General features: G+C 43.7%; 1 long non-coding RNA gene and 1 pseudogene across 1 annotated transcript; both read left to right on the top strand.

Annotated features, from left to right (window-relative positions):
* The first annotated feature begins 26244 nt into the window (after window positions 1–26244).
* On the top strand, window positions 26245–86921 carry LOC107967649 (uncharacterized). The gene is made up of 6 exons (XR_008538575.2): window positions 26245–26441; window positions 27449–27546; window positions 65817–65991; window positions 70243–70351; window positions 84740–84863; window positions 85529–86921. It is a non-coding gene; the product is annotated as an uncharacterized LOC107967649 (long non-coding RNA).
* LOC100613541 (ubiquitin-like) lies at window positions 74671–75157 on the top strand (annotated as a pseudogene).
* Window positions 86922–144179: the final 57258 nt, after the last annotated feature.

The following is a 144179-nucleotide window of genomic DNA, read 5'->3' as shown; positions in this document are numbered from 1 at the left end:
CAGGTTTTATACTCCCATCTGGATTCCCCTGCTGAGAAGCAGGCTGGACACTCAGGAAACCCATGCCAGACAGCTAGCTAAGTCCTAGAAGTCAGCTCCTGATGGTATTTGGCAACCTTGGGCCTCTCTGGGCCAAGGGTTTAGTGCCAAGAGTAATTGTGATTTACACCCCTAACCTCTTTGGGTGCAAAATGGTTTTGATTAGATGCATACCATATTTATTAAGCCTTGCACAAGGCAGTCTGGGGGCTTGGCTGTTCTGCCATAAAAGAGAGGGAGATTTACACGGCTCCCTGCAGGATTCATTTAATCTCTTGGGGATTTACTGACCTTCAATTAGAACTGTTAAGTACTGTTTACATGGTCCCTAATTCATACAAGACCAATATAAGGTTGAATTTTGCTTTCATTAAGGACCTATGAATCAAGAAAATAAAAAATAATAAAAAGTCTTTGCCAAGCAAGATGTGATTTGGGTTAAGGAGAAAAAAAAGGAATATCAAAAACAAAAAGCCATTAAAAGTTGAAAGCTTTACTTTGTCATCATTTAGGAGTGGACTGATAGTAAAGAGTTGATACATGTTTAGGATGGATTTGAAATTTTAAAAATCACCTGATTTGAGATTTTTTTGGGGTGAGGATTAGCTTTATAGTTTTAAAACTGTTTCTTACAGTGACCTGGGAAACGACAGTCCCTTGAATTCTTCTCTGTTGTTGAAAATTGGGATGCCTTTGTATTCCCTAGAAGGAAGAGTACCATGTATCTCTTATCAGAGTCAATTGTGCAGACAGAAAATTGCCTTTAGCTGCGCCTTCAAACTGAGATATGTGAGCTCCCAGTGGGTGTATATAGAATACCAGGAATACATAAAACCATGAAGCATCATTTATGTGTATTATTCAAGGATTTGGGGAAAAGCATACCTCTTTAAAAACACTGAAGAAAATACAACAGTATTAGGTCAGAAGTCATTGAAAATGCTTATAGGAGACAGGCAAGTGGAGAATAAGTATGCTGGGCTGGATTGGGGACTGCACTAAAGTGAGGAAGTCATGTTCCATCTTAAGAGGCACTCACTGCTGCACCACAGGCTCAGTAAATATTGTTGGATGAACTATTAAAAAGTGGTCACCTCTACTCCTGGCTCTGGAACTTGTTCCTGAAGGACAACGCTATGCAAATTGCTCAGAGCCACAGACTCATACTAGCAGAAGTCAGTTTAAACCCTTTGACACATTATGGGCATCACTTTCAGTGTCTGCCTTGGACACAGAATGCATAAGCTATGACAGCCTGGGGTTGTGTAAAACATATTCAACCACAGGATAGCATGATAATCACAATAGTTGCAGCCAATAATGATTAGCAACCTGATTAGTGATTAGTGATTGCCTACCAGATGTGTTAAATGCCTTGTTTACATCACGTCACTGAATGTCCCCAACTGTCCTGTATGGTAGTTATTATTGTCATTGTTTGACAGATGAGGAAACTGAGGTTTAGCAAGGTGAAGTCACTTGCTCAGGTCACATAGTTTGGAAGCAGCAAGCCATGCCTCACCCTCGATTCCACAGCCCAGAGCCTGTGTTCCTGGCCAACATGAAACAGCATGAAAAGGCTGAGGTGAAAGTCTAGCGCTTCCTTTTATTAGGCAGCTTGGTTCCAACTTAGAGCAGAAGCTGGGAGTCCATTTTCATACTTTCACATAAGCTTCTACCCATTGGTGTCCCCTCCTGTGGAATGAATTATTCCCTGAAAGATGAGTTTGTGCACCCTTGATGAAGAGGGAGCCCAGTGAATCTTAACACCATTGTCAACATCCTGATACCCAGTCATGAGACCAACATGGGTGTTCTCAAGGACCAGAAAAATTTCAACATGGGTTGAAATTATGAGATGGAACAATACTCAGTTTGGTGACCTGGTAATGGGCTTAGCAATTTTTTTTTTCTTTTTTAAATTGTGGTTTAAAAAAACCCTACGTTATCTACATTCTTAACAAATTTTGAAGTGTACAGTATAGTATGGTTAAAGGATGTACCTTGTTGTGAAGCAGATCTCTAGAACTTTTTAATTTTGCATAACCAGAACTCTATACCTTTTGAACAATAACTCCTCATTTCTCCCTTATCTCAGCCCCTAGCATTCCCCATTTGACTTTCTGCTTCTATGAGGTGGACTATTTTATATACTGCATATAAGTGGAATAATGAAACATTTGTCCTTCTGTGCCTGGCTTATTTCACTCAGCATAATGTCCTCAAGCTTCATCCATGTTGTAGCATATGGCAGGATTTCTTTCTTTTTAAAGGTTGAATGATATTTCATTGTATGTATATACCACACTTTATCAAATTATTCATTAATGTTTCCACCTCTGTGCTACTGTGAGTAATAATGCAGTGAACATGGGTGTGAAAATATTTCTTTGAGATCCTGTTTTCAGTCCTTTTGGATAAATATTTAGAAGTGGGATTGCTGGGTTGTATGGTAGTTCCATTTTTAATTTTTTGAGGAAACTTGATATTATTTTCCATAATGACTACACCATTTTACATTCCCACCAACAGTGCACAAGTGTTCCAACTTCTCCATGTTTTTGTTTTTAAAATTATTATTTTTGATAATAACCATCTTAACAGGTATGAAGTGATGTCACATTGTGGTTTTAATTTGCACTTCTTAGATGATTAGAGATGCTGAACATATTTACATATACCTGTTGGTCATTTATGTCTCTTCTTTGGCAAAATTTGTATTCAGGTCCCTTGCCTTTTTTTTTTTTTTGTGAGGCAGAGTCTCTCTCTGTCACCCAGGCTGGAGTGCAGTGGTGTGATCTCAGTTCAATGCAACCTCCACTTCCTGGGTTCAAGCGATTCTTCTGCCTTAGCTTCCCCAGTAGCTGGGATTACAGGCACGCACCACTACTCTTGGCTAATTTTTGTAATTTTGGTAGAGACAGGATTTCACCATGTTGCCCAGGCTGGTCTCAAACTCCTGGCCTCAAGCTATCCACCCACCTCAGCCTCCCAAAATGCTGGGATTACAGGCATGAGCCACCGCACCTGGTTCCTTGCTCATTTTTTAAATTGGGTTATTCAATGCTTGTTTGTTTTTTTGCTGTCAAGTTGTAGGAGTTCCTTATATATTTTGAATATTAACCCCTTATCGGATATATGGCTTGCAAATATTTTCTCCCATTCCATAGGTTAAGTTTTCACTCTGTTGATTGTCTCCTTTGCTATAGAGAAGCTTTTAGTTTGATGTAGTCCCCCTTGTCTATTTTTGGATTTGTTGCCTGTGCTTTTGATGCCGTAATTAAGAAATAATTGCCAGTTAACTTAGCTCTTGACTGGATACATTCCAGAGTCTTTGATAGGGAAACTTCCGTACCTCTACCATTAGTGGCTTAAGGTCTCTGTCTCAAGTTGAGTTTTTCTAGAAGCATCTAGAATTTGAGGACCAATAGTTTAGTTGGGAAGTGATTCTAGGAATCACTGGTAGGGCAGTAAGGAAGTGAAAATAATGTATTAACAAGCAAGTTACAACCCGGAGCAACTGGGGCTCTATCCCACTGATTCTGGGTTGGCAGATAAAACACAAGGCTCGAGTTAAATTTAAATGTATATAAACAAGCATTTTTTTTTTTTTTTTGAGATGGAGTTTCACTCTTTCACCTAGGGTGGAGTACAGTGGCATGATCTCAGCCCACTGCCACCTCTGCCTTCTGGGTTCAAGCAATTCTCCTGCCTCAGCCTCCCAGGTAGCTGGAATTACAGGCGCCCACCACCATGCCTACCTAATTTTTGCATTTTTAGTAGAGACGGGATTTCACCATGTTGGCTAGGCTGGTCTCGAACTCCTGACCTCGTGACCTGCCTGCCTTGGTCTCCCAAAGCGCTGGGATTACAGGCGTGAACCACTGTGCCCTGCCTAAACAAGTAATTTTTTAGTGTGTGTCCCACATATTGCATAGGGCATACCTATCCTAAAACTTGATCATTGTTTATCTGAAATTTAATTTTAACTGGCTTACTGTATTTTTATTTGCTTAATCTGGTAATCATACGCTAGGGACTTCTGGGAGATTGTATAGAACATCCTTCAGTGTTGTCTCATCTCTGAGTTGAGAGGCAGGAGACCTGAGCACTTATCATCTGCCTTATATTCATCATTGGTTGAGGGCTACCCTTGGGCTAATTAGCTCATGAAATCATTCTGAACAGATGAAGGAGATGAAGAATAAAGGCTTCCCAACCCCAGTAACCAGAGATTCTCTTCATCTGCCCTAGTCTCATGACAATGTGGAACATGGCAACAGAAAATGAAGTTTCTCCCTGCTTCCTCCCTCTCTCTCATCCTGTTGTCCACATAGTAATGTGTATTGAGTGTCGTTTCGGTTCTGGTTGCTATACTTGGTCATTTTATCTCTATCAGATGTGTCAGCCTATTTTAGCCTGTTTTTAAAGCCCTGTTTTCAATTCTCAGGAGAAGGCACGGTTTTGCTTGAGTAGTCTTCCAACATTCTATACTGGCAACAAATTCTTCATGTTATTTAATGTTTTATAATTTACAAATCTTTATTTAAGTGCAAATGAATGATCCTTTTATCTGTATGGTATAGCAGTTTTGGGCGTGAACTTTGAACTCAGACAGAAATGGGTGTAAATTCTGCCCCCAGGGCTTGCTAGGTGTGAGACTTAGAAAGTGGGCAGATCATTTAACCTTTCTGAGCTTATGTCCCTTGCCTGTGGAGTGGTGATGAGTATGGTGCTTATTGTATAGGGTTGTATGAGAGCCTGTAGAAGCTAAGTCATGCTATAGTAATGACCTATCCCTAAATCTCAATGGCTTAGAGCAATACAGGGTTATTTCCTCCTCATGCTACGTGTTCTTTGCACATTAGCAGGGGCCTCTTCTCTGTTATTCTCACTGTAGGACTAAGAGCAATATTCACATAGACAAAAGATGGTTCAAAATAAATGAGATTAAGGAGTTGGAGCAACACCCACTTTTTTTTTTTTTTTTTTTTAACCTGATGGAGAGTTTAGTTCGTCTCTAGATAATTCCAGATGGGATTTTAAAGGTCTGTCTTCAGTGGTGAAGATGACTACCTTAGGGACAAGCAACTGGAATTTGAGTACAAGAAGCTTTGGGGGAAGTGATTCCACCAGGAAGTACTGATACAGAAGTGAGAAAATGAGAAGAGAAGGGAAAGGTGCCAGTACAGGGTATGTTAGTGGGCAAATATGACTCTCTAGGCAGCAAGGGCTCAATGATGACCAAGACCCCACTAACTGGCATGGCACTTGCCATGGTGGCAAGGAGAAGATTATGAGCGTCAGGGTCATACATGGGCAATTAAATGTTCCGGCAAGGCAGTGACAGGCATAATTTTAACCCACACTATATTGGCCAGAATTAATCACATGGCTCAACCTAAATGCGAAGAGTATTGGATTGTGCAGTTGCCCTAAGGGCCGAAGGAGAACCAGACATATGGTTGGGCAGTGCTTATGTCTATCAAAGATTGTTTCAGGGATTCAATGAGATAGCATTGCAGGGATTCAATGAGATAGTACAGAACCTGGCATATAGCAGATGCACAATAAATTATAGCTGCTCTCTTAATTATGATGATGTTTGCCCCATTAGAATCTGAACGTTTTAAGAAAAACCTTCTCTTCTAATAATGCTAATATTTACTACTCAATACTTTCAACATGCTGGAGACTCTGTCAAACAGCATCCTCACAACAACCCCATGAGGTAATGATTATTTTCCATCCTATTCTTCAGTTGGGGAAACCAAGTCTTAGTGAGGTTAAGTATGCTTCTCAGGCTCACAGCAAGTAAGTGGTAGAGCAGCCATCAAAACCCAAAGCCCATGCATCTGGCATCACACTCTAGCGTCTCCTGTCTGTACTGCCAGCACTTAGCATTGGGCCTTAAACAGAGGAAAGGCTCTGAATATTTGCAGAACTGACTGAAATAACTTTTTTTTCTGACTTTGTAAGTGCCTCAAAGACCTTCCAGCTACTCTTTCCTCTAACATGCCTTTTCCTTAAAAATGGCAAGGTGCCCAATCTTTCCGGACTGTTGGCCAAGACAATCTTCCTTTTGCCATTTAATTACTGTATATAGTTCCAAGATCTGGCATTCCTCATCACCCAAATTCCCTTTGGATCTTCTTCTTTTCCTGGTCAAATATAGAGATATCTCTGCTGTCCTCATTACAATTCCAGGGCATATTTATAGGTACTATAATTCTTCCTCATGTAAAAATAAAAAGTGGGCAATAAGTTCCAGAAATGTCCTAGACTATTAGAACAACCTCCTTAAAGTTTTAAGCGCTTGCTAATATCTAAAATTGCTACACTCTTAGGGTTCTGATCATTTTCCTATCCTAGCGATCTTAAAAAGTATATTGGAATTTAATTTTGGGGGCCCTTTGGGAATTTAACTACTTCTCCTTCCCTTTATTCAGTTAAAGGCTGAAAATATCAGCTGGCTCTTATCTGATTCTTTCTCTGTTAACAGTATGTTGAGGAAAGCCCCCTCCCATTCTGCGGGGTTTTTTTAAACCTTTTTTTTTTTTTTGGTGTGTGGTGGGGTGGTCATGGTAGACAAATAAAAATAATTCTGAGGTTATCTGAGAGCTGACATTCCATACAATAGCAATAAGAACGTTTTCCAAATTTAAAACTCTGATGGAGGAAGTGGGTTACAATAGGAGCAACCTTTGACCCTGACCAGTCATAATGGTTTCCTGGATTCAGAGATATTATGGGTTGGAGCCAAGGGTTTCAGCAGAGAGAGCACAAGATGTGTTAAACTTAGAACACAATGTGCGAGTTCCGGGTGGGGCCGTTGGAGGACATCTTTCTTTCTTTCCGGTGGAAACGATTCCTTTACAAACAAGGAACTGGGTCTTTCCCACTGTCCGATCCGTGTCCGTGTATTTGTTCTGCTGCTGATTTTAAAAGGAATTTGGCATGTTTTTGAGATCTCCAGACTCTGAAAGTCTTCCCTCTGGGGACCGTTTCTAAGGATGATTCATCCCCCAAATATTTATTGAGTGATTACTATGTGCCAGGTCCTGTTCTAGATGCTGAAATATAGCAAAATGTAGAAAATCAACCAAAAAGCCCTGTCCTTGGGAAGTTTCATTCTATAGCACAATTCCTCAACCTCAGCACTACTGACATTTTGGGCTGGAGAATTTTTTGTCGTGGGGGCTGTCCTGTGCATTGTGGGATGTGTAGCAGTGTCACTGGCCTCTACCTACTAGATTCCAGTAGAGCAAAAAATTTCTCTTTTTGCCCCCAAGATATGTCTGCAGATGCCACTCTATAGGGAGCAAGAATAACTGTTCTAAAGGGAGAACAGTTCTATAGGGACAGAGACAAGACTGTAAACTGCGAACTATTTAATACTAAATAGGTAAATGATAGTCTGTTGATGGTCAACACATATATAGAGTAGGTGAAGGGGAGTTGAGTCTCACTGGTGCGATGGGGATGGGAGATTGTTGTAATTTAAATGGTGTGGTTGGGGAAGTCCTTATTGAGAAGGTGACATCTGACAAAGACTTGAAGGAGGCAAGGAAGTAAGCCATTTGGTTATGGAGGAAGAAGATCCCAGAAGGAGACAACAGCCAGTGGAAATACCCTGGGTATGCACTGGGCGGTCAGAACCACCAAGGAAATCAGTATGGAGTCGGGGGAGCTGGAGACAGGGCCCAGAGGGGAGGCAGGAGATAAAGGAAGTGTTCAGACTCTGCAGCATGGAGGCTTTTGTGGCCATCGTCAAGGCTTAGCTGTTCTCTGGGAGGAAAGGAAACCATTGTTTTATTTTGAACAGAAGCGTGATAGGATCTGCCTTAATGTTTTAACAGGACTACTCTGGTGGCTGCTGCCTTGAGAACAGACTTTATGGGGGCAAGGAGAAAAGCAGGGCCATCACAGGGCCATAACAAGTCAAACGTTGACGTCAGGCAACAGAGGGGCCTGGCCAGATGGCTGTAGGCTTCCACACACATCCTTCTCCCCTTCCATAAAGACGCATATACAGGTCAGCTTGTAGCTTCCCCGGTATGGTAGACCATCAAGGGAAATTAAGTGTGAATTTGTCTTATTTTCCTTATTGCCTTTTGTTGTTAGACTCTGTCATAGGTAATGTCCTGATTTTCATTTTAGAAACAAAGTATTTGTAGGTGGAAGATCAGATTCCCAGGTAATTATAATAATTAATAACGCATGATAGAAATAATAAACTAACAAGCACTTATTATATGCCAGATGCTATGCTAAGCTCTTATTATTCATTATCTCATTTAATTCTGTCAACAACCTTATGAAGTGGGTACTCATCATTTCTTCCACAGTCTAGTTGAGGAAGCTGAGGGTCAGAATGTTTAAATGATTTCTCCAGACTTTCAGAGCCTCAAGCCTCATTGATTGGTGTGGGAGAGGGATGAACAGCCAGCTGATGTGGAAGGTGGAAGTTTCATGATTGCCAGGGACACCAGCCTCATGTTTGAACCCCCTCCCACCTCTCTACTGAACTTGTCATAGAGACAGCAGAGAGGGGTGACAGACATGAATGTAAAAACTCCTCTCCCTCAACTCTAAACCTTGTTAGCTGGAACCAGAGATGGTGAGCTGTAGGTGGAAGGCAGTTTAGAACTAATTCCCACCTTTAATGGATGGGGCTGGGGAGCATTGGAATTAATAGCTCAGGTTCTTGAATCCATAGACCCAGGTTCAAATCCCATCTCCACCATTATGGGCTCTGTGATCTAAGTCAGTTACTTCACCTCTCTAAGCTTTTATTTCTTCTCCTCTAAGATTGGAATAATAATCATATAGATGCTATTTGGTGCCCTGCCTATAACCCTGTGCCCCCTCTAACCTCTGAAGCCAACTACAGCTTAGATTGACAGTTCCCAAAATGCTGACATTTAGTCCTCTGCCCAAGGGCTGTCTAACTGCAGATATGTGCTCAGCCCAGGATGGTCAGAAGTATCAGAGAGTTGATGCCCCCAGAAGCAATGTCAACCAATGAGGAATGGGGTGTGGTAAATAAATACCCCTTATTTATCCACCCCATTTCCTCCCTGGGCCAACTCTGAGGTGTGTTCTCACAGCCCTTCAGGGGCCTATGGCAAGACCGGGCCCCAGTTACCCACCACGGTAACTGCTCAGCAAGGCACCCTTTATATCTGCGCTCCTGCCTTTTATTCCCTCCAAGACTTCCTGGGGTTATCCCCAAATAAACCACTTACACACAAATCCTCATCTCAAGACCTGTTCTGGGGGAGGAAACCAGACCAGGACAAGTAGTGAGTAGTGAATCCTTAAATTGCTGTGATGGTTAAGAGAAAGTACATGTACAGTTGTTAAGTACTTAGCATATTGGCAGAAATATATATAGAATAAACACTGGAAGAAATGGTGATGATGATGATAGTATTGAGGAGGAGGGGGGAAGATGGAGGAGGAAGAAGAAGAAGAGAAGGAAGAAGAAGGAGAAGAAGAGGAGGAGGAGGAGGAAGAGGAGGAGGAGAAAAGGAAGAGGAGGAGGAGGAAGAAGGAGGAGGAGGAAGAGGAGGAGGAGAAAAGGAAGAGGAGGAGGAAGAAGACGAAGGATGAGGAAGGAGGAGGAGGGGAGGAGGAAGAAGGAGGACGAGGAGGAGGGGAAGAGGAGGAGAGGAGGAGAAGAGGAGGAAGAGGGTGATGAAGATGATGACTGTGATGAAACAAAGGCCCAGAATGAATGAAGTCGGTGGCTGATTGTGGGGGAACAGGGTGTGGGGGCCAGGCAGGCAGATCCACAATGGAGCCATCTCCTCTCCACATTTTCTCCTGCCCCCTGAATTCATGGAGCTTCCTTTGGTGGCCAGTGCTCTCCAGGAGATACCCTCCCCTCTGCTCCCTTACCCCTCCTGAACAACTGGCAGTCAGTGAGTCAGCTGAGTGCTCACCAAACACCATTCTGTTATAAGACTTGGTGGGAGGGACCAGGAATTTTAAAATCCAATCCTTGCCTGAGCTATTCCTCCTTCATGTGGAAAGCCAAATCTTCTATCCATGAATGTCCATCTTCCTATTTTCTTCTTGGACTTTCACCTTGGGTTCTGCCACTGGACAAGTGGGCACACAGCCTCGGGACAAGTCTGAATGTGTTGTCTCAAGACTGTTATTCGGCTTCATGTGTAAGGTGGTTGATTTCCTGTCTTGCTCATTCACTCCAGAACACCCTGTTCTTAGGTCAAAAGACCTGGAAGTTTCCAAGTCAACAAATGCCATTATATATTTTGAGTGCAGAAAACTTACTGAACTCAATTCTAATGCTCCCTTAGCCACTGATGAAGGGATTCAAGTTAACTTTTTGATTTGAGCAATGTTAACATTTGACTTATGAGCTCTAGAAGATCAGAGCTGAAAGAGACCTCAGTGGTAACCCCTTCCAACCCTCCCTTATTCTATAAGAGGGAAACAAAGGGACAGAGAGGTCAATTTACCAACATGCTACACTGGTAGAGAATAATATATCCCAGAATAAAACCTGCTTCTCTGGCCTCTCAATTACTTTTCTCACTCTATTGTTACTCACTTCTTGTAGGCCAAGTCATCAAAAATGCACTAGGAGCATCTTTTGGTCAAGGACAAATCTTTTTGTGAACAGTTGCTTTCTTTTTCTCTGCTCTTTCATAAGTCTTGATTTTCATTTATCAGGTTTAAAAAAATCAGAACAACCCTATGCTTTGAAATAACGAAGCTGTAAAGAATTTCTATTTAACCTCAATGTCATGAAAGCATGAAAAGCTACATGTTGAAATGAATGGTAGGTTTTTCATTCTAAGTAAAATGTAATTCATCTAACTGATTTGATTGAATCTATTATACCTTCTGAAGCTTTATTTTTTTTCTGGGTAAAATGGCCAACCCACTGAGCTGTGACAGTAGGAAGAAAAGCCAGAATGAAGAGAAAAACTAAAGGAAATTTATAGAAAAAAATTAGAGCCTACATATACGAAAACTCTCTACTTTAAAACACTAGAGAAAGCTCACAGAGAACCAAGAAAATTACATTTTTGGCACCCATCTGAACTTCAGATTTATTCATTTGTGTTTGTTTATTTATATCTTACTTTATTCCTCCAGAAAGGAGCTGAAGGAGCAATGTCCTCCTTCAGATAAGATTATTAATACACAGCATTCATTGATCATTAATCATATGCCAGGAATTGCATATGCATTATCCCATCCAACTTGTTTGTCAAAGTAACTATTGGAGGTAACTATTCTTATCTCCATTTGCAGGAGGTCAAATGGTGCCCCCAACTCCCTGCAAAAAAGATATATCCACCCGGAACCTATGAATGTTTGCTTATTTTAAAAGAGTCTTTGCAGATGTAATTAAATTAGGGATCTTGAGATGAGATCATTCTGGATTATCTGAACAAGCCCTAAATCCAATGATGAGTGTCTTTATAAGAAGAGAAGACACAGACATGGAGGTGAAGGCCATGCGAAGACAGAGGCAGAGACTGGAGTGATGTGTCTAGAAGCTAAGGAACGCTAGGGGTTGCCAGCGGTCACCAGAAGCTAGGAGAGAGGTGCAAAACAGATCCTCCTTCAGAGCCTCTGGAGCCTCCTCCTCTGGAAAAGCCCCGACTTTCAACTTGATTTAGGACTTTTTTGGCTTCCAGAACTGAAAGAGAACAGATTTCTGTTGTTTTAAGCCACCCAGTTTGTGGCAATTTCTTATAGCAGCCCCAGAAAGTGAATGTACTCTTTTATAGATGAAGGTACCAAGGCCCAGAAAGGTTAAATCACATATCCAAGTGCCATAGCTGGGACCAAATTCCACCAATTTACAGCTGATCCAAACATGAGGTTGGATTTTTAAAAGCAGCATAAAACGCATAAAGAGATGCATGAAAAACCATTCCCCAAATGCTAATGGTAACTATCTTAGGATGCAGAGGTTTCGGGTAACTTACTTTCTTCAGTATTCTTAGAAATACTGCTCACATTTTCTAAAGTAACATTGACTATATAATTTGAAGAAAAAAATTAAGTCATTTTTTCTGAGAGGCAATCACGATGAGAGTGTTAACTGAAAAAGGCAGCACACAAACTTGTAGACAGTAAGTAATACTACAATTGTGTATAGCAGTCCATTTATTTTTCTAATTTTTTAAATTATACTTTAGGTTCTGGGATACATGTGCAGAGCGTGCAGGTTTGTTACATAGGTACACATGTGCCATGGTGGTAATATCCAAAATCTACAAGGAACTTCAACACATTTACAAGAAAAAACAAACAACCCCATCAAAAAGTGGGTGAAGGATATGAACAGACACTTCTCAAAAGAAGACATTTATGCGGCCAACAAACATGAAAAAAAGCTCACCATCACTGGTCATTAGAGAAATACAAATCAAAGCCATGATGAGATACCATCTCACGCCAGTTAGAATGGTGATCATTAAAAAGTCAGGAAACAACAGATGCTGGAGAGGATGTGGAGAAATAGGAACACTTTTACACTGTTGGTTGCAGTCAATTTTTACAGCAACATCATGAGGTAGGTATTGATATGGCCCCATTTTACAGGTGAAGAGCCCACATCTCAGAATATACTGAGGACACGCTGGAGCCATTGCATTTAAAGTCTCTATTAAAGAGAAAATGCCCTTATTCTCTTCATCTCTTTAGACCTTTCTTGAGTCTGACTTATAAGCCATATTGCTAGAAGCAAACATTTTTGTTCTCTCTCAGACTAATCAATGTTCAGCTCTGCAAGTTATGGAGGAAGAGAGGCATGAATCTTCTTACCTCTTCCATTCTCAACCAATTTATTCTATTTTTAATTTTTATTTTTGGAGACAGGGTCTCACTGTGTCATCAAGGCTGGAGTGCAGTGGCACAATCATAGCTCACTGCAGCCTTGACCTCCCAGGCTCAAGTGATCTCACCTCAGCCTCCCGAGTAAGTAGCTGGGACCACAGGTGTGTGCTAGCATGCCTGGCTAATATTTTGTATTTTTTTGTAGAGATGAGGTCTCACTCTGTTGCCCAGGCTGGTCTCAAATCCTGGGCTCAAGTGATTCACTCACCTTGGCCTCCCAAACTGTTGGGGTTACAGGTGCAAGCCACCATGCCTGGCCCACCTGGGGAAACTTTTAAAAGATCACCTGGGGAATATTTTTAAAAATGTAAGTTCTGGTGACAGAAGGACAAATATGGCATGATTCTACTTATAAGAGGTATTTAAAATATTCTGACTTACAGAATTCGTTCTTTCTATGTGGAAAATCAGAAAGTTCCCTTAGTATTAAAGACTTTAATCTGGGTGTAAAGAGAAAAGACAAAGACATGAGATCCTAATTCCACTCTTTTTAAAAAAACCTAGAAGAAGCTTTGTTCTCTTAAGCTTACACGAGAATGTGGATTTTTTCATTGGCAAGTCTAAACCTATTGTTAGCAATTTAAATCTACAGTCTGGGTCTTAGTGGCTTGGAACTGGCTTCTATCTGGTCCATAATTTAGCCAAGGATATAGAGAGAAATGCAAGCAAAATCTCTTATTTTTGGGGACTCAAGATGTCTTGGCTCAGTCACATTGGACATTTTGAGGATTCTGGCAGACAAAATACAGAAAAAATTGGACTTGAAGGGCGTCTTAGCCATAACCAACACTCTCTGCGACCTCACGACATGCCCAGCTCTGTGACACACACTTTATAACCGTCATCTCATGGAGGCCTTTAACAAATCTAAGATGTAAGCACTATCATCTTCAATTTCCAGACAAGGGAGCTGAGTCTTAGTAGGTCATGAAGCTTGGGAGCTTGGATGTGGCAGAACCTCGGACTGAATCAGAAATATCTGTTGTCCTCAGGCCCTTGGCCCCTCTGTGGGACTGTCCCTCCAGCCCTGGACATTCAGAGCTGTGTGTGAGTGGATGGATTAGAATCGCACAGATTGAATGTCCTTTAAAATGCAGGAGGTGTGAACTTTGGAATATGCATTATGTCTAAAGGCCTCAGCGATGTTATGGGGAAAATAATTTGAGGGAAAGCAGCAAAAGGTAATGGAATTAATGATCAATGTCAAGAATGGGTGCTTTCTGGACCCAGGCTGCTTCTCACAATGGTGTGATCCTGAAAAAGTACTTTCCCCTCTCTGGGTGTCAGTTTCCCCCTGCACACATGTGGGACTTGTTCTAGAATCACCTGAAGACTCTTTTAAAAAATATTAAGTTCCGGTCACAGAAGGACAAATATGGCATGATTCCACTTACAAGAGGTATTTAAAATAATCCAACTTACAGAAGCAGAAATAGAAGGGTGGTTGTCACAGGATGGGAGGAGGGGGAAGTGGAGAGTTTGTTCAATGAGTATAAAGTTGCAGTTATGCAAGATGAATAAGTTCTAGGGATATGCCGTACAATAGTTAATGTACAGTTAATGATATGGTGTGCACTTAAAAATTTGTTTTAAGAGGATGAATTTCATGTTAAGTGTTCTTAACACACACACACATGCACAAACACATACTACAAAGGGATACAAGGACACCATTGGAGGTGATAAATATACTTATTACCTTGATTGTGGTGATGACATCATGGCTGTATACACATGTCCAAACCCATCAAATTGTATACATTAAGTATGTGCAGTTTTTTTCTGTATCAATTATACTTCAATAAAGCTGTAAAAATATATAAGTTCTAAGATTTATCTTTGACTTTTAAATCCTGATCTTCTAGGAGACTCTTATCCATTAATTACTTAAACAAATATTTATTTATATTTACTAAGCATGTAGCTGCTGGAGATGAAATGGCCTGCTTGTGAGCGTTCCATCAAGAAATAGAATAGTGCACTCCAATCAGGGTAATTTGAGGAGTTTTCACAGAGGGACTAATACAAAGGTGTGGGCAGGATATAGGGGAAGCAGCAAGGATAGCAACAGTGGGGCTTTTACCGTCTCTGGACCTGATGGAGTCGGGGGGAATGTTCACCTGACCCTGGAAGGACAGTTATGGAGATGCCTCCTTAGAAGAACCATGACCTTCACCGAGAGCAGTTTCTTAACCTTGGCACTGTTGACATTTGGGCTTGGGTAATTGTTGTGGGGGCTGTCCTGTACATCGTAGTCCCTGTCCTGTAACCACCAGATACCAGCAGCACCATCACCCCCAGTTGTGGCAACCAAATATTTCTCCAGACATTGCCAAATGTCCCTTGCGGGGCAACATTACACTTGATTGAGAACCACTGACCTGGAGATGCAGTCAGCTTGTGGGGATGCCACAGAGAAGGATGTGTCACCCCATTCTCCCACTCCTCTTTCCTTTCAATTTCCTGTTGAGATTTCCCGTTGGCCAAGACTCACCCAGAAGTCAGAAGTTCAGGGAGTGCACTGCTGCACTGTAACAAGGCAGCTCTGAAGCTGAGAGCAGGTGGAGAGTGGTGAACAACTTGCGCAATGGGGTGAATGGAGACACAGCACAGGCAGTGAACACAATCAATAAGACCCCTGTGCTTAGGCACTCACAGTCTATTGGTGATAGGGGTGGATGGAGAGGCAGAGTACACACAAGAAAATTTCTGAGCATGATTAGGAGTATAAAAACAAGCCGAAAACCCAAATGATGCAGCAATTAATGGCAGAGTTCTCTGTGGAGGAGAGAGTTAAGCTAAGACCTGAATGATAGGATGGGGCTAGCCTCTTAAATATCAGGGGGTGGGGACATGATATTCCAAGCCAAGGGAATAGCATGTGCAAAGGCTCTAGACTCTGCATTTATTTATTTATTTGTTTTTACTTGTTTCATTGATTTGTTTTACTCTACTGGGGTATGATTTATATATATAGCAAGATATGCAAATATCAAATGTACCAGTTGTTGAATTTTTGCAAATGTATTCACTCCTGTAACTATCATCCAGATTCAGATATAGGTCATTCCCACCTCCCCAGAAAGTTTCCTTGTGCCCCAAATCCTGCCCCTCTGTCCTACTATTGTCCTGACTTTTATTACCAGGCAAGATCAGCTTTGTCTGTCTTTGAATTTCATAGAAATGGAATCACACAGCATGTACTTTCCTAAGCCTAGATTCTTTCATTCAACATCAGGTCCATGGGATTCATTCATGTTGTTACACAGATCAGCAGTGCCTGCTTCTTTTTTATTGCTGAATAGTATTCCATTGCATGGACGTGCCACTGTGTGTTTGTATCCATTCTCCTGTGGGGGGATATTTGGTCTGTTTCCAGTTTTGAGCTCTTATGAACTAACTCACTGTGAGTATTTGTATACAAGTATTTTTGTGGGCATATGCATTCATTTCTCATGAGATGTAATTTCAGGGTCACAGGGTAGAAGTCTTTTCAACCTTATTAGAAATTATCAGTTTTCCATTATATATATACACACACATATATATACACATACACATATATATACATACATATATATACACATATATAATACATATATATAAAATACATATATATGTATATATTTTTTGAGACAGAGTCTTGCTCTGTCACCTAGGCTGGAGTGCAGTGGTGTGATCTGGGCTCACTGCAGCCTGTGCCTCCTGAGTTCAAGCGGTTCTCTTGCCTCAGCCTCCTGAGCAGCTGGGATTACAGGCACCTGTCACCATGCCCAGCTAATTTTTGTACTTTCTGTAGAGACACGGTTTCACCATTGTTGCCAGGCTGGTCTTGAACTCCTAACCTCAGGTGATCCACCCACCTAGGCCTCCCAAAGTGCTGGGATTATAGGCATGAGCCACCATGGCGCCCAGCCCCATTAGATTTTGATGTGAAGTTAGTCTGGGAAATCACCAGATGAGAGGGTTTTCCTAAAGCCCACTCTGGCTTGGGAATTCTAACATTCCATAGTGATTTTTCCTCCATTGATCCTAGTCTAACTAAACACAGGTCTATTTCTTGATCCATCACAGGGTCATCCCTCGCCTTTATCCCCAGGTACCATTCAGCCCCAGGTAAACTGTGCCCGAGGGCCAGCCACATGTGCTGGGTACCTGGAAAAACTGCCTGTAGCGCCAGCCTCCCACCTCCTCCTGGGTGCATGTGTATTAAATCGTGGTATAGTGGCTAATTCTTTGCAGCTTGCAGGTTGCTGCCTCCATTTCAGCAGACACGAGGGCGCCCTGACACAGTTAAAGATCACAAGCTTTGATAACCTGCCCTTCTGATTTATAACAGTCAGGGTCTCCACGTTCACCTAATGAGGGGAACTCGGAGTGTCAACCTGTTTATTAAATGCTCAGAACCATGTGTGAGCCGGAATGAGGTAAGAAGTCAATCATATTTTCATTTATTCTGCGTGTCCCCTGCCTGTTCATTCAGGCCTCTCTCCCCGAGACTGTCAGTCTGCCAAACTATTTCTTTTCATCTCCAAAGGGGAGGACTTTAGGATAGATCATTTGCAGAGACGGTCGGGGTCCACAATGTTTGCACTTCCCTACTGATTTCATAGGTGTTTGGAAGTTAATGATACTCAACACCTCATGATTCTTTCCTATATGTCAAACAAAGACATGAAAGGGAAAGTGGCCAGAGGGGAGAGGTAGGGGGTGCAGGGTGGGGAAGACAGAAACGTATCCATAGCTTTCCCTTTCCTTCACCCTAGGCCTGGAGAGATTGGAGAGATTGTGAGTCTTAATGCAAATGGAAGATGGATTAATCTTCCTGAAGTTGTCGGCATCTAACGAAGTCTTAATTCATGTTCTTTAATTCCCTTTAAAATAAAAAAAAAAGCATAAATCAAAATAACAAATGGCCCGGCTGCTTTAATCTCCACTTGTTCTCACCCCCTTCCCCTTTGCAACTTGGTCACTGTCATTTTCTTAATCTCCAGAGATTCCGCCCTGATTCCTTTCAAGTGGCATCAGCTCTGTCTCTTAGGCTTGGTATTCTGGAGTTGGCATAAATATTTCTGCCTGTTTGAGGCCCCTGGCTGGATTCTGACCTTGGACATGACTCGGGGAGGGGGCAGAGCAGGCCACACTCTGAAGTTTACTTGGTAAGATGAGCTCTAGGTGGCCCAGTCTGAAGAGCTGGGAAGAGTTCTGCAACCTCACATCTGTGACTAAAGCAGGCTTTACTGGAACTGCTGGTCTACATTGTTCTATTCTTGGATTCTTGGTGCTTTCTTGTGATACATGATGGTACATGTAATGATACTTATTCATTAAGTGATACGTTGTTTCATTTAAAATAACCTCCGGAGTAAGCTTGTGAAGAATTCAAACTTCATATTCTTTTTTCTTTCACTGAAATTGCCTTTTTTTTCTTCTAAAGCATACATACACACATTTTCTTGAGATTAGAAACTTTTTAAAATTTTAAAAATTTTTTACTTCTAAAGTATACATACACACATTTTCTTGAGATTAGAAACTCTGTTTTGTCCTTTGAGGGTTTATTTATATAAGAAACAAAGCAGTAAAGGCCTGCATGGTAAAGCAAGGGCATTTGCTCTAGACGACCAACATTCAGGCTCCAATAACGTCATCCATTAACAGTTTATACACCAACCCCATTATCACTGGATTCTCATTACATCTGTGTGGATCAAGCAGGACAACTCATTTCTTGCTTCATATTCTTTTTCAGTTCTTGTATCTTGTATCTTGCCCTGTGCCCAGCTTAAAACAGATGCTACATAAATATTTGTTGAAAGAGCGAACAAATGGATGGATGAATAAACAGAGTTGCCTGATTGTGCATTGTGCAATCTTTAACTTAAATTTGGTCTCTGTTTGTTTTTGTGTGATGGTTATAGAGATATCCTGGCTTGGGGCAACGTGGAATAGCTGAACACCTGGGGTAGATTGGTGTTAATGTGGCCATGCCTGTTTTCTCTGTCTGTCTTAGTAACAGAACCTCCATCTTTAGCTGGACAATGGATAGCTGGAATGAAGAGATTTCCCAGACTTCCTTCCAGCAAAGTGTGGCCATGTTCTGCCCACTGAAATTTAAGTGGTGGTGTTGTATGGTTAATGTCCTTAAAAAGACAGCTGGAAAAAACCCCTTGCTTCTTCTCTTGCTGCTCCATATGGTTGGAATGCAGACATGAGGGCTAGAGCCCAACAGCTATTTTAGACTATGAGGCAGGACGTTAAGAAAGGTGGCACAACAAGAAAAAAAGCAGCTTGGGTCTCCTGATTATTAAACTGCCATATCATGCTGGATTGCTTGTCTCTGGACTTACTTTAGGAGACACAGACATGAACTTCTAGTTTTCTTAAACTAATATTTTGGGTGTTTCATCACATGCAACCAAACCTAATTCTAAGGAATTCAGTATGGTTTTTAAAGACCTGGAGTTTTGCTTATGGGTACTATCAGCTAATACAGGTTAAAACACCTTAGAGATAAAACACCTAGAAGGTGGGGTCCATAGAACAAATGGCCCACACTCTGCTGATTAAGAAACAAAAATTGTGATTGACTTCAAAGAAATTAGTTTGGTCCTTTAATGGAACAGACATGGTTGACATTCTATTTTCTGAAATAAACATATTAAAGAATAAAAAAAAATGCTATGAGCCTGAGACCAACCTAGGGATGATAGATAAACTTATAGATCAATTATAGGGGACATGTCAGGATGGGAATAAGCATGAAGCACCCAGCACTGTACTCAGTGCGATGCAGTCACGTGGCAAATGTCAGTTTTCCATATTCCAGTCTCTTGCATCTTCAGCATCTGTAGCTTTGCAGAGAGCAGAAACCAGGGCCAGCAGGGCTTATCCCATAACTCTAAGGAGTTTGGATGCTATACTGAAGCCAGTAGAGAGGGAGTTAAAATTTCATTTCAGATGTACCTATTAGAAGAATCCCCTGGATTTTCTCTGTGGGGAAAAAGATTTGCTAGTGAGTAGGAGGCAAGAGGCCAGGAAACTAGTGATGCAGCTGTTGCAGGGATCTAGGAGGAAGAGGATAGTGCCTTGGACTTGGGCAGTGGACGTGCGGAGGCAGAGGAGAATTTGGATGAGAGGGACATAGAGGTGGAGTCCACAGCATTGAGATGGTGATTATTTGGAGGTTGACCTAGAAGGGCGCTGGAGCAGTGAAGTGGGACAGGAAATCATGGTGAGCCCCCAGGTTTTCAACTTGAGCTGGTTCTATTGGTGGCATGTTCTCTGTGACAGGGTGGGAGAGAAGTATTTGAGTGAGAAGTATTTGGGTGAGACAAAGCTGTGTGTCAGACTCTTTGAGTCTGATGTGCCTTGTGAAACATCCAAAGTAAAGAAGCACAGTAGACAGTTGGCCCTATGGGTGAGAGCCTTAAGAGAGGCCTGCACTCAGCTTGTAGGATAGATCAGAAAGCGAGGCTGACATAACAGTTATGAAGGAAATTTCCAAACTGCTTTCCACAGTGGCTGAGCTAATTTGCATTCCCACCAACGGTGCATAAGCATTCCCTTTTCTCTGCAGCCTGGCCAACATTTGTTCTTTGACTTTTGAATACTAGCCATTCTGACTGGTGTGAGATGGTATTTCTTTGTGGTTTTGATTTGTATTTCTCTGATGATGACTGATATTGAGCACTTTTTCATATGTTTGTTGACCATTTATATGTGTTATTGCGAGAAGTGTCTGTGCATGTTTTGTGCCCACATTTTAATGGGGTTATTTGGTTTTTGCTTGTTAAATTATTTAAATTTCTTATAGATTCTTGATATTAGAGTTTTGTTGGATGCATAGTTCATGAATATTTTCTCCCATTCTGTAGGTTGTCTGTTTTTTCTGTTGATAGTTTTGGCCCAGCAATCCCATTACTGGGTATATATACAAAAGAAAATAAATCATTCTACCAAAAAGACATGCACTTATATGTTCATTGCAGCACTATTCACAATAACAAAACCAGAATCAACCAAGGTGCTCATCAACAGTGGACTGGATAAAGAAAATGTGGTATGTATACATCATGGAATACTACGCAGCCATGAAAAAGAATGAAATCGTGTTCTTTGCAGCAACATGGATACAGCTGGAGGCCATTATCCTAAGTGAATTAACATAGGAACAGAAAACCAAAGGCAGCATTTTCTCACTTATAAATGGGACCTAAACACTGAGTACCCATGGACATAAAGATGGTAACAATACACACCGGGCACTACTAGAGGTGGGAGGGAGGGAGGAGGCAAGGGTTGAAAAACCAACTGTTGGGTACTGTGCTTTGCTACTTGGGTGATGGGATCATTTGTATCCTAAACCTCAGCATCATGCAATATACCCAGGTAACAAACCTGCACATGTACCCACTGCATCTAAAATAAAAGTTAAAATTATTAAAAACAAAAAGAAAAAAAAAACTTGGGGGTGTGTGGATATATACATTCTTTAATTAATTTTTTTTTTTTTTTTTTGAGACAGAGTCTCACTCTGTTGCCCAGGCTGGAGTGCAGTGGCTCGATCTCAGTTCAATGCAAACTTCACCTCCTGGGTTCAAGTGATTCCCCTGCCTCAGCCTCCTGGATAGCTAGAACAACAGGCGTGTGCCACCATGCCCAGCTAATTTTTGTATTCTTAGTAGAGACGGGGTTTTACCATGTTGGCCAGGCCAGGATTGTCTCAAACTCCTGACCTCAAGCCTCGGCCTCCCAAAGTGCTGGGATTGCAGGCATGCGCCACCATGCCCAGGCCTACCCTTTAATAAATAAAAAAAAAATCCACAATGCAAAAACAGAGTGCCTATTGACCTGAGAGTCTTTCAGGAAGAAGATAGAAATGGAAGAAAATGTCACTTATTTTCTTGGTGTGGGAGGTATGCTTTTTCATTCATTCAGTCTGACAACACGTATTTATTACATTCTCACTATGTTCTAGGCACTATGTGTTGAGCATATGACAATGAACACAAGAGACAAAAAATCCCTGCCTTCATGGAGCTCACAGGGCAATGGACACTGTGGGAAAACCGAATGAGACATCTCAGTCTTGAGAGGATTGCTATGCTTGATGGCTCTAATTTAATCTATAGGGCTTGCAAAGGCTCAAGAGGGTTGCTCATTCAGTCTGGGAAGATCTGCAGCCTCAGAGAGGGCTTTTATTAAGCTAATAAACATTTTTAAGACCCCTCCCCTATGCTTTAGGCACCATCTTGGACCAATGATGCTTGAGCATAGGGAGAAAATATTAGAGCTTCTATGTATATATTCAATTCAATCTTTAAACATTTCTACTATTGAGTATGTTTCATCCTGTGTGAGGAGTATTACTAAGTAGTGCATGTATATAATTTAAACATACAATTAAAATATACACAATTTAAAAATGTAATTAAAATATACATCCACATACTGTTTTAGGAGGGAGAGTAAGCAAAAATATTTTGCTCACAGGGATGAATGATCAAGAAACTTTTTATAACTGTGGTTGGGGGTCAGCGAATATTTTCTTTTATTATTATTATTATACTTAAGGCCGGATAGTAAATACTTTAGGCTCTGTCAGCCATGAGGTCTTTGTTGCAACTACTAAACTCCATCATTGTAGTATGGAAGCAGTCATAGACAATATGTAAATGAATGAGCATGCTTGTGTTCCAATAAAACTTTACTGCACAAACTGGCACTGGATTGGATTGGCCTGCTGGTTATAGTTTGCCAACCCCTGGTCTAAGTAATTACATGAGTAGTAACAATAGAGTGTAATAAATAAGGCAAGTAAAGAGTGCTATGAAGCATAGATCATTTCTGTTAGGAGGGTGGTCAGAGAGGAGTCACCTGAGGGAGTGATATTTACTGAGAACTGGGAGGTGAGCCAGTGCTACCTTGACAAAAAGGAGTTGTAGGAGTGTTCCAGTCCTACGGGAGTGAGAACACATACCCCAAAGGAGCTGGACGTGGCCTATGCCTTGAACCGTAAGGTGCTGGGGGCTCCAACAGCAAAGGGGACAGATAGCCCTGGACTTAGGAGCCATTTGCAAATACCAGGCCTGATGGAGAAATGATGCTTAGAAGTCATGAGGCCAGGAGTGCTTCTCTGGAACTGCATTTGCCTCCCAAGACAGAATCCAGGGGAGGACATCAATGAAGAGAGAAGTGGGATCGGTGGCTTCTGGCTGGGGCTGTTTTCTCCTTCTCATCAACACCCTCCAGCAGGATGCAGCCACAGCAGCTGCTGGCCAGCTCACTGCTGGACAGTAGGGCTGTCAGTTTCTGATGGATCAAGAGTGCCGGAGGGATGCTGTCATTCTTGGTCTCTAGGGTTGAGCTCCTATGCGCCTCCTCACCAGAGGCCCCTGATGAGAGGGCAGGTCACTTCCATCAGTCCTGAGGCCTCCCTCTATTTTTATGATGGAAATAAACCCTGCCCTTGGATTGCTATCTTTTCGCAGCTTGCAGGCAGAATAAAATGTAGAATCTGTCTATCCCCCTTTTCCTTAGCAACTCCTCCACCCCAACTGTTTTATACAGTCAAGATTTTATTCAGAAATGTAGAAACTTCTGGCTGAGTTTTTTTCACTTTATTTTAACCTATTTGTTCTAGGCCTGGGGGAGAAGAGAAATGGATTGTTATTTTAGAAACCCATGTCTAGCCTCCCTCCTCTGTCAGTCAGGAGCCTGTAGCTCTCTCTGATAATAATAGTATCTTGTGTATGTGTGGTGTGGTTAATAGCAAGTTTGCTTTCAATCCACTTCCTGTACTTTCCATGCTGTGCTGTTCTTTATCACAGGGAGCTGTTTCCCAGTCTCCTGTAAAGGGTTGGCCAATGGGAGAAGTGCTGGAGGGTGGGGGAAGGGGAGAAGTCAGGGCATTTCTACCCCTCTCTCTGCTTCTGGGGGCATTACCAGCAGCTGCTGTCTTTTCTCCCTGTGTTTATCTCCTTTTGGATAGCCCCTTTCTTCCCTTATCTCAACTGTGTGGGCAGCCCCTGCCAGGGCTGTAGCACCCACTGGATACCCCAGCTCCTGGCTCTGGCAAAATCACCTTCTCTTGTTGTCCCTCCAGCCAAAGGGGAATCCTTATTCTCCATCCTTTGGTTTCCTTCAGCCTTTCCTGTTGGCTTATCAGCCCTTCCATGATCTAGGTAGTCAACTCCCTGTATTAAACTCCTTCTGTTCAAAAGACCTTTAGTGATTTCTCTATTCTTCCTGGATCCTGAAAATTACATGCAGCATCTCACAGTTAAAAGGTGCTGTTGTTCCATGATCTCATTTTAATTTTGACATGCATGACCTCAGAGGACATCAAGGCTGGTACTATTACACCATTACACCATGATATAAAAAAGATAAATGGTTAAATATATTGCCTGAAGCCCTGGATTAAGGCAGCATGACTCCATGGAGCCAGGCACACCTTTGGATCCCAGCTTCATTGTGTCTGTAAGGCCTCTAGTAACTCATTTCATTTTTCAGCTTTTTAAATCTCTAAGTTGGTAATAAGAATACAGGTATCATGATGTTGTTCTATAAGACACTTAGCACACCGTCTGATATGTAGTAGAAGCTCAGCAAATATTGGTAATTACAGTAGAACCTCTCTTTACTATCCTCTGTTCAATGAAGAGTTGGCCTTCTCTATCCCCTCTGCAAGTAGACTAACTGCTGTGCAAAGCTTGTTGCACGCTTCGGTAAATATGCACCTCAAGATGAAAGAGAAGTGTGCAGGTTCTCTTTCATCTTGAGGTGTGTATTTACCAAACGTCAACCTTCTTGGTTCCCAGACCTCTTTGACTCAATTATACTTGTTCTAAAAAAATAACCTAATGACATTTAAGCTCCAGGACCTCACATGCACTGACCCCTCCCAGGGCCCTGGGAGGAGCTCTAGCAATGTGCTCAGGAGGTCATGTTATGTTAAAAATTTTTCTTTTAATTAATAAACTTTATTTGTAGAGTAGGTTTACGTTCCCAAAAATGTTGATAGGAAGATACAGATATCCCACAACCCTGTCCCCACACTTGCACAGCCTTTCTTATCATCAACATGCTCCCCACACATGTTACAATTGAGGGACACACATGGACACATCATCACCTGAGTCCATAGTTTACATTAGGATGTCACTCTTGATGTTGTCATCCTATAGGTTTGCACAGATGTATGATGACATGTATCCACCATTGTAGTATCATACAGAATAGTTTCCCTACTCTAAAAACATTTCCTGTGCTCTGCCTGTTCATTCCTCTCTCCCTCTTCACCCCTGGAAACAACCGATCTTTTACTCTTTCCATAGTTTTGCTTTGTCCAGAGTGTCATATAGTCGGATTCATGCAGTACATAGCCTTTGCAGATTGGCTTCTTTCATATAGTAATATGCATTTAAGTTTCCACCATGTCTTTTCATGGCTGGATAACTCATTTCTTTTAGGGCTGAATCATATTCCACTGTCTGGATATACTATAGATTATCCACTTACCTACTGAAGGTAAGTGGTTACTTCCAAGTCTGGGCAGTTATGAATAAAGCTGCTTACACATCCATGTCCAGGCTTTTGTGTGGATATAAGTTGTCAATACATTTGGGTAAATATCAAGGAGTATGATTTCTGGATTTTATGGTAAGAGTATGTTTAGCTTTTTTAAGAAACTGCCAAACTGTCTTGCAAAGTGGCTGCACCATTTTGCATTCTCACCAGCAATGAATATGAGTTCTTATTGCTCCACATCCTCGTCAGCATTTGGTGTTGTCAGTGTTTTGGATTTTGACCATTCTAATAGGTGTTCTGTGGTATCCCATTGTTGTTTTATTTGCAGTTCCCTAATGACCTAGGATGTGAAACATCTTTTCACTTGCTTACTTGGCATCTGTGTGTCTTCTTTGGCAAGGTGTCTCTTTAGGTCTTTTCCCCATTTTTTAAAATCAGGTTGTTCATTTTCTTGTGGTTGAGTTTTAAGAGTTCTTCATATATTTTGGATAAAGTCCATTATCAGATATATCTCATGATGTTTTTCAACATTTTTCAAAATAAAATATTTAAATTGTATTGGTTAAAACAAGTCTCTTTGCATTCCTCCCAAATGTCAGGGGCCACTAGAACGACTGTTAAAATAAAGCTGATTTAGGAATATATTTAGACTGGCTTTAATGCGATATATTCGTGTGAATTAAAGTCATTTCTTTATGTAGTTGTTTCTAGCCATCCCAGTGTAGGAATGGGTTCTAGAACTGTTCCTCCTCTTACTATGCCTACTTATGATGTTGTGATACTCAGGTGCAGAGTCAGAGAACATGTCACAATATGAATATGTTTTGTGTTGCCTGGCACCAGAGTTATGTGGGTTGTGGAAGAGAAACTCTGAACTGTAGAGAATCAGAATGCTCAGTCATCAAACCCACAAAACTGTAAGAGGATTCCATTAGAATGACAACTCGTCAAAATAGAAGTTCCTTTCTAGCAGAAATTTGCTTGTAAGTACAGCTTTACCAGGTATACATACCCCATATTCCTTTTTTTATTGAATGGGAATCATGTAAAATAGAATTTATCCATTTCTGTGGGTCCTGGGCACACCCTGAAGCAGTATACCAATGGTGATTATTTCTGTACATGAAGTTGCGTATTTTATGTATTTCAAATATAAAAACCATTTAATCAACTGTGCTTAAGAAAATACTGAATTATTCTACTCTTCCTCTAGAATGTATTATTCCCAAATTACTGAGTAAAGAAGAAATGATTAAGAGTCTGTAGCCAGAAGTTGTAGGATAAAAAATATTTTAGTGATGTGAGAGGTAGTTAATTAATACAAATATTATGATCACCTTCTGGATTTTGTGATATTTGTAGTATTTTCATTTTTAAAAAAGCAGAAACTTGTGATTCATATTGTGACATTTTCTCATTCTAAATAAGCATCTATGTTTTGTAGGTAAATTTATGTTTATAATTTTCTTTTTTTTCCTCTGAAAGAGCTTCCAAATTGTGTAAGCTTCAGATCCCACAAAGCTGAATCTACCCCTTCTTGTTATTGTAATCATGCGATTTAATAAAATTTCATATCAGCCAATAAAAATGAGTGTGTAAAAGAAGAATTGCATTCATAAAAACGAAACTGCATGCTTTAGAACACCCAATTGGATTTGAGTTGCTAAAAACACTTGCCATTGAATTAGGTGTGGATGAGAAAATTTAAGAGATGAGGAGGAAAATGATCTTGATGATTTGGAAGGATTCTTCCTTTAGACTGCTTTGCAGCAACTTTTGTTTCCTACCTCAAAAAAGCCAAAACCGCAGCCTGCAGATGAAGCTGTGGATGTGTTTTATAAAAATGGCAAAGTAGAACACGGATATTTGCTAACTGACTTCTCGACAGAGTGCTTTCAGACAGCCTCTACCAATAGTTGAGAAATGGCAGCTGAGAGAAAACCTAATTGTCTTTTTTTTTTTTTTCTGGTCCACCTACTCCACTTTACAGATGGGAAAACTGAGGCCCAGAGAAGCAAAGTGTATTTCCTAGGGTCACACAGCCTAGGTCTCCAGACTGGATGTCCTTCTGTCTTTCTGCAGGTCTGGGTCAGTATCTGTAGCTGGGAGAGGCGGTGGGGGAAGGGAGAGGGCAGGCAGGAATTGGAGCCTTCCACATGCCTAACTTGTTAGGGCGTTCATGATGTCACAATTAGGAAGGAAATGGAGAGGGGAGGCCTCGGAAACCCCCCAAAGGCCCTCTGATTGCGCCCTGCCGAATCCCTCCAGGAATTACTCCCTGGTCCTCTCACAGTGGCTGTGGTCTCAGCCTGAGATAAAAGGCCAGAAGCAGGAAGGTAAATCTGATGGAGCTTCCTCCACCATCCCCCCCCCTTCCCCAAATGTGCCCTCCTTCTCTTGGATATAGAACATAGTTAAAAAAAAAAACAAAAACAAAAACAAAAATTCTGAGCCCAGTTGCCATGGCAACCACCTGTGGTCTGGGTTTCTGGAATCACTAGCCAGAGAAGAATCAGGAAAATACAGTATGATTCTACTGGAAGACCCGCCACAATCCTGCTGTGCGGTGTCCTTGTTCATGAACAGCCTTACCCATCGGTGAGAACAGACAGGCAAGGGTGTGGGGCTATTGCACTCAGGACAGTGGAGGTCGGGGCTGGGTGAGGTATCCCAGGTGGAGAGAACAGGGATCCTCGGGTTGACTGAATGCTTTACTGCTCCCCTGTGAAGCTGACAGGCCCAGGTTCAAAGATCAGAGGGCAGCTGGCAGTCACCTCCTTCCTTCCTCCCCTGGGCATGAGGAGGCTGAACTGGTCTGCCTGGAAACCCACTGTTTCCTTTTTGGAGACTCTGGCTGCAGCCACCTATAGGGATTGGCATTCCAGCTGTCTCCCATAAAACCTCCAGCTCTTTATAATCCCCAGTTAAAGCCTAAGCTCCAATAAAAGTTGCCAGGCTGGGTTTGGGGCAAGGTGTCCGCATCTTCTACACAGGCCGAGGACGCTGTAATGAGCCTGACTAGGAGGCACAGTCCTGGGCTGCTTCCCCTCATTGTCTGTAACTAAGCACACATGAAAGCGAGCTGTAGATTAGCCGAGACCCAGAGCATCTGAAAGACACACTCAAAGAGCCACATCAACCACTAAAGGAGTTGCCAAGAGGAGGCAGGGAGGGGGTCTTTAATGGTCCATTTGCAAGAGATGAAATTTCTAAGCCTTAGAAACTTGGATACAGCATGGCGAAGTTGCATTTTAAAGGTTTCAGGAGAAAAGATAAAAAGTTAGAGGGTTAGAGGTGACTTCTGGCAGCTTCCCTGAAATGCATGCCAATTAGACAGAATTCCTTGCACGTCGTGAGTCCTCCAAAAAATATTTGTGAAATAAACAAATGAATGGGATATGGTTTTTCCTATCACACACTTCTGGAGCCAGTGGCCTGATTTGTTATATAATATGTCCTGCAGAGGGCAAGGCCAGGCAGGCACCACAATGGAAAGGGGCAATTCAGAGCAGAGACTCCCTTTCTGTGCTTCCAAACTTCTATTTTGCAGACTGTCCTATAGAGCAAGTCTTAAAAACTCCAAGACCTACACGGGCAAGATGGGGGTGTGTGATGGTTAATATTGAGTGTCAACTTGATTGGACTGAAGGATGCAAAGTATTTTTCCTGGGTGTGTCTCTGAGGGTGTTGCCAAAGGAGATTAACATTTGAATTAGTGGACTGGGAAAGGCAGACCCACCCTCAGTCTGGGTGGGCACCATCTAATCAGCTGCCAGTGTGGCCAGAATAAAAAGCAGGCAGAAGAATGTGGAAAGACTAGACTGGTTTAGTCTTCTGGCCTGCATCTTTCTCCCATGCTGGATGCTTCCTGCCCTCGAACATCAGACTCCGAGTTCTTCAGCTTTGGGACTCGGACTGGCTTCCTTGATCCTCAGCTTGCAGATGGCCTATTGTGGGACCTTACCTTGTGATGGTGTGAGTTAATACTCCTTAATAAACTCCTCTTTATATATACATCTGTCCTATTAGTTCTGTCCCTCTAGAGAACCCTAACATAGGGTGATACATGAATAAGGTAGGCAGCGATGGGGGTGGAGGGGGCTCTGGTGGTCTGGAGAGCCTGTATCCCATCCACCAAAGGGGACAGCCACTGCCCAGCTCCAGCCAGTTGTGGCTATACAAGGTTTTAGGTCCAGTCACCAGATCGTCCGGCTTTTCAAGAACCTCCAGAACTCCAAATTTTTTTAAGGTGATATCTCCTACTTTAAAAATTATAGCAATGAATTCAAACTGCTAAAAGCACCATGTGGCCAAACCACATTCTGTTGAAGAACACATCTGGACCATGGGATGCCAGTTAGTGAACTTGGATTTAATGTTTTGCTTCATCCACTCGTCACTATTTGTTGGGGGAGATGCTCAACTTGAGTCACGAAAGGTGAGCCGGATTTGGCCAAGTAGGCAAAGGCTCGACAAAACTAAGTAGGCAAACGCTGGACAAGACCGGCATTCCAGGCAGGGGGCACAACAGGTGCAAAGGTGTGGAGAGATGCAAAAGCACCACGCCCATGGGGAAATAGAAGGTCACTGGGCATGGCTGACACCAAAGGGGCAGTTTGGATGGATCTTGGGGTGGGGACAGGTAGGCGATACGACATGAGCCATTGGAAGGGTGACAACTCTAGTTTTGATGGGCATAGGGTCGTTGCTTGTAAAGAAACCACTTTACACTGAGTTGTCAATCAAGTTGATTTGACTTACGACCACAGTGAAGATTTGGAGTCTATCTAAAACATGAAGCTGGACAGGGCTTCCTTAACATCTGGTTCTGGAGCCAGATGATCAAGGTTCAAATCCTGGCTCCCTAACTGTAGCCATGTGACCTAAACTACTTATCCTCTCTGTGCCTCAGTTTCCTTAGTAAAATGGAGATAATCACAGATTGGATTTGAGGATTGAGGGAGTTAACTCATCTAACAAACATGGGATGATGCTTGGTGCATGGTGAGCAATTGACAATTCCCCCTTCTTTCTATTATAACCTCCCTTTTCCTTCTTACCTAAAGGGGCCAGACACATTCCTTGCTGTCTGGCCCTGGCCTTGGCAAAACACGGTCTGTGAATCAGAGGTTTAAAAGCTCTTTTCCTGAGCTGAAGATTCTGATTTCGTGGCTGTGCACACAGGAAATAAAACCCCGTTCTTCTAAGTGGACTGGGAGAAGTATGAAATTACGACTAAGTTGGTTTGGAGCTTTTGTGTGGGTCTTTCACGAAGAGACAACCATTAATCATGCACAATTACCCTGACCTTGGGTGAACTACAGTCTCTTGAACACAGAAGATTTCACTCCCGGGGGGTGTGGAGATGCAAAGATGTCTGCTTACCATCAGAGCACAGAGAACCAGTGCCTAAATGGCCCAAGGTCCAGCACGCTTGTTTCTTAGCCTTAGAGACTCCCCTCTTTCCAAGATCTGCTTTCACACTCAAATGCCCTTTCCAAGGAAGCATGCATAGTTAGGGAAAATAAAAGGCTTTGGAGAATAGGATCAAATCTGTCTCTGCTATTTAATAGTTGTGTGTATGACTTTGGACAGGGGCTGTATCCTCTCTTGTCACCTCAGTGTTGCATGTTTAAATTGGGGTGAATAATGCCTATCTCATCAGTTCATTATGTGGACTAAGAGACATTAAAAGGGGTGCTGATGTGAACATCCCATTGTGCAGTGGAGCTCAAAGCCTCAGAGAATTGAAGGCACTTGTGCATGGTTGGACCCCAAGTTATCTGGGGTCTGACACATAGTGTTTGCCCAACAGATGATTGCCTCAGCCTAAGAACTGGCCTCCCTAGGCGGCCCCACCCCAGCCAGGAACTGGGGGAGAAGCCTTCAGACTCCATCATGATAGAGGATGAGATTTTGATGTATATAGGTTTCCTCCCTCCTCTCTCCCTCTCTCATATTCTTTCCTTCCCTCCTCCCCTCCCCTCCCTCCTCCCCTCCCCTCTCCCCTCCCCCCTCCCATCCCCTCTCCCCTCCCCCTCCCCTCCCCCTCCCCTCCCCTCTCCCCCCTCCCCTCCCCTCTCCCCCCTCCCCTCCCCTCTCCCCCCTCCCCTCCCCTCTCCCCCCTCCCCTTCCCTCCCCCTCCCCTCCCCCTCCCCCTCCCCTCCCCCTCCCCTCCCCCTTCCCTCCCCCTCCCCCTCCCCGCCCCCTTCCCTCCCCCCTCCTTCCCTCCCCCCTCCCCCTCCCTCCCTCCTCCCCCTCTCCTTCCCTCCCCCCTCCCCCCTCCCTCCCTCCTCCCCCTCTCCTTCCTTCCCCCCTCCCCTCTCCTTCCCTTCCCTTCCCCTCCCCTTCCTTCCCCTCCCCTTCCTTCCCCTCCCCTTCCTTCCCCTCCCCTTTCTCCCCTTTCTTGCCTCCCTTTCTCACTTCTTCCCTTTCTGCTTCTTTCTCTCTCCTTTCCTTCTTCCTCCATCTCTTCCTTTCTCTTTCCTTTCCACTCTTCTTTCCATTCTTAAACTCTTAATGAGCACGTGGGACAAGCCAGGCATTGGGCCGAAACACAGGATAATGTAGGACTGTATCTTCCTTCATGTCTCGCCACAGGATGACATACGCAGCAGGCATTTAATATGTTGCCTGTCTTTTGTGCTGTGGAAATGATCATTAAACTGATTAATCCATCAAAACTCTTTCATGTTTCAACTTTCATTTTTTAAAAAACAAGACCAAACCAAGCATTTCCCCTCAGCTAAAATATTTTACACGTGGCCACAGTAGAAAATTGGTCCCTGCAGAAAAGTACTGAGAAGAATATAATAATTATTAATACTACTGCCACTAAATTTAACCACTGTCCACATGATGCTGAATTTCCTTCCGGTCTCTTTCTTCTGCAAGACGTATATTTATTTTGTGTAAGTAAACTCATTCTGAGTGTATATATTTGTGCATTCTGCTTTCATAACAAGTGTATTTTTCTATTAAGCAAGTGCAGTGTCTCCATTAGTCATTTATTTCTTCATTCACTCAATCAGCGTATACTTTTGGAGCACCTACTGTGTAATTGTCCTAGATGCTGGGGACACAGAAGTGAATGGCATGAACCCAAATACCTGCCTTCTCAGATCTTACTTTCTAGTTCAGAGAAATAGTACACAAAACAAATGCATAAAATATATAGGTGTGAGATGGTAATACTAGATGCGATGAAGAAAAATAAAGCAGGAAAGGAGGAAAGAGTGCCTCTGTGTGTGTGTGTGTGTGTGTGTGTGTGTGTGTGTGTGTGTGTGTATGTGTTTAAATTGTAAACAGGGTAGTTGGAGAAGGCCTTAATGAGAAACTGGCACCTGGGCCTAGAACTGAAGGAGGTGAGGGAGTCAGCAAAAAGAACATCCAGGCAGAGGGAACCACTGTGCAAAGGCCCCGGGGTGAGTGTGTGCGGGTGCATTTGAGGCACCTCATGGAGGCCACAGTGGCTAGAAGGGAGTGGCCGGGGATGGGGAGAGTGGTAGGAGTTGGTGTGAGAAAGATAGCAGGGAGCAGATTTCTGAGGGCTTGTACGGCCCTGTGAGCTAGGGTGAGGACTGTGACTTTCATTAAAAGTACGATGAGAAGCTGTCAGAAAGTTTTGAAAGCATAAGCATCATGTGAATTGATCTGTGATTTTAAAACTGATCTCTAGCTGTTGTGTTTATCATAGGCTGTGATGATTAATATTAGGTGTCAACTTGATTGGATTGAAGGATGCCTAGATAGCTGGTAAAAGTATTGTTTCTGGGTGTGTCTGTAAGGGTGCTGCCAGAGGAAATTGACATTTGAGTCAGTGGAGTTGGCGAGGAATACCCATCCTCAGTGTGGGTGAGCACCATCCAATCGGCTGTGAGTACAGCTGGAACAAAGCAGGCAAAAGAAGGTGGGATGACCTTGCTTGCTAAGTGTTCTGGCTTTCATCTTTCTCCCAAGCTGGATGCTTCCTTCCGCTCTTCCTGCCCTTGGACATCAGACTCCAGGTTCTTCAGCCTTTGGACTCTTGGATTTATATCAGTGATTTGCCAGGGGGCTCTTGGGCCTTGGGCCACAGACTGAAGTCTGCACTGTTGGCTTTTCTCTTTTTGAGGCTTTTGGACTCAGACTGAGCTACTACTGGCTTATTTCTTCCCCAGTTTACAGAGAGTCTATCATGGGACTTCACCTTGTGATGGTGTGGGTTAATTCTCCCTAATAAACTCTGTCTCATATATACATAGATCCTATTAGTTATGTCCTTCTGGAGAACCCGGACTAATACATAGGCTGTAGGAGACATAGATAGAAGCCAGGAGTTCAGATGGAAACAAGCCAGATGAAAGGTGACAATCACCAATTCTTAGTATGACCTTCATTGTTAATGAAGGCATGATATTCTGCCATGTGGCTGTGTTATAATTTACCTAGTCATTTTTCTAGAATTGGACATGTGATTATTTCCAATTTGTATTCCTGTCCCACCCTTACTTATGAACCCACCTGAATAATTTTTTTCAATTCCATTCCCAACTGAAATATCATATTCTCTCTGACCCTATTAGGAAAGATTGTGTGAATTGAACAGTGCTTAGAAACAGGGCAGAGGCCTTTCTTCCTGGTGGTGTGGATAGGCTGTTTCCTGGAGAAATTAGGCTACACTGACAGTCATCTCATTGTGGCTCCCTTTTGCAGATTTGGGGATCTGTAGGGATGCTGTTGGTGCCTTACCTGATCCCCTGGGATCCTCTTTGGCAACTGAGTCTTTGCATCACCCAGCTGTTGTGTAGGGTGCTGCTAACTGCTCATACCTCCAACCCTTCTTCAGAGAATTGCTTTGAAGCGACTGGAGCCACTTTGCCTGCAGGAAACTGAGAGTTTTACATTCCCTTCCATGGCAGCCCATAGTCAGTGACTGGCATATGCTGGGGTACAAAAGTCAAGTCTCCTCATCTCAAGGTGTGCAGTGCCATTAACACCCCAGGGCTCCTGGTCAGATCAGGATGAGGCTAGATTTTACCTGAAACCACATCATTGCCTGACTTCTTCCACTTTTCTATCTTGTTTCTTCCATACCAGTATAGGTTTCTCTTAAGGGCACTCAATAAATCACTGGCACCTAATCCTTTTCCCAGGCTCTGCTTCTAGGGCATCTGGCCTAACCTAAGACAAGGCTATTTGTCCTATGTATAATCAGTCAACACAGATACAGACACACTACCTATTGTTTTCTTTATTCTATTTACTTGCCTTGATGCCAATGTGCTCTGTTATGTCATTGATTCATGCGTTTTCAATTTAAACAGCACCCAAAAGTATAATGATACCCTTCCTAAATGCATAGTGTGTGTTTCAGCATCAGAAAATGTGGGTTTGAGTCCTGGCTTCCCTATTTTGCTAACTATAAACCCTGGGCAGTTCCGTGGCCTCTTTGAGCCTCAGTTTTCTCAGCTGTGAAATGGAAGCAATAGTAATGTTATCTCAAGTCAGGCACATGAAAAGCACTTTGCTTCTGAGAACAGTTATGATTCACCATAAATATGACAGTTAAAGATGATAACTGGGAAGTATTGATCTGAATTTTCATCAGATTTCTGAGATATGGTTTTACATGGATGCTTGGCCCTTTTAATTTCATACATGAAAAATCTCTCTCCAATTCATAAATTTCACCAAAAATTTGGGCTCAGGGCCACCTTTATTCAAGGGTTTCAGGTACAACATTACCACCAGGTGGTAGTGTGGTTATATGTCCTGAGCAAAGCAATTTGTCCCCCATCTTCCAAAACTACTACAAAGGTTTTGTGATATATTCCATTCTATATACTCCTACTCTCTGTAAAAGCACAATAAAGTCATGCAGAATTCTCCAATGCAAGTTGTACACTTGCCAAGATATTTTTAAAAATTCATTTGCAGGCTGACTAAGCAAAACTGTTTGAACAACTGCAACTAGACTCTCTTGGAGCAAAACCAATAAAAATATCAACCAGGCGATAAATTATGGAATGTATAGATTGGGAGAAAGTTTCCCTAGATGAGTTTTGAAGAAGGTTTATCATAGGAAGTGGATGAAACCCAGGATGTTGTTTCCATACAAAGGCCGGCATGTGCCACTTGTCATACTTAAAATTCCATTCCATGCAGAATTTGGCCTACAGTAGGTGCTCAACAAATGTTAAAGAATCAATCAGTTCATCAATCAATCAGCCCACACATGCATGAATAAATGATTAAGGACTGTAATGGCAGAATGTATTTTATCTGTAGGATAAGCATTAAGAAACTCATCTGATGTAGACATGTGCTTTAGTTTTTGGGGAGAATGAACTAGATTGAACAAGCAATGTAAATAGGGTTGAGGTGTCAATTATCTGTGAACTTCCTTTTTAAGCTGAGACCTTGAAGAAGGAAACTGTTTGGAAAACTCTGCTGTAGCTGTTAGGAACTTCCTGGGCCCTGAACAAAATCAGTCTTGACTCCACAGTGTGAAAGAAGGGAGGAAATCTTAAAGCTCTGATTTTCTTTCCCCCAAGATACCAATTTCCCTTGGCCAGTCCTCATTCTCCATTCAATGATCTAACCTAGGCAGACTTGCAGCCCTCCTTCTAATTCCCCGTAGCAAATCTGAGACCAGGACAGGATGTCAAATAGCATCTCCCTAAAAGCTCTGGGATGGCACAAGGGAAATAAACTGAGAGGGCATTGAGAAGTAATAGATGATTTGTCCCACTAGCTAAGTTACATTCCTCTTTGGCTTGAAGTGTCTTTAGGGTGTCTTTCTGCCTATTTCCTGGCTATTGATGAAGCAGAAGCCAATGTTTTCCAACAAGCTGGAGGTATTCCTGATGACATCTAGGCTGCTTGAAGTTGAGATTCGGGGGAACTGGGCCTAAGGAAAGGAAGGACTTTTCCCTCTTGTGTTTGTGTTAGCTAAAAATGCAAATGACTGCAAATCATGGAAAACCTAATGACAGAGGCTTAAATCACCCACATATCAGAAGTCCTTGTGAGTAGGCAGTAGATTGTTGGCATTGGCTCAGTAAGCCAATAGTTTTCTTTTGAGAGCTCCTGGGATTCTCTTGGGCTCTCCCTCATGGCCACAAGATGGTTACTTCCTGCATTGCCAGAGGGGAAAGAAGAAAAGGGAAAATGGGAAGGTCCAGGTTAAGGCTGTCTCTTTTTATCAAATTATAATGTTTCCAAAATTCTCCCTTGCGGGCTTTCATTTCTGTTTCCTGAACAGGACTAGTCCCATAGCTGCAAGGGAGGCTGACCATGTTTAGCTTTCTAGCCTCTACAGAGGATGGTAGCCAGGGAGAAGGGAGGAGGAATAACTCTTGGGTCTCTAGTCAGTAGTGTTGGCCCAGTTTCTACAGCCTGCTTTCCAAGTTCCTATTTCTTACCTGGGGACCTGCATCTTACCTGATAATTCACATCTGGAATGCCCACATATATGAGAAGACACCACTCACTTTCTGCCACAAGAAGCACCATAACACTCAGACCCAGATCTGTCCATGCAAGAGATACCCAAAGACAACAGCTAACATCTGCTAAAGACGTACTTGCCAGGCACTGTGCTAGGTATATCACATTGAACTTTTTAAAACCCTAAAAATAACTTTGAAATCACTCCATTTTACAGATGAAGAAACCAAGGCCCAGCGTTGTTGAGGGACTTGTCTGACTAAAAAGAGACGTATTTTGGATTTGAACTAAGGCAGTGTCATGGTCTTAGCCGTGATCTTAGCTGCTATAGGCATGTACTCAGCTGAGTTCATTCAAGGCTGGCTTCTCTGCTATCGCAGCAACCAGTGACCATTTTCCTTCTTAGTCACAGACATGCCTGGGGTCCCTGCACCCACCCTGCTTTCAGGATCTGTTGATGCTATTCTTCTAGGCCGGCAGTAAAATGACATTTATGAGGATTTTTCCCTTTGAAGTGGGAGTGTTTGCGCATTTCACTTTAAAGCAAGGGAAAAAACAAGAGCTCAAGCAGATAAATAACTGCAGCCTTGGAGAAAGAGCATGACGCCTACGGATGCAGTCTCTACTCATATCAGGTCATCTTAGACGGAAAGATCTTTATTCGTCTCTCTCAGCTGACTCTTTTTATGAACTGCTTGCCTCCACTTCCATCTCCTGTACTTATAAACAAACTGCCTACTTTTGATTCTTTTTTAGTTCTTCTCCTCTGTAAATGTTTCCTTCTTTTGCCCTGTATGTTTCTTTGGGGTGAAGGGACATGTTTCCCATTTCTCAGGTTACAGTATTTGCCCCGAAGATTTGGAATGAGATAGAATTTCGGAATATTGGTGTTGCCACTTACTAGTTGTTTGACATTGCGGGGGGGAGGGTGGAAACTTCTCTGAATCTCAGTTTCCTCCTCTATAAATTGGGCATGATAATATCTACCTTCAGGATTGTTGGGGGAGTCACTCTAGAATGGTAAATTTCCTGAGGAAAGGAATATGCTATTTCTACCTTTTCTAGACTAACTGCAGAATCTCATTGGCCCTCCCTCAAATTTTGATATGTTCACTTATGTGTTATACATTACAATATGCTATCCTATCCTATTCATCCATTCTCCATCCAGCACCCATTCATCCATCCATCCATCATCCATCCATCCATTATCCATCCACCGGTACATCCATCCATCCATCCATCCATCCATCCATCCATCCATCCATATCTATGCATCTATAGGTGATGTGTCTTTAGAATATACCACTAACTTCTTCCACTGCTATCACCTGGGAAACTCATGCCATTTCCCCCCTGGATTATTCCAGCAGCCTCCTAACTAGCCTTTCTGCCCTCACCTGTGTTGCCCTAAAGTTCTATTTTCAACACAGAGGCCAGATTTATTTTGTTAAAATATAAAATTGTGTCACTTTTTGCTCCAAATCACCCAATGATTCCCATCTCACTCACTGTAAAAACCTAGTTTTTATTATGGCCTGCCATCATCTCTGACCCCATCTCATACTTCTCTCTCTCTCTGTTCCAGCCACATGGGCACCCTTGTTGCCCCTTGAATCCTCCAGGCATGGTCCTGCCTTGGGGACTTTGCACCTGCTGTTCTTTCTGTCTGGAATGCTCTTTCATCAGATATTCTTGTAGAGTCCTTACTCCCTCAGGGCTTTGCACAAATATCCTCTTCTCAGTGAGATCTTCTCTGATGGTCCCATTTAATATTCCCACCCCTTTTCTACCCCCACAACTCATAAGCCTCTTCTTTTTCCTCTGTGTTTCCTCTTTAGCATTTATTACCATTTAACATACTACATACTGTATTTATTGTCTCTCTCTTCCACCATCATATAAACTTTGTGATGGCAGAGACGTTTGTCTGGTTCTTTGCTACATTCCTTTACTTACATTCCCATTACCTAGAAAATGCTTGGCATAAAGTAGGTCCTCAGAAAATGTGTTGAATAAGTGTGTGTGTGTGTGTGTGTGTGTGTGTGTGTGTGTGAGAAACACCCACCATCATGTAATATAGGAAGAAAGAACCTTACCCAAAAGAAGGTTTATAACATAGATAAAAAGTCTTTACAGTATGTGTCCACTTAGAGACAGCAATATTACTTTCCCAAATGTTTTCTAAGAAAATCTTCATGGATGTGTCTAAGAGCCAATTTAGCTCTAAAGATGTTCATTCGTGCATTATTTATGATTAAAAAATGAAAACAACTAAAATGTCTGAATAGGGGAATAATTAAATTAAAGGGTTCTATATGCAGGCATTTGTGAAATGCTGTAGTGCTAATTGACATAGAGTGTCCATGTCAGGTTAGAAAGCACATGAATGCATTAAAAGATACTGCTGTAGTTTGAATGTCTTCTCCAAAACTCATGCTGAAGTGTAATTGCCAAGGTAATGGTTTGGGAGGTAGGGACTTTAAGAGATGATTAGGTCATAAGGACTCCACCCGAATGAGTTAATACTGTTATCAATGGAGTGCGTTAGTTATCAAGTGAGTGGGCTCCTGGCAAAATAATAATCTGGTCCCCATTTTCTCTCTCTCTGTCGAGCACACAATCCCCTGCCATGTGATGTCTTCTACCATGTTATGATGCAGCAAGAAGTCCCCACTGGATCTGCCCCTTTATTTGGGATTTTCCAGCCTCCAAAACTTTGACTCAAATAAACATCTCTTGTTTATAAGTTACCCAATCTCGGGTACCTAGAAGACAAGACAACAAAATATTAGCAGTACTCTATCTTGGGGAACAAGTGTAATTTTAATCTATCTGTGTTGTCTTGTATGTTTTCTTTTTCTTTTTTTTTTGAGACGGAGTCTTGCTCTGTCACCCAGGCTGGAGTGCAGTGGCGCGATCTCGGCTCACTGCAAGCTCCACCTCCTGGGTTCATGCCATTCTTCTGTCTCTGCCTCCCAAGTAGTTGGGACTACAGGTGCCCACCACCATGCCTGGCTAATTTTTTTGTATTTTTTTTTTTTTTTTAGTAGAGATGGGGTTTCACTGTGTCAGCCAGGATGGTCTCGATCTCCTGACCTTGTGATCTGCCTGCCTCGGCCTCCCAAAGTGCTGGCATTACAGACATGAGCCACCACGCCCAGCTGTCTTGTACATTTTCAATAATAAACTCTAAGAGGTTTTCTAACTTAAAAAATAAAGTTTTTTGAAAGAAAGTTGAATAGCATCATTTCAAAAAGTGATCTCAGGTGAATTAGGGCCAAACTAGCTCTATCAAGCTTAGAAATCTGATTGTAATAAACAGTGAAGGCCAAAGGATTTGCATTGTACAAGCTTCCCACCCTACCTATTAATGCCATGTTTATTCTTCCTGCTTGTTGATATCTGTATCTCCAGAGGCTTAAATGAAGTTGATAGTCAAAGTAATTTATGTAGTTTGCTCAGTCAGACACATCAACTCTGGGGAGAAAGAAAAGACACATTATGCTTGTCTGATTGTAAATAACTCAGGTTGGGGGTTTCCATGGATATAGTTTATCCCATGGCCATTCCTATCTTCTTCCTTAGGCCACTGCAGGCTTCAAGGAGACCCTGAGGTAGTAAATGGTGGCTAAAACCAATACTGCTGTTTACCCTTTTAAGTATTTTGAGTTCCTAACAGCTTCCCTTTTTAACTCCTTAGAGAGGAGATAGGGGTGGTGTGGAGTAAAGGTCAACAAACTTTTTCTGTGAAGGACCAGATAGTAAACATTTTAGGCTTTGCAAGTCATAAGATCTTTGTCACAACTACTTAGCTTTGTGATTGTAGTGTGAAGGCAGCCATAGATGATACGTAAGTAAATGGACATGGCTGAGTGGCCAATCAAATTTTATCTATGGACACCCAAATTTGAATTTCCTATAATTTTTACATATCACCAAATACTCTTCTTCTTTTGAACTCCTCCCACCATTTAAAAATGTAAAACCAATCTTAGATTGTGGACATATGAAAGTAAGTGGTGGACTGGACTTGGCCTCTCAGGCTGGAGTTTACTGACCTCTGGTGTAAGGAATGGAGTGGAGATTTATACTACTGAACTTACTATTATTTTTAATGATGTGGAAATAGTGCTTCTTTTAGTTAAAATAAATGAGTATATACTTTTATAACACAGGGTACCAGATGTCATGAAAATGTATATTTTTCTGATGCACAATATGTAATTTTTAAACTGGCTCAGATATTGTGTCAGATCAATTGATAACTGCAATATATAAAGCATATGAAACTAATTCCAGGAAATACCTTATATTTATGTCCTTGGGTCTGAATTTCTGAGCTCTCTGTGTTTAGGGATGGAATTTGGTTTATTCAAAGAGTAGCAGGTTATATATCTTGATGGTTACATTAGCTCAATATTTTGTTTCCTTTCTGGAGCAGGTAAGCCTTACAGACTGTTTTAGTTTGCAGCAATTACATTTGCTTATCGCTATGAAACAGAATTTCATTTGAAGCCAGTTATTAATGTCTAAAATGCACTTCCAGGAAATAATTTTGAACATTTTATTTATTAAAAAGAACTCAATGTTTGTTCAAAGGCATTGATGTAATTTACAAAGTTCGATATTAGATATTTTATGAGGCAATATAAAAATGCCATTTTGCAAGGCCCCATTTTTTAATTGTACTGTGGCACATTCAATGTCAGTATAAGGTGCTATTTTGTATTCTGCTTTTATGGCACTACTTAGTAAGTTTATTAAGAGAATTAGCAAACAAAAAACCTTCCACTCTTCCCAGCCCTGGATTCTTCTCATTTGCTGGTTTATTTTTATGAAACATCTTCAAAAGGCACATAAAAGAAGCCTCTTTACTTATATAGCTTTAGTGCCTCACCTTTATGGAAAAAGAAGAAATTTGGGAATCTGATTACATCTGGAAAATCTGGGACACATGATACTGTATCAGATCTTGCTATACCTCACCAATATTCTCTTTGCACTTGTCAAGTACATGCCTATGGTGCCAATGCAAACATCTGAGACTCTCCATCTGAGGGCTTTCTCTTGGACTCAGTGAAGGGCAGGGTAGAAATGCTGGGGAATCAACACCCCAGGAGCAGTCCTTTATCAACAGTGGATGGGTGTTAGAGAATAAATACTTGTCTTCTTCCCCACTCAGGGAACATAACTTTAAAGCATGTTCTATGCAGTCTTTCAGAGTTCTCCATAGGATTCAGTTTCCAGTTGGCCACTGTGGGAACCTGCTCCACAATGCAGTGTATCGGTTATCTACTTCTGCATAACATGTCATCCCAAAACTTAGTGACTTAAAGCAACAAATACCTACTATTTTACAGTGGGGTAGGGTTTTAGATAAGGATTAGTTGGGTGGATCTGGCAGGTTCTCTCATGAAGTTGCAGTCAAGATGTTGGCCAGGGCTGTGATCTCATCTGAAGGCTTGACTGAGGCTGAGGCATCTGTTTCCAAGCTTACTCCCATGGCTGTTGGCAGGAGACCTCAGTTGCTCACTACATGGGCCTCTCCACAGGGCTGTTTGAGTGTCTTCTGACATGGTTTCAGGTTTCCTAGAATATGACAATGGCTGTCTACAGAAACTAACGATTTGTTCTTCTTCTCAGTCTGGGACAATTTTGTCCTCTCTATTACTCAGGATAGACTAGTTGCTAAAACCACCACCACAACAAAAATCTTCAAAATGTCCATGGTTTAATTCAAAACAAGTTTGTTGCTTGCTTGGTGGCAGAGCAGGGGTCGGGAAGACCCTGCTCCATGCAGTCTTTCAGGGTCCCAGGTGCCTTCCATACTGGGCTCTGCTTCCTTTTATTCTTTAGCATCTTCTCAATCCAGATGGCAAATGGGGATTGTGAAAAGAGCATGGAGCTCCTGAGAAAGACACTTTTGTTAGGGCAGCTGGGCTTGGAAGTGGCACACCTCAAGGCTGCCCAACTTCATTGCCCAGAATTCACACTCATGGTCTCCCCTAACTTCAAAGGAGGCTGGGAAATGTGATCTTGTTGGGTGCCAAGGGGAAGGAAGCTAACTGGGTTTTTGGGGAGCAGCCAGCTAGGCTCTCCTACATCTTCTAACAACCCCCAAAGAAATGGCAATAACTCAAACTAACCCCCTTTATTGAGCTCCTTGACACAGGTCAAGCCCTTTTCCATGTTCTGCCTTTTTTTTCAGTCTGATGACACTTTGAAGCAATAGGAGAAGCAAATGCATATGGCACTGACTGTAGTAACTTAACCCCTACAGCAACCCTGTTAGGGCTATTTGCCTTTTATATTATTTGCATTGTAGAGATGAGGTTTTTATTTGCATATTATTATTTGCATTTTAGAGATGAGGAAACTAAGACACAGAGAAGTTTGGTCAATTGCTCAAATCACACAGCTCTACAGTGACAGGGGTGGGATTTGAACTCAAATCCTGTGTCCTTTCTAAGCCACAGCTGGAGTGTGACTCCCAGGACTGGACCAGCCTTGTTTTGATCCTCCTTGGGAGGAATGAACGCAACTGTGCTGTCTAGTGTGATAAAAATCTCTGCAGCCGTTGGAGCTCAAGGAGGCTCTTCCCAGATTACCCCCCTTCCCTTTCCTAATGAGCCGGGAGATGCCGGCAGGACGGCGGCAGCCAATGGACAATTAGCGGAGAGGGCTGTCCCAAACGGGCTGGGCCCAGCATCAGGGCCCTAAGTGTCTGCTTATTAAATCACAGCTTGGCCTGGAGCCCGCGGCTCTGCCCCCTCCTCCCCCTCGCCGGAACGCCACACACAGCCCTTCTGGAGGCAGCCCCCTGGGATAAAGCTCAGCCCACAGGATCCGGGGAAAACACAACTAGAGAAAGGCAGGAAGACATTCCGGCCCAGCACAAAGGCCCAGGCGTCAGAGGAGATGGGTGGGCACATTCCTCTGCACAACAGCAGAGGGGATCACCACGCACCTCCTGCGTTGTGTGTGAGGTCAAGCCTCTCCCCTCTTTGAGCCTCAGTTTCCTCCTCTGTACAATGGGGATTTTCCAGTGTCTGACTCACCAGGAATACATGAAGTGATGCTCATAAAGGCTTAGCACTTGGCTTGGAGCAGTGTAGGGATCTGAACAATGCTCTCAGCTACTTAACAAAATGCAGATTCATTGAACCAAACCCACACCTGGGGGCTGGAGCTAAGGAATCTGCATTGTGTATATTCTACACCAGGGCCGGAAGCACAGTATAGGTGGATAAATAACGCTTTGAACAGAAGTCAGCAAACTTTTTCCTCTAAAGGTCCAGAGAGTCAATATTTTCAGCTTTGCTGGCCACACTGTCCCAATTTCTCAACTCTGCTGATACAATACGAAAGCAGCCACAGACAACGTGCATTGAATGGGCCAGGCTGTGTTCCAATAAAACTTTATTTGTGGACACTGAATTTTAAATTTCATATCATTTTCACATGCCATAAAATAGTTTTCTTTTTTGATTTGTTTCTCAAGCCTTTAAAATATTCAAACTATTTGTAGCTCATAGGTTATATAAAAATAGGCAGTGTGTCAAATTTGGCCCAAGGGCTGCAGTTTACAAACCCCTGTTCTAGAACAGTGCTGTTGCTTAGAAATATAATGTGAACCTCCTGCATAATTTTTAATTTTCTAGTAGCCATATTTAAAAGCAAAGTTAAAAAAAAACTAAAATGTGCTTTAATAATATAATCAATTTAACCCAGTTTATACGAAGTATTAATTTTTTACTTATTTTTATTTTTTGAGACAGGGTCTCACTCTGTTGCCCAGGCTGGAGTGCAGTGGTGTGATTCCAGCTCACTGCAGCCTCAACCTCCCGGGCTCAAGCAATCCTTTTGCCTCAGCCTCCCAAGTAGCTGAGACTACAGGCACCTGCCACTATGCCTGGCTAATTTTTTATTTTTTGTAGAGATGGGGTCTTACTGTGTTGCCCTAGCTGGTCTCAAACTCCTGGGCTCAAGCAATCCTCCTGCCTTAGCCTCCCAAAGTGCTGAGATTACAGGCCACTTATTATCATATGTGCACCCAGACTACCATATAATCAATATAAAAGTATTAATGGGATATTCTACATTCTCTCTCTCTCTCTCTCTCTCTCTCTCTCTCTGTGTGTGTGTGTGTGTGTGTGTACCAAGTCTTTGAAATCTGGTATGTTTTACACTTACAGGGCATCTCAGTTCAGTCCAACTCATTTCAAGCGCTCTATAGCCACCTAAGCTGGTGATTCCACTAGTGGATAACACAGCTCTAGATGACGTGTTTTTTGTCTGATGTCATGCCAGACTGTGTAGTGGCTTGGCCATCCTCCCATTCACAGAATGGAGAAACTGAGGCCCAGAGAGGAAAAGCAGCTTGTCTGAGGTCACACAGCAATGCGAGCTGCACAAAGCGCTTACTGTGATTTCTCAGAAGCCAGGGTCTCTACCTCTCTCTACCACGCTTATGCCCAAATCCTGTTGCTACCAAAACTGCAACCCCGTTAATCCTGAAGTCTGATGACCACCATCTTTCCAGCACACCCTCTCTGAAATGCCACCTCCCACAATTCCTGACCTCACAGGGGATTCTAGTGTCTTGGTTTCTTCCTATCTTTCACTTCTTCACTTTCCACCTCAACCCACCATTTCTAAGACCCAGAAGTTGGAGTCTCCTTGCTTATACTTTTGCTGTACTTGCCTTCCCTTCCACCCTTAGAGTGCCTGGAGAAAACCTAACCCATCTGACCTTCCTCACTCCTCTGTCCTTTTCTGGGGCTGCAAATTGCTGGGGGACCACCATGATGGTGAGTTCGCTGCACCGACTTGCTAGGCTATAGCACCCAGATATTCAACAGCACATGTATGTAGTTGTTGCTATGATATGTGGTGAGCATTGACAATCAGCTGACTTGAAGTAAAGGAGACTCCTCAGTAATCTGGGTGGACCTCATCCAATCAGTTGAAGACTATAAGAGCGAGAACAGGTTTCTGGAGAAGAAGAAGAAATTCTGCTTCAAGACCGGGGCATCAGCTCCTGCCTGAGTTCCAGCCTGTCCTGTGGACTTTGGACTTTGCCAGCCGCCACAATTGGTGAATCAAATCCTTAAAATAAATCTCCTCTTGATTCGGTTTCTCTGGAGAACCCTGAGTGACACCACAGCCCTCTACTGTGCTGATTCTCTTACTTTGAATTCCTGCCCAATCCCCTCTAGAGAGCTGTTACTGCCACTCAGAAATGCCATTGCTTTCTCACTGTCTCTCGTCTGTCTTCAGCCCTTGTATCCCTTCCTCATCCTGCCCTGACCACCTGTAACAAAGAAACACCCAAACTCCATCAAAGTCAGGACCCCCTTAACCCTATTTTGTTTTGGCGCCCCACCATGCCTCAATGAACATCCTAGATATTGACTTACTTATTTTGTTTGATGTCTGTTTCTGTAAGCTCCAAGAGGGTGGGGACTTAGCTTAGTTCCAAACCTAGAATAGTGCTGGCGCATAGTAGGGACTCAACAAATGACAGTTGAAAGAACTGCTGAAGGCATGAGCTCATTAAGTTACTTATTTTATTTTTCTTCTGAAGTGGGCACTAGTATTAAACCCCATTTTACAGATGAGGCAACTGAGACTCAGATTTAAGTCACATGTCAATATCTGCAGGGCGAGGAGGTAGCAGAGCCAGATGTGAACTCAGGCCTGTCTCTCTGTCTGACTGGCTGAATGCTGCTGTTGACTGTCAGGTGCCAACTTGGCAAGCCTGCTGTGAAGGAACGGTGGGAAACAGTTGCCCAGTCAGCAGGGATGAAGCTGCTGAACTGAGAGCTGGGGCTGCAGGCAGATGCTGCAGCTCACGATTGTGCAACCTTGGCCAAAAACTTGCTTTGCTAAGCCTTGGTTTCCCCATCTGCATCATGGCAATCATCACACATACTTTGCAAATTTCTACTTTTACTGAATCTGCTAAAACCAGCCACATTCCTCATAACCACGGTCAGGACTCATCTTCTCTCCAGACTTCCTTTTCTGCTTCCCCATGAGCCCCAGCCTGGCCTCCTTGGGATCATAGACACCCTCACTCTGGTTCCTACTTAAGGCCCCCTCCCTCCAGCGAACACGCCCACACGGGGAGTGACTTTCCGTATTCCCTGGGGTTAGTTCCTCCATCATCTGCCACCTCCTGGATATCAAGTCCTGGAGCCTCTCAAATCTTTCATCCTGGCAGCCCACTCACCCTGCAGGCCAGGCCCTACCTGCTGCTTGCCGTGCTGCATAACGGTGTGATCTGGCTCTGCCTCATACCAGCCAGCTTTGTGATCACACACAGCCATTTCCTCTCTTGGAGTCTCGGTTTGCACATCTGTAAAGTGTGGACACACTGCTGAGCTCATGGGGTTTATGTGAGCACTGAAAAGAGATGCAAAACTGTGGACCAAGCATCATCATGGCACATAGTAAAGACTTGTGCCCAGACTTGTGTGCTTCCTGTTTAAGTCTTAGAATCAGGTAGACCTGGGTTCGAACTCCAGCTCTGCCTTCCACTAGCCCTGTGGTCTTGGGCAGGCAACATAATCTCTCTGACCTTGTTTTCCCTTATGTCAAGTGTGGGTAAAAATGCTGCTTCTCTTATTAGGTGTCACGAGGATTATTTGAAAGTGTTCGTGGCAGTGGGTGCCATAGGGCTCACAGTAGCCTTGGTTCTCCTCTTTTCCCAGGTACACATATAGACTACATTTCCCAGCCTCCCTTGCAGTTAAGTGAGGGTCGTGTGATGGAGTTCTGGCCAATGGAAGGTGGGCCTGCCTCTTAACAAACTCCTACATAATTCTCCATGCCCTTGCTTCCCTCCCCTATCAGCTAGATGCAAATATCCAGGGATATAATGCCCTAGAGCCCTGATTCTCAAAATGTGGCCCCCTGGATCAGCAGCATCTCCCAGGTACATGTCAGAAATGCAAATTCTATGTTCCAGCCCAAGAACTACTGAATCAGAAACTCTAGGGGTGAGTGGGGCCCTGCAATCTGTGCTTTAACCAGCCCTCCGGGGGTTTTCGATGCATGCCCAAGTCTGAGAACTGCTGCCCTGGAGGATGGCAAAGACTCGAGTGAGAAGGAGCCTGGGTCCCTGAGGAAGTAGAGCACATCCTTGCTGCCCCATAGATAAGCTACTGAGTTGGGGGATTGCTTGTTATAGCAGCTAGTATTTAAAGTAATTGGCACAGACTAGGTACTGAAAAGTTGGAGTCTATTATTACAGGTTTAGCATGAGAGATTTGGAGATCATTAAGGAGCTAGAGTGCAATGGCAAGGATGGGACAGGACGCCATGCGCTGGGGGAGCACTTGCAGCACTTGCATTGAGTAATAAACTCCTGTCTGCATTGCAGCTGCTGGGGGTAGGTGGTGGAGGGATATTGCCCACAGTGAGTGACCTCCCCAGGCAAGGTGGCAGGAAGCCGGAGACAGGCATCAGCTCAGCATCCTCCAATTAGCTGCCATCCCTGACCCCATCAAGGCTGGAGGAAGTGCTGGTGCTTACCAGCACTCAGGCCCACCTGCCTGGAGGGCTGGCAGACTCAGCAGTTGGGGTGGCGGCACCTGAAGGTCTCGGCCTAACAGAGCCTCACTTATTCCAGAGATCTGTAAAGGGTTTGTGGGTGGGGGGCTGGCAGGCGGGGAGGAAGTGGCAGGGAGCAATCACATGAGGTCAGGCTGACCTCTCAGCCCAGCCCCGGGGGCAGACATGCCACGTGTGGCCAGGCCAGACCTTATTTTCTTGGAGTTCTGGGGAAGGGACTGCTCCAACAGTTGGAAAATTTCCACTTACCAGGAGCTGTCTGTGTAGTTGTGGGGAAGAATGTCAATCACTGTGGTTGGAAGGGTTAGAGAGCATTTGCAGTCCACTACAATGCCCAAGGCCACCTGAACACCTGGGACCATCCATGTGGTCCTCCCCACTCCTGATTAGCATCATGGAACACATTTATTGATCGCACACTGACACCTGGAATGGTCCGCTAAGCATTCCATAGACATCATCTTATTTATGACCCAGGATATCACTCCCCGCCTTTTACAGATGGGGAAATGGAGGCACGGTGAGGAGCAGCCACCTGCCTTGGTTGACTCCTGGGTGAAATGGTAAGGTTGAGATTTGAGTTAGGTGGGCTGACTCTGAGGGCCTCATTCTGTATTTTTTTTTAAATTCTGGTAAAACTGACATAACATAAGATTTTCTATTTTAAATATCTTAAGTGTACAATTCAGTGACATGAAGTGCATTCACATTGCTGTGCCCCTCCAGGTGCCGCTATCCATCTCCAGAACTTTTTCATCACCCCAAATTTAAACTCTGTATCCATTAAACACGCACTTCCCATTCCCCTCGCCCCTATTCCCTGGTAACGACCATTCTACTTTCTGTCTCTCTGAATTTATAAGGGACCTCTTATAAGTGGAATCATACAGTCTTCATCGTTATGTGCCTGGCTTATTTCACTTAGCATTACATCCTCAAGGTTTATCCGTGTTGTAACATATATCAGAATTTCTTTCCTTTTCAAGGCTGCATAATATTCCATTGTGTGTATAGACCACATTTTGTTCATCCATGCATCGGTTGATGAACATATGGGCTGTTTCCACCTTTTGGCTATTGTGAATCATGCCGCTACAAACATTTCTGTACAAGTATCTGTTCGAATCCCTACATTCTCTTCTTTGGGGTGTTTAGTTAAAAGTAATTATTGGGTCAAGTGATAATTCCATGTTTAAGTTTTTGAGGAACCTCCACACTGGTTTCCTCAGCGGCTGCACCTTTTTACATTCCCAGCAGCAATGCACACGGCAGGTTGGATTCTTAACCACCATGCTGTCCTTCCTCTCTGAGTAGCCTGCATTTGTCCCGCTATGGAGAACACCGTGCTGTCCTATCTGTCAGTAGCCTGCAATTCGTCCTGCTCTTGTGGAGAGGCAAAGACTAAAAAACTATCCCTGCACCAAGGGGGCTCACGTCCTGGCAAGCGTAACACCTTGTCTTTATAATGCAGTACCTGGATTCAAGCCTCACGGGTATGGGAGGCAGGCCATTTAGCATTGTTATCCTTGTTTTACAGAGGAAGAAGGTGACACAGAGCAATAATTTGTAGTGCGCCTTAAGGTTACTGTTTCCATGGGACCATCTGGGACAGTGGAGGCCACCAGTACACACCTTGTGGACCCCCTTCTGGAGACCATAAGTAATGCACCTACCTTAGCCCCAGCTACAGGGCTGAGCCAAGGCCGTGCCTCCAGGGAAGCTCCCAGCCAATGAGTGTACGCGTAGGGGCTCTAAGGCGGGCCTGCCGATTCCTGGGAGACCCAGGCCTCCCTGCATGGCTGACCTGGGTGTGAGGATGCCCCATCATCATTGTCCTTGTGTTAAGACTCTCCCCCCAAACCTTCTGCTCCCCTCTCCCCTTCACTCAAGGTCTGATAACTCTTCCAGCCTGGTCAGGCTTCCTCTTTATTTTCCTTCTCATTGGCACTTCCTCTAATAAAACCCCTGAATGTTTAATCCTGTCTTAGTCTGCTTCCTGGAGAATTCGGACTAATTCATTGAACTTATGGAGGTTCAATCACCTCCTTTTAAAGGGGAGGAAACTGAGAACCAAGGACAAAAAGAATGCCCAAGGTCAGGCCTGGTGCAGTGGCTCACACCTGTAATCCCAGAACTTAGGGAGGCCCAGGCGGGCGGATCACTAGGTCAGGAGTTTGAGACCAGCTTGGCCAATATGGTGAAACCCCGTTTCTACTAAAAATACAAAAATTAGCCAGGTGTAGTGGCGCGCATCTGCAATTCCAGCTACTCAGGAGGCTGAGGCGGGAGAATCGCTGGAACCTGGGAGGTGGAGGTTGCAGTGAGCCAAGATCATGCCACTGCACTCCAGCCTGGAGGACAGAGCAAGACTCCGTCTCAAAAAAAAAAAAAAAAAAAAAAAAAAAATTGCCCAAGGTCAGTGGAAGAAACAGTCATTGGAATTTCCTCTCCTGACTCTCAGATAAAGCCTGGTGTGGTACATTATCTGATACCAGGTTGGGGAGGAGTTTCGGGATTAGGGTATTCAGAGGGAAGACTAGCGAGCTGGTGGTGGGACAGTCTCGGGGAAATGCCTTCCAGACAGAGGGAAGGGTTAGTGCAGGGTCCCAGAGCAGGAGTGGGGCCTGCAGTGTTTGATGGAAGTAGAGTGGGTCTCCCGCAAGGTCAATGAGGGATAGGGGTGCCGGGAGTCAAGAGGTGATGTCAGTGGGGAGGACAGGGCTGCTGCCCTAGACCCAGGCAGGAGTTCAGATTTCATTCTAAATGGGATGGGACCCTATTTGAATGCTTTAAGTTGAAGGGTGCTGTGACTCGGCTTACATTTAGAAGTCACTCTGGCCATCATGGGGAGAATGCACAGAGAGAATGCTGCACCTGTGATGGGCCTGGTGCTCACGTCTAGATAAGGAAGCTGGGTCAGGTTCAAGAGGCTGCTGCAGGTGCCCAGGTGAGACAGACAGCTTTGGCTTAGACCATGGAGAGTGAGGCACGATGGTCAAACTGCAGAGGGAATGCTAGGGGGATTACACTGTGCAGAACAGGATGATCAAGCCAATGATGGGGTGTGGTGGGGGGGGGAACAAAGAATTTGAGTGTCCCAGGTTTCTTGGCTGCTTGTGTACTCGCTTAGAAATAGTCATTGAGACTTTTCACTTCCTGAAACTCTGCAGGATATTGACATAGAAAGGGCTTCTCCAATCAAAACCTGCATGAGGCCAAGTGTGGTGGCTCATATCTGTAATCCCAGCGTGTTGGGAGGCCGAAGCAGGAGGATCACTTGAGCCCAGGAGTTCGAGACTAGCCTGGGTAATGTGGTGAGAACCTGTCTCTATGAAAAATACGTTATAAATTAGCTGGGCATGGGGGCATCACTTGGAGTCTTAGCTACTCAGGAGGCTGAGATGGGAGGATCCCTTGAACCTAGGAGGTCGAGGTTGCAGTGAGCTATTGCATTCCAGCCTGGTGACAGACCCTGTTTCACACACACACACACACACACACACACACACACACACACACACACACACACACTTTAAAAAGCTGTATAATTTCACATCAAAACAAAGGGTCGCAATTTACTAAAAAGTGCAAAGCAGAAGGTAGAAGTTCTAGTTAATTAGTTTTACCTAAATGTCCTGAAAACTAGTGATTTTTTTTTTCAAAAAGCTATTTTTGTGTTTATAGTTTAAATACCTGGGTTTGAACTCAGGATGGGTCCCTTACTTGCTGTGTGACCTTGGCAAGTCACTGCAACTCTCTGAGCCACAGTTTCCTCTCTGTAATTGGAAGCAATAATGCCTTCTTCTTGGAGATGTTGTGAAGAGTAATTAAGATATGTGCTCCAGGACGGAACCTGTATCTAGGCAATTTTTAAAAACCGAATGCATTTTATACATACATTTCTAGGTTTATCATATTTGTATATTATTTACAATATATAAATGTATTTTTTCAAAAATATATAACCAGCACTGTGATTTCACTGATGTTACTACTTAATGTGAGGCTAAAGAAAAAAATACTGATATTTCAGGTGATACATGAATATTGTGAAAATGGAAAGGTAGATGCATCACCAGCCAAGGTTTGGGAGCACCGAGATCACGGATGCAAATGCGTTCAGCAACTTTGGGTGCTCAGTGGGTGCTCCAGAAATGCTGGTTGAATGCATGTCTTTGGAGAAAGCATCAGGAAGAGGGGCCCTGGCTGCTTTTCAGTGGACTTCTGCCGTATCTCTGCCCTCAGCTCCCTCCCCTCTTTTTCCCTTCCCTCCCCTCCCCTCTCTCCAGTCTTTACAAGTTTATCAAGACTACTCTGCCCCCATCAGGGCTCCGGGCAGGTCCCTGAAGAAGATTAAACAAGATGAATATTTCATAGCCCTTGACTGACAACTGCTGAGGACCTGTTGTGGGTCTGGCGCCCACATCTAGTTAAGGAAGGGGGACAGGCAGAGGGGAGGGGGAGGAAAAGCCCATAGACTGAGCCATTGATCCGCTGGGTCCAATCTGCACTGATGAAACGCTCAGCTCCCAGCTCCCAAGCCAAAGGCAGCAAGTAATGGGTTTTAAGAGGCACAGGGCCAGTGGTAGCCCAGCCACCCTGCCCCCTTGGGGCCCACAGAGGCACCACCAGGCCCCCAAAGACCCATTTCTCTGTCTCCAGCTGTGGTCCCTCTGTCCTCATGGTGCCAGCCCAGTCCTTTTAACAAGCTGAACTCATTGTTTCCGACGCCTTCAACTCATTACCCCATTAAGGCCTGACGCCAGGCTCCATTCACCAGGGGACCCAGATGACAGGGTGGCAAGGCGCCTCTCCGTCTGGGGACTCTGAGGAGGTGGGCAAAGACCCCAGGTAGCCTCGGAGTAATCCCGTGGAGGCAACTGGGACAACGTGGAATTCTCCCTTCCATCTACTCCTTGGACACTGAGACTGGGGATAGAAGCAGTCCTGCTGACAAGGCTGAAATGTGGATTATATTACTTTTCTTACCCCAGCTGTTCCTACATCCAAAGCTACTGACGCCACTTAACCCCACCTCTCAATGGAGGTGATGGATATTGAGAATGCCTTCTAGTATCTTGCTCTAGCAGGGAAAAAAGAACTTGTTTGGTGCTCCAGGGTTTTAAATGACTCAGTGACAATAAAATGCAAGCAGGGGCATTGCACTTCGGGCTGTTAAGAGTGTGACCTGGTGCGTTAATTTCCTATGGCTGCTGTTATTAATAACAATTTACTACAAATTTAGTGGCTCAAAGCAACATGCAATGATTATCTTGCGGTTCTAGAGGACAGAAGTCTAAAATGGGTGTCACTGGGTTAAAACCAAGGTGTCAGCAGGGCCGCTTTCCTTCTGGAAGCTCTAGAGGAGAATCCATTCCTTGCCTTTTCCAGTTTCTAGAGGCAGCCTGCATGCCTCTGCTTGTGGCCCCTTCCTCCACCTTCAAGGCCAGCAGTGCAGCATCCTCACCTCTCTCTCTGGTTTTATGGTCACACCTCCTTCTCTGACTTTTTGATGGACCCTTGCAATTTCATGGGGATAATCCAGGGTAATTGCCCCATTTTAAGATCCTTAACTTAATCACATCTGCAAAATCTCTTTCGCCATATGACCCAGTGTATGCACATGTTGCCTGGATGAGGATGCAGACATTTTTGGAGGGCCATGATTTGGCCTATCACTCATGGCCTTGAATAGACTTTCTCTGACTCTGTTACTTGCTAATAACTCTATGACCTTTAGTAAGAACTTCATCTCTCTGAGGTTCAGCCTCTGCAAACTGGGGGCTATAAGAGATGGCTTCTTGGGTCACTGGCAGATGAAATAATATAAATGAAAGATCTGGCATTTCTAGGTGACTTAATGTTCGATGAGTATTTGTTATTTGGTGGGCATTGGTAATCTAACCCGAACAAGGTAGCCATTCCCTGCCCTGGGATGGAGTTACAGACTTATGGTTTTAATCAGAGTGAGCTTTCTAATCTTTAAATTTTTACCATGCAAGCTTTTGTCCAAAAAGGTCAGTCGAGTTTATGGGCATTGCTCAGACTGAAGAGTGGATGGGGGACCTGTTGGCCTGGCACCGCCCCCATCCCCCAATTCCCTCACCAAACCCTTGGTGGTACCCATCGTGAAGCCACGGAACTAGTCGTTTCTGAGGCTCAGCTTTCTCATGTATGAAATAGGTATGATACGGCCTCCCTTGCAGGATTGCTGAGAGAGCCAGAAGTAAACCATGTAGAGTTCCTGACATTATGCATAGAGTAAGTGCATGATGTCTGGGACAAGGTGCTGTCGGTACCTTTACAAGGTCTCGTTCCCTTGATGCTGACCCTGACTCTGACTCTTGAGAGTTTTTCTCAAACCTGGAACCAGCAGATGGGTTGTGGAAGCTGTAGACTGAACCAAGAAAACTACAAATTTGGGTCTTCCTTCTCAAACTCCATTGGGGTTTGTCTTAAAGTCCCTTAACATCTGACTTCTCCAGAAGCCACCCTGGCTTTGCATTGTGGTGCGGTGAATGCCAAACCTCCAAGTCCCTGAACCTGGAGCAAAGAAAAAGATGGATCTGGAGAGAAAAGCACTTGTCTTCCTTGAGGAGCAAGACTTGAGTTCCATAGTAAGAGGGTATAAGGTTTTCCTTCACTCAGTCCTGGAAGGACATGAACGAAAATGAACACGGTGGTCTTCCACCATTCCCACCACAGGGATGTCCTTGGGTTGCCACCACCTCTCAGTGTGGTTCAGGGGAGAAGGTCTTGGACTGGGAAGCTGGCTGCCTGCATGCAAACCTCTGCTCTGGGCTTCCTGGCTGTGTATCCTTGGGCAAATAACATCCCCTTTCTGAGCCTGAGGTTCGTGGTTGCAACAGGTAGAAAGATCCCCTGGAATAAATAATGAATACAAGGGCTTAGCTCAGTATCTGACTTCCATCAATTATATTCAATAATTATAAGCAATTACTTATTATTAGCCATTAAGCAGAGAAAGCATGAAAAGTAAAAAATGACTTTAGGTAGCACCCAGTGCTAAAGAAATACAATGGTTTCTTTTCAGTGATGCATTGCACAGAGAGAGCAAACACAGCTTGAATCCTAACTTGCACATAGAAGACAGAACTCCCAACCTTTCCATCTTTGACTCTCCCAGAACCTCCTGGATCCTCAGGTTAGAGACACTTAAGGAAGCCCAGAAGGAGAAAGCTGAGTACAGCCCCAGCCCTGCTTTTCTTGCCAGGCCATCAGTCTTGGGCTTATCTGTGCTGTGGATGGGAGGCAGTGACAATTGGAGTGTACTTGTCCTCTGGCCCTAAGCTCTTGCCTATGTCCAGGTGACTCCTGACCTCTGTGGGTACTGCAGGGCATTAGAAGGAATGGAGAAAGAAAGGAAGAAAATATAGAATTGGAGCAGCCTGTAAGTTATTGGATAACATCACCTATTTAATGTCAATTAGTGTTTTTGACAACCAATTGCTGTGCCATTAACTTACAATAGCAACCTTGGGGGCATGCCAGCATGCTCCCGCAGACTAGCCTGGGCAGCCAGTTGGTGCTGGGTGTGCAAAGCAGACTCAGATTGCAGACTGATTGCAAGTTGGCATTGCTTGAGCAGGGTGCAGGTGGCCAGGGAGCAGGGAAGAGGTTGCCTGAGGAGCAAGGCATTTCACTAAGTGGATATTTATAGCAGGGCTCCTGGAATAAATGATCCAAGGAGAGGGCAGGAGGGGTGAGCTTGCTGGAGGTTGGCCAAGTCTTGGGTGCTGGATCCTGCCAAGCTGCAATCGCAGTGGCTCGCTTCACTCCAGAAGCCTGGCTGCCCAGTGGTGGGGATGGGGAATGCTTGTTAGGGTATCAGGTGGGGGCAGCTTCACTTCTCCACTCTTACACTCTTACATATGGACCTTGAATCAATTGTCAATTGTTCATTATCTGTGGCCTTTCATTTCCTTAATGTTAAAATGTCACGATGGTCCAATAGATAGTGAGCACCACGAATATCATTTGTGTGTCTTTTTTAATTTTTATTCTTTGTAGAGACAGGGTCTCACTATGTTACCCAGACAGGTCTTGAACTCCCAAGCTTAAGCAATCTTCCCACCTCAGCCTCCTGGAGCAGCTGAGACTACGGGTGCAAGCCACCATGCCCTGCTAGTTTTTCTATTTTTTGGTAGATATCAGGTCTCACTCTGTTGCCCAGGCTCATTTCAAACTCTTAGCCTCAAGCAATCCTCCTGCCTCAGCCTCCCAAAGTGCTGGGATTATAGGTTTCAGACACTGCACCTGGCCATTCACTGACTCTGGTGGCCACCCTCAAAGATGTCCCTCAATAATACCATCTTCTGGTATCCATGTCCTCATGAAGTCCCTTCCCACACAGAGTAGGGCTGATCTGGGTCACCAATAGGATATTGTGGAAATTATCTTGGTACCTGCTGATCCTGAGTCGCAAAAGACACTGTGGCTTCAACCTGCCCTCCCTTGGGTCACATGCTACTATGATTTGGATCTAGTTCATCCCCACCACATCTCATGTTGAAGTTTGATCCCCAGTGTGGCGGTGTTGGAGGTGGGGCTTAGGGGGAGATATTTGGATCACGAGGAGGGATTCCTCGTGAATGGCTTGATACTGTTCTTGCAGTGGTGACTGAGTTTATGCTCTGGTGAGACTGGATTAGTTCTCTTGGGAATGGATTCATTTATAAGAGAGTGGGTATTTTTAAAGCCAGGATACCCCTTGGGTTTGGGTTCTCTTTGCACGTTCCCACTTTCCCTTTGACCTTCTCTGCCATGTTTTGATGTAACATCAAAGCCCTCACCAGCAGCTGAGTGGATACTGCACCATGCTTCTTGTGCAGCCTTCAAAGCTGTGTGCCAAATAATCATCTTTTGTTTATAAATTACCCAGCCTCAGTTATTCCTTTATAGCAACACAAAATGGACTAAGAGATTTTCTCTGAGGTAAGCCAGATGCCATATTTTGAGGACGCTCAAGCAACCCTAGTGAGAAGTCCACTTATGAGGAACTGAGGCCTCCCGCCATCAGCTAGCATCACCTTGTCCACCATGAGAGTGTCCCATGGTGGAAGCCAATCCCCCAGATCCAACCTTCAGAGGACCGCAACCCTGGCTGATATTTTGACTGCCACCTCCTGAAAGATCCTGAGCCAGAATTGCTCAGCTAAGCAACTCCTGAGTTCCTAGTCCACAGAGATAATGTGAGAAAATAAATGGCTATTATTTTAAGCCACTAAGTCTTGGGAATATCTGCTTTGCAACAACAGAGAACTAACTCACTAACCTGTTATCGGCTCCTAGCCCAATGTTTGGCATGGTGGACATCTAATAAATAGCTGTTTGTGCATGAGCACATAATATTATTCCATAAGGTTGCTTTGTAGGTTAAATGAGATAATCTATGGAGGCCCTCAGCATAGTGCCTGGTGCTGAGCAAGAGCTCAGTAAATAACCACCCCTGGCATCATTGTTATCTTCATCATTACCAGTATTAGTTGTCCATGTTGCCAGAGGCAGGCAGAGTCTCTGGTATTTGACTCTCAGAGGGTTTAAGCAGTGTCTGAAGAAGAAAGATAAAGAGAGAAGCAGGAAATGATCAGGGAGGGAAGATTGAGGGAAAAAGACAAAGACTGATAAAAAAGAGAAGAAAGTATAAGAGAAGTGCTTACAGATGGCCTGTGGAGTCAGGAAACCTGGATCCCTGCTCTCACTCTGCCCTAACCACTGCGAGTCATCAAGCAAGCCCTGTTGGCTCTCTGGACTCATTTCAAATGGAGTTAATATCCTTTGTCCATCCTCCTAGGGTAGTATAATAGAAAAAATTAGAAGGGGTGGGTTCTGGTTCTCATTTTGCTATTACTTGGCTTTGGCAAGTTATATCATCCTCTGAACCTATTAAGCATATTGTGAAATAAAGGGTTTGGACTCAACAAGGAACCTTTCCAGCTCCAGAATCCAATAGCAGACTGATTTTTGCACATGGCATTTCTGAACATAAGGTGCTGAAGTGAAGATTTTGCTTGGAGAGGGAAAATAGAGTGGATATTGGCAGAAGGGGGATTCAACCCATAGTCTGAGTACCCCTCAGGGTCTGAAATCACTCCTAGTACTCTGAGCCCTTCATGTTGGAATCCAGACAGAGGGACATAATCTCTAGAAACATTTTGTTCATGTGGGTTGTATATGGCTAGATTCCATTTCAGTTCATTAGTTCCCATGCCATACTGGTTGTTAAAGATTTTGCTTATCACGCACTGCCCAGAAGAGAAAGTTTAGAAGACGTATTCTCTCCCCCCACCCACTTCTCTCTGGCTTCTCCATCCATTGCTAATGTAGACAACTCTACATATTTAGAATTTATTGGCTCAAGAAGGAGTTATGAAGTGTCTCCTCTGGGCAGGACCCTGGGCATTTAATGGCAACCAAGATAGACACAACCAGTGCCACTGTTGTGTTTGAGGTGCGTGTGTGTTCAATTTCTGATTCTTTTCCTTATCTTCCTTATTTGGATATTTGTATATATTCTTTCCTTCCCTCTCTCTTTCTTCTCCTCTTCTTCCTTTATTTTTAGAAATTCCATCTCGTGAAATTGAAAGCCAAAGGACGGATCTTCAAGGCAGCTTGTAGTTTTGCAGGGAGAGGTTTTCATCATCACGAGTATTGCAAATGGCAGTGTTATGGGAGTGACCGTCAGGCAATCTGGAAGTTGGGAGTCAGGCAGAATCTCCCCAGGAAGGAGGTGTTGCAGCAGAGACCTCCAAGGCCCTGGAATTTGGAGGATGGTCTGTATGCCAAGGCAGCTTCACCATAGCGGTTAATAGTTCAGAAGAACAGAAAATCATGGCAGGGCTGCAAGCAGCTTGAATGAGGTGGCTGAGTCCAAGAAATTCAAGGTCACAGAGTAAGCTGATGGCTCAGAGTCTGGACTATTTCAGATGCAAAAAACAAAAGCCTCCTCAGGTTACCCTGGGCCCTAAAGGGGATTTATTGAACACACATATTCAGGAGTCCAGAGTGGGGCTTACCTCAGAAGCTGTAGGGACCCAAAGGGTGGCCCATGTTCTCCCTATCTCCTTATTCCTGGGTTTGGCTTTCTTCTGTGTTTTTCCTTTTCTCTCTACCAGAAGATGGGCCTTCTATCCATTTGTGGACCATTCAGCCAGGTGGAGAAGTGACTGGCTACAGGAATCCCAGGCTCCACATATTCCAGCCTACTTGGCCACACAGCATACAAAATCCTAGGGAAGGATTCTAATTGTCTGACTTGAGTCATCCAATCAGAGGTCAGGGTGACGGTCCCATCAGAACCACTTGGAGTGAGTGAGCAGGAGTAGCCTCAAAGAAGGGGGACACTTTTACCAGAATAACAGGGGAAGTGAGGCTGGAATGACAAAAACAACTGCTGTCTACTCTACAGAAACCACCAAGTTTAATACTCACTCTAGTTATAGTACTTGATCAATTAACATGATTACTTCTTTGACCCTCTCCTAAACATCAAAACTCCTAACAATTTGGTCAAGTTAGAATGCCATTGGCTGAGCACAGTGGCTCACGTCTGTAATCCCAGAACTTTGGGAGGCCAAGGCTGGTGGATCACCTGAGGTCAGGAGTTCGAGACCAGCCAAGCCAATATTGTGAAACCTTGTCTCTACTAAAAATACAAAAATTAGCCAGGTATGGTGGCACATGCCTATAGTCCTAGCTACTTGGGAGGCTGAGGAAGGAGAATCGCTTGAACCTGGGAGGCAGAGATTGCAGTGAGCTGAGACTGCACTACTGCACTCCAGCCTGGGTGACAGAACAAGACTCCATCTCAAAAACAAACAACAAAAAGACTGCCATTGTTGTGTTTGAGGTGTGTGTGTGTTCAATTTCTGATTCAGGCAGATGTTCTAAAGAAGAAACCTATTTCTAGCTATTCTTCTATTCTTTATCTTTTCTTTTTTTTTTCCTTCTCTTTTTTTTTTTTTTTTTTTTTTGAGACAGAGTCTCATTCACTCTGTCACCCAGGCTGGAGTTCAGTGGTACGATCTCAGCTCATTGCAGCCTCTGGCTCCCAGGTTCAAATGATTCTCCTGCCTTAGCCTCCTGAGTAGCTGGGATTACAAGCGTGTGCCACCACACCTGGCTAATTTTTGTATTTTTAGTAGAGACAGGGTTTCTCCACGTAGCCCAGGTTGATCTTGAACTCCTGACCTCAAGTGATCCGCCTGCCTTGGCCTCCCAAAGTGCTGTATGTACTACACGCTTGTAGGCGTGAGCCATGGTGCCCAGCCAAGGAAAGCTATTTCTTAAGCTGGATAATGGGTTTATGGGTGCTTCTGAAACTGAAATTTGCATACCATTTATCTAGGGGTGTTATTAAAATGTAGATTCTGGTTCAGCGGGTCTCGGGTGGGGTCCTGAGATCCTACATTTCTGGCAAGCTTCCAGGTAACGCTGATATTACCTGTCCATGAACCACACTTAGCAAGGCTTTATATTAATCTAACTTTCAGACTAGGGAGGGAGAATAGGAAGAAAGATGGCTGTTTTAATAGAATCGAGTCAATATACAATCTCAGACTTGATGAAAAATTTAGAGATCATTTTTCTCTCCAGAAGCTCTTGCCCAGTTTTTGATGAGCGGGAGACACTTCCTCTGTGTCTGCATTGACTACACGGGGACCTCCGCACCTCCCATGGGCATCTAATCGGGTGAATCTGGATGAATTTGAGAGTGGGGCAATAACGTGGCGATGAAAGGACACCATGAAAGAGTTAAACCTTCTAGGAAGCAGAGTCCAACAGGCCCAGCCAAATGCAGAAGGGGTTGACCTGGCTCCAAGGGTTAATACTATTTTGTTTTCCAGGACTATTTGTTATATCAGGTTAGTGCAGGCAGAAGGTCATGGGGGTCGGCGGCCCCCCTCGCCATCCCCCTCCTCTCTCCCCTTCCCCCTGTCTCCTCCATTTGCAGCCTCATTGCCTCCTTTAATCGGATGACCCCAGACACTGAGCTTTCCTTGGGATTTTCTTGCCAGCGCCTTCAGACTCGTTGCAGCCGACGCCAGCCGTCTCTCTCGCCCCGGCCCTCAGAGGCAGGCGCGCAAGCTAAAAGGCACTTTGCGAGAGGGGGAACCGTCCATTGCAATTTGTGCTGCGGTTTCTCTGGACAAGAGCGGATCAAGAAAAGGGTCCTTTGTCTTCTTTCACCTTTTCTTTTCTTCTTCATCTTCCCTTTATTTCTCTTTGTATAAAATTGGTTTCCTCTCTTTTCCTCCTTTTGGTCATGTTTCTTTTCCTTATCTTCCATATTTGGATATTTGTATATATTCTTTCCTTTCCTCTCTCTTCTCCTCTTCTTCCTTTATTTTTAGAAATTCCATCTCGTGAAATTGATAGCAAAAGGGCGGATCTTCAAGGCAGCTTCGTCAAGTTCCAATCCCAACCTGATGAGGGTTCAAATCCCTGACAAATTAGAATAGGACTCTGGCAGCAGCGTTCTTTAACCACACTGAGCCTCAATTTACTGATTACAAAATGAAGTTAAGAATCTCAACCTAATGGGCTGTCAAAGTTAGCCAGAAAGCATATATAAAGCACAGAGTCTGGTATACATGGGTGCCCAATAAATGTTAGTCTTTTCATACCCTTAAGCCTTTTCCTTTTCCTCTCTGCTGTTCCTTTTTTTCCTTTAGCTATGTTGCTTTTAATAACCTTCTTTTACATTTCTGGAAAATTATCTACAGGTGGAGAATCTCTATGCAGAAAGTATGATGGTGGTGTAACAGGGACCTGGGTTTGCCACTTAATCGCTGCACAGCCTTGGGCAAGTTGATTGAAATTCTCTAAACCCCAATCTCCTCTTCTGCAAAATGGAATAGGATTTCTTTCCCTCTGGTGCAGTGGTAAGGATTAGATGACATCATGATCCTGGAAAAGGTGCTTCCCAGCACCTGGGAAGGACTGCTGATCATGTTGTCTTAGGTCACTGAGCACTAAAGGTGGCACCTATCACTGAGCCCCGTGGCCACTACTTAGTCTCTCTCCTGTCACTCACTCCCTCTCAGTCAGACTTTTATTTCTACTGTAACAGAGTGCACTATCAGTGCTCGCGTGGACAGGTTAAACTGTTAGTACTCATCCCTCTGCTGAACCATTTGTTCATCCATCTATACACTCACCCATCTATGCATTGCCCATCCATCCATCATCTATCTGTCCATTTATCCATTGTCCATCCATCTATCCTTCATCCATACATCCATTCGTACATCCATCTACCCATACACTCATCCATTTACTTACTCAATCACCCACCTGTCCATCCATTTGCCCATCATCACAGTCACCCACCCACTTATACCTCTATCTCAGTTTTGCACTTATTCATTCATTACTCCACCTGGCTACCACCCATCCTATCCCATCCCAGCCCATCCATGTTTGTCATCCCGTTCATCCATCCATTCATCCCATACTTCCCCATTGTATTCAACCTCACATTTATCAACCCATTCCATCTATTCATCCATCCATCCATCCACCCATCCATCCACCACCTTCCCGTCTATCCATCCATCCACCCACCCACCCACCCACCTATCCATTCATTCACACTTCCATTTACTCATCAATTTGTCACTTATTTACCTATGCATCCATTCATTTATTCAGACTGGTTGCATAATAAATAAGATTGGCCTAAATTATACCTTATCATAAAATTCTACTAGAAATTTCTAGAAACAGAAGAAAGAAACAACAATAACCACAACAGCAACATGATTTTGGAGCCATAGGGCCTTCTATTCAGTCTCCTTATGGAGCAGGTGGGGAGGAGGAAAGGGGCTTTGCTCTTGAGCACAGGACACATGCAGTTGGGTAGCTTAATGGTTTTTAAACTGGGTCACAAGAATCCAAGGCTTCTGTGGTTGTGTTAAAGGGGTTATTGACAGAAGGGCTGCTACTTCAAATAGAATGGCTCTCCACCCTGTCTTACTTTTATATGGTCTCTGTTTAAGATTTAATTTGAAAAAAAAAGTTACTCAGCTGTTATGGAAAATTTTTAAAGCACAAATATAGTCACACATTTTAGATACTAAAGAAAAGTTCAGAAAAATCTGTCTTTTACCTTGCCAACCATAGAATAAAGAGGTAATCTCTCACTCATGTAGTTTTTTTTTTTTTTTTTTTTTTTTTGGAGTGCTTACCGTAAGCCAGGTAGTGGGCTAACAATTAAATGGACCATCTCATTTAATCCAATAATGACTCAGTGGGGTTGGTATCATTATCTCCATTTTTCAGATGAGGAAACTGAGGCTGACAGACATCAAAGTACTTGCCCAAAGTCACACAGCAATTAGAACAGTGGAGTTAGGATTTGAACCTAGGAATTTTCTCCAAAATGCAGCCTGCCTGCAATGGGAGGCTAATTACCCTCTAAGTTGTGGCCAAAGGGGCACTGGAGAAGAAATAGCAATAGGGCTTGTGTTCTTATGTCTTTCTTGGTTAGTTCTTCATTTCCTCTTTCAGCTTTTACAATGAACACCAGAGGGGATGATGAGACTCAAATACCCAACAAACTAACATTATAGATTCTTGGATTTAGAAAGGACTGAGATTAGTGATTTTTAAACTGGGTTCACCAGAGACCAAATCTGTTGCCCAAGATTCTTCAGAGGTTTCTACTGGACATGATCAGAAGTCACTGTGTCATGATGGATGTTAAACAGACCTGGCTTCATGTCTAGGGCTGGCCAGTTACTAATTCCATGACCTTGTAGAAGCGACTTTCTTTCTTGAAGACTCAGCTTCCTCACTGGTAAAAGGCAGACAGAAATAATACTTATGCTATAGGGTTACTCTGAGAGTGAAATGAGAAAATGCGTCTTGAATGTTACATAGAGTTCCTGGCATATAGTGACTGCTCAGAATTTTAGCTATCGTCTTCATCATTGTCGTCATAATTATCATCATTTGTGGCTCCATATGATTAAGAACGTGCATCACCTAATAGCGCTAAAGCTAAAGAAATGGTCTGAAAACCAGTGACCTAAGACAACATGATCAGCAGTCCTTCCCAGATAATAATTATTTTTCCAGGATTTGTTTATAGGTCTTAAAGTGACTTTCAGGCCGGGCGCGGTGGCTCACACCTGTAACTCCAGCACTTTGGGAGGCCGAGGTGGGCAGATCACCTGAGGTCAGGAGTTTGAGACCAACCTGCCCAATATGGCGAAACCCCGTTTCTACTAAAAATACAAAAAATTAGCCGGGTGTGGTGGTGGGCGCCTGTAATCCCAGCTACTCGGAGACTGAGGGAGGAGAATCATTTGAACCCGTGAAGCAGAGGCTGCAGTGAGCCGAGATTTCGCCACTGCACTCCAGCCTGGGCAAGAAGAGAGAAACTCCATCTCAAAAAAACAAAACAAAAAACCCTCTGGTGTTAACCAATATCATTGCTATAGACTTAGAAAATTTCAAAGCTAATGGCTGGAACTGGGTTGGAGTCTTGTTGCCTTTTCTTGTTGGGAATGATCTGGGATTAAAAAAAGTTTTTGAGTTTTCATTATTTCCCTAATTAAGAAGAGTGTGTGTATGAAAGAGAAGGGGATGAGGGAAGGAGGGAGGGAGGAAGAGGGGGAGAAGGAGGGAGAGAAACTTGGAAAAGCTTTCAAACCTCTCTGAATATCATTCCCTTGTCTATAAAATGAGGCAAATACTTCCAAGTATGGTTCCACCACAGGCGCTGGAGAGAGAATAAAATTAGAAAAGACAATATTTGCTGAAGGAGTTCTATATACCAAACCACTGCTTTCAAACACATTGTCTCTGTCTATCTTCACTACAACCACAACTCCATGGAATAGCTATTATTACCCCAAATGACATGATGAGGAAGCTGAGGCTTGCACAGGCGCAGTAGCCTGCCCAAGGGCAGGTAGTTGGAAAGTACAATTCATTTGTTAATTCACCAACTATTTATTTGGTACTGCGGAATTCACGTCTCTGTGTATTTTAACTTCTGTCCCCAAGCAAACATATGCAGACACCAAAATACCAGTTTGAGATAAGAGTGGGCTTGGCTTTCACATGTGTGACTGTCTTGTTAGATTATTATTATTGGTTGTGGTAGTAGAAATAGTAATAGTATTTATGTCAAAGATAGAGGTAAGCAAATATCTCTTTGAGCTTGTTTTCAGTATTAAATTATACCACTATTGCGCTACAAATAACCACTTCTATATATTGAGCACTGGCCTGGTATATGTTCTTGATCTATGGGCTTTACGTGGTCACCTCACTTCCATTCTAAGCAAATAAGTCACTCTTTTATCTCCATTTTACAGATGAGAAACTTGAAGGAGTCAGTCCACAATAATTTCTGGAGCATCTACTTTGTACTACCTGCTGTTCTAGGCACTGTGGTCTCACTGGTAACAAGGACAGAACTACTGTCCCCAAGGAGTTATGTTCTAATTGGTGGATGGGAGGACACAGATTAGGAACACAGAAACAAATGAGGTAACTTCTGCCACTGGTAAGAGCTTTAGAAGAAGAAATAGGGTCATTACATAGAGGATGATTGCTTTAGGAGGTCAGAAAGGGAGGTGTCTCTGTGGAGATAACATTTAGTTCAAATTTGAATAACGAGAAAGAGGCAGAGACCAGCAAAGGCTGCACATGCAGAGGTCCCAGGGCGGGCACAGAATGGATAGAGGTGGATTAATGGGTTTATGTCCCACAAGCTGTTCTCTGCACTTGAACTCAGGGCTGTTCCCATAACCAATATTCTGAACCATCCTATTCTACTGCCTGCCTGGATACTCCATCAACTGGGGAAGGCTGCAGGTAAACTATGACTCTGCTGCGTATTTTCAGGGAAGAATTGTCCAGAGCTGTCATTTCCCAGGAAGCCAGCCAATCTCTTAGGAAAATGCCAAGGATGCTTGTCCCAAGAGAAAGTTGCAAAACCAAGCCTTAGATACCTGTAGCTCTTGGTTGGCCAAAGGGTAAAACTCCAATGAGAGCTCATGGTCATGTCCACTGTAAAGCAAGTGAAGTTGTCTCATCCTGGGGTAGCTGTTAAATGTCATGCTTGCCCTCCCCAAGAAGTCCAAATATAAGTTGTGCATTTACTATGCTCTGGATTGGGGAAGAAGGGGTTCTAGTATGTATAAGTTGGTACTTCCCAAACTTCAGTGTGCTCCCAAATCTCCTGGGGAATCTTGTGAAAATGCAGATTCCCATTCAGTAGGTCTGGGGCAGTATCTGAGATTCTGCACTTCTAAAAAGTTTCCAGATGAGCTGAAGTCACTGCTCACGGAGCATACTTTGAGCAGCAAGACTATACAATGCTGAGTATTTCAGAACGAAGAAGAAAGATTACAAAGCAGTGATTGTACCAGCCACTGCTGATGGAATATTTATTAATCACCAGATGGCTTTTCATTTTGCCCTCCTGATATGGGTTGGGCATTGCCATTATCCCTGTTTTACAAGTGAGCCAACTGAGGCACTAAGAAGTTAAGTGCCTTGTCCAGTGTCACCAGATGGATGAGAGGTGGAGCTCAGGCTGTCTGCCTTCCAAGTGCACCTCACCGCCTATGTCTCTTAGGCCCCCCACTTTCCACCTGGAGGATAGAGTTTCCAAGTGGGTCAGAAGCTGCTCTCCAAAACTGGCTGGATTTCACAACTGGATTAATAGACTCCATGCTGTCTCATTTTAAGTAGGCACACACCCAAAAATTTTAGGTTCACCTGTCAGGTGCAAGTGTTTCAGCGTATTCATTGCCAAGACAGAGTTTCTATGCCTTATAAGGAAGCATCCAGCATTGCCTTTGGAAGGATTTTAGGTGTCAAAGGAATCCCACCTGCGGGAATCTTGACAGGCTCAGCTAACCCCATTTTCCAAAGACCTCAAAACCCAGTGGTCTGGATGAATGAGAATAAATGTTTTGGGGGCAACATGAACCTGACAAGCTCCGCGTTAGGTTCCCACCATTGTGGAAAACAGGTCAGTGGAAAGCACCAGATAATAAGTAACTCCAAAAAGGGATGATGGGCTAAGTACAGACTTCTATTTCTCAGGGCATTTGGCAGGGACCCTAACCTAGACCTGGACTGGGGGTTGTTGAGGGGGTGCCATGGCTAAAACAACGTGCTCCCTGCCCGGGACAGCAAGGACGTTTGACCCCACTACTTATCCTCCCTGCTTGATTCCATCAGCTGCGGCCTGTTCCAGGGTTTATTCAGCACTGGCAAAGAAAGCAATGCCATTTTCTCAAATAACAAAGTATCAGTAGAGGTTGCCTCCTCACTGAATCTCCCGGACGGCAGGCACGAGTTTCCAACCCAGAAAGACATAGATTCAGAGGCAACTCAGAAGTATCAAGGATTCCCCTCTCCTCCTCCCTCCGACAACCGCTGCCACCCCCACCCTAAGCCCTCCCCACCCTTCCTCCCTCCGCCCCGCCCTCCTCCCCGCCCTCCTCCCCCCGGGAGACTGGAGGAACTTGGCAAGCCATCTCGTCGCCAATCAATCTGTGGTGTAACAATTAGCACTTAGGCACCACTCATGCTAAATACACGCTTAGAAAACACTTATAAAAAAAAAAAAAAAGGAAGAAGAGTCATCAGAGGTAGAAGCCAGGGCAGCACCGGTGGGGGGACGCCAGGGAGCGGAGCCAGGAGGAGGCCTGGGGAGGAAACAGATCAATGCGCTGTGGAATGGAAAGCATCTGATACCCTATTATTGACGAGGCCAAAGCACTTTGAGGCGTGTTTCCACCGTGAGCAATTAGTCTGCGAGACCGCAGGAGTTAAGCTAACACTGGTAGCCCCCCCATCTTCCAGTTGGATGACACTTTCATTGGGTAGCGAGCCCCCGCAGCAGTGGCGCCAGCCTGCAGCCGTAATGGGGCCCATCCGCGGAAGGCCGAATGCTCCAGTCTCCCAGAAGGCCCCCCTCGCGCCCCCCACCCCGCCCCAGCTCCCCTCACCCCACTCCCGGTAACAGAATCCAGTCGACACAGAGTCTGTCTGCGCGCCTGCGAGCTGCCTAAATTGATTGTAATGGTTTTATCACGCGCAGAAAGAGCTGGCTGTTTTCTCGCCTCTGCTGTCGGCTTTCATAAACGCCCAGGCAGGAGGAAGTGATTCCTCTTCGGGAGCACTGGATCAGATGAAAGGCAACTTTTGTTTGTTGGCGAGCAACTCGCAGCCTCCGCCACTGCCTGTCTCCAACCCTGCTCTAGGCATCTTCGCTGGCTGTGCACACAACAGAGACTCAGACAGCGCCCCCCAACTCACCCCACCCAACAAACAGCAGGGGGTGGGGGACTTGTTTCTGGAGCCAGTTCTGGGTTCATCTCTGGAGGCTTCAGTGTCTGGGGTAGGGAGTTTCAAGGACGGATTGGGTAGAGAGAAGAGTAAATGAAGATGGCAATGATGATCAACAATGATAACAATGAAGATGAGGATAGCTAGCTAGCATTTCTGAGTGTTTATCCCCAACCAGGCAGTGTGTTTAAGCACATCGTAGATATTTCTTGGAATTCTTACAGCGATCTTATGAGACATTATTTCCCCCGTTTTGTAGTTAGGGGAATTGAGGCATAAAGAGGCATGTGAAATGGTCATGGTTATCCAGGGAGCAATGAGAGGAGTGAGGGAAATTAGAGCCCAGTTCTGATTCCTAATCTGGTTCATTCTCTATGCGCCATATCGCTTCTTTAAATTTGGTAGGGCGAAAAGACATGCTGTCATAATACCTCAGGTACTGGGTATTCCCCAAGGATTGCGGAAATTTGAACCTTCGAATAATTTAGGCTTAAAAGAATCTAGACCCAGCCAAAAAAATTGAAAGCTAAATGAAACACCCTTTGGTCCAGCCCCGCTTAAATATTCGCCAAGTTCTTTTTCATCACCTGGTCTCTAATCTCTCCGTTCCCTCAGCCTGGAATTCCAAACTCTACCCTAGATATGCTTGTGAGAACGCCTACACAGTCTTCAAACGTAACCTCTTCCTGGAAGCCTCTTTCTTCCTATCCCTTGCACCCTGTCTAGACTTCTATGGCCCCAGCAACATTCCTTTCCATTGTGTTTCTTTATTACCTATCTTCCCATTAATGTTAACTCACTGCGTATTTGTTGAGCTCTTACAGTATGCCAGTCTCCATATTAGGCTGAAAGCTCATTGGGACATGTTTTATTCATCTTCACATCCACAGTGCCTGGCCCATAGTCTGGCCCCAGCAAATGTCAGTTTCATGAATGATGACCAAGATCATGGGCCAGCTCCCTGTTTTTGCAAATAAAGTTTTATTGGAACACAGCCACACTCATTCATTTATGTGTTCCATAGCTGCTTTCATGCTACACTGGCACACTTGAGTGGCTGTGACAGAGACTGCACATTCTGCAAGCCTGCAATTTTACTACCTAGCTCTTTACTAAAATGTTTTCTGATGACTGATCAAGGGGATGATCAGATAATTTTCCAAACTTTTCATTTTGTTTTCTGTATGTAGCTAGCATACTATTGTTGAATAGCTACCTGTGCAGTTTCTACCCTCTAGTAAATTGGTTGGAGACATGCATCTCATTTTGATGTCTCCCTGTGCCTATAACCTTTGGTAGTGCCCTCCTACACAGTTTGTGGCTTGAGCATGTGACCTGTTTTGGACAATGGGGTGGTAACAAACTCACTTCAGACACTGGAAACTGTGTTTTGTTTTGTCGTTTTTTTTTTTTTTTTTTTTTTTTTTCTGCTAGTCACCACCATGACAACACCCTCTACTGGAAAGGTATGAGTCATCCCAGCTGAGGACATCCTAAACCAGCCAGCCCCCAGCCAACCTACCCGCTGACCACAGATGCATGAGTAAGACAGCTGTACCTAGCCCACATCAGTAGAACTAGACAACTTGTCTCTAGACAACTAGACAACTAGACTCAAGTAAGATGGTTGTTGCTTTGAGCCACCAAGTTCTGGGTTAGTTTGTTACACAGCAGTAACTAACATATGTATACTTAACGGGTGTACAATTTATGACTCCAAACCAGGTGTTTTAATGAATCACCTGCAGAAATGACCCAGGCATGCACCATGAAAACAAGAATTCCTTTGTGTGTTTTGGAGGTGGGTGAAGATGGAGTGTAGTCTATGTTTTATAATTTTTTATAACTTTTTTTTGAGATGCGGTCTTGCTACATTGCTCAGGCTAGTCTCAAACTCCTGATCTCAAACAATCCTCCTGCCTCAGCCTCTTGAGTAGCTGGGACTACAGGCATGCTGTGCCTGGCACATTTATCTGTTCTTCCTACTTTGGAAACACCTCTGTATTTGGGGAAAGTGGTCAGAATCATTTAAAGAAGGTGAAATGCCAGTCTGCAGTAACAGTTTTCTGGCAATGTCAGGGAGTGATCCTGTGTTTTGCAGAAAGGACTAAGCCAAAGGATTTGATGCAACAGCTTTGGAAATTATCTGGATTTTACTGATCAGGGTATCCCTTAGCTGCACTGGCAAAAATAACCAAATCGGGATGTAACCATGAAATTATGTGTCCGCTGTGCTTGTTTCTAATATTGTAGAGCATAGGTCTATAAAAAGCTACTGGAACATGCCATTCTTTGCATTTCAAAGCCTGGAATTTAACCAGCAGATAGTTTTCTAAGTGTTCTTGAAGATTTCTTTTCTCTTCTTCTTCCCTCTGCTCCCCCGTTCTCTCTGTTCTTATCTTCTATTTCATGTTCTCAAGCTTGTCTGCATTTCTACACTGACTTTGGGGTAGGGTGTCGTCTGTCTTTAGTACACCCAGCACAGTAGGAGAAACTGTGAGAAACACACTGAAGACAAATTCGTAATTTATTCTCCAATTAAAGGTGCTGACCCTTGCTTTTCATAAGGAAACACAATGGCTGTCATTAGCCCCTTGGTATTGGTGGGAATTTCCTGCCTACATTACATTCTGGATAAAATCTTTAAGGCTACAATCCAGGCACAAGCAGAAGAGATGGCATGAAGATGCTATGCTCCCAGCACCACTCCCCCGCAAAAAAGGGAATGTGACCAAGGTCAGAATGAACAGATGGTTTGGGAGGAGAAAGCCAGAACTCCTATTCCACCCTGGAGCAGGACTCAGGCCTAGGGTGATAGGTGGTAAAGTTATAACATTTCTCTAAGAGTAAAGTGGGAAGGATGAGCGTTGATAATCCCAAGGGCCCATGCACTCTACAATTCTAGCCTGGGAGGATTCAAAGTGGAGTCCACTGTGATGATGGAAGGGAAGCTGAATAGCATGCAGTTTAAAGAAGTGCAAATGGATGCGATTGTACCTGGCAAGTGAAGTCTTGAGTCTTTTATAAGGTGGTCCCTGAGTTGGTCAAGATATTACTCTCAGGGATGTTGGGAGCAGAGCTATCTCGGGAACAGGTCTGCAGTAGGGGAGGGGGTGAAGAATGCTGGCAGATGGTGTGGGTGAGCTGCATAGCAATTTGGAAGAGGACACATGTTTCCAACCCAGATCCCCCCTGAACACTCCCATGGTCAGTGGGTTCTATTTGAGCCAAAATGAGGCTCAAAGATTGGTTTAAGTAATGAACTTGCGAGCCCTTTCCATCCCATAAAACACACCCAGGCATTGCTAGAATGAATTAATGAGCATGTTTATTCATTTCCTAGGACTACCATAGCCAAGCACCACAGACTGGGTGACTTAAAACAAGAGAAATGGATACTCTTGCAGTTCTGAAGGCTAGAAGTTACAAATCAAGGTGTTAGCGGGGCCGTGTTCTCTCTGAAGGCTCTAGGAGAGAATGTGCTCCATGTCTTTCTCTTAGCATCTCCTGGTTGCTGGCAATCTTTGGCATTCCTTAGCTTGTAGATGCGTCAGTCCAGTCTCTGCCTCCATCATCATGCGGACCCTGTCCTGTGTGTCTTCACATTTTTCCCCTGTGCATGGCAGCCTCTGCCATTTCTCTTCCTCTTATTAAGGCACCCCCATCATACTGGAGCAGGGGCCACTCTGAGGACCTCATCTTAACTTGACTCCATCTGCAAAGACCCTATTTCCAAATACAATCACATGCACTGGTATGGGAGTTAAGACTTCAATGTATCTTTTTAGGGGACACAATTCAACCTGTGACAACATGAAAAAAAAATAAGCCTATCATGGAAGATATCTATGCATTGGCTTCTAGTGAGGAGTCAAGGAGATTTAAGGTGTTCCTTATCATACCCCCTTAAGCTGATTTAAGGTGTTCCTTATCATACCTGCTCACCTCTGAATGCAGCTGCAGCTGCCGGGCAGAGGTTCCTGCAAGCTCAGACTCAAATCGACAGTACGCTATCCAAGTGCGCACCATGGCCTCTGTGAAGCTGTAGGAAGCTGCCGAGGCCATGAGCAGGAGTCACTGGGGGTGACCCTCAACCGGTAGCAGGTGGAGTTAGGGTCTAAATGCCTCACCTTGATCCATCAACGGGACATTTCTGGGATGTATTCCGTACACTTCTCACAGCTTCCGACGGTATTTCTATCCCATTGTCTACACAGCTGCTTCATATACGAAGTAGCCTCAGCCGGGTGTGGTGGCTCACACCTGTAATCCCAGCACTTTGGGAGGCTGAGGCGGGTGGAACATGAGGTCAAGAGATCGAGACCATCCTGGCCAACATGGTGAAACCCCATCTCTACTAAAAATACAAAAATTAGCTAGGTGTGGTGGAGCATGCCTGTAGTCCCAGCTACTTGGGAGGCTGAGACAGGAGAATCGCTTGAACCGGGGAGGCAGAGGTGGCAGCGAGCTGAGATTGTGCCACTGCACTCCAGCTTGGTGACGGGGTGAGACTCTGTCAAAAAACAAAAAACAAACAAACAAAAATAGCCTCATATTGGCTTTTCCTTCTTCCTCGGCTCACTCTGTCCATTCCCTTGCACCTGAGTCCTGAGGTCACCTTGACCTCCCCACTCCGACCCTCCCCCGCCATGTTACCCCCACCACCAATAAAACTACTTGTATCCAAGTCCTTGTTTCAGGCTCAACTTCTGGCAGATTTCAAACTAAGCAGACAGAGGGAGAGAGAGAGAGAGAGAGAGAGAGAGAGAGAGAAGGGAAATGGAGAAGATCAGAGATATTTGTTTTTAAATCTAGAGCCTAGCTCTGGCCCTTTAAAGAATGATAAGAACAAAACTATTTGCTATGTGCCAGGCATGGTGCTAAGCACAGTATATGCACCATCTCTTATAATCCTACTGTCCTGGGTTGAACTGTGCTCCCCAAAATGATATGTCTACATCCTAACATCTACAATCTGTGAATGTGACATTATTTGTAAGAAGGGTCTTGCAGATACACAAAAAATCAAAATTAATAGATGTTGCTGTGGATGCAGTGGAAAGGGAATACTTCTACACTGCTGGCGGGAATGTAAACTAATACAAGAGCTATGGAAAACAGTATGGCAATTCCTTAAAGAACTAAAAGTAGAACTACCCTTTGATCCAGCAATCCCACTACTGGGTATCTACTCAGAGAAAAAGAAGTCATTATATGAAAAAGATACTTGCACACACGTGTTTATAGCAGCACGATTCACAATTGTAAAAATGTGGAACCAGCTCTAATGCTCATCAGTCAATGAGTGGGTAAAGAAACTGTTATATATATATGATAGAATACCACCATAGAAAGGAATGACTTAATGGCATTCTTAGTAACCTGGAGTAACCTAATCATATTCTCACTGGTAAGTGGGAGCTAAGCTACAAGGATGCAAAGGCATAAGAATGACACAATGGACTGTGGGGATTCAGGGGAAAGGGTGGGAAGGTGGTGAGGGATAAAAGGCTACAAATTGGGTTTAGTTTTTCTGCTCGAGTGATGCGTGCACCAAAATCTCACAAATCACCACTAAAGAACCTACTCATGTAACCAAACACCACCTGTTCCCAATGGACTGGAAATAAAAAATATGGAAATTTTTTTATGGAAAATAAAATATGGAAATAAAAAATAAATTAAAAATAAAATTTTTTAAGAAAGAAAGGTCTTGTAGATATAATTAAGAATCTCAAAGATGAGAACACACTAGATTATCAGGGTAGGCCCTAAGGGACAAGAGTCCTTGTAAGAGGCACACAGAGGAGAGATACACATGGAGGAAGGTGATGTGAAAATGGAGGCGCTCTTTCTCTTCAGTGAGGCGGCTGAGCTGCAGACTCAGAGATGCAGATCTTTATGAACACCCTCACGGGCAAGACCATCACCCTCGAGGTGGGGCCCAGTGACACCATTGAGAATGTCAAAGCTAAAATCCAAGACAAGGAGGGCATCCTGCCTGACCAGCAGTGTCTGATATTTTTGGGCCAACAGCTGGAGGATGGCCACAGTCTCTCAGACTAGAACATCCAGAAAGAGTCCACCCTTCACCTGGTGCTGCGCCTGTGAGGTGGCATTATTAAGCCTTCCCTCCATTGGCTTGCCCAGAAATACAACTGTGACAAGATGATCTGTGCCAGTGCTGTGCTCACCCCCGTGCTGTCAACTGCTGCAAGAAGAAATGCGGCCACGCCAACAACCTGTGCCCCAAGAAGAAGGTCAAATAAGGCTCTTCCTTCCCCACTTCCCCACAGGGCCTCATGGCCCTGGGGATCAATAAAGTGTCCCTTTCATTGACTGGGGCAGAAAAAAAAAAAAAAAAAAAGAAAATGGAGGCAAAGTTTGGGGTAATGTGTCTATAAACCGAGGAGTTCCAAGGACTACTGTCACCACTGTCAGCCACCAGAAGGTAAGACGGGAGCAGGGAACAGATCCTCCCTGCCAGCCTTCAGAAGAAATGAGCCCTGTGGACACTTCAATTTCCCACTTCTGGCCTCCAGAACAATGAGAGAATGGATTTCGATTATTTTAAGCTATCCAGTGTGTGGTCATTTCTTGCAATAACCCTAGAGAATGAATACACCTACACAATTCTATAAGTTAATGATTACCGTATCAATATTCCACTTTACACATGTGGAAACTGAGGCATAGGGAGTTTAGTTAACATCTGAGTGGCCAGGAAAGAGTGGAAATCTGAATTTAAATCCACCTGTCTAGTGCAACGTCGTCCTCTTAACCGTGCTCTAGACTGCCTTCCTGAGAGCCGACTGCATTTCTTCTGTGTAGAAGGAGAGTTAAGGGGAAATGAGAAGCAGTTTTTGTCATGGAGATTTGTATAAGACTAGGGTCCAGGCAGTTCTGTTTTAGGGCCCTGGGTGACAAAAGGCATGCACCATGGCTGGGTGCAGTGGCTCACACCTGTAATCCTAGCACTTTGGGAGGCTGAGGTGGGCAAATCACTTGAGGTCAGGAGTTTGAGACCAGCATGGCCAACATGGTGAAACCCCATCTCTACAAAAAATACGAAAATTAGCCAGGTGTGATGGCAGGTGCCTGTAGTGTCAGCTACTTGCAGGGCTGAGGTACAAGAATCGCTTGAACCCGGGAGGCGGAGGTTGCAGTGAGCTGAGATCATGGCCCTGCACTCCAGCCTGGGTGACAGAGCAAGACTCTGACTCAAAACAAAACAAAACAAAACAAAACAACAATAACAACAACAACAAAAAACAAAGCATGCACCAAGAAGATCATGAATAAACTTACTAAATGAGGGCTACCCCTGGCCAATCTAAGCAGTAACTAGGGAAGGTAAGGGCAGGTGAGTAGGAAATGATTCTGCAATTCCACAGGTAAGGGACATGAGTCAGAGACCTGTGGGTATTTAAGTTAACATAACCTTCTTCGGATCTGGAGGCTGGAAAGTCCTGGGAAGGCTTGGAATGATTGTCACCAGCCAAATGAGCCTTTGTTATATAGAGACTCTGTAGGCCATATTTTAGAGAGAAAGGTCACAGAGTGGGTGGGAGGAGGCCTTGGAGAGTGACGTAAGCTTAGAGGTGGAGAGAAGCCAAGAAGGAAGCAGGCAGGGGTCAGGATTAGAACTTGGAAACAAAGGGCAAGTCCAACTTCTCGTGGATAGTCACTGCACCCGGACACACAGTGACTCTGCAGCCAGGTGGATCCCAGCCAAGCCAGCTGGACTTGTGGGGCATAGGACGTCCATGGCACTGCACAAGAATAAAGGGGATTGAGTTGTTAAGGGAAACTTTTAGATGAACTAAACGGTATGTCTTCCTCAAAGTTGATGTGAATAAATGGAGAATCAGAGCTCAAAGAGGAAAGCTGGCACCTTCAATCCCCAAATTAGAAGCGTCATGGATTCATTAAATGAGTATTATGTGCTGAGCTTGGCACCTGCTGCTGGAGTCTTTTTTTTTTTTTTTTTTTTTTCAGATGGAATCTTGCTCGGTTGCCGAGGCTGGAGTGCAGTGGCGCAATCTCAGCTCACTGCAACTTCTGCCTCCAGGGCTCAAGTGTTTCTCCTCCCTCAGCCTCCCAGGTAGCTGGGACTACAGGCATGTGCCACCAAGCCCAACTAATTTTTTGTATTATTCGTAGTGACGGGTTTTTGCCATGTTGGCCAGGCTGGCCTCAAACTCCTTATCGCAGGTGATCTGCCCACTTTCCTCCCAAAGTGCTGGGATTACAGGTGTGTGCCACCATGCCTGGCCAGGAGTCTTTTAAAATAAGAGAAATTAAGCATGTTTGAGGAGATGTTTGTTGTTTGACTGAGGAAATAAAGATTACATATGAAACTCTCTGGAGAAAATGGCACAAGGGTGCATATTCACAAACAGAATGATATATTTTAAATCTAACTTCCAAGGAAGATGAGAGAAGGTGGTAATAAGGTGGATATAGAAGATAGACTCTTACGTTGCAAAGAGAAGGCACCAAAGATTAACTTAAGCCCTAGCTGTTAAATACACATCACACATTACTATCTCTCCTCTCCTTCCATGACCCATGGCAGACATCACTGATCCATCATGGTACTCTTTCCTGTCCAGGCTTCATGTTTGCAGACACTGTACTGGACAGGCACTACCAGAAGTGGCATGAGAAGTGAAATCCCCTAACTCTCCTACCCTTAGGTCATGAGAGTTTATTTTATAAAAATGCAGGCAAGTATGAAAGCATAGGGAATAACACAGTGTTTCCAAGACTAGGCTATAGAGCAAGACTCATGGGAAACAAGACCAGTGTTTCACTTCCATTCTGGATCCAGCAGTAGTTCTAGTAACCTTGATTCACCCTGTATCTCCCTCAGAGAGAGAGGGAAAGAGAGAGAATCTGATGACGGAAATAATTTGTCATCAGCCAATATGGCATGACAGTGACTATCCTCAAGATAACTTATAGATGGCTGACTTTTATTATGAACCCCTCTTTTCAATTACATTTACATTGAATGGCAACTCTTTAATACAAGGGTTGGCAAACTTTAATGAAAAGGGCCAGAGAATAAAAATTTTCAGCTTTGCAGGCCATGCAGTCTCTGTCACAGTGACTCAGTTCCATTGTTGTAGCACAAAAGTAACCATAGATAATACACAAACCAATGAGTGTTGCTGTGTTCCAGTAAAACTTTATTTACCCAAACAGGTGCCTGTGGCCTAAAGTTTCCAACTGTTTTAACCAATCGACTGTGGCCAGGGTAGTGGGATCACAGAATACAATAATGACATCATTATGCAGAAGGAACTGTGTTCTTCTCAGAAGAAGACCACATGCTTCATGCTTTGCAGGTGTTGAGTGTTTAGTGGACTCTCTGGGGTGGCACTGGAGTCAGTAGCTGGGGCTATGCTTGTCAGAAACAGGTTCTAAAAGGTATCTGGTGGTTTTTAGTAAACTAAATTGCATTTAGTTTTGATACTTTTTTTCTGATGTCTTCCTCCTTTTACCATTTCCTTTTTGTGTATAATAGAGATGGGAAGTAGGTGGCTTGCCCGTTATCATTCCCTATTGCCTCAGTCCTGGCAGACATCACTAATCAATCACAACACTCTTTCTCACTGAGTCCATGCATGACTCAGAATCCCTCTTAACCTACAACAGTCACAACCAGTCAGTCACAGGTCGCCCTCAACAGGCAACCAGTTTGCTCTGATAGTCAGAAGAAAGTAGAACACAGGAATGACAAAGAGGTTTGAGAATAGGCAAGTTCAAAATGGAATTAGAACCAAGATTCCCAACACCTTCCTATCCCTGGGCTAAAACCCTGCTTTAACAGATTTACAGTAGACAAACCCTGGGGCAGATTTTTAAAAATTCCTTGTCAAGTTGTTAAACATTTTTCCTGTTTTGGCAGATGTTCTTACTCTGCCACTTTTAAGGGTCTGTGGAAACTGCATTTCAACTACTTCCTGGGGGAGGCTTTGTGTGAAGTCTGGTACATCTTTCTAGTTGAGCTGGGAAGAACATTGCAGCACAGATGTTTGCAACCCCTTACAAAGTTCCAGACCTGGCAATATCTATCCAATGTGCCCCTGTGTCAGGCCCAGAGCCCCAGCGGGCAGCCCCAGTGGGTTTTCTTCCTGCTGTTGGAGCAGCCTTTGCTCCAGGCCCACTGTGTGGAAATGGCACCTGGAGGAACATTGCCTCTAAATGTTTCCCCTCTGGTCACCACCTTCCAACTCGCATGTTAAGAGGAGGAGAAATCAGCTTTTAACACCATCCAGTCACCCTCCTTAAGCACCTGCTTCTGCATTTGATCTAAGAAACTGGGGAAGGTCAGATCTGGGCTTGGAAGGAGTGAGAGGTCTTGTCAACAGGCGATTCCAGCCGTGAGGGAACAGGAGTAATCAGAGGCAAGTCTGAGAGTCTGGGGCAGTCAGAGAGCTCACCTGGAAAATATTTCAGGAGAAGCTGTCGTGGGCATTCTGAGTGCCGACAAGATGTGTCAGGGAAATCCACTGGGTGCTTTTAGGAAGCAGTCATTTTCTCTCGCAGAATCTTGCTGGGCTTTCGAGTTAGGGGCCCAGAGGGAGTTGGCTGGCATTGAAGAATTAGCCAGAAGAATTGGAGCAGCAACTGTGGGAAAATCAGCATGTTTGGGCCTGGAACAAGGTTTTTCTTTTTCTAAACCCTATTTGCTCCCATTCTCCCTTCTCTGACCTCGTTGGTGAATGTAGCAAATGATTTGGCCTCCGTGCCCCCATTTGCAAACTGTGGTACAGTGGGGATGGGCATGGGCTCTGCATCACACTTTTTGGGTTTGAGTCCCAAGCCTACCACTTGCTAGCTGGGTGATGTTTGGCAGGTAACTCCTTCTCTCTCTGTTTGTTTTCTCATCAGTAAAATGGTAATAATAATAGCTCACACCTTGTAGGGTTGTTAGGAGGGTTAGAAGAGCTAATTCAGGTAAAGGATTTGGAACACATGATAAGCACTGGTATTCACTTGGCGTATGTGTTAGACTGTTCTTCCATTTCTATAAAGAAATACCTGAGGCTGGGTAATTTACAAGGAGAGGAGGTTTACTTGGCTCACGGTTCTGTAGGCTGAATGAGAAGCATGACGGCAACATCTGCTCAGCTTCTGGTGAAGGCCTCAGGAAGCTTGCAATCATGGTAGAAGGTGACAGGGAGCCAGCATGTCACACACTGAGCATGGAAGCAAGAAAGAGAGGGAGGTGCATACACTTTTAAACAACCAGATCTTGCGTGAACTCACTCATCACCAAAGAGATGTCATTAGGCCATTCATGAAGGATCCACCCCCATGATCCAAACACCTCCCATCAGGCCCCACTTCCAACGTTGGGGATTATATTTCAACATGAGATTTGGAGGGGACAAATATCCAAACGTATCAATATATATATGAAGTCACGTTTGTTGACATATAATTTACATTCAGTGAAATACAATATGCCCTTTTTCAATGTACAGTTCAATGATTCCTCATGAATATTTATGGGCATGTAACCACCACCACAACCAAGCTATAGAACCCCTCAATCACTCCGAAAGGTTTCTTCTTTCTTCTTCCCTCACCCCAACCCCTGCCAGCCACTGATCTGATTTCTGTCCCTATAGTTTTGACTTGTCCAGAATGTCGTTTAAGGGATTCATTCCATGTGTAGCTTCCTGTGTCTGACCTTTTTCATTGTGCATAGTGCTTTTGAGATTCACCCATGTTGTGTATACAGTAGTTTGCTCCTTTTGATTGCCAAGTAATATTTCACTGTGGTAGTCAGTTCTTGCATTGCCATAGAGAAATACTTGAGACTGGATAATTTATAAAGAAAATAAGTTTAATTGGTTCACAGTTCCACAGGCTGTACAGGAAGCATGGTGGTATCTGCTTGGCTTCTGGGGAGGCCTCAGGAAACTTACAATCATGGCAGAAGGCAAAGAGTAAGCCAGCATTTTACATGGCCGGAACAGGAGGAAGAGAGCAAGGGGGGAGGTGCTATATGCCTTTAAACAACCAGATCTCTCAAGAACTTACTCACTATCTTGATGACAGTACCAAGGAGGAAATCCACCCCCACAATCCAATCATCTCCCATCAGGCTCCACCTCCAACACTGGGGATTACATTCGAACATGAGATTTGGGTGGGGACACAGATCCAAATCATATCAGTATGGTTGTTCCATATTTGGTCTATTTATTCACCTATCGAGAGACATTTAGGCTATTTTCGGTTTTTGGTGATTATGAAGGATGCTGTTGTGAACATTCACATATAAGTCTTCTTGTAGGTGTATGTTTCATTTCTTTTGGGTTAATACCTTGGAATAGCATTACTGGGTAACCTAGTAAGAGTATGTTTGCTACAAAAGAAACTGCCAAACTGTGTTTCCAAAGGGCTGTACGATTTTGCATTCTTACTTTCAGTGTATGAAAGTTCTAGTTGTTTCACATCATTGCCAGTATTCCATATTGCCAGTTTCTTTCATTTTCTTTTTCTGGTTTAAAATTTTATCCTTTCTGGTGGATAAGTAGTGCTATTTCATTACGGTTTTAATTCGAATTCCCTAATGATTAATAATGGTCAGCATCTTTTCATGGGCTTAGTTGGCAAATATATCTCTTCTTTGGTGAGCTTTTGGGTTTTTTAGGAGTGAGAACAGAGCTTGCATGAAGCCGCTCACTCTTGTTCTTAATAAGACTGGAGTTCAAGGTAGAGGCCATATATATGTCTTTGGGTTTATTCTGTTTTGAGTGGTGGATGAACCTGTGTAACTGAAGGAAGCTGAGGGTTCAGATTGGTACTGGCTGCAATTGCTTCTGTTTCTTTTCCCCCCTCTCTTGGCTCTGCCTTCTGCTGTGTTGGCTTCATTCCTGGACTCCCTACAGCCGCCTCTGGGAGCTACAGGCCATCTTGTAAGGGGAAAAGATGGCAGCAGTGCTCTGGGAATCTCTGTCTCCCCAAGCCCAAGGTCAGCACGTGGAACACATGCTTCTCTCCTAGCTTTCTCACTGAGAGGTTTTGTGAGGCTCATTAGGTCAGCTGGCCATCCAAGAACCAACCACTGTGGCTAATATCTAGGTGATATGTCTGCCCCGGGAGCTGGGGTGGGGCCCATGCTGGCTTCAGGGACTAAGGGTGGGGAACAGCTGAATACAATGAATTGTTAGACCTAGTCTTGGGGGACTCCACTCTGGCCTCGTTGGGCTATGTCCCTTCCCACAGGATGGGAAGTCCATGGGGCCTAAGGGAAGACTTTCCTCTGGGTAGTGGAATCCCTGACTTCCGTACTTCAATAGTTCCAGGCCTTATTCCAGGCTCTGCATACACCTCCCTGCATCTGTCCTCCCAGCAGAGGCTGAGGCTTCTGGTCCTAGACACGAGGGACAGTTGTTAAGGGGGTGGTGGGATATGGGTGCAGTTTGGATGTAGAAACCAGGAGACCCCTTGAGTGCACTTGAGTCCTGGGGATAGGGAAAACTGGGGTGGAAAGAAGCTGCGCTCCTTTCCTGACGCTTCATGTTCCCACGGGAAACTCTGGAAGCCTGAGAAATCTAAATTCAAAGCTGTTCCCCTGGCCTCAGCTTCCTTCAAGGAACATAAAGGCTGAGTCAGGGGAGATGCATGCTAGGGGCATCTTATGAACAGAGGTTGCCCACCTTGGGCTTGGAGAGGTGGGGAGAAACCTTGGGACCTTGTGGGACTTAGTTTGTCCTCCTGCCCTGTATGTAACTGGGTCCTCCAAGAATCCCATACCAAGGTAGGACTAAATGTGCACGCATTTTATTAAGAGAAATACTTACGGGAGGAAATAAAGCGGGAGCCAGCTGCAGAAGGCTGGGTGAGCCATGCAGGTCTGACCCCCAGAGTAAAGGAGAGAGGGAAGGAAGGCAGGGTGGAAGTGTTCTAGACCATGGTGCAGCCTAAGGAGATTCAGCAAAGCCATGGGGGGAGGAAGGTGGATCCTCAAGCCAAAGTCCACCATCCATAAAGTCCCATGTGTATCAGGAACAAACCTGCCTTAGTGTCCCTGCTGTTGTCAGTCACTGGCTAGGGGCAGCCATGGGAAATGCAGCCCCTCCTGAGCAAAACAGTGATGAATGTCATAGTTCAGTGCTGGGGTCCTCAGTCAACTTCACCTCCTGTAGTTAGAGGTCTGCAAGGTGCACCCTCATGGCCTCTACACCTTGAGACCTCACATATTAGGGGTGGACTTGACTTGATCCCTAAGTAAGGAAAGTTACTGGAAAATTGGGAAGTGGATCCTGGGGACAGTAAAGACTCCCAGTGACCCAGGACACTGAAAACAAGCAAAATTGAGATATCCTGGGCCTTAGGAATATTGCTTTGAGCTCCGTACAGCCAGGCAAATCAGGACTATCAGCCACTTTGATAATGGAAACCAGGACTCCCAGTCTCTGGCCTTATCTCTAGTGGTAGTTTGGGAAAGCTCCTACTCTTACTAGCACATGAGTCACCCAGAAATCTTATTAAAATACATCTTCAAATAGCCTGGCATGTTGGCACCTGCCTGTGGTCCTAGCTACATAGGAGGCTGACATGGGAAGATTGCTTGGGCCTGGGAGGTTAAAGCTCCAGTGAGCCATGATTGCACCACTGCACTCCAGCCTGAGTGACAGAGTGAGATCCTGTCTCAAACCAAACAAACAAAAGACACTAAAAATGCAGCATCAGAATTGGCAGGTCTGGGCAGGGAATGAGAGGTGTGGTCCTCAGCCCCCAGCGGATGCTGATGTGGAGGTGCACGGGCCACATCTTGAGCAGTGAGGAGATGGAGCTCTGGCATGAAATGGGTATTTGAGAAAAGGTAGTTCTGATAACCCTCGTGTTTCCCCAGAAGAGGGCTGTGTAGATCTTTTGCTCAGACTCCCACAAACATTTCCAAATGGGGTCATTTCTGCAGAGCTGTTGCCAACTGGGGAACAATGAAGTGACATGAAGCGGTGGCATGAAGAGACGCTAATGGCCGACACGTGCTTCCCTCGGCAGGTGTGGGGAAAGCCAGACCGGCTGAAGGGGAAGCCTCTAATTGGCGAGGGAAGTTGCTGGGCTTAAACAGGATGCAGGGAGAAGGCTCCATCGGGCCTTGGGATTGTGCTTACAGGGAGCACACCAAGAGCAGCAAAGGCCAACTCATAGAATCAGTGATGAATCTTTGTGTTTCAGCAGAAGGAAAGTGGAGCCAGGAAGTGAAGCCTTTCCTGGTCATTGGACTTTCCATTACGGAAGAGCCCCACTGGATGCAGGGGATGCCTCTGAAAAGTTCCGTTGAGCATTCAGTCCCATTTGCACAGCACCTGGCACGGTACTGTTTATGCATCGGATTTTTTTAATGATCTACATTTGTTCACTTAATGGCTGCTGTAACAAATTACGAACAACTTGGTGGCTTAAAACAACAGGAATGTATTCTCTCCTAGTTCAGGGCGTAGGAAGTTTGAAATCGGTAGCACTGGGCTGAAGTCAAGGTGTCGGCAGGGCCGTACTCCCTCGGGAGGCTCCAGGGGAGAATTAGTTCCATGTCTCTTTCAACTCCTGGAGGAAGGTTCTAATTGGTGAGGGACAAACAGACTGAGATACTACCTGTGTGTGGTGCTTAGAGACAGGCTGCTTGGGTTTACATCTCAGCTTTGCCACTTGCCAAAAGTGTGACTTTAGGCAAGTTCCTTTTCCTCTCTGAGACTCAGTTTCTTCATCTGTAAAATGGAATTGATAATCATACCTGGTATCCTCAGCTTGTGTTAGCGTTACTCCAATCTTGGCAGTGGTGGCTTGTAATCTCTCTCTGCTCCATCTTCACAGCACTTCCTCCTCAATGTGTGTCAAATCTCCCTCTGCCTCCCTATTTTTTTCTTTCCCCTCCCTTTTTTTTTTTTTTTTTTAGACAGGGTCTTGCTCTGTCTCCCAAGCTGGAGTGTAGCAGCATGATCATGGCTCACTGTGCAGCCTCAACCTCCTGGGCTCAAGTAATCCTCCTGCCTCAGCCTCCCAAGTAGCTGGGACTATAGGTATGTACCACCACACCTGGCTAATTTTTGTATTTTCTATAGAGACAGAGTTTCACCATGTTGCCTAAGCTGGCCTCGAACTCCCAGGCTTAAGTGATCCACCCCCCTCGGCCTCCTAAAGTACTGGGATTACAGGCATGAGCCACTGCACCTGGCCAGCCTCCCTCTTATAATTAATGTGTTTAGGATCATTCCTAATTCAAGACCCATAACTTCATCCCATTTGCAAACATGCTTTTATTTTTATTTCTATTTTACCATGTGGGGTAAAACATGGTAAAAAATATTTAACATTCACAAGTTCCAGGGATTCAAAAGTGGATATCTTTCGGGGCACTAGTTCTCAGCCTACCACGTTATCTGTCTCCCTCATTAGGATATAAGCCCCTTGGGGGCAGGGATTTTATCTGTCTTGTTCACAGTTATGAACAAGTGCCTATAAGAGTTCCAGACATACATTAGAGGCTTGATAAACATTTGCTAAATGAATAAGTGAATGAATTTCTAAGACAAGAGGAAGGAAGTTTGCTATTGAGAGACACCGGCACAGAATCCTTTTGTGAAGCGTTTTTGATCATCTGAATAACTGCCTTTCATTCATGCTCTTAAAAAAGTGAATCTTCCAGCATCTCAGTGACTCAGTGATGCCCACCTTCCCTACACAGGTTGAGAGGTCATTCTTACCAAGAGCAGCAAAGACCAACTCATAGAATCAGCGATGAATCTTCGTGCTTCAGCAGAGGGAAAATAACCGCCTTTAGCTCACCTCGCAATTGCTGTACCTTTTCATGCCAAAATTTCACTGGAAGTGTCTGAGTGCACACAAACAGACTGAAGCACCGCCTATGTGAGGTGCTTAGAGACAGGTTGCCTGAGTTTACACCTCGGCTTTGCCACTTACCAGCAGTGTGACCTTAGGCAAGTGCCTTTTCCTCTCTGAGGAAATTGTCTCAGGGATAAATGAATGAACCATTTGGTGATTGGTTGAACCCACAGTTCATCTCAGCCTGGCAGTTTGCCATGATAATGTGTCTTCCAAATGTGCACAGAAATAATGTGGATCCCCGCGCAAGTGAGGCCACTGGGCATTAATAACCAATACTTTGAGAATCGTGTGATGTTTAATTTTAATATGTGCATTTGGTCCTTCATAACTGGCTCCTCTTCAGGGTGTGTACTTCAACTCAGACAAGGTGCACACAGGTCTCTTGAAGATGCCATTATAGATGTCTGCAAATAAATGACTGAAACGTAAGACTATCTGGTCTCTCTAAAGTAAAAGGAGGCAGTGCTTGGGGTCCTTGTCTTGCTTTCAGTCTTAATTAGCTCTCTTTTGTCCTTGCCCCAGCTTCAGGAGCTTACCAGTGTTTTGCCCTCGAGCCCTGAGTCCTTGCAAAGGCAGATGGAAGTTCAACTGGATTGAATTGGGGCAGCTCTGCCCACCAGCTTCTTCTCCCGGGCCTTTGGAGATGGATGTTTGGCCAAGACCTTGTCCAACTGGGGCATCTTGGTCCAACAGCCTTTTCTTGGAGGCTTTGGGGGATAAGTGCTTGACTACTAGTCCAAAAGTGGAAATAGGGAAGTGTGACCTTGGCCAAGTTACTGAACTTCTCTGAGCCTCAGTGTTCTCCTCTGCATTGACTTGCTCTGAAATTCAAACAAAACAACGCACCTGAAGCCTCTACAATAGGGTCTGGGACACATTAAGCACTAGGAACAGCGTTCCTCTTCTCCACCTCCTCTTCCTTCTCCTTACAACCACTTGAGTTGGAAAGACCTGGCTTTAAATATCCGATCGGTTATTTATTTTTTAGCTACAGTTTTCTCCTAGGGCAATAATAGCACCTTCCAGTGTTATGAGAAGTTAGACATGTGATCGCTGGAATCAGATAACCAGAGTTCAAATCCTGGTTCCTCCTCCTACCAACTGTGTGTCTTTGGGCACTACTTTCCCCCTCTCTGTGCCTCAGTCTCCTCATCCATGAAGTGGGGAGAATACTACTACCTATCCTTTGGTGTTGTGTGAATTAAATAAATTATGCCAAATGCTTGCAATGGAACCTGGCATGTGGTCAGTGCTCAATCACGGTGTATTACTGTTGCTTTTTATTATTAATATTGTTAGTCTTCTTTGAGAGATGTGTGCAGAGGATGTGACACCCAGAGAGCTCAATAAAACATATGTAATGTCATCTAAGCAATCTTCCGCAGGTCTGGGCAGGAAGAGTTCACCCCTATTGGGGAATTGAAAGGAATATGGTCTTCATAGGGAAGACCATATGAGCGATTTGGAAAAAATCACGGGACCCTACAGGATGGGTGTCCAGACTCCTAGCTCTAATTGTTGAATCACATTCCATTACCAAGAATTAAATTATAGACTATTAGGCTTAGAGGGATACTGAAGTGTCACCTAGTCTACGATTTTCCAATCACTCAGCCTTTCACTCATTCATTGAATGTATATGTTTAAAACACATACTCTGTGCCAGCCGCTGTTTTAGGAGATAGAAGTGAATATAACAGGCAAGGTCCCCGACCTCATGGAGCTGACACCCTGGTGGAAAGAAGTCATCAACAGATGCATAAATAATATGCTCGTGATATGGACTAGGCAGAAAAGTAAAGCAGGGAAGGGGGTAAAACTGCGTGAGGCTGGAAATGGAGTAGAGAATAGGGTGGTCAGACATGGCCTCCCTGCTAAGTTGACACTGGAACAGAGACTCAAAGGAAGTGAGAAAGTGAGCCATGCACGTTGCCTGGGGGAAGAGCATCTGAGCAGAGGGAATGGCATTGCAAAGCCCCAGAGTGGTCAGGTAGAGAGTGTGTTTAAGGAGCAGTGAGGAAGCCCATGGGCTCAGAAGGATGAACAGAAGGTAAGTATAGGTCAGAGAGTTAGGGAGACATGGTGACAAGAGCATATGGGGCCCTGTGGCCATCGTAAGAATTTGGCTTTTACTCTGAGTGAGATGGGAGCCATGGGAGGGTTTTGAGCAAAGGAGGGGTGTGATGTAACTATTGCTTCTTAATATTTAACACAATCACCCTGCCAGCCTTGCTAATAACAGGCTGAAAGGGGACAAGGGCAGGAGCGAAAAGCCAAGGTAAGAGGCTACAGCTATCTTCAATGATTCTAAAGATGGGGCAGGTACTACCGGGTTACCTGAGATAGGATTTGATGAGCTGAGGACCAGAATTAAATACTCTGTATTGCGTAGAGATTATCCTCTTTTCAACTTTCCTTCAATCTATCCGGTTGGACTAAAAAGAAAGTTTCCCCATCTTGGAGTATGTCTTTAACATTTTCCCCATTGCTGCTAATCTCTCTTTTTAATAAAATGAGAACAGCCACAGGTGAAACACCTTAGGTGGGCAACTGTATCCAACTAGAATTTAATAATGCACTTGATTTCATTACATTTATTTTTTAACAGCTTTATTGAAATTCACATAGCATACAACTCACCCGCATAAGGTGTATAATCCAGTGGTTTTTAGTATATTCACAGAGCTGTACATCTATCACCACAATCGATTTTAGAATATTTTCGCCATCCTTAAAAGAAATCTCATGCCTCTCTGCCATCACCCCCACTGCCCCCATCTCCTGCAACCCTGGGCAAGCACTAATCTACTATCTACTTTCCTTCTGTGTCTGTAGGTTTCCCATTCTGGACATTTCACGTGAATGGAATAATACAAGGCTTCTTTCACTTAGCGTCATTTTTTCAAGGTTAATCCATGTTGGGGCATGTGTCCGTGCCTCAGTCCATTTTATGGTGAAATCATATCCCATTGCATGAATAAACCACGTTCTGTTTATTCAGCTAATGACATTTGGCTTTCTACTTTTTTTTGCTATTATGAATAATGCTGCTATGACCATTTGTGTACAATTAATTTGTGTGTGTGAATGTATGTTTTTATTTATCTTGGGGTATATGCTAGGAGAGGAATTGCTGGGGCATCACCATTTGAGAAACGGACAGTTTTCCACGGTGGCTGTACCATTTTCCATTCTCACCAGTGGTAGAGCAGGTCTCTAACTTTTCCACATTCTCCCTAAACTTTTTCTTTGTCTTTTTGATCACAGCCCTCTTAATGGATATGAAATGTTCTTCCCTTGTGGTTTTGGTTCGCATTTTCCTAATGGCCGAGCCTCTTTTCATGTGATTATTGGCCATTTGTATAATCTCTTCGGAAAGATATCTATTCAGGTCCTTTGCCTTTTTTTTTTTTTTTTTGAGACGGAGTCTCGCTCTGTTGCACAGGCTGGAGTGCAGTGGTGCGATCTCGGCTCACTGCAAGCTCCACCTCCCAGGTTCACCCCATTCTCCTGCCTCAGCTTCCCAAGTAACTGGGACTACAGTTGCCCGCCACCACGCCCGGCTAACTTTTTTTGTATTTTTAGTAGAGACGGGGTTTCACCGTGTTAGCCAGCTTGGTCTCGATCTCCTGACCTCATGATCTGTCTGCCTCGGCCTCCCAAAGTGCTGGGATTACAGGCTTGAGCCATCGCACCCAGCCTGCCCATTTTTTAAATTGGGGTCTTTGTCCTTTGTATTACTGAGTTAGTTGTAAGAGATCTCTATATCTTCTGATACAATTCCCTCATCAGATGCATGATTTGCAAATAATTTCTCCCATTCTATGCATTGTCTTGTCACTTTTTTGACTTGCTGCTTTTTTTGTAGTTACTTTTTTGACAAGTGATACTGGTTTTCCAGTAAGAACTATGTTGTGAATTTCACCTTTAAATGAATTTACCTAAAAAATGTGAAGCGGTGGCTGACCCCTTTTATTTTACACATGGGAAGACTGGGGGCCCTGAGAAACCCGAGGCAGATGTGGGGCTACCAATTGGATGCCCCGATCACCAGCCCCTGCCTCTTTGCACCACCCTAAGCTTTGTTGGGGGAGGACACATGCCAGCATTCTATCCCATCGATTGTGTGTGCTTGTTGAGTGAACAGGAAGGAGGCATCTTGTCTGTACGTTATAGCGGTTGCCTGTGGGCAGGGTAGCTTTTCACAGTGCAGAGCAGCGTGATAGGGTGTCTATCTGCAAGCTGAGTGTGTGGGCATGTTACAGAGGCCACTGTGTGTGGGGGGGGGTGGTATGTGCCAGGGCACCTACACTCAGATGTAAACGTGAGCTCGTGGGCACACGTGCATTCCATGTGAGCACTCAGCCAGAGTGGGTGGGAATTAGGAACATGTTCCAGCTTTGCAGACTGAGCACAAGAAATAGAACATGGGATGTGTGTGTGCTCATACTCAGTACAGGCTGACCTTGCTTTTGACCTTGAGCTTCTCTGCATTCAGTCTTCTCATCTATAAAGCAAAAGAGAGCGGGGCTAGAACAACTCTCCCCACCCCTCTTTTTAACTGCAAGTTTAGTTCAAATGGAAACTGTGTATCAGTATTCTACCAGGAAAACTACCATCAGGTACAGTGAATAAGAGGAAGACTCTGGAATTAGACCAGGGTTCAGCAGACTTCTTCTATTAAGTGCAAGATAGCAAATACGTTTGGCTTTGTGAACCATCTAGTCTCTGTCACTATTCTTCAACCCTGCCCTTGTAGCATAAGCAGAGGCAGACAATATATACATGAATGGACCGGGGCTGTTTTCTAATAAAGTTTTATTTACAAAAACAGGTGATTGGTCATATTTGGACCCTGGGCCATAATCTGCTGACTCTGTGTTAGAGAGTCTGAGTTCATATCTCACCTCTGTCACTTTCTAGCTGTGTGATCTTGGGCAAGTTACTTAACCTTTCTGAGCCTCAGTTTCCTCATCTGTAAAATGGAGATGATTATCCTACCTCTTTCATGAGTTGTGGTGAGGACTAGAGAAGGTATTTCATAGAAAAGTCCCTAGCATGTAGTAAACATTCAATTAATGTTAGCTACTATAGTGACATTCTTATGTATGTGCATGTGTGTGCCCATGTGTGTTCACTCTGTGGGTGTGCTCGGCAGGCATGCACAGGTTTAGCACACATTGCCAGCATGGGTGATCATGGAGATGTGCACACGGTGCATGCAGTATGCCTATTGGTGCAGAGTAGATACCTATATGGGATGTGTACTCGTGCTGGTTATGAGCTGAACAAGTGTGGGAGTCCAGACTTGAGAACACAGAGTCTGTGGGTGTGTGGGAAGCTTGTATTTGGATAGGAAGCTGAGTGAAAGGAAGGCAGTGGAGGGGGAAAGGTCAGTCCGAGCCTTAAATAATGAGAGAAAGACAGAGAAAAAACCTGGACTTTGAAAAATTAAAATACAGGGCAGAGGAGATAAGTTTGACCAAGACTTAGCAGGAAGATGTGAGCAGGGAGGAGCCTGGGGCCCCTGGGGGCTCTAAATGGGGCAGGTCTGGAGGGTTCCCAGCCTAGGCTGGGCCAGAGGATGAGGCATCCATGGCTTCTTCCCATGGAGAAGGAGGTGCCCATTCAGCCTGTCCTTCCTCTGGGTAATCCAGAGCCCTGAGATCAGATCCTGTAGTTTGAAAATGGAGAGGCCCTGAGCATAAAAGAGTACAATGAGAAATGAACACGGGAACATGCACACCTCCAAGATCCACCCAGAATCTGAGAAGGTCAAATGCCAGCCACAGAGACCTGAATTCCTATGCAGATTTCATCACGGGCTGCCTATTTGACTTCTCTGTCTTTCCCTTTCAATAGCCCCATCTCCAAACGGGAGACAGTAACCATTTTAAAAAGCTAACAGCTACTGTTTCCTTCTAATGTATCTTACAATGTACCCATCAGATCCCTGGGCTTCATCTATGTGAATCCATTTAATCTTCACAACAGCCCTAGAAGGCTGGTGCTACTATTATGCTCATTTGGCAGGAGAGGACACTGAGGCACAGACTGATTAAGTGACACAGCTGGGATACCAACTCAGGCAGGAGCACGCTAGAGGCCTACATCTTCACCACTTGATCCTTAACAAATAATTGCACAAACTGTCTTTCAGCAGTGGCCATATATCCTACAAAAGAAATGTGCAAGGCGAGCGTGGTGGTGGGCACCTGTAATCCCAGCTACTCAGGAGGCTGAGGCAGGAGAATCACTTGAACCCAGGAGGCAGAGGTTGCGGTGAGAGCCAAGATTGCGCCATTGCACTCCAGCTTGGGTGACAGAGCGAGACTCCGTCTCAAAGAAAAAAAAAAAAAGGAAAAACAAAAAGAAAAGAAATGCGCACAGCGATCCAGTCTTTGGGGTTGGGAATGGGTAGGCAGGGATGCTGGGACTGAGTGCTTTCTGTTAGACACTAATTCCTGTGTGCTTTTGGTTGCAAAAATTCCATTTCTCATGTGGAAAAATTGAGGTCTGGTGGTAAGTTGGTGGGTGTGGCTCACTTGCTCCATCACTTATCTGGCCTTGAGTTTTGGAAGGCTGCCCTTCGATAAATGGTCAGAAGGGACCAATCATGGCCTACTTGGGTGCCTACCTTGCTGGCATGAAGAAGCCTTCTTGAGCCAAGATTTAATTAATTTTAGGAATGCAGCCAGAGGAAAGGAAATTTGTGTTTGTACCAGGAAACCATGCAGAGGTGACCACAGCCTCTCTTCACTGAGCCAATCCGTGGTAGCTGGGGGACATGACAGCCCGTTCATTTCACTGTCTTCTGGCTCTCTGTGTTTCCTTGTGAGTGTTCAAACATGTGGCATCTGCAGGGAGTGACAGGTGCAGCGGTCAGGGTAATGCGTTTTGTAGATCCTGTACCATGGGAGAGCCAGGCAGCTGCTCTGAAATCCAAGGCTGCATTCATAGGGAGACCATGCTTCTCACTATGGCTCCCAGCTGCAGGAAGTCTTAGACAGGTGCATTTGTGGGAGACCTGGGACTGCTCTGATGGCCGACTCGGGCTGGAGAACTCCATGACAATCTTGAGGAAGCTTCCTTAGATGACATGGGAGCCTAGCACTCTGCTATTCAGCTTCCCTTCTCTTTCCCTTTCACTCAAGAGTGGACTTATTTGTAGCCTGACAGCTCTCCCAACCTTTCCAGCTCCTCCCCAGTTTTCCCTCACATATCTTTCCACTAAAAATGTCCTTGTAAGTTTCATATCTTTTTGGCAACTACATCTTGGAGGACCAAAGCTAACACAGCTGACATATATCCACAATATGCTGGATGGAGATTGTTTTCTGTCTGCCCCAAATTCACTGAGAAGCGAAAAGAAGCTTTGACTGATTTCTCCAAAAGGCTACACTTACTCCTGCAGCAAAAGCAGATGAGAAAGGCGTCATTTGTCAGGATGATGGCTGTCAATACAGATCATGAGGAGTTTATCCAAAAGAGATTTTTAAAAACTCAGGTGCTTTCTTTTGCGGTATTCTTACATCAGGTTTGGGTTCGTATACTGGCTGTGGCCCTTACTAACTGGGCAAGTAACTTTGGCAAATCATTTACTATGCTACGTCTCAGTTTCTTCATCTGCAAAACAGGGATGGTACAAAATCTTGCTTCAAAAGGTGGCTGAGAAGAGTTGATGACACAGCTCATGGGAAGTATTGCAGAGTTCCTGGCATGTACTAGGTGCTCATTAAATGTTAGCTCTTCCTATTGGTGCAATGACTACTATTGCTCACTTTTGTTATTTTATTCCCTCATCCAAACGGCCCATTCGGAGGAGAGATTCTCATCTCCATTTTACAGATGAGAGACTGAGGGTCTGGAGAGTTGAAGACATGCTCACAGGCACCAGGAAAGAATATAATAATATCTAGGTGTGGAGATATATGAGACTGGACATCCCATTCTTGAAGACCTTTCAACCTCCCTATTATTTCCTACATGCCACACTCCCCTCGACCCACAAAAGATACTCCAATGTTGCTGACGTTCTAGCTACAAATTCTAGCTGAGTCAACTTTCAGTTTTCTTTTACAGTTTCTCTTGGGGAGGGCCATGAATTACTGGGTTGGTGCAAAGTAATTGCAATTTTGGCCTTGAAAAGTAATGGTAAAAACCGGAATTACTTTTGCACTTAATAAATGTATTTCCCTCTATCCTTCCTAAGGACAGGCACACTCCTGTTGACCTCCAACTCTCCAGCGTAGCAGAGACCTGGGCACCCTGGCTGGCTCAGCAAAGGAGCTCAGCGAAAGAGCTGGCCCATGAAGGAATCCCTTCAAAACTGAGCTTAAGTCCACTTTCCAGAAAGATGTAGTTGGAGTCTTTTGCCCACCCATTGCACAGACTAGCAGAAAGTCCCATGCTGGCAGAAACGTGGCCGTCCACCACTGGGTATCTCCAGAGTAAGAATGACATGCCGAATGGCTCCGTGGCCACTTTTTACATTAGGCCACCAATAGCAGCTCCTGGAAACTGATTTTAGGATATGTTAGTCCCATATTCCCTAGCCAGAGTGCATGCTTCCCAAGGGCAAGAGGTACTTTGCTGCTGTTCACTTGTCTCCTTATGTGGTCAGGTACACACGGGGTATGTGGCACCCGCCTAGTTGCTACTGAGGCTGGAGGCCAGTGGTAAGGTAACTGGGTAACAGTTTTTGGGGGTTCGGGAGAGGGAGCCTGCGGGAGGTGGGTGGGGAAGACTGCGTTTCCAGCAGATGCCTGCGTCAGGCCTGCCAACTCCTTCAGCTCCTCCAGATTCCAGCTTCAACTTGACAAGGGCTTTCTCCTAGGCCTCTGGCCTCCACCTGGGATTAGCTTCTAAGCAATCAGAAAGCACTTAAAGATATAAAACACCATGTAAAGATGTAAATAATTCCCAGTAATTTCACAGAGAATTAACTCTTTCCTAAGGCCGTTGGACCTTCCCTGCCCAGGTTGCCTGGCTTGGAACTGAGTAATCATGATGTCAGCATGTGTTAGATGAGAGAATAACCTGGAGAAGTTCCTGGTCCCAGAGCCGCATTGAAAAGACAAGGGAGACTGAGGCACGGGGAAGAGGAGGGGCTTGTTGAAACATACACTCCTGAACCAATACTGAAGTTAACGCCAAAACCAAAACTTGGGCCTGGGAAGGCTTCTGCTTTCTGTTTGAAAGTTTCTTGCTTCGAGTAAGATGTCCAAAGCGGTGTGGGTTGCGTAATACGGCAGAGCCCAGGCTCCTGAGTGGGAAACCCCTGTTTCTGCAACTTACCAGCTGAAGATCTTAGAGAAATACTTTGCTCTTATAAGACTCAGTGTTCACATCTATGAAATGGGCTGAGATGTCAATGGAGTCAAACTTACAAAATATGTTTATGTAAGGATTAAATGAAACAGTGTTCATAAAGAGCTGAGCACATCTTAAATGCCCAATTACATAAGCAATCAATAGCTATTATGGCTATTATCATCCTCTCCCACACCTCCCTATATTGGTACCTCCTGCTGCCTTCTCCAGTTGGATGGATGTTAATCTATCTTTCTGGTTGCTCAGACCCCAAACCTTGGGAGTCATCTTTGGCATCTCTTTCTTACACGCCACTGTCGACCTATTGGCTATACCATAAAATAGATCCAGGATCTACCCTCTCCCCACTTGAGTGTTGTTCCCTGTTTCCACCCTGTTCTCCCCTGGGTTACTTCATAGAGCAGGGATCAGTAACCTCTAGCCCCTGGGAAAAATCTAGCTTGCTGCCCTTTTGTTGCACAGCCATACATTAAGAATGGCTTTTACATTTTTCAGTGGTTGGGAAAAAAGCAAAAGAAAAATGATATTTCATGACACAGAACAATTATATGAAACCCCAATTTCAGCATCCATGAAGTTTCATTTGGATGCAGCCCTGCCCATTCATTCACACACTGAATATGGCTGATTTCGTGTTATAGTAACAGTACCGGGCATTTGTGACAGAGATCATATCGTTCACAAAGCCTAAAATATTTACTATGTGGCCCTTTCCAGAAAATGTTTGCCAACCCCTGTTTTAGATGCTTCGTGGGCTTCCCTGTGTCCATGTTTATTGCCCCACCTCTGGCCCCTACATAGCTTTCAGAGTCATCATTTAAATGAGGAGGTATGAGGCCAGGTGTAGCAGCTTGCACCTGTAATCCAAGCACCTTGGGAGGCTGAGGTGGGAGGATTGCCTGAGCCCAGAAATTTGAGACGAGCCTGGGCAACATAGCAAGACCCCATTTCTACAAAAATGTCAAAAATTAGCCAGGCAAGGTGGAGCACACCTGTAGTTCCAGCTATTTAGAAGACTGAAGCGGGAGGACTGCTTGAGCCTGGGAGGTCAAGGTTGCAGTGAGCCATGATCGTGCTACTGCACTCTAACCTGGGCACCACAGTGAGACCCTGTCTCTAAAAATAAAAATAAAAATAAAAATAACTGATCATTCATTCCTTTGCTCATAGCTCTCCAGTGGCTCCTGAGTGACTCAGAATAAAGGCCAACATCTTCACAATGGTCATCGAGGCCCTATGCAATCCACTCCCCAGTTCTCTTATTTCTTGGGGTCTCCTTTACCTTCTGGTCTCCTCCTTGCTTACATTGCTCCAGCCACACTGGCCTCTTTGCCACTTTTTAAACATGGCAAATAGATCTCTGCCACAGGGCCTTTGCACTGGCTGTTTCCTGACCGACAAGGCTCTTTTCCCAGAAGAAGAGGGCACATTCTCTCACCTCCTTCAAACCTCTACTCCAATCTCAATGAGACATATTCCAATTACTCAGCTTAATCCTGTACCTTGCCCCACTCCCTTTGGACCTCCTGACCCCTCTTACTCTGTTCTACTTTTTTCATTTTCCTATAGCATCCATCACCTTTTAAAGACCTAGCTAATCTCCTAATCTGTTCTGTTGATCACTTACCGACTGTCTCCTTCCATTAAGGTGGGAAGTCCTCACTGGCAGATGTTTTTGTTCAGATTTGTTCATTTCTCTACCCCAAAGCCCCAGATAGATCCACCTTCCAAATGCATGACCTGTGTGGTCACACAGGACCCCTGTGCTCAGAAGGACGCCTGCCTAGAAGGACCCTGTACTTGGCTCAGTGCTCTCTGTTGCCACCACTTTGAACTACTAAATAAGTTTTGGGCAGTGAGTCTCCCGGTTTCATTTTGCATTGAGCCCTGCCAATGACGAAGCCGGTCCTGACTATAGAAACAGGTCAGGCACACAGTAGACACTCCGTGAGTATTTGTTGACTGAATGAATGATTCATGTCATGATTTAGCTCCATGACTTTCTTCCTGCCTCTCTGGGCGCTGTAGCCGCCTCTCCCCCTCCGTCCCTCCCCCACCCTTCCCTTTTGAAAGAGTGTATACTGATGTAAGCGGACAAGGAGAGGAGTCAGTCCGGGGATCAGGGAGCCGGGAGAAGATCGCCTGCAGCAACTGAGAAGACACAATTACTCCAGCAACTGCCCACCGACCGCAGCTCGGAGCCTCCACTTAATGTAATTGAGTGTGAAGGCCGGCTGGAGACACAGGCGCCCCTGCTGCCCCCTCTCCATAATATAGACACTATTGGTTGCTAATTGGCGCCAGTGGGCTGGTGCTAATTGTCCTAATGCACTCTGCTTGATGGAGGACGAGGCTGCGCAGGACAGAGGCGGGGGCTCCTTGGGAAATGGTGGGGGTGGTGGGCGCCCAGCACCAGCAGACACTGGTACAGTGTTCATAAAAGTTGGAACAGGCTTTAATTTTGCATCAAGTATTTAAGCGGGTTTGGGCTGGATATTGAGGGGGAGGTGGATCATGGAGCTTTGCTTGCGGTAACCCGCAAGGGGCCTGGGGAATAGGCCCCCTGCCATCCTTATCAATGGGTTATCCAGACGGCTGTGTCCCCAGCATTGTCTAATTAATTGTGTGAATTTCTAATAACCCGTTTAGCCCCCTAGCTCCTCCCCCAAGCCCCCAACCCCCGCCTCCTCCATTCGAGCTGCTCCCTCTTGTTCTGCTGGTTTCTGAACACTGTGCTTCAGTGATGAGACTTGACATCAGCCACAGAGGGAGGCAGCATTGAGCAGAGGGAAATGCAGGGAAGCTGGGGATGGCCTTGAACTCATCACGTGGTCTCAAGAAACTCACCTATCTCTTCTGGGTCTCAGTTTCCCTAGCAAGTGACCGTTGGGCTAGTGAGTGTTAAAATACTGCATATCCTCCGACTGTGGCACCTAAGATCTTCTTAGAGACTGTAGAAATATGCACATATATTTGAATATATAGTTAAATATATTGCTGTGTTTAAATATATGCATATATTCAAATGTATGCATATATTTAAATTTGCAGCCAGGCTTGGTCTGCAGCTAATCTTGTTCTGCTTACTCTGAAATATATGTATATTACTACATTATCCTAACACATACTGTGTTTTTACTAATGACACAAAGGTGCAGTGTGCTGGTAAATGCTCAACAATTAGCTCTCCAGGGGAAAACATCGTGAACTATAGCAATTGCTAAGTTCCATGGTGTAAATATTGCCACCATAGTAGATGTCAGGCTGCCACTGTGATGTCACAAAAGGCAGAGTTTGGAAGAAATGTGGATGAGCAAATTATTATATAGTATTTCCACCACACAAACACAATAGATGAAAATAACCTCAAGTGTAGTGATAATAGAATAATATAAAATAATCAGAAAGCAGTGAGTTTTAAGTATTTATCATTTTTTCTTTGGAATAACTTAATTGTAAGTTCATATAATTTAATTTTTCATGATGGCTGCAGTTAATAAACAGCTACCAAAAGTTCTGAAAACTTGACAGTGGCTTTCCTGTGCCTGTACAGGCTAGACCCAGCACCTCATTGTGTGTGCGTGTGTGTGTGTGTGTGTGTGTGTGTGTGTAGCACAGTACCCATGAATGCCATGATTTCTCAGAGGGAGTGCATAAAACAAAACTCAGTTTAAAAAGAATTCAACTTAAAATCAATACAAAGATGAATATTGAATAGAAAATGGTGTAGGTGATTTGTACATATAGTAAATATCATGAAGTTGTTACTCAAAAGACTAGATAGTTGACCTTTGAAAAACATGGATTTGAACATCATGGGTCCATTTATACACTGATTATTTTCAATAAGTATATTGAAAAACATGTTGGAGACTTGTTGCCACTTGAAAAAACTCACGGAAAAATTGCATAGCCTAAGTATCAAAGAAATTAAGAAAAAGTTAGATATGTTAACAATGCATACAATATATGTAGATACTAGTCTATTTTATCATTTACTACCATAAAATATAAATGTTTATTACAAAAAGTTAAAATTTATCAAAACTTATGCAAACAAAAAGAACATACAAGGTGCCATTCACAGTCAAGAGAAATATAAACAAAGATAAAGATACAGTATTAAGTCATAACTGCATAAAATTAACTGTAGCCCATACTTTGCTACTGGGATAATTTTGTAGCCACCTCTGTTGCTATTGCAATGAGCTCAAGTGTTGTAAGTATCCACCTAAAATGCTATGCAACACTAATCGTCATCTCCAAGTGAGCAGTGCCTCTCTCCAGTAAATTGCAGATTGCAATAAAAAGTGATCTCTCCCGGTTCTCACGTATTTTTCCTTATGTTTAGTGCAATACCATAAACCTTGACAAACACAGTGGGACCCATATGAAGTGCCACTAGTGATGCTGGAAGTGCTCATAAGAAGCAGAGGAAGGTCATGACGTTACAAGAAAAAGCTGAATTGCTTGTTATGTATCTTAGATTGCGGTCTGCCGCTGCAATTGCCCGCCATTTCAGACAGACGATTCATCTTATAAACAGATGACATAAACTTATGGTAATGATGAATACAGTACAGTGCTCTAAATGTATTTTCTCTTCCTTATGATTTTCTTTCCCTTTTTCTTTTTTTGAGGCATGGTCTTGCTCTGTCACCCAGGTTGGAGCACAGTGGTGAGATCATGGCTCACTGCAGTATAGCTCAAGCTATACTCCCATCTCAGCCTCCAAAGTAGCTGGGACCACAGGCATGCACCGCTGCACTCGGCTAATTTTTTACATTTTCTTTGTAGAGACCGAGGTCTCACTATGTTGTCCACGCTGGTCTCAAACTCCTAGCCTCAAGTGACCCTCCCATCTTGGCCTGTCAAAGTGCTGGGATTACAGGCATGAGCCACCACGTCTGGCCCCTTTATGATTTTTTAAAATAACATTTTCTTTTCTCTAGCTTACTTGATTGTAAGAATACAGTATATAATACATATAACATACAAAATATGTGTTAACAAAACCAGCTGTTTCTGTTCTCAGTAAGGCTTCTGGTCAACAGTAGGCTATTAGTCATTAAGTTTTGGGGGAGTTAAAAGTTATATGCAGTGTTTAGTGTCAGCACCCCAACCTCACATGTTGTTCAAGGGTTAACTGTAACTTGGAAGGAGGCTTGCAGGCTTCCTCTGGGTGTCTGCAACACATGTTGCTAGCAAATGAGCAAGGGTGGGAGTGGTTAGGGTGGCCAGGGTTCACCTTGCTTGCTAGAAGGCATGAAATGGCCATTTCTCACCCTTTTCTTTTACTGATGATTTTGTTGTTTTTCTCCCTCTTCCCAACCCAAGGCACCTACTTGGAGTCAGAATCTCCATCTTTCTTCTTCTCATATTTCTGTCCCTTCCACTGGCTCTTCAACCTTTCTCTGGACTTGTTTGCATTGCTGGTGATGCCAGTGGCCCATTACCATGTGCTACCTACCATATGCTTTGGGGAGAAAGAGTGAGGTGGGAAAGATCCTCTGGGGTTGTGAGGGAGACTTGACTTGAATTAGGACCAGCTTACACAAGGTGTAGGGAAATCATGGATGTTTCACATCCAAGACACCATTAGAAAAAAAAAAAACTACATTCATAATAGAATTTATGAAAATATTTATATTCCCAATAGATTATATTTTATACAATGGTTCCAGAACACTGCATGTATTTTTAAGATGTATTAATATAATCCACAGTTTTCATTGGAAAATGAATACAAACATTTATCAATTTCAAGTCTCAGGGCCCATGGAAAGTCATACACTTCTATAATGACATGTAGGCCTTTAGAATTATTTTGAAATCTTGTTTTCTGATAGTCTTTGAATAAATTGGCTTTGACTAAGATAAAGAGTAGAGATTCAGCAAAATACTGGTCTTATTACAACCTAAAATTGGGGACTATTAAGAGTAGGTAGTAGATTTTCCGTATGGAACAGTGGGTCTATTTGTGGATTTTTGGGCTTCTGGCAGAAGTAATTCAGAGGATAATATTGCTAATTTTATTTTTTTAACTTTTATTTTAGTTTCAGGGGAAGATGTGTAGGTTTGCTCTACACATAAATTGTGTGTTGGGGGTGGGTGGGTGTACAGATTATTTTGTCACTCGTGTAATAAGCACAGTACCTAGTAGGTAGTTTTTTAATCATCACTCTCCTCCTCCTCTCCACTCTCAAGTAGCCCCGGTGAGTGTCTATTGTACCCTTTTTTTCCAAGACACCATTTTTCTCTCCACAAATTGTCTCAATGTGCTTTCCCCTAGATTTGTCCCACGATGCTGTCATTCTTGCTTTTCAGTTCTAAATATGGACTAGGGGCTTGCAAACTCGAATGCCCCCAGAGGGCAGACAGGGATTGTAAATACAGGAAGGCAAGCCAGCTGGGGCAAGACAAACTGAGGAGTCTATACCCCTCTACAGGGGTCGATTTGTCAGTACTGCACCAGCCTCCTGCTCTGTAGGTGGCCAGAGCTCTTCATAGAAGCTGGAAGTGATGATTTGAACATGAACGTTCTTAAAGTCACATGGGAGCCAAACACAGCCCAATATGGCCTGTGAAAATCTTAGACAACTCAGAAAATATAAAGAAGAAAATGAAACAATTCATTTTTTCTAAAACAATTCATGAAGTCCTGAGCCACACTGAAGAAGTCAGAGTACCCTCAGGCCACCATATCGGAAATACTATGTCAAGAGACCAGGGCTTCAGGCGGTTCCAGCCCTTAGTTTTGTGGGTCACTCCATCTGAGGACCAAGTTACTGAGAACCAGAAGGAGGCATTCCCATACAACCCTGCACACATGGAAGATTCGTTTCAAAATATTTATAATTTTTACTGTTTTAAGTCAGTAAGTTTGAGGATTTTTTTTTTTTAGTATAGCAAGAGATAACCAGAACATGGACTCAGCACGTCCATGATATCAGCAATTCAATTGTTTCTGCTTCTTAACTCTTAAGCATAATATTACAATGAACATTGTTGTGTATTCACCCTTGCCTCTCTTTCAGATTATTTTCTTAGCTACAAAATTGTCGGATCTATAGGAGTCTGGATATTGTTGAGGCTTATGATAACTATTCTGGCAAATCGCTCTCTCAGAAATTGAACAAATCTATTCATAATAATTACTCTCCCACATTACTCTCGCTAAAAGTCGAATCAATTTATACTCTCGCCAGCAGTGAATGAGAGTCCACCCCTCTGGGCACTTTGACATATGTATTTTTAGTTACGTGAGCGTGGCTGGTTCTGAGTTGTCGAGGGAAGAAGAGGAATTGGAGGAGGGAGCCTTGAGTACCCTGGTCTTCTGACTGGACAAATGTGAAGGGAGGATGAAAATTCATTCCTAGTTGAGAGTTTGCAGTCTTGAAAGCTGAACTGCAGTTTTGCTCTTTACTGAAGCCATAAAAAGGATTTGCTGAGTCAATGTCTTCCATAAACAAGAGCTCAGTGCCTGACCCTGGTGAATATCCCTTGCCTTAATTCATAAATTCAGGTGTATTCTCATGGTATCTTTCTTTGTTGTTGTAATAATCATACAGAAATGACATAAAACACAGCCATTGGCCTCTCCAAGGTATGTGATGAAATGTGGGCTTGGCGAATGTTGCTGTAATTGTAAGCCAGGATTTGAGTGGTACAGCCTGAGACAGAAGTGACCCAGACTAGCTGGGGCCAGGAAACTGTGGGGCGACAAATGCTGCACAGGAAAGGAAGTGACCTAGAAAAGAAATAACAACAGAAAAGGTATGAGAGAAAGATAAGGGAAGGTCCTGTATCCCTCACGAGCAGAAGAATCCGTTCACAAGTTGAGCCTGGAGAGAAAATAATTTTCATCGGCTCCTAGCACCTGTTTATACCGTTACGACAACTAGATTTGCTTCTTCTTGTTGCCGTTATTACCATTACAGTGTAAAGGCTAGAAATACCACTGATTTAGCACTTATACCAAGCACAGCGTCCAGTTCAGCACTACCTCACTAAATCCTTTGAAGAGTCTATGAGAAAGACCGTATACTCGTGCCCACTTGACACGTGAGGAAACTGAGCCTCCGAGAGGTAAATTGACTTGTCCAGGTGTTACAGTCCATTTCCCAGCCGTGGCTGCAGCGGGATGATGTTGGTGGTAGGAAGAGGTTTTCTTCCTTTCTCATTGCTTGCTCTCATTTTTCATTTTCTTTCCTCGTTTTGCTTCTACGTGAAAGGGAATATTTGTTAACACTGAGAGGAGGTATAAATTCTGCCAGCAAAATTGCACCTCAAAATTCCTCAGTATGGTGGATGCAGGACTGGCTACATAATTTGTGGTACTCAGCGCAAAATGAAAATGCAGAGTCCCTGCTCAAAAAGCAGGGAAAAGGGCCATTGAAGTTACAAAAATATAAAGCCACTTCCTTTCTTCTGTGGTCTTTCTCTTGACTCATGATGGTATTCTAGGAAAATGCATTCTATCTAAAGAAAAAAAAGTTACATTATTAGAATAATTTTTTTTAGAATTCATATTTTGATTCTGCAAAGCCAGTTTTACATGCAGATACCAGAGCACCTGGCATTTCACTCTGATGCAGAATCACCAAAATTGCCCAATTTGTGCACTGTAGCTTCTTCCAGGAGGGTGCCTGAAGCTGGCCAGAAGAGATCAACATAAGCCAGACTTGGGAAGGTTGGAAGGAGGAACAGAGGGTCATACTAGGGACAGAGCCAGTTCAAGGGCATGCTTCTCAGGCACGGTATTCTTAGGTCGGTACGTGCTCTCCCAGGCATCCAGGAACCCTACCCTGCCATGCAGGGTGTGCACAAGCTCATTCAGGTCTGATGGCTGCTAGGTCCTCCTGCCATCTTCTCTTCCCTCCTGCCATCCTTGCTTTCCATTAGCCCCAACTCATGATGGAAGGGTAACCCTCAAGGGTACTGCAACTTCTGCACCAGGATGTGCTAGATACCTGAATCAGTGTAAACGAGAGGCTTGTCCCTATTGAATTGCAGCCTCTGGCCAGTCTCCAGCTTGGCAGAGGGTGGTACTGCCAGCCCAGAGTGAGATGGCAGTCACCATGATCCAGGTGGACATGCAGCAAGGTGCATGCTCCTACCCTGACTCTCCATACTCAGGCCCCATTGTGAGTGGAAGTTAAAGTGACTGCTGGGCAGGGCAGGGAGGAGAACGTGGAGGTGAAATCAGAGGAGAGGATGGCCAAGGAGCCACCCCAGGAAAGGATGAGGTGGTGGGAGGTGGGATAGTTCATGAGCCCAGGATCCAAGGCACCATGTGTGCTCCCTTGTCCACTAGACTTGATTTACACAGACCATTCGATTCAGCATTAGCCATAAGGTATGAGCCTCAAGCATGGGGCCTTCCTAGTGCAGGGCCCTGTGCCAATGCACTGGTCACATGCTCTTGTAGCTAGCTCTGGGCAGGGTGGACAATGACAGCAAGAGGAAGTTGTGTTTATACCACCTCTGGATTCTCAATCTTAATACTCATCTGCTTGTAATATTTTTTCCCTAGGGGGTGTTTACATTCATCATGGCCCAGAAACAAGGATATAATAAAAGGGTTGCTTCTAGAAAGTGCAACACATAGTAACATTAATATTTATAATAAAACTAATAATGATTAGTGTCATTTATTAAGCACTTACTATTCACCTGGCATTGTTCCCAGGATTTATACAACATGATCTGATGAGTATTATTTTTGAGCCCATTTTCAGATGTGGCCACTGAGGTACAGAGAGGCTAATGAACTTGACTCCCAGATCTAGCAGCTGGTAAGTAGTGAAGCTGCCATCATGACCTTGAGCAGCCTGGCTTGGGAGCACACACTTACTCATTGTGCCTCCCTAAGCGTTTGTTGAATGACTGAGTGACGGCTTTCAACAGAGTTGGAATCAGAATAGCATGAGAGGTGAAGAAATGCAGAATTTGTTGTAGATGCTGGTTGAGTTAGCAATGGAATGTTGAGGCTGTGCAGGGTTCTCCATCCTACAATTCTGGGAGAGAGTGAGACAATCGGGGGTTTGATGGGCTGAACATCCTATTCCTGTTGTTTGGGAAGAGAATATATGATGGATAAGAATAGTATCACTGGTCCCTAGAACACCACAAGGACCACAAATAGCAGAGGGAAGAGGGAGGAAGCCAGGGGAGCTTTCCTTGGGCTCTGGAGGTTAAGACTGATGCTGAAGCCTCGGAGACAGGATCGAGTGGGAAACACAGATGCCTCCTTTCCAACGCAGCTGGGCCTGCCCCGCCAGGATATCTGGCATCTGGAAGGGGAGATGGCAGCATCTGGTATGACATAAGGGTCACACCAGCTCCCCTTCCCTTTGCCTCAGCAGTTGCTTAGATTAATCCTTTCTCAACACACCTGCCTGCCTGTGCTGACATTGTTTCATCCAGAGTAACATGCGATTATCTTTCTTACCATGATGGGGGTGACCATGCAATCTAATCATTGCTGGGCATCCACCCTGTGTCCAGCCCTGGGCCCGGCAGGGATGACCTTGCTGGGAGCCTTTCAAATAACACAATGAAACAGATTCTACTATTCCCATTTTTACAGATAAGGAAAACTACGCTTTAGAGGCTCTCCAACTAATACAAAGCAAAGTCTGGACTCTAGCCTGGCACTTGTCCTGACTGCAAACCGCATGCACATCACAGTTACACCTAGCCACTTCCTGGAGCAGGGTCAGGAGCTGGTTAACAGCATGTCCTTCGGTGCCACACTGACTGGGGCCTATTCCTGGCTTGGGCGACCAACTGTCCTAGTTAGCATGAGACTGAAGGGTCTTAGCTTTCAGTACTAAAAGTGGGACAGTCCTGAGAAAGTTCCTAGCTCCTGGCTGAATTGGGCAACTTAACCGCTTTGTGCCTCAGTTTCCTGATCTGTACAGTGAGGATAATGATAGTGTTTCCAGTGCATGTAAAGCATTTGAGAACAGTACCTGACTTACAGTAAGTCTATGGGTTAGCTAGTTTCACTGATTTTGTTATTGCTGTTGCAGTTGCCAGTTCAAAATTTTAGAAGCAGTTTGAATACTATTGTTAAAAGCTCAGACTTGGCAAACAGGTAGATCTGGTGCACCCCCTGCTCCTCCCTGGGCTGGCTGTGTGGCCTTGATCTGTGTTGCCCAACAGCTTGGCTCTGCCATTGGATGAAGCTAATGGTCTTGGCCAGATGGTGCAGGTAAAGTCTTGGGCACAGTGCCTGGCACAGGTGAGGCCTCTGTGCATAGTAGTAGCTTGGATTATTACCAGTTACCTTCCTGTGAAAGTTTTCACCTTCTCCCTCCCTTTCTATCTCTTGCTTTGCTCCATCATCCTTTGAGGCCTCAATGCTAAGTCATCAAGGGAATCTGAAACGACAGTCCCAGACTTGAGTTGCACTTGTTTCTCCCAAAAAGAAAGGATTTCAAGAATCCCACCCCAAACCCTTGTCTGTGCACAACCCCAAGCTCCTTTGATGGGGGCGGAATTCATCTAGCTTGGATTGCTCTGCTCTGGAGGAGTTGAGGTTCAAGTGCCTTGTGGCTGAGGGACCAGTTGGCTTCCTCTTGACTATTTAGGGTGCTAAATTCTGGGAAAGGCAAGAACTACATGCAAAGATTAAGTTAATTCCAAATGAAAGTGAATCTCCTCTATGGCTAGGAGTTGAGTCTCTTTGAGGTGATGTGTCTTACAGGGAGTGGTCAAATTTTCCATTCATTCACTCATTCATTCATTCATTCATTCATTCATTCTCTTCACTATTACCCACTGCATGCCCAGCTCTGCCTAGACTTTAAAAATGAAGTAGATGATGCCAATTAGGCCTCAACCTATTTTCCTAAAGAAATTACAATTTTTTAAACAATAAATGTCCCAGTTTATAAGGATGAGAAGATGAAATAATCAAATGTCTTGCAATATTTAATCTATTAATTAGTTATAGAAACTATATTTTAAATTTCTTACTACGTGGCTGGGCATGGTGGCTGACACCTGTAATCCTATCATTTTGGAAGGCCGAAGAGGGTGGATCGCTTGAGCCCAGGAGTTCAAGACCAACCTGGCCAAAATGCTGAAACCCCATCTCTACTAAAAACACAAAAATTAGCCAGGCGTGGTGGCACACGCCTGTAATCCCAGCTACTCAGGAGGCTGAGGCATGAGAATCGCTTGAACCTGGGAGGCAAATGTTGCAGTGAGCCGAGATTATGCCACTGCACTCCAGCCTGGGTAACAGAGTGAGACTCAGTTTCAAAAAATAAAAATAAAAATAAAAAATTAAATAAATAAATAAATTTCTTACTATGTAACACAATACATTAATTTACAAATATCACTTCCTTGCCATCCCCCACCCCCATCACGTTTCAAAAAACTGTTCCTTCGAACTCTTCCCACGCATCTTCACAGTGGTGTCTTTTTCATCACTGAGGATGCTTTTTCAGGCCTCACCTAGTACCCCTGATGGATCACCTTCACGTCCATCTATGTTGCTGGTGACACAGTCCTTTTTCTCATCTCAGCATGACACCATCATGAGAGATGTTATTCTAGCCCACAAGAACCCACTCATGTATTCGCTACACATTACGATAGATTTGTTTTATTTTTCCTGTAGATTTATGTTTATTCTGTCTCTTCTACAAAGGCTTATTAACAACAATTTCTAACACTTTCCCTTGGTAGATCATATTCTTGTGACTATCTACTAAATCTATGTTAATATTTTTGCCTCCCTCTCTCTTTTTAAGTGATTCCCTCAAGTGACTTACAAGTTTCTACAAATAACATTGACTTAGGTCATTTCAGACTGACATGTTGTACAGAATAAGGAATTGGGAGTGCATTACCCTCTACATATGCTATATGCAGTATGAAAACCTTTTTAAGGCCTGCAGCGTGCAGATGATAGTAACAAATGCTATATGGGAAGGCTTAATAGATTCGTTGGGCAGACAGGCTTCAATATCATCATTACCATCATCGCTATCATTAGCAGTCGCCATAGCAACAGTGAATTCAACAATACAAAAGCAATAAGGACTGTTTCACTCATGTTGCTGGGATATAATATTTAAGGAAAAAAAGAAAAGTCAGGTAGAATCTCTTTCCAAAGTTAAGGTTTGCTCTGGAAAGCCCACTTGGGAACTTTCCAAACTCTGAAACACTTACCTGAGGCTATAGGAAATTGGGGTTCCTTTTGTTTTCCCCAAGTGTTCAGCACAGACTGTAATGTTCCAAGGGATTAGGGGTTTGGAAGCCTAAATCCAGAATCAGACAATGTAGTGGAATTAGTCCCACTTAAAGGCAACCATAGGGTGGGCTCTGTGCTGGTACCATTGCATAAGAGATGTCATTTCCCACCCCAGCAACTCAGGATACAACTAATGTATCCTCTCATTTAAACTGCGGGGTGCTGGGAGCAGTGGCTCACACCAGTAATTCCAGTACTTTGGGAGGCCCGAGGTAGGAGAATCACTCGAAACCAGAAGTTTGAGTCCAGTTTGGGCCACAAAGGGCGACCCTGTCTTTACAAAAAACTTAAAAAATTAGTCAGATGTGTTGGCTAATTGTTTCAGTTTTTTGTAAAGACACACTGTAATCTCAGTTACTTAGGAGGCGGAGGTGGAAGGATCACTTGAGTTTGAGGCTGCAATGAGCTGTGATCATCCCACTGCACTGCACTCCAGCTTGGTGACAGAGGGAGATCCAGTCTCTATAATAAATAAGTAAATAAATAGCAGGGAACAGACTAAGAGATGTAAGGACTTAGCCCAACGTCACACAGCTTTCTAAGGCCTCCTTCAATCCACTGGGCATCCCCAGATCTTATCCTTTGCTATTCTCCTTCCCTTTATTTTATTCTCAAACACAACACACTATTCTCTTTGCAGCAGAAATCACATTTTGCTACATTTTGCTATTTTATTCTCAAACACAACACACTGTTCTCTTTGTAGCAGAAATCACATTTTGTCTTCATGATGACTGTCATGATGGTTGTCACGAGATAACCAAACCCTTATCTTGTGTCTGTTTCTCCTGGCCAGTCTCTAAGCTGTGCCAGGGAAGGGTTTTTGTCTGTCTTGCTTGCTGAGTGTCTAGCATCTTGCATGAGGCTCGGCACATAGCAGATGCTTAATAAGCAGCCTCTATGGTATGAAGTAAATATTAGACATGTTTCTACTGCAGGCTCCAGTCCAATAATGGAATCTCAGAGGGGACAGTGCTCCTCTAGAGTTACAAGACTGGGTCCGTGATGCCTTTATCTGCGTGAGTGTGAGAACGGCTCCCTGATGCCATCACCACTGTCAAAATTATCATGATAATGATAATGATAACATAATATTCCAGCTCTGGGAGAGAGAGAAACCTTTAGCTTCCTGACAGCTATGCTGAGGCTAAGCCAGATAAATGTCCTCTTTGCCCGTCATTGTCAGTGAGTTGACCTCCTCAGCTGTTGAATCTCAAGTGGAGAGTCTCAATTTGAAAGGGTTTGAATGGACCCAAAGGCATTCACATGGAAGGCAGTTCTAGAGCCTGGCGCGTCTCCTCCCATGCGCCTGGTTCAGCATTCTCCATCAAATGTTAGAGGAAAGGGTGGGGAGGCCTGGGGAAAAAATGTATTATCCTCAAGTAAATATAAGAGCAGAAAAAAAAAAAAACAATAGCCTGAGTGTTGGACACTGCATTGTGGACTTTATATCCATTCTTTCCAAGTGTCCCAACAATTCTGTAGGTACACATTTTGACCTCCTTTCTTTCTTTTTTTTCTGCTGTTTTGTTTTTTGTTTTGTTTTGTTTTTTGATTGAGTTTTACTCTGTCACCCAGGCTAGAGTGCAGATCTCGGCCCACTACAACCTCCACCTCCGAGGTTCAAGTGATTCTTGGGCCTCAGCCTCCTGAGTAGCTGGGATTACAGGTGTGCGCTGCCATGCCTGGCTAATTTTTGTATTTTTAGTAATGCTGGGGTTTCACCATGTTGGTCAGGCTGGTCTCAAACTCCCGACCTCAAGTAATCTGCCCACTTCGGCCTCCGAAAATTCTGGGATTATGGGATTGCAGGCGTGAGCCAACGCGCTGAGCCATACATAATGATATAAAAGCTCAGAGGTGTTGAGTGACTCACCCAGGGTCACACAGCTAGTGAGAGGCATAGCAAAGATTTGAGCTGAGATTGTCCAAATCTGAAGCCTGTTCTCTCCTGGAAACAAGACCTCTGCCTGAGCCCAGTCTGTGGCATAAATACTGACTGCCTTCTGTCAGCTGCAGGAAGTGGGAAATTAGTTCCCTTTGCCTCCTTCTGTGGAAAAGGGGGCTGAGGATTGGGTGACTGATGGGGCTGGGGGGAGGCCCCCCGATCAACCAATAGGGTTTTAATTAGCCCTGCAGAACCTGGCATTAAGGAGTGAAACCCTTTGACCCAGCAATTGCACCATTAGGAGTTTATGTAACAAAAGTACACACCGGGACAAAGTTATAGGTATGGGATATTCATAAAGCATTGTATGTTAGAGCCCAAACTGGACACAACCTAAGAGGCCAGCAAAAAGGGAGGAAGAGAACCTCTCATGGCACACAATGACAGGGGAGCACAGCCGCTGAGAATGCAGGTCCCTAAGCATGAGTTTGAGTCTGGATTCTATCACTTCCTAGCGGTGTGACTTTGACATGATGTGTAATATGATCTTTTTGGTAAAGAACTAAATATGAGACATATTAAGTTCTGTCTGTAATGTAATTTCTTTCTTTCTTTTTTTAAATCTGCTCTACAAAGGCAGGTCTATGTAATGTAATTTCTGAAAGGATACATCCATAGTGGGTTAAATTGTGTCCTCTCACCCGCCAAAATTCACATTCACCTAGAACCTCAGCATGTGACCTTATTTGGGAATGAGATTTTTGCAAATGGATCTTGAGATGAAGTCATCCATTTAGAGTAGGCCCTAAATCCATTGACTAGTGTTTTTATAAGAGAAAGAGGAGGGAGATTTGGACACAGTAAGATACATAGAAAATAAAGTGACAGGCATGGTGGCTCACGCCTGTAATCCCAGCACTTTGGAAGGCCAAGGTGGGTGGATCACCTGAGGTCAGGAATTCAAGACCAGCCTGGCCAACATGGTTAAACCCCCTCTCTACTAAAAATACAAAAATTAGCTGAGCATGGTGGTGCAGGCCTGTAATCCCAGCTACTCCGGAGGCTGAGGCAGGAGAATCGCTTGAACCCAGGAGGTGGAGGTTGCAATGAGTTGGGACTGTGCCACTGTACTCCAGCCTGGGCGACAGAGTGAGACTCTGTCTCAAAAAAGAAAAAGAAAGAAAGAAAGTACTAAGAAAGAAAATAAGGTAATGTAAACACAGAGGCAGAGCTTGGAGTGATGCATCTACAAGTCCAAGAACGTCAAGGATTGCTGGGAGCCACAGAAACTGGGAGAGAGGCATGGAACAGATTCTTCCTCCAAGCCTCTGGAAGGAACTGTTCCTGCCATTACCTTGATTTTGGACTTCTGGCCACCAAAACTGTGAGAGAATAAATATCTGTTGTTTTAAGCCACCCAGGTTGTGGTACTTTGTTATGGCAGCCACAGGAAATTAATACACATACTGAAATAATGAACACTCGCTACAAGAGCGTGTGGCTATGATGCTTGTAGGTTTCCAGGTTTTAGTGTTCCTAATTGTTGGGATATTTTAAGACCGTAAAATTGTATTTTTAAATAATCAGCCATAAAGTTCAATCAGGGACTCTGGGTTTCATTCAGGCCCACAGAAATGGGTTGAGAAAGAGAGAGAGACTGAGAGAGAGAGGGAGAGAGATTCTAGCCCAACTACTGGCTGCTGTCCCCATATAAACCTCCCATGGTCTTGCACCTTCACCATGAAGCCTAAGTCCTCAGCAAACAGTTCCAGCCCATCCTTCCTGCCTCATGTTATAGTCCTTGGATTCAAAACCTCAACCTGGGACACTCCTGGGGGGAAGGCAAAGCCCTTGGGCGGGGCGGGGGGGTGGGGGTGGGAAATCTTTTTTTTTTTTTTAATAAAGTAAAAACTGTCCTGCTTGCATACAAGAAATTGTAGAAAAAGTTTATTTGCTGATCATTGCTCGAATCTTGAAATACAATCAGTTCACAAGGATGTAACCAATTTGAATGCCAGTTGTGACTCCATGCTAGCCCACCACAGTCTAATTTGACATTATTAGTACAAATATATACATAAATTAATTGCCATTAGCACATGAACTACCTTCTCACTTTCCAGCTTAATGTTGCTTCCAGCTTCAACCATTCATTGTGGGACTCTTAACTAGCCTTATTGGTCAAATGTATTCTGTTCAACTCAGAGAAGCACGGAAGTGGTCAGTAGGATTGGTGGTCCTTACTTGGTCATCACAACAAAGGCTGCAGTTTTGTACTTAAATCCATAGTGGACGGTGATCTTTTTTCCTATCCAGGCAGAGTACCTAGGGACAGCTATGAATTCTGCAAATGCAACGAGAGGGGACAAACACGACAAAGAGGCAGCATGACCAGGCCACTGTGAGTCCTATATTTCAACAAGGGTAGGCCAGCCCAAATGGCTTTCCTTATCTACATGAACCAATGGTATGTTTTTCTTCTGAGAAATCTCACCCATGGTTGCATTTCATTGCAGCCAGTAAAATTTAAAGAATTTAGAGGAAAAAATTTAAAGAATTCCCCAAATTATTACATTTTCGGAAGAAGCATTACATATAGGTTCTCTGAAACACTATGTTTTTTCATTGTCTCCCCTGCCCCTGAACATGTAGGTGTTTGAATCACTTGTATTTTTTCTTTGACAACTTTTCTTAAAAGTCTACACCTAAACCTTGTGTGTCTACCTCTGGGAAGGTCCTGACAGCTTTATCTGATTTTGCAAAAGTCCATCTCTCAGCTTCCCCCAAAAAGGATAACAAATTGCAGCCTTAAAGATGCCAGACCCATCAGCATTTCTTTATGATACCAGGTACATTTGCCTCTGTGATTTTTCTCATCCTATCCTCTCCACTAGAAACACCTATCCTCTTTTCTCTGTCCTAGAAAATTTTCATTCACCCTTTGAGGCCCTCACACAGATTGAGTCAACTGATACATTCCTAGCTCTGGCCAGGGATGGGAAACGCGATGGTGCAAATAGCAGACATGGTCATGACCAACCTAACAAGTGGGTTTCATTGCCATCATCCATCAAAGGTGAGGTTCAGAGAGGTGAAGTCACTTGGCCCAGACACACAGCCAGAAATTGGCAGAGCCATGGGGCCCAACACGAATGCTAAGCTGCTTCAACTTTTCTTCATATGGCACCCAGCTTATGAACATTTCAAGTGGTCCATAAATATTTGCTGAGGAGGAGAGAAAGATAAATAATATTTGTACATCAACTCATGCCATGTGGGCTGCTTACATTTCTCACTTCATCCTCTCAACAAACCAAGGAGGTATTACTCTCCCTATTGAACCAATGAAGAAAGTGGAGTTCAGAGAGGTGAAACAACTTGCCCAAAGCCACACAGCATGAATGTGACAGAGCTGGGATACGAGGCGGGTCCTGTGTACTTAACCATTAGACCTGTCTACCTCTGACACTGCTAGAATCTCCTCGTTTCTGCAGGGTGAACTGAAACCTGGAAAACATGCTCTGCTCTTGGCCATCTCAAAGGTGGGAGGAGCCAGAGAAAATAGAGAGTCTCTTTGTTCTATCTCAAAGGCAAATAACATGAGTTCCTAAATTCAGGCCAATAAAGCAAATTTGTTATGGCCACTTCAGAGGAGGCATAGCGGCTTGTCTGGGTCAGGGGATGCAGTGGACATGAACACCTAGATTGGCTAACAAGCAGCACAATTATGGTTCTCAGTGGATTCACACTGTTTTGAAAGGCCATCAGGCACTGAGAGGAAACAAGCAAAGGAGCGTTACAAATTCATTACAGAAACTAACTACTTCCATTTGTGCATGTGGCAGAGGACTCGGTGGCCAAGTAAAGGTATGACTCCTTTGTCCATAACTCTGCTCTCTGGAAGCCATGTCCTGGTCAGGCCACACCTTGTGGGAGCAGAGAGACAAATCACTTAAGACTGGGGACCTTGTTTTGGAAGCTGGTGGCTTTATTGGTGCAGGGGTGAGGGCTTTGGGAGGTGGTCAAGTCCTGCCTACCCTTGAAGGAAGTGTGTCTTGCCTAGAATCCCTGGTGCCCTGAGCGGCCATATTTTGTGCCATAAAATATTCTCTTGTTATTAGGGCAGGGCCCCAGACACCTTGATTCATTGAGTGACCAGCAACTGTGACCAGAAATTGACTGGCCTGAGTTGAATAGATGACGATGCCAATCCAATTCCTGTTTCATCAAATCGGATTTGGGACAATGAGACACTGTGCCAGGGGAGCTGTGAAAGCTAACTTGAAAGACCAGGAAATAGATGTCAGATCAAAGTGGCCATTTTGGGCCACTGACAACTGATGTTGTGGAGAAATTGACCTCATAAGCGGAGAAAAAATAGTCAAGAGACAGAGAGAAGTGGAGATGCATGATGGAGAGGTTGGAGACCTGGGGAGAGGGGAGAGAGCAAAAGAAAAGGCAGCTGATGGGTTCCAGGTACCACTTTTTTTTTTTGAGATGGAGTCTTACTCTTGTTGCCCAGGCTGGAGTGCAGAGGCATAGTCTCCGCTCACTGCAGCCTCTACCTCCTGGGTTCAAGCGATTCTCCTGTCTCAGCCTCCAAGTAGCTGGGATTACAGGCACCTGCCACCACACCCATCTAATTTTTGTATTTTTAGTAGAGATGGGGTTTCACCATGTTGGCCAGGTGGGTCTTGAACTCATGACCTCAAGTGATCCACCTGCCTGGGCCTCCCAAAGTGCTGGGATTACAGGCATGAGCCACCGCACCTGGCCAACCCAGGTTCCACTTTGTATTAAAAAAAATCGAAACAAAACAAAAAAACCCCTCACTTTTCCTATAGGTCACTTGAGTAAATAAATCTCTGTTTCAACCAATAGGATTTTAAGGAATTGGTGGTCATCATTTTCAACGTAGGAATCTCAACCCCATGCCCGTAGGAACCAGGCAAGACTGTAAATGCCTGGTACAGACTGGGCACAGAATAAACACGGAGCACTGAATCCTGGAGAAACAGAAGCCACATGCCCTGGAAGGAGGGGAAGTCCTTACTGAGTTCTGGCCAGCATTTGTCGTAAGAGGATGTGGGTTTAGATGCTGTAAAGCTGGATTTTAATGAACCTCCTCTAATATGTAAATATAGATAACTGACCAGACGGAGTGTCTCATGCTTGTAATCCCAGCATTTTGGGAGGCCAAAGCGGATGGATCACTGGAGGTCAGGAGTTCGAGACCAGCCTGGCTAACATGGCAAAACCTCATCTCTACAAAAAATACAAAAATTAGCTGGGCGTGGTGGCAGGCTCCTGTAATCCCAGATACTTGGGAGGCTGAGGCAGGAGAATTGCTTAAACCTGGGAGGCAGAGGTTGCAGTGAGCCTATCGCACCACTGCACTCCAGCCTGGGCGACAGAGTAAAACTGTTTAAAAAAATAATAATAAAAAAATAAAACTAAGTACTGATAACTAATTTTAAAAATATGATGAGGGCCACACAAGCTCACTTGCATATCCGCTGCACCCTTTGGCTTACTTTTCCAGTTTTTGGCGTAGATTCTGGAACCTTTTTAACAACTGGATGGCAGTTAGCATAAGACAAATGTATCTGAGCTACTCACAGGCACTTAAGAAGCAACAGTCATTGTTTACAAAGTATTTTCCCCACTGTACAGACTCTGAAACTGGTGTTATTGTGATTTTTCAATTGAATTGTACTTAATTCAAAACCGTGATTTAAAAATGTTACTGGTAGGAAGTGAGTAGAGTTTCCATAGAATAAAAAAAAATCAGGCTGGGCGCGGTGGCTCACGCCTGTAATCCCAGCACTTTGGGAGGCCAAGGCAGGTGGATCACGAGGTCAGGAGATCAAGACCATCCTGGCTAACACGGTGAAACCCTGTCTCTACTAAAAATACAAAAAATTAGCCGGGCGTGGTGGCGGGTGCCTGTGGTCCCAGCTACCCGGGAGACTGAGGCAGGAGAATGGCGTGAACCCAGGAGGCAGAGCTTGCAGTGAGCCGAGATCGTGCCACTGCACTCCAGCCTGGGTGACAGAGCAAGACTCCGTCTCAAAAAAAAAAAAAAAAAAAAAAAATCTAACCAAGTGTCTTGCAAACTACTCAGAGACCTAAAGTCCAGCCTGGAACGTCATCCTTTGCAGATACACTGGTCTGCAAAGCAGCCTAGTGTGAATGGTCTTTTTTTTTTTTTTTTAAATTAATCTTACATGGTGAAACCCCATCTCTACTAAAAATACAAAAATTAGCTGGGCACGGTGGCACATGCCTATAATCCCAGCTGCTTGGGAGGCTGAGGCAGGAGAATTGCTTGGGCCTTGGGAGGCGGAGGTTGCAGTGAGTCGAGATCACTCCACTGTACTCCAGCCTGGATGACAGGCGTGAAACCCTGTCTCAAAAGAAAAAAAAATCTATTTTGCTTATTAAACTGTAGTTTTTTTCCTAACAATTTATAAGCTTACCACTATGTATCTGAAAACATCAAAATTAATTTCTTTTCAAATGCTTTACTTTTTACTGATTTTTTTCATAACTTCCCTTTTTCCGGATCTGATTTAATTACGTTTTACTTTATTTCCTTGATTCTGCTGTCTGACCCCCTTAGAGATTAGAAATTTCATATTGTAGTTTATTTGCTTACCAACATGCCTGGGTGATGAAGTATGGCCATCAGTCATATATGTGGAGGCAATCTGCATTTATTTTTAGAAAAAATTATTTGGTAGTTAGGGTGTATGTTCATCTGGTATCCTTCTCCTGAAGGCAGTTCTATGCTGAGTTTGGAGACCAGTTCTGAGACCTGGGGTTTGCAGTTGGTTGTCAATGAAACTTACTGAAGTCCTTTTTTAACTTTTCCTATGCATAAAATGAGGATAATCGTGCCTCCCATGGTTATTGTGAAAGTGAAAAAGAGAATGAAGGAGAAGCTGTTTAAAGTCAGTATAAATATTAGATTTGAGGTCAGTATTACAACTGCATACATTAAAAACACGACTTCTAGAAGCTCAGGACACAGTCAGTGTCCACCTGATATTGCGTCATTTGCTTGGCACAAGGAAAAAATTCAGCTCAGCATGGAGAGGAAAAGCCTTTCTAGGGCCTTCATTCATTTGGGAAGTATTCATCACACATCTATGTGTTTTTGTGAATACGGGGGATCCAAGGTGAATCATGACAGCCGTGGTTCCTGCCCTTATAGAGCTTACTGTCACCCTATGATGAGGAAAGTCAGGGAAGGCTTCCTGGACAAGGTGTCATCTAACCTGAGATCTGAGAATTAATTGGAGTTTGGGGAAATGGGCTGGAATTGGAGGAGTGGGAAGAGCAATCTAGGAGGTGGGAAGAGCATGGGCAGTAGCTCAGAAACAAGAGAATCTATGGAGTTTTATTAGTCACACAAAGCTGCGTAAAAATGCCACACTTCAAAATGTAATAGAGCAAAATAACAAACATTTATTATATCAGTATTATGGGTTTGGAATCTGATGTATCTTTGCATAAGGCCTTCACTGTTGGCTGGAGGTATCAATTTCTTGCTACTTGGGCATCTTCATAAGAACTACTAGCATCATGGCAGCTTGCTTTCATTGCAGGAGAGAGAGAGAGCGAGAATATGAGTATATAATAAATTTCAGAGTCCTTCTGTAACCTCATCTTGGGATGACATCCCATCACTTTTGCCATATTCTGTTCATTAGAAGTTAGTCACTACTTATAAGTGGTAGCCAAACACTGGTACTCACGGACATAAAGATGGCAACAATAGTCACTGGGGACTGCTAGAGGTGGGAGAGAGGGAAGGGGTTGAAAAACTAACTATTGAGTACTATGTTCAGTACCTGGGTAATGAGATCAGTCATTACTCAAACCTCAGCATCACACAATATAACCATGTAACAAACCTACGCATGTATCCATTGAATGTAAAATAAATGTTGAAATTATGCTTGTTAAAAATTAAAGGATAAAAAAGAAGTGAGTCACTGAGTCCAGTCCACACTCAAGGGGATTGAGTCCACAGTCACAAGTGTGAATTCAGGAGGAAGGATCATTGGTACTATTTTTGGGGCTGCCTACCAGAGGCATGTGCAAGGATTGAGAGTTTAGTCTACATGGAGTACACTGTGTGAAAGGAAGGGTAGTATGGGAGAAGACTGGAGAGGTGACTGGGCACCAGATTGTGCAGGCAAATAAACCATTTTAAGGATTTAGGATTTGATCCAAGAATAATAGAGAAACTTTAGGATTTGATCCAAGAATAATAGAGAAACTTTGAAGACAGTTAAGAAAAGCTGAGCTATAATCAGATTTTCACTTCAGAATGGTCACTCTGGTTGCAGCTTGTGAAATGGATTGAAGAGAGGCAATGGTTGTTGACAGAAGACTACTGCTGTCATCCAAGCAACCAAGATGGTGGCCTCAAGTGGGAAAGTGGTGGAGAGGACAAAAAGAAGCGGAAGAGTTTCAGGGATATTCAGGAAGTCAGATAAGCAGGACTTACTAAATAGATGTGAGAAAGGTAAGTTAGGGAGAAGAAGAGGTCAAGAATGATTCCTACAATTCAGACTTGGTGGTTGGGTACATGATAGATATTCCTTGAGGTGGGGACCAATAGAGAAAGGTGAGTCTGGGAAAGAAGATGATGGGGTTGGTTTGGGACATGTTACATTTGAAGGGCCTGTGTGGCACCTCCAAGTGGAGATGGCCAGTGGGCAGATGGCTCCTTAGTTTTCAGAACAGCATGGAGATTTGAGAGTCACCAGCATCTGCCATCTAATTGCAGCAATGGGACTTAATGAGGTTTCCCCAGAGAAGGCTGGTTTGCCTCAAAGAGGACAGGCCCAAATTGCCCAGAGTAGACACAGGGCCCTTGAACAGAAACATGTGGGAAAGGTGCCAAGATCCAGTGTAGATCTGCTGTCATGACACCTATCGGAAGAGGAAGATTAAACTCTATGGCTCTTGGGCATGGTTTTCTCTTTATAGTTTGCTATGATGCTTTGTTTTCGGAATTATACGATAGTTGATTATTTTCAGATGGTGAGTAGAGTGAGAATTCTATTTCTCTCGGTCTCACTTTCATTTCTGTTCTCTGAACCTGCAAATAGAAGTCGGGGTTTTGGGAAGAGATGGGGTGGATTGGGAGGATCAGTTCCTTCACCATTCTAGGCTCATAGTTTACTCTGTTAGTTCAACACACTACTTTTTAGGGTTGTGGGGTACCCCTTTACCTTAAGTCTTGAAAAGTTTCGAGAGGCAAATGGATAGAGACCATTGTTTCCCTCTACTTAAACTTCAGAGATAATAGAACATACTAGTTAAAAGCATGAATCCTAGGGTCACACTGTGTGGGTTCAAATCCCAACTTTGCCACTTGCCAGCTATGTGACCTTGGAAAAATTACTTACTATCTTTATGCCTCAATTTCCTCACCTATAGAAAGAGCCAATAATAGGCTGTGTCTTACAGCGTTGTTGTAAATGAAGGAAAGACTTAGAATGGTGCCTGGCACATTAAAAAAATATTGTATATTTAAGAGTTTATTGAATAAAAATAGAACAAGTGCAGTTATGAGCACCTTTCGGGTTGCTGTCCAGCCCATAACTCTTCATTTCTGAGAAAGTGACTCTCATACACCAGAATGATCCTTAGCAGCCATGCTAGTATCATGTGATCCTCCCTGGTTGCAGCTCATGGGATCAGGCATCAGCTTTAGAACAAAGTTGGGCCAATCAGGTTCTTTCTCACAGGACAAAGAGACATTAGCTAGTCTCTGTTGGTGGCTGCATGGTATGGGATGCTAATTTCTGTTATGATGTGGGGGGATAGAGAAAGCCTCTTGGCCATGGAGAGACAAAAGGAAGCAAAGACCGGGTGGTCACAGAGACAGAAGCTTGGAGAGAGGTTGTCTGGGCTCATGATGCCTTTCTAGTTCCTCCTAGAGCCAAACTGTCCTTCCTGCATTGACTTCTGCCAGACAGCTGTCTTTCCTTCTCCTAATTCCCTTTTGGAGTTTAAGCTAATTTGGGAGGTTTTGGCTACCTGTTATATAAAATAATTTTCTCTAAAGAGGGCCTTATTTGAGATCTCTTCCTTTTGGCCCTTCTAATATTACCCTTCTGTACCCTGTTCTGTGTCCCAGGGGCTGCTACTTGCTGACTATACACAGTCAACAAAGCCTTCTGGCTTCCAAGTGAGTGATATGGTTTGGCTGTTTCCCTACTCAAATCTCATCTTGAATTATAGCTCCCATCATTCCCACATGTTGTAGGAGGGACTTGGTGGAAGATAATTGAATCATGGGTACAGTTTCCCCCATACTATTCTCATAATAGTGAATAAGTCTCACAAGATCTGATGATTGTATAAGGGGAAACCTCTTTTGCTTGGTTCTCATTCTCTCTTGTCTGCCACCATGTAAGATGTGCCTTTTGCCTTCCACCATGATTGTGAGGCCTCCTCAGGCACGTGGAACTGTGAATCCATTAAATCTCTTTTTTCTTTATAAATTACCCAGTCTTGGGTATGTCTTTATCAGCAGTGTGAGCACAGGCTAATACGGTGAGTTCAGCCAATGGGAATAGGGAAGGTGGAGGAGAGTGAGGGTTGGGTATTCAGTCCCCTGTCCCCCTTCCTGGAGAGTCTCTCAGGCTGGCCCTCCTCCTCAAACAGAGGCACACTGCTCAACATCACTTTCTTTTCTGGGTTCAGGTTAGCTTCCTTCCATTTTCCCTGGGGGCCCAGGGATGGTAACAGGTCAGCGGTCACTAGCTCCAGGTTTCTGTATACACTTTGTGCTTGCCTTCCACCTACATTTTTCTGCTTTTAAGTATAGAACCTTCAAAACTAAACCCATCTGGAATCATCTTCATTTGGGTGTGCCTCTGCTTTTCTATTGGTATGCTAGTGCATTTTCTCTTAAAGCAGAAAAATTGAGGCCCAGAGTGTGTTTATGTACAGGTGCCCTCTCTTTGCACAAAAGTATGGAAACATGAGGGCTGAAACCATGCAAAGCAATCTTAAACAATAGGAAAAATTACAATTGTGCCGTGATCTTTGATTTTTTTCTCCAAACAGTAAAAATCCTTTTACTGTTGAATGTAAGTGTATAGAAAAATGCAAACAATTAAAACTCTTATTTTGTACACTGTACTTTAAAACACAAAAAATATTGAGAACTATGTCTTATTTCTTTGTTAAAGTCTTATCTAGTGGTTTGAACAACGCTTGCCTTCACTTGATCTGTAAGGAAAGTGAACGTCTCTTCAACACCTTGATAAGTCAGACTCCTTTCAAGGTTTGAATTCACTTCCAGCATTTTATTCTTTGACTTTTCAATGCTGTGGAATGTCTCCAAGAGTTCCTTTAATGTGAAATTTCTTACTGATATTACCTTTTCTAGGACACCTTCAGCTTTTTCATCACTTTCCTCATTTATGGCAAGAAGTTCACCTTCACCAAGTTCCACTTGCTGTCTATCCAGGGTCCCTCACATGGCAGCAGTGTCCATATTTCCACAGTCAGCTATATGTTTTCTGTAACTCTGTTTACATTTTATGTAAATTTAACTTCCAGCTTTATTAGCCTTCTTGCTTCACTTTCATCTTTGTTGGTCAATTCCTTCTTTTGATGATACAGTTGTATAAAATGACATGCAGGTTGATCCCTAAGTGACAAGGAGGCAACACAGTGACATGTTTTGCTGTCCATGTCTGACCTGAATAACAGACCCACAGTGACCAGCTGCCTGCAGACTTGGAACAGAGTGGCATGATCAGTCACTGCTCAATATACACATCTGTTATTTCTGCTGTGACTGAAAGGCAGCAAAGGTTGTATTTTATACAATCACACAATTAATATACCGCAGTAACTTAAATTTGAACCATGTCATTGGGGAACTGACGTTATTTAAAATTTGCAATAAGTAGAATCTATGCATATGGGAACTATGCATATGGAACTGTGCATATTGAAACTAAGCAGGGACTTCCTGTGCCATAATTGACTGCTTTCTTATGTGTTCCGGTAAATTATAATCTCCTTGAAGGCAGGAATCATGCCTTTTTGTTTGTTTTGTCCTTCCGGAATCCAGCCCAGGAGGTGGCACAGAACTGGTGCCTAAGAAACACTCACTGAGTGAATGAATGACTTAAATTCCTCACCCAGAATCTCATATGTCATGAGAGACATGTGAAGATGTGATCCTAGACCAGAAGTCAGTAGACGTGGGCTTCCATTAACCAGTGTGCCATTTATGACTACCAGTGTGCCATTTACGACTAATCTGTTTGCTCTTGGACCTTAGTTTTTCCACCTGTCGAGTGGGTGAAAAGAGTTAGATTGAATTTGCATTTTGTCTCAAAATGTTTCTCAAGACAGTTGTCCTGAAAGTGGAATCTTAGAAATAGATTCTGTGCTCAAGTCAGCTTGGGAAACATTGACTGTTCTATCTCCCTTTCAGAATTCACAATGAACTTTAGACACTAAAGCTTCTGAAAAGTCCTGTAAGAAAGAAACAAGCTTCACTTTATTTGAGGCAGAGTTTCCCATCTCTCTGTTTCCCTCTTTTATATGATTTTACATGCAATGCAGCTGATATTCCCTAGAATATACTTTGGGACACTCTAGCCCTTTTCCATTTTAACATTTCATGGGTCTGGAAATCTATGGGGGCGCTGCTATGCCTGACCCCTGGGCAGAAACACATCTCAGTGCAAGTCATTGAAGGAGCATCTCCAATATGTCTCTTTGCAAGAGAACACATGCAGATGAGCACACAGTAGCTGAGACAGCACAGCCTCCTCTCGGCACCTGGAGCTGGAGCTTTGTTGACAGCATAGGGGGCTGGCGCACGTGGGGCACACATGTATGTACTGCTTTACTCCTTCCCGTCTCTACATTACTTTCCAATTTAAAGCATGTACTTGTGTACCTCCATGCTTCTGTCATAGACTGCAGATGACATCTCTCCTTATCTCTGACATGACTGAGCATTTTGGAGGTAGACATTAAATAGAAAAGCCTAGGATATTTTACTTGTATTGATATTCCTGAGATGGGTCGCAGTTTCTGTGCTATAGATAGACAGATCATCAGTTGATCTCTCTCTCGTCATAATGTTTTCTATAGATAGCCTTTGAAGGTGACTTTACTTGAAAGATGTGGTCATGTCATCCCTGAGATTCACTTAATAATCCTCCTGCACCATGGAGGAGGATTAAGGATGGCTGGAGAGGTGGTAAAGGATAGAGTAGTTAAAGAAGGAATTTAGAGTAAAAGGTCAGGGATAGGCTGATGGATTAAGGCTGAGTGTGAGCAAAGAATGGGGGTTACAGTGAATTATGGTGGTGGGCTTTGCATGCTGCTATTCTGTTGTCTTACCCCGAGGAAGGAAACTAGATGCCTCTGTGGGGGTTGCAGCCTGCCTAGAGAAATGTAGGTCAATGTGTGTATTGACTTTTCCGTGGTCCATATGGGTTTCATGTGCATGCACAGAATGTTCTATGTTTTGATTGTATTTTCTCTGTGTGTGTGCATGTGTGTGCATGCATGAATTTACACATTTGGTCTGTTGTTCTTTGATCCTTAAACTTATGTTTGAGCTCTTATTATGCACATATTTCCATGATAAGTTCTTACCAGATTTTTCCAACATACTCAGTTGTCAGATGGACACACATTTCCCAAGTCACAAAACCGTCTCAAAGATACATAGCCAGAAATGGTATTCCCTACTAAAATCCACTTTCACCAAGATGGTGGCTTTGAATGACAAGTGGATAGGAAGGGAAAGATTTCTTAAGAGGAGGCCATGGCACTGGACCCAAGAAGAAGCAGACGTTTTTAAGGAAAGGGCCAATGGCAAGACCCAGGAGGAAAACGTAAATGGAAACAGACTGAGAAATGGATGAGTCATCAGAAGATCAACTAAACAACTGGATAAACAAATCACCAACCACAAGAGTCTCTCCTGCACCTGACTGTGCATTCAACCTGTTAAATGCAGATTCCCAGGGCCCACTCTGAACCTTCTGATCATGGTCTCCTGGGTTGGACTCAAGAAGCTGTACTGGAGGTAGACAGCTGTACAAAGCTACCTACATCCTCAGGGGCTTTGTAAAGCCAGCCTGGAATTTTCATAGGATGAGTCTTTAGGTAATTAGGCCAATTGGAGCCTTCTAAGTGTAGTCTGAGGCTCCTCCCCACCCCACTGCCATGCTCTTCATCAGATACAAGGGCAAGAAACACTGCCTCTATTACCAGGAATAACTTGGATCTGATTCGTAATCTTTGAGGACTCTGGCTGGGTTTCATTTTCTAGGGCTGGGGCTTTCAGGGGAGGGCATTATCCTCTGTCTGTTTGTCTTTCTTCTCTTTTATGTCTTTCTGGCTAGGTAACACAGAGCTACAGCCTTGCCTCTTAGAAACTGTTCCCCGCCCCTACATGTCTAGTGTCAGTTTGCAGCTGAGGCAATACAAGGTGAAGGAGAGCTGGATTCAAGGTTGACTTTGGCCTGAGGCTGTTTAGACTGCAAGCTTTAGAAAAGAAACCATTCACAGTGGTGTGACCCAGCCCCGGTGACTCTTAAGTCCTGCCGTGGGATTTGTCACGAAAGCCTCAACTAATAACAATGCTATTTTGCTTCCCATACGTCTGGCATTGTGATGACACTCTTTTGGGAAGGAGCAACTACCAGGATTTGGTATTTCTGGTTCCTTGTCCAGAATATTTGCTAAATTTACCTTCATTTCTACAAAAATTTCTAATGTAAATATCCAATACTTAGAGGGAAGGCGGAAGCAACATTTATTTGAAGACCTACTATGTGCCACTATTTTATAACCATCGCCTCCTCTGATCCTCACAATAACCATGTAAGGTTGGCATTTTAGCTCCTTTTTATAGAGATGGAATCTGAAAGAACAGTGACTTTCCTTTCTTGGAGGGTTGATAAATGGCAGGGGAAGGATTCCAGCTGAGATTTGGGTCTTCTGAGTATATTTTCTTTCCTGGACACAACCCATCTTCTTGAGGCCAGCTTAGACCTGGCAGCCTTAACTTGGCGCCCTGAAGAGCAGGAAGGGAGATGAATAAAGGAAAAGAGTCGTGTGTTATCTTAAATATTACTGTGGTTTTTACAACACCTTTAAAGAAGAATCATTCTCAGTCCCCTAACTCACCAGTGTCTGGAAATGGAATTAACCAGACCACAAACTGAGTCATGTGCTCCGGCCCGTGAGGAATTTTTGCAAGGGTGGAACAATAAGAGTATTTTGGGTTTTCATCGGGTGTTGTACCTAACACCACAATGTCACCTGCTATTGACACAGTGTCTTCTTGTCATGAATTGGGAAACATATTTGTTGTGGATTGGCAGTTTGGGTGAGAACTAGGAGGAGCTTGGGATTGTGGGCCTGGCAGGGGTTTTGCTGGAGAGGGTGTTGGGAAACAGGGAAACCACAGTGCAGTTATGAGTGTCTCCAAGTTGAAACGCTACTACTGTATTGTTGCTTTTCTGTTCTTCCTACTCCAAGTCACTCCCAGGATTTCAATTTTTCCCTTCACCTGTTAGGCGGGTTGTTGATAAGTTTTGCAGAAAAGAGTCAGGAGCTTCAAGCTGAGGTAGAGTCTTTTTCTTGGAAGTGGGGCGGGAAGAGGCAGAATCTTCTTGCCTTTGAAGGTGTTGCTTTCAAAACCTTCACAAAAACTGCCAGTCCGTGAGATATAAATCATGTGAAGTCATTTTAGTGGATGATTAAGAACCTGGGTCCCAGAACTTTCTATGATAATTTGAATGTTCTGTATCTGCACCCTTCAATGTGGTTGCTACCAGACTAATACTGCTCTTTGAGCACTTGAAATGTGGCCAGTGGGACTAGGGAATTGGATTTTAAATTTTAAGTATAGATGGTCCTTGGCTTACAATGAAGTTATATCCCAATAAAATAATTATAAGTTGAAAGTATTCTGTAAGTCAAAAATGCATTTAATGCTCCTGACCTACCAAACAGCATAGCTTAGCCTAACCTACTTTAAACATGCTCAGAATACTTACATTAGCCTACAGTTGGGCAATATTCTAACACAAAGCCTATTTTAAAATAAAGCATTGAATATTTCATGGAATTTGTTGAATATGACACTAAAAGTGAAAAAATGATTGTATGGTATTCAAAGTATGGTTTCTACTGAATGTATATCACTTTCATATTATCATAAAGTCAAGAAATCTTAAACCATTGTAAGACAAAGACCATCTGTACTGTAGTTCAAAATTAAAGAGTCACATGTGCCTAGTGGCTCCCGTATTAGACAGCACAACCCTAGAGTTTGTCGATTTCAAGAGTCCTGACTCTACCACTTTGTAACTGTGGTTTTCCTAAGGTATTAGGAAAGCTGTGTCACCATTATGAGCCACAGTTTCCTCATCAGCAAATAAGGATGAAAATGATACTTACCTATAATGTTAATGTGAATATTAAACAAGGTAATGTATTGAAGTGCTTAGCATGATGCCTGGCACCGAAGCTTTCAATGTTAGGGAACAAAATCTGAGAAAGGAGGAGACTAAGAGGGTGGAGATATAAATGGATCTTGGTTGTCTGCTGAATAGCCATTCCGTCTTTTCTGCCTTAGAAATAGAGCTCTGATGTTTTCCATGAATTGCTTGGTCAGTCATGCACCTCACAAGAAGACGAGTCCCTCCTCAGCTCCCATTTCACAAGAAGGTGGGTCCCTGAATCATGTCTGGTCTAAGCCAGGCATGATGGCTCCTTTCTGCCTTCCAGCTCTGAAATCATGCTAAAAACTGCTTAACTGTAATGTCTCAAAGTCTTTCCTGCTTCTTGAAAGTCTCCAGAATAGTGCATTAACTATTCCACCAGTTATCTACCCTGGAAAGCCAAAACAGGGATGATGTTTTGAGGTCAAAGAGGAAAATTTATTTCCATCTATCTGGTATTTCTTTCTGTGCTTGAATTCTGGTTCTGCTTCTCCAGATCCTTCATCTTTTGCCTCCTAATGTTTCCCTTCATTTCCCACCAGATGACAATATTCGAAGTCCTTGTGCTTGGGTACCTTGTGACCTTGGGACTTCTTGGTTGCCGGGCTATTGGTCTTGATGACTAGAAGCAACTCACGTGTTGCTAGGTTATTGGAGGCAGCCAATGGTCAGACAGACTTCCTCATGCCTTCTGCCTGGTGTAGGTGCAAGCTTTGAGGACAGGAGAAGGCTTTTAAATGGCCAAAGCATGGCTGAGTCTGTACTCATTAAGGCATGATATACTCAAGATCAACTAAGCTTGATGGGGCTACAAAGACAGGATGAAAGACAGACAAAATCATAAGTTTTCTGTTATGAGTTTACTGGATCTTGGGAGTGGAGGTAATACGTGTATGTGAGTGGAAAAGTGAGAATTTCTGAGAAAATATGATTTCTTGAGAACTATTTCCTTTGTGATTGTTTACAAGTTTGTTTACTTTATATCTCAAAACAACCATCCTTCTCTACACATGCCAAAGGCTTATAAATATTCGGGAGTTGACACTCATTTTAGTATACAAGTCATCAGCCTTTAGATCTGGACAAAATTGTAAATGGTATCCTGCTCCCAACTCATTTCCTTATCAGACTTATCTGTGTTACACAGCAGACATGAAAACTGAATCCACAACTCCAGACTTCCATGTTAGTATTTTTTTCCAATGAAATCTTTTGTTTTTTTTTTTTTTTTTGAGACAGAATGTCACTCTGTTATCCAGGCTGGAGTGCAGAGGCATGATCATAGTTCAGGGCTTACAGCTCACCGCAGCCTCAGCCTCCTGGGCCTGAGGAATCCTCCCACCTCAGCCTCCCAAGTAGCTGAGAAGCTGGGAATACAGGTGCATACCAGCACACCTGGCTAATTTTGTATTTTTTTTGTAGAGATAAGGTTTTGCCATGTTGCCCAGGCTGGTCTTGAACATCTGGGGCTCAAGTGATTTGCCCACCTCAGTCTCTCAAAGTGCTGGGATTACAGGTGTGAGCCACTTTGGCTGGCCTTTATTTTATTTTATTTTTTTTTTCTTATTTGGAGTCAGTGTTCTTGCTATGTTGCCCAGGGTAGCCTCAACCTCCTGGGCTCAAGTGATCCTCCCGCCTCAGCCTTCTGAGTGTCTGGGATTACAGGTGCACTCCACCACACCTGGCTCCAGTGAGATCTTTTGGCCCACACTCACCCACTTCTTACTTTCATCCTTCCTCCCCAGGAAGCCTTCCCTGACCTCACTCTTCCTGCCTGGGTTAGGTCCCTGCCTCCATGTTCCCATGTGTTTTGTTATCTCACAATACCAGCCACTGTACTGTACTTAACTGCTTACTTCTCCATTACCCTGATTTTTCCTTGAGTATAGAAGTGACTTTGGTTTACCATTGCCAGTGGCATATTGATAAATGTTTACCAACTAGTTCTCTCTTGAGAGAGGTGAAAAAAAAAGACCATGATTTATAGTGTCTGCCCATTTCTGTGGTGTAAATACCGCTACCACTGTGACCACTTTCAAGCTACCAATGTAATAGCACTGAACATAAATTTGGGGAGAGATGTGCAGGAACACAGTGTTACTCTGTATTTCTACTATGCAGATATAATAGAGGAAAATAACTAATAGAAAAGTGTATAAAATGATCAGAAAGTGCTGATTTTGACTAATAATTATTACATTTGTCTTTAATATACTTTATTGCAATGTAAGTATATATAATTTAAATTTTACCAGTGGTGATGATAAACAACTGGCTTGTATATTTCCTGAATATGGAATAATTGACTCTTGTGAGACTTTCAAGCTGGCCCCAGTGCACCCCTGGACATTTGCGACTCAGAATATCCATCATACTAGCAGCATGCTTTTTTTTTTTTTTCTTTAACTCCTGTTTCCTCCTTTTTCCACCTCCCCATACCCAGACAAAAGTCAGATACGGTGCAGAAATTTTATACATATATGAATTATAAGTTTGTACTGGTGAGACCATTCTAGTTGTTACAATTTTGAAATATTATCATATCATCTAGTAGACAACTATTTCCTTGATCTCCCTAAGTGTCCTCCTCTACCCAGTGGCTACCTCAGCACCTCCCTTGTCACTTCCAGACCATACAGTGACACATCAATTTGTTGGGTTAATCCCTGACACTTCAGTTGCTCTTGAGTGTCTCTGCCTGATTTGACTCCCCAAAGAAAGCGCTATGTTGACTTTTGCATTATCTCTTGTTGCATAACAAATCCCCCCTAATTTAGTGACTCAAAACAACATGTACTTATTATCTCAGTTCCTGTTGGTCAGGAATTTGGGCAGGGCTTAGCTGAGTGATCTATCTTAAGGTTTCTCACAAGGCTCCAATCAAGGTGTCATCCAAGGCCAGGGTCTTATCTGAAGGCTCAACTGGGGAAAGGTCTGCTTTCAAGCCCATGTGATGGTGGGAAGACCCGGTTCCTTGTGAGCTATAAGGCTGAGGGTCTCACTTCCTCACCAGCTGTTGGTTGGAGGCTATCTTCAGCTCCTGGCCACATGGACCTCTTCAACTGTCATCTTGTTGTATCAAAAAATGCAAACTGAGAAGGTGTGCACATTGAGAGTTGGCCAGCGTGACTATAGTCCCAACTTATTGTAACCTAATCATGGAACTGACATCCCTTCAACAAAGTTGTATTCTATTAGAATATTTTACTCAAGGGAAGAGGATTATACAATATTGTGAATACCAGGAGGTTGGGATAAGTGGGATAATCTTAGGAGTCTATCAACTGCAGTTGTCAAACACTTTGAACATTACTCGCATGTCTTGCCTGCCACACTCCATGTGGGCAGACATTAGGTTTTGTGTATGACCATGTTTGTAATTGTCAGTACTTTACACATAGTAGGTACTCCACAATATTGCTTCCCTTCCATTGTTTCCATTGTTCTGTCTTTTCTCATGCTTTCTTTCCATTTTATATAGTAAATTCAGTGTAGAGCCAAATATCTCTGTATGAAATGTACTTTCCTGAGTCAACCAGAATCAACTGTAGAGTCATCTCAGATTCTATGGGATCCTTGCTGCTGCTGCTCTTTCAATGGACAGAGTAAAGCAAGAGTTGATTGTAAGAAGGATTTACCATCCCCCCCACCCATCACCAGGTCCCTGGGACTGTAATTCACTGAAATACCCCACAGCAGTCAGTGAACTTCTTCCAAACACTTAACTCATGCCCAAAGGGTAATTTACTTACCCGGTACCCTGGTTCCCTAAATACTCCTAAAACAGAGATGTAATTTCTCATAAGGAGTTAGGTGGAAGGGACCCCAATGTAAAAACCTCGATGATCCAGGAACATGTATTTCCCATCACACCTTTTCACTAAATCTCTCTATTTGTGTATTAAAATAAAACAGCCTTGAATACCTATTAAATAGTACAAGAGATCATAACCTAATATTGCAACACAATTTCTCCTGGTACCTTGGGGGGAAATAATTCATTATTATTTTTCTATATAACTCATAAAATGGGGAAATGATTTAATACACAGAGTAGAACTAAATTGTTTCCAAAGTGACCAGTTTTCACAATGTTTAAAATGATACTGCATTCCTTAGCATGGTTCCAATATCCTTTGACACTTTGGAAAGATTCTGGCGAACGTCACCAAGTGTGGATTGGGCTCTGGCCTCTCCATGTTTCCCTGTAGAGTTTCCGATGCATCTGGGCCCAGGAGAAAATTGTCAAGCCACCACCTGGATTCATGCCGCAAACACATACTCTGGTGGTTTCACGACCTCTAATTGTCTGTCCAGGAAATCGTCTCACCTCAACTCAGGTCCTGAATTTCACTAAAACCCTTTCAAAGTCACAAATGTTAACTTGGTTTTGTTTAGCATTTTGAGCCAATTTCTAAGAGCTCTTAGGGGTATAAAAATGACATATATAAAATTCCTAGCAAGTAGCAGTGAATGACACATACTACTTTCTAAGTGCCTGTTTCAAATGTTTTTACACATGATGGTTCATTTTGACCTTACACTAACCTTGTGAGGTAGGGATGATAGCTATCCCCATTTTACAGATGAGCAAACTGAGACAAATAGGCTTGGTCTCCCAGTCCATGCTCTAAGCCATGATGCAGCATTACTTCTATAGAAGACCATCAAAGATCAGTAGTAATTCTTTTTTTTTTTTTTTTTTTTTTTTTTTTAAACAGGGTCTCTTCTATTGCCCAGGCTGGAATGCAGTGGTGTGATCTTGGTTCACTGCACCCTCTGCCTCCTGGGCTCAGGCAATTCTCCTGTCTCAGCCTTCTGAGTAGCTGGTACTACAGGCGTACACCACCACATCCAGCTAATTTTTGTTTGTTTGTTTTTGTAGAGACAGGGTTTTGCTGTGTTGGCCAGCTGGTCCTGAACTCCTGAACTCAGGTGATCCTCCCACCTTGGCCTCCCAAAGTGCTGGGATTACAGGCATGAGCCACTGCGCTAGGTCAGTGGTAATTCTTATTATCTGGATATTCCTTAAGAGTATGGTAAACTCATCAAAGAGACAATCAGGATGATTTCCACAGACTCGCTCTGGAGCTGTAATTTTTACACTGGATTTTCCACTGTGTTAGATCTATGAGCTGCTGAATTTAAAAAAAAAGAAAATAAAAGAAAAAAAAACTTCATGATAATATAAGTTCGGAAAACTCGCAGAATTTTGGACCAAAGACTCTGAGGAGATTTGCAAAGAATTTGTTTAATTTTATTTAAAGAAATGATTCTCATACTTAGTTGAATGTGGAGTAATTTTGCTTAGCATATTATACACGGCCTCCCCTTTCTGCGGATGGGGGTTCCACAGACACACTCTGAGAAATCCTGCTCCATCTAGGTAGTTAGAGGATCAAGCCTCTCCCGGGAAAGCAATAGACTCTCACTCCTCCAGGGTCTTGCAGAATGGGGATGGACTTTCTCAGCACTAGGATATCCCAAGACTACATTAAGGTTCCTAAAACAACAGTAGTAAATGTAACCTTCTGGAGAACTTTGCAAGTGCCACCAACTATGTCTAGGGCTTTCTGCATTTTAGCCCCTGGTCCTCAGCTGAATGGGAAGACACAAGCTGGTATTTTCCATGTGTCCTCTTGCCTATGGATGTCTTTTCTGATGATGTCTCCAGTAGTGACCTTTGGAGAGGTTGTAGGTAAAATGAGCCCCACAGATTTCCTGCTTTGGGGAGCAGAGTTGACAGACAACCTCAGAGTAGTTGCCTGTCTGGACCCTCTACTGCATTCTTGCTGAGATCATGTTTCTCCTGAGCTGTGTGCAACCAGTGACCAAGCCTGGGGGCAGGATATGATCTCAGGCCATGCCTGCAGGCTGCAGGCTCCTCTAACAGAGGGTGTTAGCTTGATGTCTCCCCATTAGCCTGCTCAAGACTTGGGAGTGCACGGTGGTCTAAGGCTCTTCCCTCCCAGTCTTTCCTTCCCCTTCTCCTTTCAGAGGTGTCAGGCCTGCACTGTGGTCTGAAGGGTCTCCCTGCCTACTCCTCCTTTTTCTTCTTAATCCTTCATGGACCCTTCCCTCAATTAACTGCTTGCACATCTAACCCTGCTTTGGGGTTTACTTCTCAGAGGATCCTAAGACAGAAGCCAAAACATCCAGGCCTTCTGCTGGCATCTGAGAGCTAGATGGCCATGTTCCAGGTTCAGATCCTGCTTTTGTGGCCTAGAGCAGGATTCTGCCAATGATAGCCCATGGACCAAGTCTGGCCTTGCTGTCTATTTTCGTAAATAAAATTTTATCGAAACACAACCAGGTCCTTTCATTTATCTGTTGTCTATAGGGGCTCTCATGCTACAAGTGCAGAGTTGAAGAGTCACAGCAGAGATCATATGGCCTGCAAAGATGAAAATATTACATCTATTCACTGGCTGTTAACAAATAATGTTTATTACCACCTGAAAACACCCCATGATCAACACGTCTGGTTCTTTCAATAGAGTTTGGATAAATAGCCTGTCACCTACCCTTAGTTTCCATCTATTTCTTTAAGAAATAAGGAAACTGAAAAGCAGATTAATTAGAGTTCATTTGACAGGTTGTTACTGAGTACACTGAATTCATTTCAAGGCACTGGGACAGGCATTCTCATTTGTTCAACGTATGTTTACTGAGCACCTACTAAATACTAGTTGTTAAGGTAGGAGCCAGATTGGATACATTCATTCATTCCTTTTAACAATAATTTACAGAGCCCTGACTTTTTGCCACACTAGGCAGGGGAGACATAAAGGCGGATCTTATGTGGTCTCTGAGGAGCATCCCTGTTGGGGGCAGATGCTTTTGTTGAGCTCCTCACCACTTTTTTCTTTATTTTTCCCTTACAAAACCCCAAATTTATTTAAGCAACAGCCAAACCCCAGAGAATGATCACAACTGATCTAGGTCAACATCAGCAAACCCCTTTTCCTTGGCTAACGATTGGTCCAGAATAGACAATTGGTTCAAAGTTGGCCAGTAAGATATAAGCAGCATCCTGATACAGGTTTGCAGAAAAGATTTCCTTCCATAATAAAAGATGTCTGTAAGGACAGAACCCTTTTCCACCAGCCCCATTTCTCCCTACTTTGAGTTCTATCTTCTGAGGGCTAGATGTCAACAGAGACAGCAGCCACTTTGTGACCATGAGGGGAAGGCCAGGAGAATATAGAGGTTGTCCAGATCCCTGCCATCATCAGCCAACCCAAAAACTCCAGAGTTGCCTAAGACAGGATTCTTGCTACGTGAGAAAAGTAACCTTCCATTCATCTGAGGCACCATCAGCTGGACATTCTCTTCCTTGCCTCTCAGAGTACCCTCAGTGATGCTTTCTCACCGAGAACATATTTCTATTTTTTATTTTTATTTTTTTAGAGACGGAGTCTTGCTCTGTCGCCCAGGCTAGAGTGTAGTGGCATGATCTCGACTCACTGCAACCTCTGCCTCCTGGGTTCAAGCGATTCTCTTACCTTAGCCTCCCGAGTAGCTGGGATTACAGGTGTGTGCCATCATGTCCAGCTACTTTTTTGTATTTTTAGTAGAGATGGGGTTTCACCATGTTGGCCAGGCTGTTCTCAAACTCCTGACCTCAGGTGATCTGCCCACCTCAGCCTCCCAAAGTGCTGGGATTACAGCTGTGAGCCACTGCACCTGGCCTCCAAAACCTTTTCATTCAAATCCCAGTGGCCAACCAAGTCTACCCCAACCTCATCATTCCCAAGAGAGGCTCTCCCTGAGATAAGCTTTCTGAGATGTGACCTTATTTTCTCTCTACCTTATTCTCTCTCTATGTTCTCATTCTTGTCTTGAAGAATATTCATTTGTGGGCCAAACCTAGACCTAATAATCAAGAATATAAAGGGCAGACCAGGACGTGGTGGTTCACACCTGTAATCCCAGCACTTTGGGAGGCCGAGGCGGGTAGATCACCTGAGGTTGGGAGTTCAAGACCAGCCTGACCAATATGAAGAAACCCTGTCTCTACTAAAAATACAAAATTAGCCAGGTGTGGTGGTGGGCGCCTGTAATCCCAGCTACTTGGGAGGCTGAGGCAGGAGAGTAGCTTGAATGCTTGAACCAGGGAGGCAGAGGTTGTGGTGAGCTGAGATCGTGCCATTGCACTCCAGCCTGAGCAACAAGAGTGAAACCCTGTCTCAAAAAAATAAAAATAAAAATAAAAGGCAGATCAACCCAGTAGTCTACAACCTTGGGAGGCTTCAAAAGGAGAGAAACCCGTTTCTCATTGGCACCTGGGCACTTCCTTTTGCAGTGAGCAAAAGGAATTGGGGCCGTGGAACTGTTGCAAGGAAACCTACTCAGCACAAGCCGCTCACAGCACAATGCAGACCTTTCAGAGACAAGACAGGCTGGAACATGAAAGAAACTTCACATCCCTGGGACCATCGGCTATGGTGGGCATGAGGGTAAAGACGGGAACTGGATAAGAGAAGTGACGTGTTCTGGGGTCTAGAGGGGCAAGAGGCAATACAGTCGACTCAGTCACCCTTTTTACAAATCACGTTACTCAGAGCCACAAGGCAATAACTGATGTGTAGAGATGCTTTAATTTTACTCTGTGTTTTACGATATTTACAATAACCTAATGAGGGCGATATTACAATCACTGTTTTGCAGATGGGGAAACTGAGGCTCAGAAAAGTGAGACTTGCTTGGTGCAGAGATATGATTCAGATTGCCAGAGTTGATGATACAAAAGCCCACATGGACTCCACCTTTCCCTGTGTTTCCTCTATGATTTCAAAGGCTTCCAGAGTTTTTCTCTTTCATCCTGTCACTTGAATCAGGAGGAAACTTGGATATTAAAAACACCTCCAAACAAAAGAGCTTACTGCTACAATAATAATGACAAAAAATGATAATAATAACATAGTTATTATTTATTGAGTGCTTAGCATGTACCAAACACTGTGCTCAATTTTTTTCTTGATTTTTTTCTTCTGATTTAATTCTCATACCAGCCCAAGGAAGTGACAATGAATAACATTTTACATGAGAAAACTGAGATTTGGAGAGATTAAGGGACTTACCCAAGGTCCCAGGACTTGTAAATGGCAGAGCTGGGACTACCCCAGGTGTATCTGATGCTAGATACACATCCCTGGGACTATTGGCTGTGGTGGGGATGGGGTGAGGGTGAGGATGGGAATTGGGTAAGAGAAATGATGAATTCTGGGGTCTAGAGGGGCAAGAGGCAATATAGGCGACTCAGTCACCCTTTTAACATAGCCAGGGCCTGTTAACCTCACTGGATACTGCCTCTCTAAAGAATGCCTCACATTTGTCTCCATCTCTCATTATAATGTTCAGCCACCTTTTGGTGATCTGTTCTGTCTTCTACTTCACATCTCTCCTGCTGATGTTCATGTCCAGATTCACTTCTTTTGCCCTCAGTGTAGATGCCAAATGGGCATGTGTTTGTGTGGGCATCTGCCCATTCTATTTTTCAGCTCTTCTGTGTTTGGCATGCATTGGGGGTATTAGAAATAGAAGTTGGAGGAAGCAGAGGCCTCTGGGATTGAAGAAGGGGATGTTATTAACTACAGGCTTTTCTAGGGGAGCCCCTGTTAACTATTATGAGCCAGCAGGTCAAGTGCTCTAAGACAGCCACATCTGGTCAGCAGCTCAGCTCACTGCTTGCAATTTGTGGCCGGAGCTTTTCTCCCATCTTACATGGAAAAGCAATATGATCACAGAATAGAGTTTTAAAGGACAAATGACAGAACAGCTCACATAGCTGTTACAAACAGAGGCACACCTTTTGTGTACACCCTGGCAAGTGCACCGGGAGGGCTACTGAGCTCTTGCGCGATGGCTGCCTGTCCTGCCATCTAAGGGAAGAAGGGTCTGAATCAAGCTTGCAACCTCCACATCCTTTTTCCACCGTATGTGAGGCAGGGATTCATGGTTACGAATCGGGCTGTGGGGTTCAGGAAAATCAGTGCTAGGATTTCAAATCTTTCCTTGTGCACTCTTGAAGAAGTACCTTTATGTCTCTGAGCTTTGGTTTAGTCAGTTGTGAGGTAACAATGGCAGTCTTCTCACAGGATATATGTGAAATTTGAATGAGGTCTCGGAGGTAAAGAAAAAAAAAGTTTGCACAATTTTGGCACATAGTAGGCACTCAGTTAACGATAGCAGTCCTGTGGCTGTGAATATAAATTCTGGAGGAAGACGATAGTTTTATTGGCATCCTTTGGAAACTCACACTGCTCATCCTAGTTCCAGAAGACTGTTTCCTGCAAATGCGCAGAATTTATAGTAAATGGGCATGTTTTGATTAGCAAAAAAGTCATCTAATTGTTAGCAAAGGTAGACATTACAAGAAATTTTTAAGAATAAAATGAAAAACCTATCCAATCTAACCATTTTCACTGTAAGCTCTTTGGTATGTTTCCTTCCTAGCTGTCCTTTAGTGCATGCGTTGGCAAACATTTTCTGTAGAGGGCCAGATAGAAATATTCTCTGCCTTACAACCATCTGCTCTCTGTTGTAAAGATTCAACTTTGCCATTAATAATGCATGGCCATGTTTCAATAAAACTTGATTTTGAACACTAAAATTTCAATTTTGTGTAATTTTCAGGTGTCATGAAATATTATTCTTTTTTGATTCCCCCCTCCATCATTTAAAAAGATAGAAGATGATTCTTAGCTCTTAGGCTATTCAAGAGAGAGAGTAAGCCTATAGATCATAGCCAATTCACAAGAACCTGTGCCTAAATATTTGCAGGCCTTTACACGTATATTGCACACTTAGATTCTAACAATATGTATAGTTCTGAGTCCTGCTTGTGACACTTGTGGATCTGAGCATTGTCCCATGCCACCAAATCGATGAAAGCTTTATTTTTAATGGCTGTTCCATATTTCAGTGTGCAAGTGTCCATGATATATTCTTTAACAATTTCCTTTAGTTTGCAGTGTAGGTTGTTTCCATTTATTTTGTTATTAGGGGCAATGCTGTGATGAAATTTAATCTATACCTTCTACATGGAAAAAAGATTCTTACAAGTTCCATAGAATTCTGACATTGTCTTTATCCCCAACTCGGAACAATCCTCCTCCACAGACCATGGGGAAAGAGCTGTGCAGGTTGCACCTAGCTTTTTAGAGAACAGAATGAATTTTAGAGCAACTTTGGGAGGTGTAGATGGAAACTTGGCTAACTCACGCCCCCTCCAACAAACATCTTGGATCCTGAATCCCATCTTCTTGCCCTCCATCCATTGTGACCTACATAAGCGGCCACTCCCAGATGCCATTATGGGAAACTGAGGTCCATAGAAGTTATGATTTTGCCAAAGGTCATTCAGTAAGCTAGCAGTGGCATTAGATTTAGAACTTACAACACCTTAGTTTCTAGGGTATGTTGGTCAAGTATCTTGAGCAGATAAATTTTACTAATAGAAAAGGAACAATAATGATACCGTTGTATGTGTGTGCGCGCACACACACTAACACGCGCACAGGAAAGAAAGAAAAATGTACTCTGGCCCATCCATTCTGTGCCAATTTCCCCTGTTGGGACTTAGTTTAATCCAGCCTTTTGGCGTGTTCATCATATGCACCAATTTCTTCCTTTCCCGGAAACAAATCGAGGTGTCTCTTGAGCTCATGTACACTCCCACTTCCCTCACCTCCCCATTTAACATTTTCCATATGTGTATTAACCTAAAGGGACGCCAGCTCCCTCGTTTCCCGAGATATCTGATGCCTGTATAATGTTCTTGAGTGTTTAAACCTCAGCAGTATGAAAAGTCTTTCTCTTTTTCTTCTGCCCTTACATGAATGGGGGCATTTCTTTGGAATCTCATTTCCTTTGTGTGTGAGTCCCATTCCTTTATTATTACTGCACGTACCTGGCCAAAAACTCATTTCTGGACCTCTGAAATCACTTTGTCTCCATCATTAAGAGTGAGAAAGACCCATGGAATTCCACGAAATTCTGATAATGGATCAGGGGCTGAGGAGGCTAATTATTTGGACAGTTGTTTATGGCTAAAATAAACATTTGAGAGGATTAACGGCTTGCAGATTGGAACACTGAGGCCCTGAGGGTTCATGTGGCTTGTCCAAGGTCACATAGCATGTTAGGAGCATAGAACAAGCATTCTGAGTCACCCAGATAAATCTAACTCTAGGCCGCCCTCACAATACAGCCAGCGAGAAGAGAATGAAGACTCATCCCCAAATTCCTGGGATTAACATGAATAGCTGTAAGCCAGAACTTGACAATTCATCATCCCTTATCAGCTTGGTGCTTCTTGTCATGAGTAGCTTATGGAATGGGATATATATATATATATGTATATATATATATACGCGCACACACACACACACACATCTATATATGTATATATGTGTATATGCATATGTGTGTGAGATATGGTTTGGCTGTTTCTCTACCTAAATCTCATCTTGAATTTTAGCTCCCACAATCCCCACAAGTTGTGAGAGGGACCCGGTAGTAGGTAATTGAATCATGGGAGTGGGTTTTCTCAGGCTGTTCTCATGATAGTAAGTCTTGTGTGATCTGATGGTTTTATAAAGGGCAGTTCCCTTGCACACTCCCTCTTGCCTGCAGACATGTAAGACATGCCTTTGCTCCTCCTTCCTTTCTGCCATGATTGTGAAGCCTCCCCAGCCATGTGGAACTGTGAGTCCATTAAACCTCTTCTTCTTTGTAAATTACTCAGTCTCGGGTATGTCTTTATTAGCAGAATGAGACTAGACTAATACAGTGTGTGTGTGCACAAATACATTAGATGTAAATATGCATCTCTGACACATATTTGTTTTAAAAAACAAGTAGAGTGAATTAAGTGGCTGGGCATGGTGGCTCACACCTGTAATCCCAGCACTTTGGGAGGCTGAGGTGGGTGGATCACTTGAGGCCAGGAGTTTGAGACCAGCCTGGCCAACATGGCAAAACCCTGTCTCTACTAAAAATAAAAAAATTAGCCAGCTGTAGTGGTGCGTGCCTGTAGTCTCAGCTACTAGGGGGCTGAGGCAGGAGAATTGCTTGAACCTGGGAGGTGGAGGTTGCAGTGAGCCAAGATCATGCCACTGCACTCCAGCCTGGGCAACAGAGTGAGACTCAGTCTCAAAAAACAACGACAACAAAAAGAGTGAATTAAAATCAATGAGCAATTGAGAGAGTTGAATACGTTAATACATTTGAAGGGCTCAAAATCTACAGAAACAGTTATAAGATTTTAAGGTAAAAAAACACTATTACATTATTTATTAAACTGGGCAAGAGCAAATTAAATATTTACATTATTAAAAGTCTCACTTTTGTAGTCTTTAATAGGCATTAAAAGTTTTTTGAAAAATAACAATATTGATAATAAAGATGGGAGCTCACTGTTGCTGAATCCTTACTCTGAGTCATTCAAAAAGCCCCATTGGTTCTTTCAACTCTGTCCAAGATTTTCTTTGCATGTGGCATCCTGTTACTGCATGAATGATCTGGAGAGCCTCTAGATGGATCCATTCTTGCATGCTATTTCATCCCTTCTTCCATTCTAATTCAACAAATACATATTGGCTGTTAGTATGTGCTAGGTATTGGACAAGATGGAACATAAGCTGTAGCTGCCATACTTCCCAACTTTTTGACCAAGTCTGGATTTAAAGTGGTCCATCTTTTCCTTAGTCAAGCCAATAATCTCAGCTGAGGTTTAGAAAACATGCTTAATATATTAGGTTGGTGCAAAAGTAATTACCATTACTTTTAATGGCTAAAACAGCAATTACTTTTGCACCAACCTTAGCTGGGGATATATGTCTCCACAGTAAAGGGAAGCTGTGGACTGGAATGTTGAAACCAATGACAAACTTTATCATTTCTCATTCTTCTTCAGCTATCCTTAAATTACTCTTCAAACAACTGCTTCTTGGGCCTTGGGACTTAGAAGTGACTTCCCTTTTGCCCCCATTCCAAGGTGAAGGTCTTTGACCTTTCATTCCCATGTTCTGTTCCCTGTGTTATAGGCACTAAGAGAAGAGCAGTGGACAAGTTCAATCCTTGTGCTCATGGCAGTTACAGGCTGGTAGGGATGTCAGCCATAGCGCCAGTCATTACTGTCTGAGCTCCAAACTCACCCTCTTTGCTCTGCCCTGTAATGCTAAGGCCAGGACTCTGAAAATGTCATTTATGCTTTGCCAGAGGCCTCCTCTTGGGCTTTGCCAATGGAGAGCAATAGAGGGAGATTGAGTGGCTTTGAAGATGTGAAGAGACTTGCGCTTTCCTGTCTACACGTGGCTCCTATGAGCACTGGGTTTCCTCCTCTACTCTACTCCCAGCAGCAGTGGTGCTTTCTTATATCGACAGGTAAATCCCATTGGCATTTTTCCCCAGTGGTCTGCATTTTTTTCCAATGGTATTCCCCCTTGGAAACAACAGTACCAGCTGACAGTGCCCCTTCCTCAGAAATCAGGGATCCAGCCAATGGGAGCCCTTTTCTGAACTCAGAATCACTAGCCAAGTTTCAGTTTCATGGGGCCCCTCCTTTAAGTTTCTAAGTTTTAGTAATTCTAACAGCTTCCCTTTAGTCCCTAATCCTAGGACTGGTAGCAGCGTGTTTAGTTGCTACCTTTGAGATAACCGGTTTCAACAAACAACTGCACGCCAGCCTCGGCAACAGAATGAGACTCCATCTGGGGGAGAAAAAGAAGATAGAGACAGGATGAATTATGTATTTTATGGGACTTAATATGTTTAAAGTATCCTCGTTTCAACATGCAATCAGATTAAAATAAAAAAGCATGAATGGCAAATTTTACATTCTCTTTTTAAGTCTTCAAAACCCAGTGAGCATTTCAAAACCCTGTAAGTCTTCGACACCCAGTGAGTATTTCATACACGCAGTACATCTGAATGGGGACTCGACACACTTCAGGTGCTTAATGTATCCAGTAGTTGCCGTATTGGGCTGCACAGCACAGCTCTAAAGCCTGACTACCCAGGTTCACATTCCAGCTCTGCCACTAGTAACTGTTTAACTTGGCTAAGTTTTTGAGTCTCCGTTTCCTCATCTGTAAAATGGAAATAACAATAGGTCCCACTTTATAAGGCTGTAGAGAGCACTGAATAAGTTAACACATTTGAAGAGCTCAAAACGTACAGTATCAATTATCAAACTATTTAAAAACAACCATCCTACTGTCAAAGGTGTAGAATCACTTAGACAGGCCAGGCATGGTTGTACGTACACCAGCCAGACATTTGTTGCTGGCATCTTCTCAGCAAAAGACTTGGGGACTAGAAGAGAGGATAATTTTTAAAATGTGGTTTAGAATCCAGTGTACGAGTTTACCCCAGACCCCGTAGGGTTCATGGGGTCTTAGAATAGTTCTAAAGTCAAGAATCCACTTCTGCCTCTGTCTCAGCCCTTTTTTATTTTCTTTCCTTTGGCATTTCAGGGAACTCTGAAGCTCATAAAATGGGAAAATCCTAATCAAAACACGAACATTTCTCATTTTGGAACTGGGGCTTAGGAGGAAGCATTCTTGAGTCACATAAACATGGGGAAGGGTTATTCTAATCCAATCAAATGAAAACTGGCAATTAAATGATGAGGATGCTGCCAGTACACCCAGCTTAGGCCAAACCCAACTTGCTCCTGCGGTGCTGAAGACTGTCTCTTCCTTCAAAAGACCAGGCAGCCATGGCAATGATCTCCCTTCCTTTCAATCCAGGGACAGACACACATGCCCCGAGCTTGGGCTTTGGGCTTTAATGAAAACATGGAATCCACTGGGAAAATAAACTCACTCTCCTCTTGACCCCATCTGGACTCCCTCCTCCCTCTACAGAGGTGATAATTACTGAAGGCTTAACACCTCTCCTGTATCTTTATATACCCAGTCCTGGGAGGGAAATAACAAGAATTCTTAACACTTCAGAGAGCATTTTCCTTGGGGGAGATTGCAGGGGGGTTAGGCAGGATGAAGGAAGTTCCTTGAGTTCTGACAGTGGGGCTAACTGGAAGGAGGTAGACAAGCATTGGTCACCTGGAACAGGATGGTAGACAAAGCTTCTTCCCATGGCGCTGAATCCCCACTGGTAGGGGTGGAGAAGTTCAGATTTTAGCCTAGGTGAGGCTTTCCTATTTAACTGTCCAAAGTGCATCCCTGTCAGTAGCTTCCATTACTCTTAGAAGGAAAGCGGGACCTTTTGCCAGAACCAGTAATGCCCAGAATCAGGTGCCTCGCTTTGGTGTGACCAGCTGCCCTGGAAACCTTTCCATTTTATGGGCCTCAGGGCCTTTGCACGTGCTATTCACTACATCTTGAGTCTGTTTTCTTTCCTTTCTCTCCACCTTTTACCTTTCTACCTTATTTTAGGTCTCAGTTCAAATGTTACCTCTCTAGGAATGGAAATAACCTTAATATTTACCAATATGCACTAGTGGAATAAATTATGGTACAAGCACACAATATAATGCAATGCAGCTTTTTTCTTTCTTTCTTTTTTTTTTTTTTTTTGAGACGGAGTCTCACTGTGTCACCCAGGCTGGAGCGCAGTGGCGCAATCTTGACTCATTGCAACCACTGCTTCCCAGGTTCAAGCAATTTTCCTGCCTCAGCCTCCCAAGTAGCTGGGATTACAGGCGTGCGCCACCACACCCAGCTAATTTTTTTTTTTGTATTTTTACTAGAGGAAGGTTTTCATCATATTGGCCAGGCTGGTCTTGAACTCCTGACCTCAGGTGATCCACCCACCTCGGCCTCCTAAAGTGCTGGGATTACAGGCATGAGCCACCATGCCCGGCCAATGCAATGCCATTTTATAAAAGAATGAAGGGGCTCTTTCCATAAGAATAAGGAATAGTCTTCAAGAAAATGTAATGTAAGAAAAGAAAAAAAATGAAAGGCATAAATATTGTGTATAAGAAGCCACCATATGTGTAAAAACAGAAATATATATATAGTTTTTTATATTAAAAAACTTCCTGTGTGTGTATTTGGTAGTATATACATAGACTATTTTGCTGGTCACCTTTTAGAAAGAAACTGGGGACAGGGAATACCTGGATAACCTTTTATATTTCCTGTCTATTTAGTGACAAAGCAGGTTATAAAAATGCATACCAAATATTATCCTATTTGTACATAAAATCATATACCCACTCATACAGAATAGGACTGGACAAATATACAACAAAATATATGATTGTGGAGCAATTTCTGGGGGTCGCTTTTTTCTTCTTTTGTACTTTCTATTGTTTTTTCCCCAATGAGCATACTATTTTTGTGATTTGAAAACTAAATCATGACATAGAAGCAGTGAGAGGCAGTTCAGCCTCAAGGTTAAGGGCACAGATTCCAAGGCACACTGCTTCAGTTTGAATCCTGGTTTGTTGCTGTCTGTGTGACTTTGTAAAGTGGATTAACCTCTCTGTGCTTCTGCT

This window comes from Pan troglodytes, chromosome 10 (assembly GCF_028858775.2).
Source record: "Pan troglodytes isolate AG18354 chromosome 10, NHGRI_mPanTro3-v2.0_pri, whole genome shotgun sequence".
Taxonomy (NCBI): Eukaryota; Metazoa; Chordata; class Mammalia; order Primates; family Hominidae; genus Pan; species Pan troglodytes.
The sequence above is the reverse complement of the archived record's forward strand: the minus strand, read 5'-3'. Positions and strand labels throughout refer to the sequence as shown.